Source organism: Zea mays, chromosome 9 (genome assembly GCF_902167145.1).
Source record: "Zea mays cultivar B73 chromosome 9, Zm-B73-REFERENCE-NAM-5.0, whole genome shotgun sequence".
Lineage (NCBI taxonomy): Eukaryota > Viridiplantae > Streptophyta > Magnoliopsida > Poales > Poaceae > Zea > Zea mays.
In genome coordinates this window covers 24,454,806-24,597,506 of record NC_050104.1, presented here as the reverse complement: position 1 = coordinate 24,597,506, position 142,701 = coordinate 24,454,806, and the positions used below count along the sequence as shown (strand labels likewise).

Sequence of the window (142,701 nt, the reverse complement as noted above, 5' to 3'; positions counted from 1 at the left end):
CTGCCGTTATGCTGCCGAAATTTCGATCGTTCGTTCGTCCGATCATTCGATCGTTCGTCCATTCGTTCATAGTTCCTATTCATCGTTCATCATCACTATTCATCGTTCATCGTTCGTTCATATGAACTACTCACCATCACTATTCACCATTAATATTCATCGTTACTATTCATCGTTACTATTCATTTGTCGGTGTTTTGACCCCGGGGGGTCCCTGGACCGACGAGTAAATTGTCGCTGCGTGTCCCAGCCCAGATGGGTCGGCGCGAGACGGAACACAAAGGGGGGGAAAACAGCAAAGGGAAACCGCGGCCTTCGTGTTGTCCTGCACCCAGGGCGGATGCGCTTGTAGTAGGGGGTTACAAGCGTTCGCGAGGGAGATAGAGAGACCGTCCGCCAGCCCGTTCTCCCGCGCGGCCACCTTCTCGTACGAGAGCCCTGAGCCTTCCTTTTATAGACGTAAGGAGAGGGCCCAGGTGTACAATGGGGGGTGTAGCAATGTGCTAACGTGTCTAGCAGAGAGGTGCCAGAGCCCTAAGTACATGCTGTCGTGGCCGTCGAAGAGGTTTTGGTGCCCTATTCATGTGATGTCGCGGTTGTCGGAGGAGCGCTTGAGCCCTATGGAAGTACAACTATCGGAGCTGTCGGATCCTTGCTGACGTCTCCTTGCTTCCGTAAGGGGCTGAGAGCCGTCGTCGTCATGGAGCACGCGGGGTGCCATCATTATTTGTTTACCGGGGCGTACCAGATGGGACGCCGGTCTTGTTCCCCATAGCCTGAGCTAGCTAGGAGTAGGGTAATGATGGTCCCCCTTGTGACGTGGTCGGCCCGAGCCCGAGGTCGGGCGAGGCGGAGGCTCCTCCGAGGTCGAGGCTGAGTCCGAGCCCGGGGGTCAGGCGAGGCGGAGACCGTCGTCCGAGGTCGAGGCTGAGTCTGAGCCCTGGGGTCGGGCGAGGCGGAGTCCGTCTTCCGAGGTCGAGGTTGAGTCCGAGCCCTAGGGTCGGGCGAGGCGGAGTCCGTCGTCTGAGGTCGAGGCTGAGTCCAAGCCCTGGGGTCGGGCGAGGCGGAGTCCGTCTTCCGAGGTCGAGGCTGAGTCCGAGGCCTGGGGTCGGGCGAGGTAGAGTCCGTCTTCCGAGGTCGAGGTTGAGTCCTGAAAGGGAATTAGGCTTACACCTATTTTCCTAATTGATTTTGGTGGTTGAATTGCCCAACACAAATAATTGAACTAACTAGTTTGCTCTAGTCTATAAGTTATACAAGTGCCAAAGGTTCACAAAAAGCCAATAAAAAGACCAAGAAAAGGGTTCAACAAAAAGAGCAAGGGACAACCGAAGTGTGCCCTGGTCTGGCGCACCGGACTGTCCGGTGTGCCACCGGATAGTGTCCGGTGCACCAGGGGACTCCAAGCTAAACTTCGCACCTTCGGGAATTCTCAGAGGCGCTTCGCTATAATTCACCGGACTGTCCGGTGCACCACCGGACAGTGTCCGGTGCTCCAGGGGAGAACGACTCTGAACTCGCCAGCTTCTGGAATCCGCTCCGCTATAATTTACCGGACATGTCCGGTGCACACCGGACTGTCCGGTGAGCCAACGGAGCAACGGCTACTTCGCGCGCAACGGTCGACTGCAACGCATTTAATGCGCGCCTGCGCGCGTAGAGGAGCAGTGCACGCGCGGGTGGCACACCAGACAGTCTGCAGGACTTGTCCGGTGCGCCACTGGACAGCCAGGCGGGCCCACAAGACAGAGCTCCAACGGTTGAACCCCAACGGTTTGCTGACGTGGTTGGTGCACCGGACTGTCCGGTGCGCCATGTGACTGCAGCCTTCCAACGACCACTTTGTGGTGGTTGGGGCTATAAATACCCCAACCACCCACATTCATTGGCATCCAAGTTTTCCACCTTCCAACTACTTACAAGAGCTCTAGCATTCAATTCTAGACACACCCAAGTGATCAAATCCTCTCCCAATTCCACAAAAGCTTTAGTGTTAAGTGAGAGAGATTTGTTGTGTTCTTTTGAGCTCTTGTGCTTGGATTGCTTCTTTTTCTCATTCGTTCTTGCGATCATCTCAATTGTAAACAAGGCAAGAGACACCAATTGTGTGGTGGTCCTTGCGGGAAGTTTGATTCCCAATTGATTTGAGAAGAGAAGCTCACTCGGTCCGAGGGACCGTTTGAGAGAGGGAAAGGGTTTAAAGAGACCTGGTCTTTGTGACCACCTCAATGGGGAGTAGGTTTGCAAGAACCGAACCTCGGTAAAACAAATCCGCGTGTCATACTCTTTATTCGCTTGCGATTTGTTTTGCACTCTCTCTCTCGGACTCAATTATATTTCTAACGCTAACTCGGCTTGTAGTTGTGATTAAGTTGTTGAATTTCAGATTCGCCCTATTCACCCCCCCCCCCCCCTCTAGGTGACTTTCAATTGGTATCGGAGCCCGGTGCTTCATTAGAGCCTAACCGCTCGAAGTGATGTCAGGAGATCACGCCAAGAAGGAGATGGAGACCGGCGACAAGCCCACTACAAGCCACGGGAAAGCTTCATCGGAAGAGTCCCGCAACAAGGGGAAGGGGAAGGAGAAGAAATCCTCTTCCCACAAGTCGCATCGGAGTGGCGACAAGAAAAAGACGAGGAAGGTGGTCTACTACGAGACTGATACTTCATCACCTTCCACCTCCGGCTCCGACGCGCCATCCATTACTTCTAAGCGCCATGAGCGCAAGAAGTTTAGTAAGATCCCCTTACGCTACCCTCGCATTCCTAAACAAACGCCTTTACTTTCCGTCCCATTAGGCAAACCACCAACGTTTGATGGTGAAGATTATGCTAGGTGGAGTGATTTGATGCGATTTCATCTAACCTCACTCCACAAAAGTCTATGGGTTGTTGTTGAGTTTGGTGTACAGGTACCATCCGTAGGGGATGAAGATTATGATGAGGATGAAGTAGCCCAAATCGAGCACTTCAACTCCCAAGCCACAACTATACTCCTCGCCTCTCTAAATCAAGAGGAGTATAACAAGGTGCAAGGATTAAAGAGCGCCAAGGAAGTTTGGGACGTACTCAAGACCGCGCACGAAGGAGATGAGCTAACCAAGATCACCAAGCGGGAGACGATCGAGGGGGAGCTCGGTCGCTTCCGTCTTCGCCAAGGGGAGGAGCCACAAGACATGTACAACCGGCTCAAAACCTTGGTGAATCAAGTGTGCAACCTCGGGAGCAAAAAATGGGATGACCACGAAATGGTTAAGGTTATTCTAAGATCACTTATTTTCCTTAACCCTACTCAAGTTCAATTGATTCGTGGCAATCCTAGATATACGCTAATGACTCCCGAGGAAGTGATCGGGAATTTTGTGAGCTTTGAGTTCATGATCAAAGGCTCAAGGAAGATCAACGAGCTTGATGGTCCCTCCACGTTCGAAGCACAACCGGTCGCATTTAAGGCGACGGAGGAGAAGAAAGAGGAGTCTACATCGAGTAGAACACCCATCGACGCCTCCAAGCTTGACAACGAGGAAATGGCGCTCGTCATCAAGAGCTTCCGCAAATCCTCAAGCAAAGGAGGGGAAAGATTACAAGCCCCGCTCCAAGAAAGTTTGCTACAAATGTGGTAAGCCCGGTCATTTTATTGCAAAATGTCCACTGTCTAGTGACAGTGACAGGGGCGACGACAAGAAGGGGAGAAGAAAGGAGAAGAAAAGGTACTACAAGAAGAAGGGCGGTGATGCCCATGTTTGTCGCGAGTGGGACTCCGACGAAAGCTCTAGCGACTCCTCCTTCGACGAGGACGCCGCCAACATCGCCGTCACCAAGGGACTTCTTTTCCCCAACGTCGGCCATAAGTGCCTCATGGCAAAGGACGGCAAAAAGAAGAAGGTTAAATCCAAATCCTCCACTAAATATGAGTCCTCTAGTGATGATAATGCTAGTGATGAGGAGGATAATTTGCGTACCCTTTTTGCCAACCTAAACATATAACAAAAGGAAAAATCAAATGAATTGATTAGTGCTATTCATGAGAAGGATGATCCCTTGGACTCCCAAGAGGACTTCCTTATTAAAGAAAACAGAAAGCATGTTAAGGTTAAAAATGCTTATGCTCTAGAAGTAGACAAATGTGAAAAATTATCTAGTGAGCTAAGCACCTGCCATGAGACTATTAACAACCTTAGAAATGAGAATGCTAATTTATTAGCTAAGGTTGATTCAAATGTTTGTGATGTTTCAATTCCCAATCTTAGAAATGATAATGATGATTTGCTTGCTAAGATTGAAGAATTAAACATTTCTCTTGCTAGCCTTAGGGATGAAAATGAAAAATTGCTTGGTAAGGCTAAAGAATTAGATGTTTGCAATGCTTCCATTTCCGACCTTAGAAGTAAAAATGATATATTGCATGCTAAGGTTGTAGAATTAAAATCTTGCAAACCCTCTACATCTACTGTTGAACATACTTCCATTTGTACTAGATGTAGAGACATTAATGTTGATGCTATTCATGATCACATGGCTTTAATTAAACAACAAAATGATCACATAGCTCAACTTAATGCTAAAATCAATGAGCATGACTTAGAAAATGAAAATTTTAAATTTGCTAGAAGCATGCTCTATAGTGGGAGAAGCCCTAGCATTAAGGATGGCATTGGCTTCCAACAGGGAGGCAATGTCAAACTTAATGCCCCTCCTAAGAAATTGTCCAACTTTGTTAAGGGCAAGGCTCACATGCCTCTGGATAACGAGGGTTACATTTTGTATCCTGCCAGTTATCCTGAGAGCAAAATTAGGAGAATTCATTCTAGGAAGTCTCACTCTGGCCCTAACCATGCTTTTATGTATAAGGGTGAGACATCTAGTTCTAGGCAACCAACCCGTGCTAAGTTGCCTAAGAAGAAAACTCCTAGTGCATCAAATGATCATGACATCTCATTTAAAACTTTTGATGCATCTTATGTTTTAACTAACAAATCTGGCAAGCTAGTTGCCAAATATGTTGGGGGCAAGCACAAGGGGTCAAAAACTTGTGTTTGGGCACCCAAAGTTCTTGTGTCTAATGCCAAAGGACCCAAAACCATTTGGGTACCTAAAGTCAAGAACTAAAATTGTTTTGTAGGTTTATGCATCCGGGGGCTCAAGTTGGATCATTGACAGCGGGTGCACAAACCATATGACAGGGGAGAAGAAAATGTTCTCCTCCTACGAGAAAAACCAAGATCCCCAACGAGCTATCACATTCGGGGATGGAAATCAAGGTTTGGTCAAAGGATTGGGTAAAATTGCTATATCTCCTGACCATTCTATTTCCAATGTTTTTCTTGTAGATTCTTTAGATTACAATTTGCTTTTCGTATCTCAATTATGTCAAATGGGCTACAACTGTCTTTTTACTGATGTAGGTGTCACTGTCTTTAGAAGAAGTGATGATTCAATAGCATTTAAGGGAGTGTTAGAGGGTCAACTATACTTGGTAGATTTTGATAGAGCTGAACTCGACACTTGCTTAATTGCTAAGACTAACATGGGTTGGCTCTGGTTCCACCGACTAGCCCATGTTGGGATGAAGAATCTTCATAAGCTTCTAAAGGGAGAGCACATTTTAGGATTAACAAATGTTCATTTTGAGAAAGACAGGATTTGTAGCGCATGCCAAGCAGGGAAGCAAGTTGGTACTCATCATCCACACAAGAATATAATGACGACTGACAGGCCACTGGAACTCCTACACATGGACCTATTCGGCCCGATAGCTTACATAAGCATCGGCGGGAGTAAGTACTGTCTAGTTATTGTGGATGATTATTCTCGCTTCACTTGGGTATTCTTTTTACAGGAAAAATCTCATACCCAAGAAACCTTAAAGGGATTATTGAGACGGGCTCAAAATGAGTTCGCCTTAAGGATCAAGAAAATTAGAAGCGACAACGGGACGGAGTTCAAGAACTCTTAAATTGAAGGCTTCCTTGAGGAGGAGGGAATCAAGCATGAGTTCTCTTCTCCCTACACCCCACAACAAAATGGTGTAGTGGAGAGGAAGAATAGAACTCTACTGGACATGGCAAGAACCATGCTTGATGAGTACAAGACTTCGGATCAATTTTGGGCCGAGGCGGTCAACACCGCCTGCTACGCCATCAACCGGTTGTATCTACACCGAATCCTCAAGAAGACATCATATGAACTCCTAACCGGTAAAAAGCCCAATATTTCATATTTTAGAGTCTTTGGTAGCAAATGCTTTATTCTTGTTAAAAGAGGTAGAAAATCTAAATTTGCTCCTAAGACTGTAGAAGGCTTTTTACTAGGATATGATTCAAACACAAGGGCATATAGAGTCTATAACAAGTCCACTGGACAAGTTGAAGTTTCTTGTGACGTTGTGTTTGATGAGACTAACGGCTCTCAAGTAGAGCAAGTTGATCTTGATGAGATAGGTGATGAAGAGGCTCCATGCATCGCTCTAAGGAACATGTCCATTGGGGATCTGTGTCCTAAGGAATCCGAAGAGCATCCAAATGCACAAGATCAACCATCCTCCTCCACGCAAGCATCTCCACCAACTCAAAATGAGGATGAGGCTCAAGTTGATGAAGGAGAAGATCAACAAGATGATCCACCTCAAGATGACGACAATGATCAAGGGGGAGATGCAAATGATCAAGACAAGGAGGATGAAGAACCAAAGTCGCCACACCCAAGAATCCACCAAGCAATACAACGAAATCACCTCGTCGACACCATCCTCGGCGACATCCATAAGGGGGTAACCACTAGATCTCGTGTTGCACATTTTTGTGAGCATTACTCTTTTGTTTCCTCTATTGAGCCACACAGGGTAGAGGAAGCACTTCAAGATTCGGATTGGGTGGTGGCGATGCAAGAGGAGCTCAACAACTTCACTAGGAACGAGGTATGGCATTTAGTTCCACGTCCTAATCAAAATGTTGTAGGAACCAAGTGGGTTTTCCGCAACAAGCAAGACGAGCATGGTGTGGTGACAAGGAACAAAGCCCGACTTGTGGCCAAGGGATATTCCCAAGTCGAAGGTTTGGATTTCGGTGAAACCTATGCACCCGTAGCTAGGCTTGAGTCAATTCGTATATTATTAGCCTATGCTACTTACCATGGCTTCAAGCTTTACCAAATGGACGTGAAGAGTGCCTTCCTCAATGGACCAATCAAGGAAGAGGTCTATGTTGAGCAACCTCCCGGCTTTGAAGATAGTGAGTATCCTAACCACGTTTATAAACTCTCTAAGGCGCTTTATGGGCTCAAGCAAGCCCCAAGAGCATGGTATGAATGCCTTAGAGATTTTCTCATCACTAATGGATTCAAAGTCGGAAAGGCCGATCCTACTTTACTTACTAAAACTCTTGACAATGATTTGTTTGTATGCCAAATTTATGTTGATGATATTATATTTGGGTCTACTAACGAATCTACATGTGAAGAATTTAGTAGGATCATGACACAAAAATTCGAGATGTCTATGATGGGGGAGTTGAAGTATTTCTTAGGATTTCAAGTGAAGCAACTCCAAGAGGGCACCTTCATTACCCAAACAAAGTATACTCAAGACATTCTAAACAAATTTGGGATGAAGGATGCCAAGCCCATCAAGACACCCATGGGAACCAATGGGCATCTCGACCTCGACACGGAAGGTAAATCTGTCGATCAAAAGGTATACCGGTCGATGATAGGCTCTTTACTCTATTTATGCGCATCTCGACCGGATATTATGCTTTCCGTATGCATGTGTGCAAGATTCCAAGCTGACCCTAAGGAAGCTCACCTTACGGCCGTAAAACGAATCTTGGGATATTTAGTTTATACTCCTAAGTTTGGGCTTTGGTATCCTAGGGGATCCAATTTTGATTTAATTGGTTATTCGGATGCCGATTGGGCGGGGTGTAAAATCAATAGAAAGAGCACATCGGGGACTTGCCAGTTCTTGGGAAGATCCTTGGTGTCTTGGGCTTCAAAGAAACAAAATTTTGTAGCTCTTTCTACCGCTGAAGCCGAGTATATTGCCGCAGGCCATTGTTGCGCGCAATTGCTTTGGATGAGGCAAACCCTTAGGGACTATGGTTACAAATTAACCAAAGTTCCTCTTCTATGTGATAATGAGAGTGCAATCCGCATGGCGAATAATCCCGTTGAGCATAGCCGCACTAAACACATAGCCATTCGGTATCATTTTCTAAGGGATCACCAACAAAAGGGAGATATCGAGATTGCATATATTAACACTAAAGATCAATTAGCCGATATCTTGACCAAGCCGCTAGATGAACAAACCTTTAACAAACTTAGGCATGAGCTAAATATTCTTGATTCTAGGAATTTCTTTTGATGTTTTGCACACATAGCTCATTCATATACCTTTGATCATGTCTCTTTTATATACTATGACTAATGTGTTTTCAAATGAATTTCAAACCAAGTCATAGGTGTGTTAAAAGGGAATTGGAGTCTTCGGCGAAGACAAAGGCTTCCACTCCGTAACTCATCCTTCGCCGACGCTCCGAGCAACTCTCCGACTTTGCTTTAATCTTCATTCATATGTCTTTTACCAAATGGGGAGAAAGTAGTTTAGATAGGGCTTATACTTCACTCAAAGTATCCGTTTTTGGCGATTCATGCCAAAGGGGGAGAAAGTATTAGCCCAAAGCAAAAGGACCGCACCACCACCAATTTCAAAAATTTTAGTCTTTATTTGGTTTTAAAGAAGTATTTTCAAATTGGTATCTTATTTGTGATATAATTTCAAATTGGTATACCCTCTTCAAAATTAATATCAAAACCCTCTTGAACACTAAGAGGAGGATTTCATTAAGGGGGAGTTTTGTTTAAGTCAAAGGAAAAGCATTTGAAACAGGGGGAGAAAATTTCAAATCTTGAAAATGCTTCTCAAAATCTTATTCATTTACCTCGAGGTCGGGCGAGGCGGAGGCTCCTCCGAGGTCGAGGCTGAGTCCGAGCCCGGGGGTCGGGCGAGGCGGAGACCGTCGTCCGAGGTCGAGGCTGAGTTCGAGCCCTAGGGTCGGGCGAGGCGGAGTCCGTCTTCCGAGGTCGAGGCTGAGTCCGAGCCCAGGGGTCGGGCGAGGAGGAGTCCGTTGTCCGAGGTCGAGGCTGAGTCCGAGCCCTGGGGTCGGGTGAGGCGGAGTCCGTCTTCCGAGGTCGAGGCTGAGTCCGAGCCCTGGGGTCGGGCGAGGCGGAGTCCGTCTTCCGAGGTCGAGGTTGAGTCCTGAAAGGGAATTAGGTTTACACCTATTTTCCTAATTGATTTTGGTGGTTGAATTGCCCAACACAAATAATTGAACTAACTAGTTTGCTCTAGTCTATAAGTTATACAGGTGCCAAAGGTTCACAAAAAGCCAATAAAAAGACCAAGAAAAGGGTTCAACAAAAAGAGCAAGGGACAACCGAAGTGTGCCCTGGTCTGGCGCACCGGACTGTCCGGTGTGCCACCGGACAGTGTCCGGTGCACCAGGGGACTCCAAGCTAAACTTCGCACCTTCGGGAATTCTCAGAGGCGCTTCGCTATAATTCACCGGACTGCCCGGTGCACCACCGGACAGTGTCCGGTGCTCTAGGGGAGAACGACTCTGAACTCGCCAGCTTCGAGAATCCGCTCCGCTATAATTCACCGGACATGTCCGGTGCACACAGGACTGTCCGGTGAGCCAGCGGAGCAACGACTACTTCGCGTGCAACGGTCGACTGCAATGCATTTAATGCGCGCCTGCACGCGCAGAGGAGCAGTGCACGCGCGGGTGGCACACCAGATAGTCTACAGGACTTGTCCGGTGCGCCACCGGACAGCCAGGCGGGCCCACAAGACAGAGCTCCAACGGTCGAACCCCAACGGTCTGCTGACGTGGCTGGCGCACCAGACTGTGTCCGGTGGCGCACCGGACTGTCCGGTGCGCCATGCGACTGCAGCCTTCCAACGGCCACTTTGTGGTGGTTGGGGCTATAAATACCCCAACCACCCACATTCATTGGCATCCAAGTTTTCCACCTTCCAACTACTTACAAGAGCTCTAGCATTCAATTTTAGACACACCCAAGTGATCAAATCCTCTCCCAATTCCACAAAAGCTTTAGTGTTAAGTGAGAGAGATTTGTTGTGTTCTTTTGAGCTCTTGCGCTTGGATTGCTTCTTTTTCTCATTCGTTCTTGCAATCATCTCAATTGTAAACAAGGCAAGAGACACCAATTGTGTGGTGGTCCTTGCAGAAAGTTTGATTCCCAATTGATTTGAGAAGATAAGCTCACTCGGTCCGAGGGACCGTTTGAGAGAGGGAAAGGGTTGAAAGAGACCCGGTCTTTGTGACCACCTCAACGGGGAGTAGGTTTGCAAGAACCGAACCTCGGTAAAACAAATCCGCGTGTCATACTCCTTATTCGCTTGCGATTTGTTTTGCACCCTCTCTCTCGGACTAAATTATATTTCTAACGCTAACCAGGCTTGTAGTTGTGATTAAGTTGTTGAATTTCAGATTCGCCCTATTCACCCCCCCTCTAGGCGACTTTCAAGTCCGAGCCCTGGGGTCGGGCGAGGCGGAGTCCGTCGTCCGAGGTCGAGGCTGAGTCCGAGCCCTAGGGTCGGGCGAGGCGGAGTCCATCGTCCGGCGTCGAGGTTGAGCCTGAGCCCTGGTGTCGGGCGAGGCGGAGTCCGTCTTCCGAGGTCGAGGCTGAGTCCGAGCCCTAGGGTCAGGCGAGGCGGAGCTTCCTATGGCGCCCTAGGCTGGACTTAGCTGCTGTCAGCCTCACTCTGTCGAGTGGCACAGCAGTCGGAGCAGGGCAGGCGGCGCTGTTTTCCTGTCAGGTCGGCCAGTGGAGTGGCGAAGTGACTGCGGTCACTTCGGCCCTGTCGACTGAGGAGCGCGCGTCAGGAGAAGGTGTCAGTCGATCCTTGCATTAAATGCTCCTGCGATACGGTCGGTTGGCGTGGCGATCTGGCCAAGGTTGCTTCTCCGTGAAGCCTGGGCCTCAGGCGAGCCGAAGGTGCGTCCGTTGCTCGAGGGGACCCTCGGGCGAGACGTGAATCCTCCTGGGTCGGCTGCCTTTGCCCGAGGCTGGGCTCGGGCGAGGCGAGATCGTGTCCCTTGAGTGGACGGAGCCTTGACCTGAATTGCGCCTATCAGGCCTTTGCAGCTTTGTGCTGATGGGGGTTACCAGCTGAGATTAGGAGTCTTGGGGGTACCCCTAATTATGGTCCCCGACAGTAGCCCCCGAGCCTCGAAGGGAGTGTTGGTACTCGCTTGGAGGCTTTTGTCGCACTTTTTTGCAAGGGGACCGGCCTTTCTCGGTTGCGTTTCGTTCTGGTGGGTGCGCGCGAGCGCACCCGCCGGGTGTAGCCCCCGAGGCCTCGGAGGAGTGGTTTGACTCCTTCGAGGTCTTATCGTGTTTCATGATGCTTCGGCCGGTCTGGTTGTTCCCTCATGCGAACTGGTCGTTGCCCGGGTGCATAGTCAGGTTCCAAGTTCTCGTGCTGGTATGTTGACGTTGTCAACGGTTTGGCCAGAGCCGGGTTTGCGAGAGCAGCCCCCGAGCCTCCGCACAGAGCGAGAGGACGGTCAAGGACTGACTCGGCTTTTTTCATACGCCCATGCGTCGCCTTTCCGCAAGGAGGAGGGGGAAAGCGCCATGTTGCCCTCGGAGGGTGCCGAACATGGTGTCTCCAGTGAGTTGCTAACGGGTGATCCGAGTGGACGCCCGTGCCCCGTTCGATAAGGGTCGGCTAGTGGCCCAGAGGCGCGCTCCAAAAGTACCTGCAGGTGATTTGACGGACTCGATCCCGTTTGATAGGGTCCGAGGGCTCGATGCCTCCCTCTGATGGGATTTCGTTACAGAATCGCTCCTGCTGGTCTCGGAAATGTCCTAGGGTACCTCGAGAGCGTAGCCCGAGCCTTGGCCATGTATCAGACGTACCTAGAGTCATCCCTCGCTCTGCGTGCTCTAAGGCGTCTGTCGAACCCTTTAGGGGCCAGCCTACGAACCCCTGATCAGTAGTGGGCGCGGAGCCCGAGTGGTCTGAGGTGGCTGTCGAACCCTTCTGAGGGGCCAGCCTTCGAACCTCTGACCAGTAGTGGGCACGGACCCCGAGTGCTCTGAGGCGGCTGTCGAAACCTTCTGAGGGGTCAGCCTTCGAACCTCTGATCAGTAGTAGGCGCGGGGCCCGAGTGCTCTGAGGCGGCTGTCGAACCCTTCCGAGGGGCCAGCCTTCGAACCTCTGATCAGTAGGAGGGCTCGGGGCCCGCTTCCTTCGCGGAGAAGGATCCCTTTAAGAGTATCCCCTTTCTCGGTCCCTATAGCAAGAGAGAGAAAGAGGAAGAGGAAAAGGATACGAATTTGAACGACGTGGCGCACCTTTTTTGACGCAGTCATTATGGCGGAGGTGAAGCGTCGCCCGCTTCGCCTGCCAAAGGTGTCGCTTGTCCTGCCGCAGAGTTAATGCGACGGGACGAGTGGTTCGCGGGGCAGCCGTTGTGCGTGCGCGAGCCGTTCGAGGAACGGAACACGGGCGCGTCGTCTTCACGCCATGGGAGAGGGCTCTCTCGCTATCCCAGGAGGGGACGTGAGCCTGCAGACGACTTGACTGCTGCTTCCGCCCGCCTGCCGCCGCGATTACTGCCAGCCCACTTTTGGCCATATCGACTGTCGCGCTTTCTCCCGCGGCTGACTGACCCGCGACCGATGTGCTCGGTTGGCACTGTTGGGCCATGCGCAGGGTTGCCTCGAGTCGCGGCACCGGTTCCGCAGTCGAGAAGGCGCGTTACTGGCGCATGTGGCGGTGCAGTTTCTCGCACGTAGTAACTGGCGCGCCGGTTACATGACGTGTGGGCCTGGGCCTCCATGCTGGGCACGTCGAAGTCGAAAGGGTGCGCCCCTTGGTGCGGTTGCATGCCGCATGCATGGCGGTCCGCCCTTTCACCCGCTGGTATGGGCAAAAGTGGAGGAGTGCTTGTAACTGCTGGGCAGTTGTGCGCTCCGCGCGCAGCGGTTTGGCTCCTTTTGTCCTGGGCCAGCTTGCATGACGCGTAGGACCCAGCCCCCGTGTCGTAGGGGGAAGACCTTGGAGCGTGTTGGTGATGACTCAGTCCGCGATAGCTGAGGACGCAAGTGGGGAGAGTCGCCTTTAAAAGGAGGGTGACCCCCTTGGATGGCAACCATGTCTTCGCACTCTCCTCATGCATCGCGCCCTTCCACCTTCCGAGCCCCCGGATGGGGAGCGCCCGCGTTGCTTTCGTCTTGTCGTCGTTGGAGGAACGCAACTTCGCGGAAGTTGGTACCTTTCAGCCATCGCTCGGTTTCAAGGATTTTCATCAGGCGGCCCGGCTGCATCCCCTCGCCGGTGGTCACCCAAGACGGTGACCACCAGTTTGATGGTGTGGAGAAGCAAGCCGGGTTGTGGCCTCCGCCCCGCCCTCAGCTTCAAGGATGTTCATCATCGATGCTGGGGAGGGGAGTGCACCGAGTTGGGGCCTGTCTCCGCGCGGGCAGCGGCCCGCTCCTTCCCTCAGTGATCGGGGGGAAGGGCGTTCGCCGTTCGTGGCGCTAGCAGCTGCCACGTGTCTGGCTCTCCGGCCTGAGCGGCTTCGGCGCTGCTTCCGGTGCCACCTCCCACCGAGGCAGCCGGAAGAGGTTTCTCTGCCGACGAGATAGTCGGTGCCACCCGTGGACTGACCTCCGGCTCTACGGCCTTCTGGTTGTCCTCGCCCCTCGAGTGGGGACATGGGCGAGGGCCTTATCGCAGCAGCGTCTGCCCTGAGGTCATCGCTGCTGCTGTTTGGCCGCCCGGAGCGGAGGTCGTTGTCGCTGTTGCCGGAGTGAGCGGCGGCGAGCCACCTGGGGTTTTGTCGTCCCGCAGGCCCTCCAATGTGGGGGGTTGTTCGTACCTGCGGGGGCGGAACCGGAGTTCCGTTTGTAATGGCACCTTGAGTGCCGGTGTCTGTTCATTGTGGCTGTCGGGGCCTGAACATCTATGTATTTTGGCGTAAAGCCATGTTTTTCCTCATTTTGAGCACTAGGACTCGCCTGTCGGCTAGCTGAACCGCTTAACCAAGTGTGAGTTGCCTCGTGCGGAAGGTGATGAGTGAGGTATCTGTATCCCGGAGGCGTAGGAGTCCCTCGGCTCGGTCGGCCTTGCCACCTGAGGCTTCTCTTGCTCAGTTAAAGAAACCCTCGGCCGCTCTGCGATGAGCTGGAGCCGAAGGCAGCGGTGTCAGCATGGACAGAGGCGGAGTTGGCTCGAAAAGAAGCTTTGTCAGCCGGAGCCTGGCCGGACTGTCCACTGGCCAGACCAGCGCCGGAGTCGGGTTGTCGAGGGCATGAGTCGGGCTGCTGTCCCTGGGGGATAGCTGGCTGAGGCTACGGAGCGGCCGATCGAGCCGTCTGCTTGGGCCGGGTTCCCGGAGGAGACCCTAGCGGCGATGGCCCAGGCATGGTGCCGACAGGTTACTTCGAGGTGGAGATCCTCCGACCGTGTTGCCGTCCGAGGCCGGGTCGGATTCCGCCGAAGGTGGAGTCGACGCCGAGGGTGCTGCTGCTCCCCTACTGATATCTGATCCTGCAGGAACAGTTTATCTGTAGTGTGCGTATGTTTTTTGCGGCCGCCGAGGCCCAAACATACCGTCGTCGTGTTGTAAAGCTGCGTTTCTTTTCCCCTTGTTTCGAGTATCAGGAATTATTGGTCGGTAACAGAATCGTTTATCCGAGCGAGAGTTACTTTTCACGGAAGGTGATGAGTGAGGTATCCGTATCTCAGAGGCGTAGGAGTCCCTCGGCTCGGTTGGCCTTGCCGCTTACGTGTACTCTTACTCGTCCGTAGGATTCTGTTGTCGATATAGTCGAGAAGGCATGAAAAATCGTTTCGGCAGAAAAGTTTTCGAACATTAAGACTTGTTCGGTCAGCGGAATCGCTTATGTGAGCGTGAGTTACTTATCGCAGAAGGTGATGAGTGAGGTATCCGTATCCCGGAGGCGTAGGAGTCCCTCGGCTCGGTCAGCCTTGCCTGCTTACATGTACTCCGTCGTTTTCAGGATCCCACTTTCGAAGTAGTCGAAAAGCACGAAAGATGTTCTGGCAGAAAGATTTTTTCCGAGGAAAATTTTGACGTAGAGGGGGTTCGCCCCTTCTAGCCCCCGAGGGAGGGTCGGGCTTTGCCGAGGCAAGGCTGACCCTTCCTTGATGGTTAGACTTTATTTGCGTATGTAAACGAGGTATATGAATGACTTGAAAACATCTTAAGGGTAGAAGCGACGTAGCTGTCAGATGTTCCAAGCGTTGCTGTAGACCTCGCCTTGACTGTTGGCCAGCTTGTATGTTCCGGGCTTCAAAATCTTGGCGATGATGAATGGCCCTTCCCAGGGAGGCATGAGCTTGTGGCGCCCTCGGGCGTCTTGTCATAGCCGAAGCACCAAGTCGCTCACCTGGAGGTCTCGGGACCGAATCTCTCGGGCGTGGTAGCGTCGTAGGGACTGCTGATATCGCGCCGAGTGTGGTAAGGCTACGTCCCAAGCCTCTTCCAGCTGGTCCAGCGAGTCTTCTCGGTTGGTCCGGTTGCTTCGGTCGTCGTACGCCCTCGTCCTCGGGGATCCGTATTCCAAGTCTGTGGGCAAGATAGCTTTGGCCCCATAGACTAGAAAAAACGGCGTGAAGCCCGTGGCTCGGCTTGGCGTCGTTCTCAAACTCCAGACCACCGACGGGAGTTCCTTCATCCATCGCCTGCCGAACTTGTTGAGGTTGTTGTAGATCCGTGGCTTGAGTCCTTGCAGAATCATGCCGTTGGCACGCTCTACCTGCCCATTCGCCATGGGGTGAGCTACGGCGGCCTAGTCCACCCAGATGTGGTGATCCTCGCAGAAGTCCAGTAACTTTCTGCCGGTGAACTGGGTGTCGTTGTCGGTGATGATGGAGTTCGGGACCCCAAAGCGATGGATGATGTTGGTGAAGAACACCACCGCCTGTTCGGACCTGATGCTGTTTAGGGGTCGGACCTCGATCCACTTGGAGAATTTGTCGATGGCGACCAGCAGGTGCGTGTAGCCCCCGGGTGCCTTCTGCAAGGCACCGACGAGGTCCAGACCCCACACAGCAAACGGCCAGGTGATGGGTATTGTTTGCAGGGCCTGAGCGGGCAGGTGGGTCTGCTTTGCGTAGAATTGACACCCTTGGCAGGTGCGTACAATCCTAGTGGCGTCGGCCACCGCGGTCGGCCAGTAGAAACCCTGTCGGAAGGCGTTTCCAACGAGGGCTCGAGGCGCCGCGTGATGAAGGCAAGCCCCCAAGTGTATTTCTTGTAATAACTCCTGACCTTCGGCGATGGATATGCATCGCTGGAGGATGCCTGAGGGGCTGCGGTGGTAGAGCTCCTTCCCGTCACCCAGCAAGACGAATGACTTGGCGCGCCGCGCCAGTCGCCAAGCTTCGGCTCTGTCGAGGGGTAGCTCTCCTCGTTGGAGATATTGCAGGTACGGGGTCTGCCAGTTTTGATTAGGCGTGACCCCATTCCGCTCTTCCTCGACGCATAGTGCCTCACCCTCGGGGGCCGAGGGTGCCTCGGGTTGAGCCGAGGGTGCCTCGGGCTGAGCCGAGGGCGCCTCGGGCAGGGCCGAGACCTTCTCGGGCTCGGGCGTGTCGTCGGTCTTGACTGAGGGTTGATGTAGGTCTCGGGAGAAGACGTCCGGGGGAACCGTTGTCCGCCCCGAGGCTATCTTAGCCAGCTCGTCCGTAGTCTCGTTGTATCGTCGGGCGATGTGGTTGAGCTCGAGCCCGTAGAACTTGTCCTCCAGGCGCCGAACCTCATCGCAGTAGGCTTCCATCTTCGGGTCGCGGCAATGGGAGTTCTTCATGACTTGGTCGATGACAAGCTGCGAGTCGTCACGAGCGTCGAGGCGTCGGACCCCTAGCTCGATGGTGATGCGCAACCCGTTAACCAGAGCCTCGTACTCGGCCACATTGTTGGACGCCGGGAAATGGAGGCGCAGCACGTAGCAGAGGTGCTTCCCGAGGGGTGAGATGAAGAGCAGGCCCACGCCCGCTCCTGTTTTCATCAACGACCCGTCGAAAAACATGGTTCAGAGTTCCGGTTGGATCGGAGCTACTGGAAGCTGGGTATCGACCCATTCAGCCACAAAGTCCGCCAAGACTTGGGACTTGATGGCCTTCTGAGGGCCAACGAGATTGTCTCGCCCATGATCTCCACTGCCCACTTTGCAATCCTACCCGAGGCCTCTCGGCACTGGATGATCTCCCCCAGGGGGAAGGATGACACCACAGTCACCGGGTGAGACTCGAAGTAGTGTCGCAACTTTCGCCGCGTCAGAATTACCGCGTACAGTAGCTTCTGGATTTACGGGTAGCGGATTTTGGTCTCGGATAGTACTTCACTGATGAAGTAGACCGGCCTTTGGACGGGCAATGCGTGCCCCTCTTCTCGTCTCTCGACCACAATCGCGACGCTGACCACCTGAGTGGTAGCGGCGACGTAGATCAAGAGGGCTTCTCCGGCAGCGGGGGGCACCAAGATGCGCGCGCTTGTAAGGAGCGCCTTTAGGTTCCCGAGGGCTTCCTCGGCCTCGGGGGTCCAAGTGAAGCGCTCGGTCTTCCTTAAGAGGCGGTACAGGGGTAGGCCTCTTTCGCCGAGGCGCGAGATAAAACGGCTCAGAGCCGCAAGGCATCCCATGACCCTCTGTACTCCTTTCAAGTCCTTGATGGGCCCCATGTTGGTGATGGCCGCGATTTTCTCTGGGTTGGCCTCGATGCCCCGCTCGGAGACGATGAACCCCAGGAGCATGCCTCGGGGGACTCCGAAGACACACTTCTCGAGATTGAGTTTTACGCCTTTCGCCTTGAGACACTTGAATGTCGTTTCAAGGTCGGAGAGGAGGTCGGAGGCCTTTCTCGTCTTGACTACGATGTCATCGACGTAAGCCTCGACCGTTCGACCAATGTGCTCTCCGAACACGTGGTTCATGCACCTTTGGTATGTCGCACCCGCATTCCTCAAACCGAATGGCATAGTAACGTAGCAATACATGCCAAAGGGTGTGATAAAAGAAGTCGCGAGCTGGTTGGACTCTTTCATCCTGATTTGGTGATACCCTGAGTAGGCATCGAGGAAAGACAGGGTTTCGCACCCAGCAGTGGAATCTACGATTTGATCAATGCGAGGCAGAGGGTAGGGAACTTTCGGACATGCTTTGTTTAGACCAGTGTAGTCTACACACATCCGCCATTTCCCTCCTTTCTTTCTCACAAGCATAGGGTTGGCAAGCCATTCGGGATGGAATACCACTTTGATGAACCCTGCAGCCATCAGCTTGTGGATCTCCTCGCCTATGGCTCTGTGCTTTTCTTCGTCGAATCGGCGCAGAGGCTGCTTCACGGGTCGGGCTCCAGCTCGGATATCCAGCAAGTGCTCGGCGACATCCCTCGGTATGCCAGGCATGTCCGAGGGACTCCACGCAAAAACCTCGGCGTTCGCGCGGAGAAAGTCGACGAGCACTGCTTCCTATTTGGGGTCAAGCTCGGAGCCGATCCGGATCTGCTTGGAGGCATCGTTGCTGGGGTCGAGAGGGACGGACTTGACCGTCTCAGCTGGCTCGAAGTTGCCGGCGTGGTGCTTCGCATCTGGCACCTCCTTGGAGAGGTTCTCCAGGTCGGCGATGAGGGCCTCGGATTCGGCGAAGGCCTCGGCGTACTCCACGTCGCATTCGTACGCGTGTCGGGATGTGGAGCCGACGGTGATGACCCCGTTGGGGCCCGACATCTTGAGCTTGAGGTAGGTGTAGTTGGGGACGGCCATGAACTTAGCGTAGCATGGTCTCCCCAGCACTGCGTGGTAGGTTCCTCGGAACCCGATCACCTCGAACGTGAGGGTTTCCTTTCAGAAGTTGGAGGGAGTCCCGAAGCAGACGGGCAGACCGAGTTGCCCAAGGGGTTGGACGCGTTTCCCAGGGATGATCCCGTGAAAGGGCGTCGCACCGGCCCGGATCGAGGACAGATCGATCTGCAGGAGCCCAAGGGTCTCGGCGTAGATGATGTTGAGGCTGCTGCCTCCGTCCATGAGGACCTTGGTAAGCCTGATGTTGCCGATGACGGGATCGACAACGAGCGGGTACTTCCCCGGGCTCGGCACGCGGTCGGGGTGGTCGCCCTGGTCGAAGGTGATGGGCTTGTCGGACCAGTCTAGGTAGATTGGCGCCGCCACCTTTACCGAGCAGACCTCCCGGTGCTCTCGCTTGCGGTGCCGAGCCGAGGCGTTTGCCACTTGCCCACCGTAGATCATGAAGCAGTCGTGGACCTCGATGAACTCCTCTGCCTTGTGATCCTCCTTCTTGTCGTTGTTGTGGGCTCTGCCACCTTCCGCCGGTGGCCCGGCCTTGTGGAAATAGCGCCGAAGCATGACACATTCCTCAAGGGTGTGCTTGACGGGACCCTGATGATAGGGGCATGACTCCTTGAGCATCTTGTCGAACAGGTTAGCGCCTCCGGGAGGCTTCCGAGGGTTCCTATGCTCGGCGGCGGCGACAAGGTCTGCGTCGGTGGCGTCGCGTTTCGCTTGCGACTTCTTCTTGCCCTTCTTCCTCGCGCTGCGCTGAGCGGACGCCTCGGGGACGTCTTCCGGCTAGCGCCCCTGAGGCTACTTGTCCTTTCGGAAGATGGCCTCGACCGCCTCCTGACCAGAGGCGAACTTGGTGGCGATGTCCATCAGCTCGCTCGCCCTGGTGGGAGTCTTGCGACCCAGCTTGCTCACCAGGTCGCGGCAAGTGGTGCCGGCGAGGAACGCGCCGATGACATCCGAGTCGGTGATGTTGGCAGCTCGGTGCGCTGCTTCGAAAATCGCCGGATGTAGTCTCGCAGGGACTCTCCCGGTTGCTGGCGGCAGCTTCAGAGATCCCAGGAGTTTCTAGGGCGCACGTATGTGCCCTGGAAGTTGCCGGCGAAGGCTTTGATCAGGTCGTCCCAGTTGGAGATCTGCGCTGGAGGCAGATGCTCCAGCCAGGCTCGGGCGGCGTCGGAGATGAACAGGGGAAGGTTGCAGATGATGAAGTTGTCATCGTCCGTCCCACCCAGCTGGCAGGCCAGCCGGTAGTCCGCAAGCCACAATTCCGGCTTTGACTCCCCCGAGTACTTGGTGATGGTAGTCAGGGTTCGGAACCGGGTCGGGAACAGCGCCCGTCGTACGGCCCGGCTGAAAGCTCACGGATCGGGTGGTTCGGCCGAGGGGCTCCGATCCTCCCCGCTGTTGTAGCGTCCCCCACACCTGGGGTGGTAGCCTCGGCGCACCTTCTCGTCGAGGTGGGCTCGACGGTCGCGGCGATGGTGCTCGTTGCCGAGGCGACCCGGGGCCACAGGCGCTGTGTTCCGCGTTCGCCTGGTGTGGACCGAGGCTTCCCGCATGAATCGGGAAGTCGCGGCGCGATGCTCCAGGGGGTACCCTTGCCTTCGGGAGGCAGAGCTTTCGGCCCATCGGACCGCGGCATCCTCCAGGAGATTCTTGAGCTCTCCCTGGATACGCCGCCCCTCGGTGGTGGATGGTTCCGGCATCGCTCGGAGTAGTATTGCTGCAGCAAACAGGTTCTGGCCGACCCCACTGGACGCCGGGGGTAGCCTCACCCTGGCATCGTCGGCGATGCGGTGTTGGTCGTCCTGGGCCAGATGATGCGCTTCTTCGGCCGGTGCTCGGCCTGCCCCCTCCTGCCCGATAGTCTGTCGGAGCTGCACAAGTTGTCCTGCTTCCTCATCGAGCCTGGCCTGCATCTCGCGGATTTGCTCGAGCTGTGCGTCCTGACCCCCCGCAGGGACTAGGACCACAGCTAGCTCCCGAAGGATGTCAACGCGAGGCGCAGGCCTAGGGGGATCACCATCCTCCGGCATACCAAGATGGTTGCCTTCGTTGAGACCCCCTAGATCGACGTGGAAGCATTCGTGACTTGGGCCACAGTCCTCGTCACCGAGGCTATGGCTACTATCGGAGCAATCGGAGAGGCAGTAGTCACATGCGGTCATGAAGTCTCGCATGGCACTGGGGTCACCGAGCCTGGAGAAATCCCAACCAGAGTCGGGCTCATCATCTTCCTCGGAACCCAGGGGCCCGTAGGTCGAGACGGCCGTCAGTCGGTCCCAGGTTGACCGCATATGATACCCCGGAGGGTTTGGACATGCCTTTATGAAAGCGTCCACCGAAGCGGGGTCGCTTGGTGGGTCGCAGCTGAATCTAAAAGGCATGGAATGGGAAACGAACGGTACCTCTTGATCGACGGGTGGTGATGAAGTTGCGTCAGGGGCGGACTGCACCGTTGTCTGAGGTACGAAGCTAACGCCCAACAAGTCCTTCGCGAGCATGCTGGCGTCGTCCGTCAGCTTGGGGTTGGCGTGTTGCGGGGAGACGACGCTCGTCTTCGTCTCAGACGCGAGGTCAATGCCCGACGTGTCCCCCGCTAGGGCGCCGGCGTCGTCGACTCGCTCGACAGCCGACGAGGTGCCGCCTCCTGCTTGGCCATGCCTGCCCCGCCTCCTCCTCCATCGGCGGGGAAGGTGACGGGACAGACCCGGATGTTGCTCTTCCGCCACGTGGGGAAGACGTCGTCGATTCCGCCGCCGGCGGGCGGGCTGACGGCCGCCATTGTCGTTGTCGCGTGGCGGAGGAAGGAGTATCATGTCGTAGCTGCCGTCGAGGGACATGAACTCAAGACTCCCGAAACGGAGCATCGTCCAGGGTTGGAGAGGTTGCTGGACACTACCCATCTGGAGCTTGATGGGAAGCTGTTCGTCAACACGCAGCACGCCCCTACCAGGCGCGCCAACTGTCGGCGTTTCGACCCCGGGGGGTCCCTGGACCGACGAGTAAATTGTCGCTGCATGTCCCAGCCCAGATGGGTCGGCGCGAGACAGAACACAAAGGGGGGAAAACAGCAAGGGGAAACTGCGGCCTTCGTGTTGTCCTGCGCCCAGGGCGGATGCGCTTGCAATAGGAGGTTACAAGCGTTCGTGAGGGAGAGAGAGAGAGAGAGACCGTCCGCTAGCCCGTTCTCCCGCGCGGCCACCTTCTCGTACGAGAGCCCTGGGCCTTCCTTTTATAGACGTAAGGAGAGGGCCCAGGTGTACAATGGGGGGTGTAGCAATGTGCTAACGTGTCTAGCAGAGAGGAGCCAGAGCCCTAAGTACATGCCGTCGTGGCTGTCGGAGAGGTTTTGGCGCCCTGTTCATGTGATGTCGTGGCCGTCGGAGGAGCGCTTGAGCCCTATGGAAGTACAGCTATCGGAGCTGTCGGATCCTTGCTGACGTCTCCTTGCTTCCATAAGGGGCTGAGAGCCGCTGTCGTCATGGAGCACGCGGGGTGCCATCATTATTTGTTTACCGGGGTGAACCAGATGGGACGCCGGTCTTGTTCCCCGTAGCCTGAGCTAGCTAGGAGTAGGGTAATGATGGCCCCCCTTGTGACGTGGTTGGTCCGAGCCCGAGGTCGGGCGAGGCGGAGGCTCCTCCAAGGTCGAGGCTGAGTCCGAGCCTGGGGGTCGGGCGAGGCGGAGACCGTCGTCCGAGGTCGAGGCTGAGTCCGAGCCCTGGGGTCGGGCGAGGCGGAGTCTGTCTTCCGAGGTCGAGGTTGAGTCCGAGCCCTGGGGTCGAGCGAGGCGGAGTCCGTCGTCCGAGGTCAAGGCTGAGTCCGAGCCCTAGGGTCGGGCGAGGCGGAGTCCGTCTTCCGAGGTCGAGGCTGAGTCCAAGCCCTGGGGTCGGGCGAGGCGGAGTCCGTCTTCCGAGGTCGAGGTTGAGTCCGAGCCCTGGGGTCGGGCGAGGCGGAGTCCATCGTCCGAGGTCGAGGCTGAGTCCGAGCCCTGGAGTTGAGCGAGGCGGAGTCCGTCATCCGGCGTCGAGGTTGAGCCCGAGCCCTGGGGTCGGGCGAGGCGGAGTCCGTCTTCCGAGGTTGAGGCTGAGTCCGAGCCCTGGGGTCAGGCGAGGCAGAGCTTTCTATGGCGCCCGAGGCTGGACTTAGCTGCTGTCAGCCTCACTCTGTCGAGTGGCACAGCAGTCGGAGCAGGGCAGGCGGCACTGTTTTCCTGTCAGGTCGGTCAGTGGAGCGGCGAAGTGACTGCGGTCACTTCGGCCCTGTTGACTGAGGAGTGCGCGTCAGGATAAGGTGTCAGTCGATCCTTGCATTAAATGCTCCTGCGATACGGTCGGTTGGCGTGGCGGTCTGGCCAAGGTTGCTTCTCCGCGAAGCCTGGGCCTTGGGCGAGCCGAAGGTGCGTCCGTTGCTTGAGGGGACCCTCGGGCGAGACGTGAATCCTCCTGGGTCGGCTGCCTTTGCCCGAGGCTGGGCTCGGGCGAGGCGAGATAGTGTCCCTTGAGTGGACGGAGCCTTGACCTGAATCGCGCCCATCAGGCCTTTGCAGCTTTGTGCTGATGGGGGTTACTAGCTGAGATTAGGAGTCTTGGGGGTACCCCTAATTATGGTCCCCGACATCATTGTTACTATTCATCGATCATCCGATCGTCCCAAATTTCAACTACTCATCCATCATGATGTCTAGTCCACCTAAGACCAGCCAGACCCATATTCCAGTCATACGAACTTCCCATCTCGTCACCCATCCCAGGTTTCTCCAAGTTGAGCACGCTTAACTTTGAGATTCCTTCGAACCAGGCTCCCAAACTCCGATTCCAATAATTCTTGTTTCTAAATTCTTATCAAACTATTCCCTATCCAACCATGTCATCCCTTAAGCATGGTTCATGTTCCAGAAAACTTCCAAAATACTCTTGTCCCATATTCTGCCTATAACTCTCCTGTTCATACTAAGTCAGACGATTCATTTGTCACTATTCTCACCAACAGTGAACTTCACTATGCTACACCACATACACCCAGCTATAAATACACCCAGCTACCCTCTCCCTCTCCACACACACACTCAACACCCTCAGCCAAGGCAAACACCTCACCCACTCAGTTACTCCTCTCTGCCGGCTACACGCATAGTGTCGCTTCGCCTCCAGTCCACCCTCCTGGTAAGCACCTCCGCTCCACCACTAGTAGTATCTCAACGCCACATGACACAGATTCTACTCAAGACTCTACCCATCCATATACCGCTATTCTGACCACTATACTAAATATCCATTGATATACTGCCGGTTTGTATGTTTGCTTATTCATGTTGCATAGTTATCGGAGCGTTCGTGCCGTATCGTGGAGGCCAGATCTACAAGTCTATGCCAGGCAGTGGAGCCAGAAGCCAGTTCCGCGAGCTCTCCCCCCTTCCGCCGAATAAGCACGACAAGCTCACTGGATCCCTTTGATGCATAAATTACCTATGATTTTTCAACCACAACCCTCAGCCTGTTATTTTATGCATGATATGATTTTGAGACAAGTTATTATGGCCACCCAACCGCTTACCGCAATCAATCCTTGATATATTTGTTACAAATGATTTGAGAAAAGGTGTGAGTTTTCAAAAGAAAATGTTTTTCAAAATGTGTATGATGAAGGGTTTTCACCCTTATCACCTTTGAGTAGGGATGATCAAGGACTCCCTGGTTTAGGGGAGGGCCTAAGGTGATGGCTTAGCTGGTTTAGGTGTGAGCAGAAGGATTGTCCCGTCATATAAGGACTGGTTTGTCATCCTTCACTACCTGTACTCATGATAAGCACAACCACTCGAGACTGTATGGGCAGTCACTCAATCTGAACTCGTACGGTCCAAACCCCAGGGTTATGAAGGCTGGGGAGCACCGGGAGGATAAGGAGGGGGAATGTTTTGTCCGGTTTGGACATGGCGGTGGCCAGACTCCTTCCGGTATAACCGTTAAGGTAAGGACGTGCGAGGAAAGAAAGAGATTCGGCATTCGGGTCTCACGATGGTAAGATCGCAGAAACCAGACTAGTGGGTAAAGTGTACCCCTCTGCGCAGAGTTCAAACCTATTCGAATAGTCTGTGTCCATAGGAATGGATGAGTCTGGTGTGGTATGACAATTAGTGTTTTGTTTTCAAAAAAAGGGTGCGTTTGAGAAAAGTGGTTTTTAAAAGGTCTGGCGGTTGAGCCGTGAGCTATGGTGGACGGGAAGTCCAGTAGTTGTTTTTGAAAAGGAAACTCAGTGGGAAACTGCTGAGATACCTGGATGGTTTAGTCCAGGGGATTTTGTTTTATATTGAAAAAAAACTTCCTGCTCCTTTGGGAGAGGATGCGCTTTGAAAAATACAAAATGTTTTACAAAACAACCCTGCATAAAATATTGTTGTTTCTGCAAAATATCCTGAGCTCCACATATTCCATGCATTATATCTGATTTCCTCATTCCGCGGGTGAAGGTGGGCTGCTGAGTATGTTTGTACTCACCCTTGCTTATTTGTTGTTTTTCCAAAAAAGGAGATCGGGTAAGAGTTACGATTGTTCCCAACCTTGCCTGTGGCTGTTGGACCGCTGATTTGCTTCGCTACGTACATCGGGCTGCTTCAGCCCCACTATGATGATATGTCTCGAGTTGTGGACCAACTCTTAAAGTTGATCGCCACCTTTATAGGTTTGTCTCGTTTAAATAGATCTGGAATCATCTGATGTATAAATGTGTTTACTAGCCTCCTGGGACTAGTAATTGTATCACATTTGAGTCCCAGAGGATCTGGGGCGCTTCAGCCGCTGTCACTGAAACTCTCCCTCCCACGCCGTCTCTGTCTCCTCCCGACATCACCGTCGTTGCCCCCGTCCCCGCAGTCGCCCGTGCCCTCTCCCAAGGCTGTGCCCTCCCTGCTCGCCTAGCCATCTCCAGGAGCTTTGTTTCTTCACGTCACCTGCTCCCCACACCTTTTCCCTTTCACCTCTCAATCCATGGACGCTCCCTGGCCGGTGCCCTCTCACATGGCCATGCCCTCCCTGCTCGCCCAACCATCTCCTCCCTCCCCAGCCGCTCCCTCCATCTCTCCCCACGCAGAAGTTGTCCCTATCCCTCCCATGGCCGCCCTCGATCTCCATGGTTGAGCTTCCCTGCAGGATCCCCTTCCATGGCGCCTGGTCTTCTTCCCTAGCCGAGCTCGCCCAGCCCTCCTCTCTGCTGATGGCTGATGCCCCTCCAGCTACTGCTTGATGCTTCCCTCTCGATCCCGGAGTCTAGCGTTGTCCCCCTGGTTTCAGCCCTCAAACCCCAGCGTCAATCTCCCTCGTCGTGCTGTCAGTGAGAGCCGATGTTCATTCTCTTTTTAATTTCTATTGTCATCCTTCCCATACTATGATTATGTATGTTTATGCGTGTAAAATATGTGGAGTGAAACCCTAGGTTTACCGTGGAAGAGGAAAGTCCATTCGGCGCGCTCTAGGTGTTGGGCAAAAAGCTTAAACCGGAAATCGTCATCGCCCTTACACATATCGATTTGGTTTATGACATGGTGAGCCTGGTCACTGTCCTTGCAAAATTAATTTGATGAATGGATGATTAGATGTTTGTGTCGGTGATGCTCTCATGGTTACCAAGTATGGTTTTATAGGTTCGATGTTGTGATTTTGGTGAACTAAAATATTGCTTAGGATGAGTTTAGAATTTTTATCGATTATCCGACGGGTCCTATTAGTGTGTTGTGTTGATTGTGTTGAAGTCAATGAGTTGCTTTAGAAGTCACCCAATCCATATTAGTGACTGGCTAATGCCATAGTTTGAGGTTACCTATTTTTCCCCGAGTAATTGAAATCTAGTAACATCGATAGGTCTTCTGTTTGAAATCTGAAATCTACTTAAAAGAAGATGTGTATAAGTACTTTAAGTCTTTACTTCTAAGTTATAGTCGAGTGGAATCGTGTAATGTTTTGATGGTGCTCTACTTGCTAGAATGATCAGTGAGATGATTTCCTTAGTATTGTGTAATTCTAGTATCCAACAAAATGATTTAGAAAGTTAGCTTACTTATGACAATGTAGTAATTCATGAAGTTATTGTTCCTTATGTTCATGGAGTTTGTTCTGCTAGGTTTTTATGCTTTCAATTTCTATTTCCTTAACAAAACCTCAGGCACCTTAAAGACAGCTTGGATGATTGGTTTCATGAACAGCTAGAGAACTTCTTGGATGATGATTATCTTGTGTTTGATTGCCCTAATATATTCTCAAATCATCTTTTCATGCTTTAGTTGTTTCTTAATAGTTGCATAGTTTCATCTCACTCATATTCTTGCCACTTACATGTTTGTGACAAAACAGACAATCCGTCTTTTTTATTGCTTATGGCGTTGTGCATTAAACATGTCCACCAATTATATACAAATACCATTTTGGGTTACCTCTGGTGTGTTTAGGTATTCCTCAGATTCCTGACATTTTTTGTCTTTAAATGTCATATCACTATTACAAAATTGATTTTTGTTGTCTAAAATACCACAACTACTTTTCTAGGTCATATTGCGGAACTATTATTTAGAAACGGAGTGGTCTTATTGTCTGAACCTGCTATTTTGAGCTCTGAAATATATGTGATTGACTATAGAATTATTTCAAGAACAAATTGTTATTGGCATTTGTTCTTGCAAGTGTCCAGTAGTAGCATACTTGTCACTCTGGCATTTGTTCTTGCGATAAAAATATTTTCATTCATGCTGCTTTATCCTAATTTGATGCATAAGTTTTGCCTCGCACTAATTTGATGTACTTTTTTCTAGGGTGTTCTGGACAAAGAAAGCTTGTACCTTAAAACAGGAGGATACAAGAAGTTGGAGTGATTGTCTGAAGGCTTTTGAACTGCTTGAAGCATTAGTGTAGCTTTGGTGCTTTTGTGACTAATCAGCTCTGGAGCAGCTAGAGTGATGTAGTTGTGGGCTTTTGAACTGCTTCAAGCTGGAGTGATGTCGCTGTGGTGCTTTTGTGACTGATCATCTCTGGAGCTTTTATGAATGGTCTACCTAGCTATCTGTAAATGGTCTAGTTGTGAATGATATTATAATTGTGATGCTTTTGTGAATATATAATTGTGGTACTTTTGTGTTTATATGATGGATCTATGACTGTGGTATACTGATTAACTGTGTATGTCTTTATGATTTGTGTACAAAAATCTGTGATTTGTGGTGCTTAATTAAATGTATATTATTATTAATAACAACTATAAAAGGACGACTTTCTGTTTGTTGCTAAATGTATAGTATGACAACTTACGGTTGGTTGTTAAATCTACAGTACAACAACCCATGATTGGTCGCTAAATATACAATATTAGCAACGGACGGTCGGTCGCTAAAAAGATGTCGGTCGCTAAAGCCTTTAGCGACGGCACTTACAACGACAATCTTTATGGGTCGCTAAAAGTTTTTAGCAACCAACTGTAGGTCGCTGAAGGCCGTTTTAGCAACCAACTGTAGGTCGTTGTAAGTGAATCGTCGTGTAGTGCTAATTGATTCGTCTAACACTCTAACCCTTCAATATGTTGTTTCATTTTTGCTGTTGATCTACATACTATTTAATAGATTGGATGTCATCGGGTTTACTTACGTTGGAGATTTGAAGCGAAGATATAAGAGATGTGATGTCAGTCTCTCTATGTTTGACAACCTTCTGGTGACGATCCATCGTGTATTGTCATAAGAATTTCTCCTTCGCTTGACGCATGTAGTTTTCGTATTGTTGTTGCTCATCGGCCATCAGACTTTCAACAACCGGCTTAATAATATTGTCTAGAGAGATATCAGTGTGATATTTAGAACCGTTCATTTGAAAGCTCAATTTTTAGTCTCTACTATATTTAAAGCACCAGTTTCAACGATCGTGCCGCGCCATCTTTTTACAAAAAGTCCCTACATTTCTTATAAATCAACTCAGCGTAAAATATTAAAAAGCGGTGCAGCAGGTGGGGTATGTTAAAAGGCGATGCGGGAGGTGAGGTTTGAACCCACACCTTGATGGAAAAAGGGTGGAAGACACTAGGCGAAGCTGTCTAATCAGTAGAACATTATGCTCATGTGTTTATACCATTGAATATAAATTATACATATATATATATATATATATGATTTTTTTGTAAAATAAAAAAAATAATCATGTCGGGCCAGCACTACGGAATTAGGCTACGGCCCAAGCACCGCACGACGCTCGTGCCGGGTCATCTTTTTACAAAAAAGTCCCTACATTTGTTCCAAATCAACTCAGCGTAAAATATTAAAAAGCGGTGCAACAGGTGGGGTTTGAACCCACACCCAGATGGAAGAAGGGTGAAAGACACTGGGTGAAACTGTCTAACCAGTAGAACATCATGCTCAGGTGTTTATAATATTGAATATAAATTGTACATATGTATATATATTTTTTTGTAAAATAAAAAAAATAATTGTGTCGGGCCGGGCTAGCACTACGGACCGAGGCTAGGGCCCAAGCACCGCATGACGCTCGTGCCGGGTTGGCCCAGGCACTATTAAATGGGTCGTGCCTCGGACCGGCTCGCTAGACACGACCCATTTGGCCATCTATACATCCGCACGATAATTATGGTCTTCGACTCAGTTGCCACCATCTCGTTCGTCATTCTACTTCTTTTCACTCTCCCCTCATGCCTCCACCTCCCCGTCATCCCATTCTCGACAGAGCGTGTAGGAGCAAACGCCTCCTCCCCGTATTCGTCCGACACCAGCCCCGACACCGACTCGCGCAGTGGCTATTGCACGTCCACGAGGACGTTTCATATCATGCACGCACCATCGTTTTTGCCATCGTCGGACGTCCCGTTTGTCTTCCCGACCTTCGCCCTGTTCTTCCTCCCCAACCTGCTGCCCCCGCCCACGATCGCAACCGCGAGCCGACCAACGCTCGTCGACGCGGGTATGGGACGAGTCGGTCATGCTCCTAGGCTTTTTCTGTGTATGTCGTTGAGGAGGGCATGGTGGCACCTGCCACGCTTAGGTTATCTTAGCGATGAGAAGTCCGGGTCTGAGATATTGGACAACTATGGCCCGTAGCGTGGCGGCAATCGGCATATGCTTCGGCGGGTCCAGGGCTGGGAAGACACTCGCATTCTCTCGCCCTTCTCGGACTGACACTTGGTGCGGGTGCCTCTTGGTTTGGAGTTGTTTCGGCTGGGCTTCTTTCTCCGCCTGCATGCTCTCTCCCTATATATCTAGCGGTATACTACCTATATCGCCTCCAGATGCCCATGTCTTCGTCATGTCCTTCTCCGGCAACGAACATATATGTCCTCCTCTTTCCTTCCCCTCCTGCTCTACGAAACCTTGGAAGTGGGGGAGACAAGGGATGAAGGTCTCTGATTTGCTGCCTATGGTACCCGTGCGTTCATAAAAACATTATATGAAGAGTGAAGACAACCAATAAAAAATCTTAATGTCCCGTTTGGATCGTTGGAATTGAATTCCATTCTATAATAGTAATTTAGGCATATATCAATTAAACTAATTCGGTTTTATGCAAAATATATCAGTATACTATTATTAGCAAGATGCCCGAGATATTTATATGCTACATTTTTTACTATAGAGGAGTGAGTCTAAGATCGTCTTATAAGTTACAGAGTATAAACAAATTCTAGTAATACATAAAATTATTTCCTATCCTGCACCCCATGAATTTGAGATAAGCTTATATTAGAACTTTGGAAAGTGGTGGAATGTCAAATTCCATGCTAAATAGGTTATTTTATTAAGTGAATTCGAATTCCTCTGAAATGAAGGGATCCAAACGCCCTATAAAATTTTTTTATGGACAATTTACATGAGTATTGTTGTGAGCCATCGCAACGGACGGTTAACCGACTAGTATATCTAAACAGTCAATCTTATGGTTGCAACATCTATGCTAGCTAGCGGCACTGCAGAGTTGCTGAATTCCTTGCTGCCGGAACAGCAAGCAAGCCATGATCTACTACTGATCACACCATTAACGGAGAGACATGCTGCGCAAGTCTGGTGACGGTTCAGATTGTGTGGGTCGTTGGCGTCCATGGACCGCGTGCAGGAGCGGGATTCAGAGGTGGTGGGGGTAGGTGGATGGGGGAGGGGAGGGGGGGTCGTCGATCACGGCCGTCGGGGGGAGGATAGGAAACGACTCGTTAACATTTTTAGAGACCTTTTTCCGGACACCTTTTTTTGTTGGTTTGTTCGGATGGTTCATCTGAATTTTGATCGAACGGCGATCCTGACCCGTGTGGGATCGGTAAGCATGCACGGGCTGGCATCCGGTCAACTCCAGGCAGCAAAGCATGAAGAAGAGCTAGCAAGGCAGCCGGGAAATCTGGTTGGTAGCCACTAGCCACCGCAGCAGGAGTCGGAACGTATACGCAGGCGAATATCCTTCGGTCAGACTCGCACCGGCCGGGGCCGCCGGCGCCGCTCACCTTGGCCGTCCGATCCGGCCACCTGTCGTCCGCTGCCAGCACACAGAAAGGGCTTCGTCTTTTTTTTTTCTGACAAGACAAGGTGCGATGTGCAGGTACCATGAGATCTTTGTTACTAATAACCTTTGCTTATAGCAGCAGTAGTAGTATTAAAGATGGCATCGGCCACCATGCATGCATGAGCTACTCTATTCCAGATCGGGTGGCTGCTGCGGCGAGCCAAGGGACCAACAGCAGCACGGCTGTTGGGTGTGTTGCCTACTACTTGCCTCTGCCCTCTGGAGCTGGAACTGGAACTGAACCGTGAAATGAAAGCGTCTGTTGGTGGGTGCAAGCAGCAGGCCAGCAGCCTTTCAAGGCCCCGAAGGGATCGGAAGGGCCGCGCGCGCGCGTCGGAGAGACCGGCCGGCCGGCGACGACCGGTCCGATCGACGCCGGTGGCCGCGTGCTACTCTGACTGACCCTATCTCTCCCATTCTGCCTGGACGGGCTTTCCTATCTGCAATGGGCCGTCGATGCCCTGTCCAGCCCAAAGTTCCATATTTTTTGGGTTTAAAACTTTTTTTTTTGGCGCACCAACACCAGGCACGAGTCGTCTTGGTCCGTGTCTCTAGTTCTCTACTCTACACAACACTAGTTCAAACAGAAACACGATTCCCCCATGGATCCACGGAAACTACTGCTTCCCGTCCCGAGCTTGGTTGGTGCCCTGTGCGGTCGAAAACAGAAAAGCAGAACTAACTTGCTGCAGGTTCCCAGCGAAATGAGACGGCACCAGGCACACACGACGGCCTTGCAGCGGGGGCTCGACGGGCCGACTGCGACCTCGACACGGACCTCATCGATCATTGATTAGGAAACGACATGCAAACGAGTTTTCTGGTCTAAATTACGAAACAACTGTATGTTGTTGTCATAATAAGCTCTAGATTTTACACGTTAAAATTTAATGATCAAATCAAATAAGAATCGAGTTTTATTCGTATTTAGCTAAAACTAATTAAGGATCCTAAATAACTTAGATCGTTTACCACACGCTAGGGCGTATGCCACATCTAACACACGCTTAGGGCACGTACAATGATATAGACAACTATCGTCTCTAAGTGTATTGAAGGTCGCACACAGACAGTAAAAAAGACAGCTCATACAATGCTATGTCGGTAAGACTGTCTATGTACTATTTAATTCATAAAAAGCCTTTATTGATCTGTATTGATCAAGTATACATTGGATCTTTGTAGCTATTTTGCTGCATGTTTAAGAGCTCATCAAGATACTCAATTAAGACATGATTTATATAAACATAATATAATTTATAATTATATCATTTGATACCCGAATCATGAAATGACATTGCAAAATAGGAAACAATTAGTATGAATACATAGCTTCATGTCAATCTAATTTTGATTGTTTCCATAGTGTTGCCATATGTGTTCAACCAAATCTGTCCTAAGCTGAGTATGAGTTGAGCGAGCACGGAGAGCAGCGTTTCTCTGTAGCACCTCCACGAAGCAGGGGTTAGGATTGTCACTAGTACGCACTTCCGGTGGTAGCACAATAGTTGGACTTGGATTCTCGTTCAAGTCCAACGGAATTGTAACCGATTCTTTTTCATCTTCGACTATCATATTATGAAGTATAACACAAGCTTGCATTATGTTCACAACATCCTTCCTCTTCCATAAACGTGCTGGTCAGCGAACAATATCAAAACGAGATTGTAGCACACCGAACGCGCATTCAACATCTTTCCTTGTAGATTCTTGACGTAGTGCAAATAATTTGTCTTTTTCTAACTGAGGAAGATGTATAGTCTTCACGAAGACTGCCCACTCTGGATATATCCTATCGGCAAGATAATATGGAGTTTCATATTGATTCCCATTAACAGTGTAATGTACCTTTGGAGCTTCTCCTCTTAGAACGTCGATGAACAGTGTAGACTTATTCAATACATTAATGTCATTTTGAGATCCGGCAGTACCAAAAAAAGCATGCCATATGCGAAGATCTCGTGATGCAACTGCTTCAAGAATCATAGTAGGAACGCCTTTGTCACCACGTGTAAACATGCCGGCCCAACCTTTTGGGCAATTCTTCCAAGCCCAATGCATACAGTCAATGCTTCCTATCATCCCTGGAAAACCACGAGACTCATTTTGTTGAAGTATATTTTCTAGCTCGTCACTCCTTGGAGGACGCAAGTACTCTGGACCAAAGCATTCTATCACCCCTTTGGCAAAATTTCCCAAACACTCTAAAGCCGTGCTTGTGCCAATCTTCAAAACTTCATCAAGTTGATCAGCTGAGCTGCCATATGCAAGCATCCGAATTGCCGCAGTACACTTTTGGAGTGGTGAGTGGCCATCTTTACCAGTGACATCTGCTCGCTGTGTAAAATAAGAGGACCACTCACCAAGTTTTTCCACAATGCGAAGAAAAAGCGGCCTTCTCATACGGAACCTCCTACGGAACATCTCGTCGGTGTAGATAGGATTTGCAGAGAAATAATTTGCTACAAGATCATCATGCGCACCTTGTCGATTCCTTGGAATAACTCTCCTGATTCCGGAGAGGCGTCTGCGGCGAGGTGGATTCGATGCTTCTCCATCGATTGCAACCTTCAAATTCTCTTCGATCTTCCTTCCAAATTCATCTAATATTTCATCCTCGGCAAGGAAATCTTCTAACGTGTAAACTTCACTGGGATCCAACTCGAAAGGATCAAACTCTCCCTCTGGTTCGTTTGACATTGTGGATGGAGTGACTAACCTGCTAACACCCTGCAACAATTTATACAGGAGCATATCCTCATGCACACGCAAAACTGATGTTGTCCACAAGACACGCACAGGACACGCACAGGACACGCAAACAGTTTCAGACTCATGCACACGCACATCAGTTTCAGACTCAGGCACACGCACATCAAATCACCTTCGCTTGTCGATGAGTCGCAGCCGCATCGTACAATGGCGATTTTACCGACGATAAGGCATGGGAGCACGAGCCGTCGCCGTCGCCTTGCGAGACGACGGGAGCGATCTCTCCCTTCATTTAATCTCTTCCACGTCAGGTTATTTTGCTGAGATGGCAGTATACAGACGGCAAAGTTAATGCCGTTGTACATGCCCTTAGACTCTTCCGTCACCAACTCACTTAGATTTTTACAACGGAACATAAGGTTCGCTTGCAGACTTACATATAAGGTATAGTTGCATAATAATCGCCTTATGCTGTACATTGCGACACCCGTAAATATTCGATGAAATATTAGTACACAATATTAAATAAGAACGAACAATACATATATTATCATTGATCTTAGTATCTCCTTTTGCTCCTCGTAGAACAATTCTGTGTAAATTATGCGTAAAATTCGAGGACCAAAACATTGGCTAGAAAAATACCTAAAATCAGTTTTGCAATTGTTTCTGATTTTCCTCATATTTTCTTGCTTATAAAGTTTTCCAAAAGTACCATTTTGGATGAAAAAACGGAAAACAACGCTGGTCTACTTGTAAATTTGGTAGTGACATTTGGGACCGTCTAGACACGACCTAAAAATAGTAGTCTAAAACATAGTCTGACACGATGCCTTAAAAATAGACGACAAAGCACAACACGATTAGATGTGTCGTGTTTTGACCGACACGACACAAAGTAAGGCACGATTTAAAACCCAATAAATAATATTTTAATGGTTATTTTATGTTCCAATAATTTTCATCTCTTCAAAAAAATGTTATAGAAATCATTGATACTTAGTTGAATATCCTAACACAATATATATATATATATTAATATATATATATATCAATTTTAAGTCACTTTGCTAGACATAGTAATATATTTTAAATATTTTCTCTTTCTTGTATATTTTTAAAATACACATCAGTTTTTATATGTGTCGTGCTTGAACCGACACGATATAATCATCGGTTCGCCGTACTTCTAGATCATGATGTTCCTAGGTTTTAATATTAAGAGACGGTCTATATTAACTCAAAACTATTTCGTGAAAGGCTAACTCGAAAAAAAAATGAATGTAATCACGGCCCGTCCTGGATTCGAGATTCTAACGTTTCATTCGTGTCCAGTGTGCACACTTGTGGAAAAGGAAGACGAAGAAAAAAACCAACAACTAACTCCGGCCCGCCGGATGCGCCCACCTACTTCCCCCTCGCCCCTCTCATGGTCTCTCTCGCGCCCAGATCTGCTACTAGACGGCACCGCTGCAGCGCGTCGTGTCGCGGGGGTTGGTGGCAGGCAGCGAGAGCTTGCCGTTCCTCTCTCTCAGTTGTCAGGTCCTAGGCTCACCTCACCGGCTCCCAGCCCGCTTCTATTTCTTCCTCCCCGACCCCGTGCAGGTGGCAGTCCAGTCCACGCCACCAACCGCGAGGCGAACCAAACCAACCCACTCTCCCCAACCCCGCGCGCCCAGGCCGCCCGCCCTACCAACCATCGGCGTCGGCAATGGCGGCCATGGCGACCAAGGCCGCCGCGGGCACCGTGTCGCTGGACCTCGCCGCGCCGTCGCGCCGCCACCACCGCCCGAGCTCGGCGCGCCCGCCCGCCCGCCCCGCCGTCCGCGGGCTGCGGGCGCCTGGGCGCCGCGTGATCGCCGCGCCGCCGGCGGCGGCAGCGGCGGCGGCGGTGCAGGCGGGTGCCGAGGAGATCGTGCTGCAGCCCATCAAGGAGATCTCCGGCACCGTCAAGCTGCCGGGGTCCAAGTCGCTTTCCAACCGGATCCTCCTGCTCGCCGCCCTGTCCGAGGTGAGCGATTTTGGTGCTTGCTGCGCTGCCCTGTCTCACTGCTACCTAAATGTTTTGCCTGTCGAATACCATGGATTCTCGGTGTAATCCATCTCACGATCAGATGCACCGCATGTCGCATGCCTAGCTCTCTCTAATTTGTCTAGTAGTTTGTATACGGATTAATATTGATAAATCGGTACCGCAAAAGCTAGGTGTAAATAAACACTAGAAAATTGGATGTTCCCCTATCGGCCTGTACTCGGCTACTCGTTCTTGTGATGGCATGCTGTCTCTTCTTGGTGTTTGGTGAACAACCTTATGAAATTTGGGCGCAAAGAACTCGCCCTCAAGGGTTGATCTTATGCCATCGTCATGATAAACAGTGGAGCACGGACGATCCTTTACGTTGTTTTTAACAAACTTTGTCAGAAAACTAGCATCATTAACTTCTTAATGACGATTTCACAACAAAAAAAGGTAACCTCGCTACTAACATAACAAAATACTTGTTGCTTATTAATTATATGTTTTTTAATCTTTGATCAGGGGACAACAGTGGTTGATAACCTGTTGAACAGTGAGGATGTCCACTACATGCTCGGGGCCTTGAGGACTCTTGGTCTCTCTGTCGAAGCGGACAAAGCTGCCAAAAGAGCTGTAGTTGTTGGCTGTGGTGGAAAGTTCCCAGTTGAGGATTCTAAAGAGGAAGTGCAGCTCTTCTTGGGGAATGCTGGAACTGCAATGCGGCCATTGACAGCAGCTGTTACTGCTGCTGGTGGAAATGCAACGTATGTTTCCTCTCTTTCTCTCTACAATACTTGCTGGAGTTAGTATGAAACCCATGGGTATGTCTAGTGGCTTATGGTGTATTGGTTTTTGAACTTCAGTTACGTGCTTGATGGAGTACCAAGAATGAGGGAGAGACCCATTGGCGACTTGGTTGTCGGATTGAAGCAGCTTGGTGCAGATGTTGATTGTTTCCTTGGCACTGACTGCCCACCTGTTCGTGTCAATGGAATCGGAGGGCTACCTGGTGGCAAGGTTAGCTACTAAGGGCCACATGTTACATTCTTCTGTAAATGGTACAACTATTGTCGAGCTTTTGCATTTGTAAGGAAAGCATTGATTGATCTGAATTTGATGCTACACCACAAAATATCCTACAAATGGTCATCCCTAACTAGCAAACAATGAAGTAATACTTGGCATGTGTTTATCAAATTAATTTCCATCTTCTGGGGCATTGCCTGTTTTCTAGTCTAATAGCATTTGTTTTTAGCATTAATTAGCTCTTACAATTGTTATGTTCTACAGGTCAAGCTGTCTGGCTCCATCAGCAGTCAGTACTTGAGTGCCTTGCTGATGGCTGCTCCTTTGGCTCTTGGGGATGTGGAGATTGAAATCATTGATAAATTAATCTCCATTCCCTACGTCGAAATGACATTGAGATTGATGGAGCGTTTTGGTGTGAAAGCAGAGCATTCTGATAGCTGGGACAGATTCTACATTAAGGGAGGTCAAAAATACAAGTAAGCTCTGTAATGTATTTCACTACTTTGATGCCAATGTTTCAGTTTTCAGTTTTCCAAACAGTCGCATCAATATTTGAATAGATGCACTGTAGAAAAAAAATCATTGCAGGGAAAAACTAGTACTGAGTATTTTGACTGTAAATTATTTTACCAGTCGGAATATAGTCAGTCTATTGGAGTCAAGAGCGTGAACCGAAATAGCCAGTTAATTATCCCATTATACAGAGGACAACCATGTATACTATTGAAACTTGGTTTATAAGAGAATCTAGGTAGCTGGACTCGTAGCTGCTTGGCATGGATACCTTCTTATCTTTAGGAAAAGACACTTGATTTTTTTTTTCTGTGGCCCTCTATGATGTGTGAACCTGCTTCTCTATTGCTTTAGAAGGATATATCTATGTCGTTATGCAACATGCTTCCCTTAGCCATTTGTACTGAAATCAGTTTCATAAGTTCGTTAGTGGTTCCCTAAACGAAACCTTGTTTTTCTTTGCAATCAACAGGTCCCCTAAAAATGCCTATGTTGAAGGTGATGCCTCAAGCGCAAGCTATTTCTTGGCTGGTGCTGCAATTACTGGAGGGACTGTGACTGTGGAAGGTTGTGGCACCACCAGTTTGCAGGTAAAGATTTCTTGGCTGGTGCTACAATAACTGCTTTTGTCTTTTTGGTTTCAGCATTGTTCTCAGAGTCACTAAATAACATTATCATCTGCAAATGTCAAATAGACATACTTAGGTGAATTCATGTAACCGTTTCCTTACAAATTTGCTGAAACCTCAGGGTGATGTGAAGTTTGCTGAGGTACTGGAGATGATGGGAGCGAAGGTTACATGGACCGAGACTAGCGTAACTGTTACTGGCCCACCGCGGGAGCCATTTGGGAGGAAACACCTCAAGGCGATTGATGTCAACATGAACAAGATGCCTGATGTCGCCATGACTCTTGCTGTGGTTGCCCTCTTTGCCGATGGCCCGACAGCCATCAGAGACGGTAAAACATTCTCAGCCCTACAACCATGCCTCTTCTACATCACTACTTGACAAGACTAAAAACTATTGGCTCGTTGGCAGTGGCTTCCTGGAGAGTAAAGGAGACCGAGAGGATGGTTGCGATCCGGACGGAGCTAACCAAGGTAAGGCTACATACTTCACATGTCTCACGTCGTCTTTCCATAGCTCGCTGCCTCTTAGCGGCTTGCCTGCGGTCGCTCCATCCTCGGTTGCTGTCTGTGTTTTCCACAGCTGGGAGCATCTGTTGAGGAAGGGCCGGACTACTGCATCATCACGCCGCCGGAGAAGCTGAACGTGACGGCGATCGACACGTACGACGACCACAGGATGGCCATGGCCTTCTCCCTTGCCGCCTGTGCCGAGGTCCCCGTGACCATCCGGGACCCTGGGTGCACCCGGAAGACCTTCCCCGACTACTTCGATGTGCTGAGCACTTTCGTCAAGAATTAATAAAGCGTGCGATACTACCACGCAGCTTGATTGAAGTGATAGGCTTGTGCTGAGGAAATACATTTCTTTTGTTCTGTTTTTTCTCTTTCACGGGATTAAGTTTTGAGTCTGTAACGTTAGTTGTTTGTAGCAAGTTTCTATTTCGGATCTTAAGTTTGTGCACTGTAAGCCAAATTTCATTTCAAGAGTGGTTCGTTGGAATAATAAGAATAATAAATTACGTTTCAGTGGCTGTCAAGCCTGCTGCTACGTTTTAGGAGATGGCATTAGACATTCATCATCAACAACAATAAAACCTTTTAGCCTCAAACAATAATAGTGAAGTTATTTTTTAGTCCTAAACAAGTTGCATTAGGATATAGTTAAAACACAAAAGAAGCTAAAGTTAGGGTTTAGACATGTGGATATTGTTTTCCATGTATAGTATGTTCTTTCTTTGAGTCTCATTTAACTACCTCTACACATACCAACTTTAGTTTTTTTTCTACCTCTTCATGTTACTATGGTGCCTTCTTATCCCACTGAGCATTGGTATATTTAGAGGTTTTTGTTGAACATGCCTAAATCATCTCAATCAACGATGGACAATCTTTTCTTCGATTGAGCTGAGGTACGTCATCTACAGGATAGGACCTTGAGAATATGTGTCCGTCAATAGCTAACCCTCTACTAATTTTTTCAATCAAGCAACCTATTGGCTTGACTTTAATTCGTACCGGCTTCTACTACTTCTACAGTATTTTGTCTCTATAAATTGCAGCTACAACAGTCAGAACGGCTGGCTTTAAAATCAAATGGCCTAAGGATCATTGAAAGGCATCTTAGCAATGTCTAAAATTATTACCTTCTCTAGACGTTGATATCTTTGCTCCGGATTCGATCCCTTGTTGTATGACCACAAATCCAACACCAAATACGCATTTCTGCAACACACCCAAACACCCCTTCCAAATAAGTGGAATGGTTGAGAAATTTGCTATTTTGATTAAATATTGGTGAAGGGGCAAGGCTGAGGAAACGAGACGAAGGTTCCTTGACAGCTGAAAAATGGAACACTCTAGAGGCGGAGGGAGCGAGGCGAGCTGTGTGAATTGCCACCCATTGATTAAGAATCCAACAACTTGACTAGCAAATGCCGACATGGGTAGCCTACAAAGGCGAGTTTTGGAGCTGGTTTCGTAATAAGGAAATTTCTCAACCAACTACTTTCCTTAGAAAAGAGTTGCTTGACCGGATCAACATCTCCCCCTAAACCCCTTGGAGGGGGAGGGGGCTAAGATTTTAATCTACAAGTTAGATCTAACTGTCCACCTCAATCCCCCTCAAGGAGGTTTTTGTATTATTTGTTAGTGTAGAATGATAAAGTGGATGTATTGATAGGAGATGGGGTACACATATTTATAGGGACTCAACCCTAACCCTAATGGGTCGGCAGCCCAACAGTGGTGTCCGGCCCACACACACTCACACACACAGTCTAACATCCCCCGCAGTCGCAACGGGGACACCACACACGATGAGACTGGAGTAGAGGCCGAAGGTAGGAGCCGACGGGTTGAAATCCCCCCTAGTCGCAGCGTCGTGATAGTACGAATGTTGCGGCTGGAGTAGAGACCGGTGTGTGCTCCAAGAAGACGATAGCCCCTAGATGCCGAGGTAGCCGAAGTCGAGGTGGTCGCGGTCGGAAGACGCGCAGCAAAAGCCTGATCTTCGGGATGGTCGACGTTCGAGCGTCAACGATCGGTAGGGCGACACAATAAAAGGGCACCAGCAGGTCGACCTTCCTGCTTCTTCGATCGTCCAGACGTCAAGGAGCCTCGCTAGGGAGGCCGACGGCAGCGCACGCGGCTACGCCGGTCATGGTGTCCTCACCCGCGGCAGAAAAGAAGGGGAATGTCGGATCCGACCGAGAAGGCCACGGCAGCGACGGATCCGGACAGGAAGACGCGATCCAGCCAAAGGGACGGCGGATCGAGCCGGAAAGGTCGCAGCAACGTGGATCCGGCCGGGAAGGCCGTGACAGCGGCGGATCCAACGAAGGCGATGAAGGGGTGGGCGACGGGGCGGGTCCAGCCGGGCAGGGCCCTGCGCCGGACCTGGCAAGGGGTGTTGGCAGCACCGGCGACGGGAGAAGTTCGAAGAGTGGCGCTACTCGGTGACGGCGCTGGCTAGCGCGATGAGGAGGACGGCGTGCGCAGGGCGCGCAGGAAGGCCGGAGGGCGCTGCGCGTGGGAGGGCGGCGTGCGCAGGGCGCGCAGGAAGGCCGGGGGGGGGGGGGGGCGCTGCGCGCTAGCGGCGGTGCCTGGCAATCTGGAGAAAATCGGATGCGTCCTGAGGCTTGTGCTCGCACGCGACCTGGCGGAGCAGAGGGAGCCGGACGAGCAGGAGCTGGAGTGGAGGAGCTCGGGCGCCGAGCGAGGGAGAGTAGGAGAGGGCGCGAGAGCAGAGGGGCTGCTCCGGCGCGCCATGGGGAACCGCGCCACCGGGAGAGGCCGCGCCCGCTGGGGAGGGGCTGCGCAGGGGCTGTTCCGGCGCGCCATGGGGAACCGCGCCGCCGGGAGAGGCCGCGCCCGCTGGGGAGGGGCTGCGCAGGGGGCGCGGACGCCGGAGAGGGGGGAAGAGGGCTGGCCGCAAGGGAGCCAGGCGGGTGGAGGAGAGCGTGGCAGTGGTGAAGGAGTCGACGGACCCGCTGGGCGACTTCCGCCGGTCCATGCTGCAGATGATCGTGGAGAAGGAGATCGTGGGCGGCGCGGAGCTCCAGCAGCTCCTGCACCGGTTCCTGTCCCTCAACTCGCCGCACCGCCACCACCTCATCCTTCGCGCCTTCGCCGAGATCTGGGAGGAGGTCTTCGCCGGGCACGACCGCGCGCCGGACTTCCTCGCCTCCTCTCGCCGCAGGAAGAAGCCGCAGCACCTGGCAACGCGCGGTGCTTCCGTCGGGCCGTTTCCCGCGTCGGGGCCGGCGTGGGCGCGCCCGCGCAAGGGGCCACGCACACCCACGCCGCGCGCCGTCTGAGCCGGGGGCTGCCGCGCCGAGGCTGGGCAGCCACGCCAGCGCCGAGCTGCAAGGGGCCGCGTCCGTGCACAGTCGCGCCAGTGGAAGGGGCTGCCCCGGGAGGGAGGAGGAGCCTCCCGGGGGCGGCGGCGGCGGCTCAGGTGGGAGGCGGCTGCTCCTGGCGGCTGCTGGGTGGGAGAGAGCCGTCGGCAGCTGCAGTGGGAAGGGAAGAGGAAAAACCCTAACCTAGTCTGATACCATGTAGAATGATAAAGTGGATGTATTGATAGGAGATGGGGTACACATATTTATAGGGACTCAACCCTAACCCTAATGGGTCGGCAGCCCAACAGTGGTGTCCGGCCCACACACACACTCACACACACAGTCTAACATCCCCCCGCAGTCGCAACGGGGACACCACACACGATGAGACTGGAGTAGAGGCCGAAGGTAGGAGCCGACGGGTTGAAGCTGGTGGCAGGGAGCAGAGGCTCAGGCTTCGAGCTGGTGCCGGTGCGAGGGGGGCGCAAGTGCGGCCGTCTACCGGGGAGAGAGGGGCGGACGCCGCCGGTGTGGAGGCGCGGGCGTCGCCGGGGGAGGGCGGGGCTGGTGTTGGTGCGCGGGGGCGCAGGTGCGGCAGCAGCACCACCACTCGCCGGCCCAGGTGCTCAAGAACTTCAGCAGCATCCACAACCTCCGCATGGAGCTCCCCGTGTGCGACGTCGGCACCAACGACGACGACGTCCTCAGGTGGAAGGTTGTGTTCGGCAGCACGCTACAGAGCTGCGTCATCCTCGGCGGCGCAAAGGTGGACCAGGCCACCGCAGGGCCCCGTGCCCCCACCGGCACCGACGCCGATGCCGAGGACACGAGTGACGGCGGCGGTGGTGGTAGCATCCTGGAGTCCTACACCAACGGCGGGCTAAAGCTGCGCGTGGTCTAGACCATCAGGGCAACGGCGGCTGGAGAGAGAGAGGGGAGGAGGCGGCGGCTGCTGGGGAAGGGAGCCGCCCCAGGAGGGAGGGATGAGCCTCCAGGGAGGCGGTTTCCTCAACGGTGGCGGCTAGGATGAAACCTAACCTAGTCCTCTGATACCATGTAGAATGATAAAGTGGATGTATTGATAGGAGATGTGGTACACATATTTATAGGGACTCAACCCTAACCCTAATGGGCTGGCAGCCCAACAGTGGTGCCGGCCCACACACACACTCACACACACACAGTCTAACAGTTAGTTATTTCATGCACGATCAGGAATGTTGAGATCGCTCGATCTCAATATTTCTTCACCGAACATTCACTCTTTGAAAGACTTCAACACCCAAGATGTATATAAGATAGAATATCTTCCTTAGAGCTCAAGTATCTAATGTTGAACATGTCATCTTTTGTAGATCAACATTCTACATCATACAACATAGCCAACCTGATTGTCGTGTTATAAAACTTGCCTTCACTTCTGTATGCTTGTGGGGGATAGATATCCCCCGGGTCCACTAAAAGAGTAAAAGACCTCACGAAAGGCCCAAGGGCCCAATAAATCGTAAGGTCATTCTTTCGTGGGCCTGGGGAGAGACAACCAGCAAAGCAGATCGACATGAGGCCGGATTGGTGCAAACCCGGACGACCCACAACGTCGAGCGAGCGACCACAACAGAGATCCGACTTTCCCGCGCTGGAGCCCCCATGCAACGGAGCCATGCGAGGATAAGTCGGCAGAACTACAGGGAGATAAACTCAAACAGTTCACTATCTTTTAGCTACACGTTGTTATCATATCCACATGTATTGCCCCACGGTCGAGTATATAAGGCCTAGGAGGCACCCCTTCAGAACGATCGACCCTATAACGTAGCCACTGAAAGGGAATTAGGCTTACACCTAGTTCCTAAATAGTTTTGGTGGTTGAATTGCCTAACACAAATAATTGGACTAACTAGTTTGCCCAAGTGTATAGATTATACAGGTGTAAAAGGTTCACACTCAGCCAATAAAAAGATCAGTTTTGGATTCAACAAAGGAGCAAAGGGGCCAACCGAAGGCACCTCTGGTCTGGCGCACCGGACTGTCCGGTGTGCCACCGGACAGTGTCCGGTGCACCACCGGACATGTCCGGTGCACCAGAGGACTCCAACTCCAACTCGTCACCTTCGGGAATTTCCAGAGGCGACTCCGCTATAATTCACCGGACTGTCCGGTGCTCCAAGGGAGGTCGGCCTCAGGAACTCGCCAGCTTCGGGAAACTCCAACGGCTAGTCCGCTATAATTCACCGGACATGTCCGGTGTGCACCGGACTGTCCGGTGCAACTCCGGAGCAACGGCTATCTCCGCGCCAACGGCTCTCTGCGGTGCATTAAATGCGCGCGCAGCGCGCGCAGAAGTCGGGCATGCCCATACTGGCACACCGGACAAGGAACAGTAGATGTCCGGTGTGCACCGGACACCCAGGCGGGCCCACAAGTCAGAAGTTCCAACGGTCAGAATCCAACGGCAGTGATGACGTGGCGGGGGCACCGGACATGTCCGGTGTGCACCGGACTGTCCGATGCGCCATCGAACAGACAGCCTCCCAACTGCCACTTTTGGTGGTTGGGGCTATAAATACCCCAACCACCCCACCATTCATTGCATCCAAGTTTTCCACTTCCCAACTACTACAAGAGCTCTAGCATTCAATTCTAAACACACCAAAGAGATCAAATCCTCTCCAAATTCCACACAACGCCATAGTGACTAGAGAGAGTGATTTGCTTGTGTTCTTTCGAGCTCTTGCGCTTGGATTGCTTTCTTCTTTCTTGATCCTTTCTTTGCAATCAAACTCACTTGTAATTGAGGCAAGAGACACCAAACTTGTGGTGGTCCTTGTGGGAACTTTGTGTTCCAAGTGATTGAGAAGAGAAAGCTCACTCGATCCGAGGGATCGTTTGAGAGAGGGAAGGGTTGAAAGAGACCCGGCCTTTGTGGCCTCCTCAACGGGGAGTAGGTTTGCAAGAACCGAACCTCGGTAAAACAAATCCGCGTGTCACACTCTTCATTTGCTTGCGATTTGTTTTCCACCCTCTCTCGTGGACTCGTCTCTTTATTACTAACGCTAACCCCGGCTTGTAGTTGTGTTTATATTTATAAATTTCAGTTTCGCCCTATTCACCCCCCCTCTAGGCGACTTTCAGCCACCCACACCAACTCTCTGTATTCTCAATCTGGAGAGCTCTCTTGTAACCACGTTCACCAAGCATACTCACCAGGACGTAGGGTGTTACGCATCTCTAAGCGGCCCGAACCTGTAAACTTTGTCCACTGTCCCTCGTGCAATCGGCACGAACCATTTTGCTACAGTTGTCGACACCGTCCTACTCCTAAAAACACCTTGAGGGGCAACCCCGGGTGTGCGGTCGGACCCAAAACACCGACAGCTGGCGCGCCAGGTAGGGGGTATGTCGACGATCCAAGCTAGCTCAATGGCCGTCACCTTCTACAGCAAGATCACCCTGCGTCCCAGATCCATATTCTGCTTCGGAATAATCTCATCCGTGGCGGATGAAGAGGGAACTCTACACCGCATTGTGGATCCGCCGGAAAAGAAGTCTCCTCCAACAAACTCCGAAAATGCCGGAGAAGCGCAACCTCCAGCTCTCCGGAAAAAGATCGTCTTCGGAAAGTCGGGGGCCGAGGGCCCGCTGACCCGGAGAACTCCGCTGTCTACTTCCCCGACAAAAGAATGGACACAGATCGCGAGGAAGAAGGAGACCAAGGGGAAGCAAGTTGTTCTTTCCGTTCCTCCGCCCTCAAAGGAGAACGGAAAGAAGGTCGCCACGACAGCAGCACCATTCTACCCTGACGTCCTCTTCATCGGGAGAGTGGAGTCGCCTACCGTCTCCGACGACGAGCCGACCGCACCCGGAGAAGAACCGCCTCAACGAGAATCCCGCCGACGGAGGAACCGGCGCAGGAACATTCGACGACATCACGCGACCGGAGAACGGGATCCGGAGCAACCTGTCTCGCGAGACGAGGTCTCGGAGATAGGAGAAACTCCGGAAGAACGTGTCTTCAGAGAACGAAGGAACTCCTGACGACGTGATCGCCGCCGGGCTCAGGAACAAGCCGAGCAAGATGTAAGGCAACGCCGGGAGAATCCACTCTTCGGGTGCAACCTGAACCCCGACTTTGCCCGAGCCATGAACACGCCGAGCGAAGTCGGAGGAGTATTAGCTCGGATAGCTGATGGACTCCCTCGGACTCCCGACGCCGAGGGCTACCGACGACTGTTCACCCAGGCAGCCAACCATCTTCTACCGCTCTCTCACCCGCCGAACAATCTACGACACGCCATCAATAGTCGCCGAGACGCGCGAAGCTCCATCAATGCTTCGCGTGAACGGCGGCATGAGAACGAGATCCGCCGCCGGGAGGAGTACGACAGGGATCATGGCATCCCAGCTCGGAGCCAGGCCACCAGAACTGAGTCGGCAACGGCCTCAACTGGCGGTACTACCCGGGGACGGTCGAGGAACCACAACAACTACTCCCCTCCCCGGGATAGGCATCATCCCCGACGACAGGAGGACACCTGCGGAGTGTCTGCTCTTACTCCGCGCCTTAGGGCCATCCAATGGCCTCCCAACTTCAAGGTATCCAATGTCGACAAATATGAACCTAAGCAGGATCCAGGGGGTTGGCTAGCCGTCTACACCACCGCTGCTCGAGCTGCTGGGGCATCCGAAGACGTGATGACCGCGTATTTACCCATTGTCCTTGGGCAAGACGCGCTGCAATGGTTGCGACATCTACCCCGACACTGCATCGACGACTGGGGCGACTTCAGTCGACGCTTCACCGCCAACTTCCAGTCCCTCTCCGACAAACCGGCGCAACCATGGGACCTCAAATCCATCAAGCGACGGGGGGACGAGACTCTCCGGTCGTACCTCAAAAGGTTCCAGACCATGAGAAATCGTATCCCCGAGGTCACGGAGGCGGCCGTGATCGAGGACTTCTACAGAGGATCCAATGACTCGGCTTTCGTCCGAGCCCTACTACAGAAGGCGCCGACTACTTCCGATGAGCTGTTCCGGGAAGCCGACCTCTACATCACTGCCGACGAGCGGGCCTAGGACCTCATCGGAGGAGCAAAGCCCGCACCAGCAGCACCACGACGCGACGCGAACCAGCAACCCGACAAACGCTGGGAGAAGAGGCCTCGCGAAGAAGTGCACGCCGCCGGACCACCTGCCTCTCGCGCCCGAGGAGGACCTCGCGGAGGCGAACGCACGCTGGACGACATCCTCGACGCCCAGTGCCCGTACCACAAAGACATGCGCCACACTCTTCGTAACTGCCGGGACTTCAAGCACTCCATCGGGCACGGTCGACCCTTCCAACCTCTACCTCCTCCTCCGCCGAGGGGAGGACCAGATGAACCACGACAACCCCATCAGCAGGAGGAGGGAGGAGGAGGAGCCTTCCTGCGCGTTGACAGGGAGGTCAATGTCATTTTCGGCGGACATGGGTCGCAGGAGAACAAAAGGCAACAAAAGCTCAACGACCGCCAGATACTGGTGGCGACCACCGGTCCTCCCGCCCCATACCGGTGGTCGGAGCACCCGATCACTTTCACTCGGGAGGATCAATGGCTCAACTTTGACCATCCAGGCAAATACCCGCTCCTCGTCGATCTGATGATCCGAGAGAGCCGGGTGAAGAAGGTGCTAGTGGACGGGGGGAGCAGCATCAACGTCACCTTCCCCCGGACACTCCAAGGCTTGGGAGTTCACCTCAAAGAGCTCCACGAGTCGGACACTCCTTTCTTCGGCATCGTGCCGACGGAAGGGGAATACCCGCTGGGCCACATCTACATGGCTGTCACCTTCGGAACTCCGGAGAACTACAGAACCGAGTTCCTGAGGTTCGAGGTGGCGAACTTCGATTGTGGGTACAACGCCATCATCGGGAGACCGGGATTGGCCAAATTCATGGCCATCCCACATTACACATACATGATACTGAAGATGCCAGGACCGCAAGGAATCATAACTGTGCACGCCGACTTCCAAGGCGCCGCAGAGTGTTTCCGAGTGGCCATCCAAGCAGCCCTCACCACCAAGCCGACGACGGTCTCTTCAGCACAGGCGAACTCTAAGCCTGAGGAGGACCTCGCGGTACCGGCAAACGAAGCTCAGGCCGCGACCTCTATGCGGCCAACTGAAGAAACCAAGAGGATCAACCTGGGGTTCGCTGATGAACGCAAGACTGTCGTCATCAGCTCCAGCTTGGACGATAAATAGGAAAGCGTGCTCGTCCAGTTTCTGCAAGATAACCGAGATGTATTCGCATGGCAACCTGCGGATATGCCGGGAGTCCCAAGAGAACTGGCCGAGCACAAACTGAAGGTCTATCCCCAGGCAAGGCCGATTCGGCAAAAGCTACGTCGTTTCACGCCCGACAAGAGAGAGGCCATTCGCGCCGAGTTAGCTCGCTTGGTCGCGGCTGGATTTATTAGAGAGGTGTTACACCCCGAGTGGTTAGCCAACCCTGTGCTTGTACTCAAAAAGAATAAAGTGGATTGGCGCATGTGCGTCGACTATACTGATCTCAACAAACACTATCTGAAGGATCCCTTCGGGCTCCCAAGGATAGATCAGCTGGTGGACTCCACCGCTGGATGTTCTGTGCTGTCTTTCTTGGATTGCTATTCCGGATACCACCAGATTAGTTTGGCAAAGGAAGACGAGGAAAAAACGGCGTTCATCACTCCGTTTGGTGCTTTCTGTTATACCTCCATGCCGTTCGGCCTCAAAAACGCTGGAGCGACTTATCAGAGAGCCATCCAAACGTGCTTAGCCGATCACTGGGGCAAGCGTGTGGAGGCCTACGTAGATGATGTGGTAATCAAAACGGAGAATTCGGAAAACTTCATCGAAGACTTACAGCTGGTTTTCAATAGTCTGAGACGATATAGATGGAAGCTTAATCCCGAAAAGTGTGTTTTCGGGGTACCAGCAGGAAAGTTACTCGGGTTTATTGTCAGCCACCGGGGAATTGAGGCTAATCCGGATAAGATTGAAGCTATCATAAAGATGGAAGCACCTCGATCACAAAAGAAGGTTCATCGACTTACTGGATGTATGGCAGCTCTGAGCAGATTTATATCCAGGCTGGGGGAGAAAGGTTTGCCGTTTTACAAGCTACTCAAGAAGGTGGATAAGTTTTAGTGGACTTCAGAAGCACAGGAAGCTCTAGATGCACTGAAGAGATTCTTAACAACACCACCAGTACTGAAGCCACCCCGACGAGCTACGTCAACTCAACCGGCTGAAGATCTGCTACTGTATATCTCTTGCACGACTCACGTGGTAAGTACCGCGTTGGTAGTCGAGCGAGTAGAAGAAGGACATGCCTACCCAGTGCAACATCTTGTTTACTTCATCAGTGAAGTTCTAGGCCCCTCAAAGAAAAAGTATCCTCAAGTTCAGAAGCTATTATACGCAGTACTTCTAACTGCCCGCAAGCTACGTCACTACTTTGATGACCACAAAGTCATAGTAGTCACTGGTTTTCCAATAGGGGATATTCTTCATAACAAGGAGGCCATTGGCCGAATAGCCAAGTGCGCTTGCGAGCTGGGATCTCATGATATCGAGTTCTGACCTCGCACTGCCATCAAAACTCAAGCACTGGTTGATTTCGTATTAGAGTGGACTGAACAGCAAGTACCAGATAACCCAGAGACTGCAGAAGTATGGCGAATGTATTTTGACGGCTCGCTGAAGCTGCAGGGAGCAGGAGCAGGGATTCTCTTCACCGCACCTGGAGGCGAGCACCTCAAATATGCCCTCCAGTTGCTATTTCCGGCCTCCAACAATGCAGCCGAGTATGAAGCTTTGATCCATGGATTGAACATCGCCATATCATTGGGCATCAAGAGATTGATGGTATACGGAGACTCTCTGGTAGTCATTAGCCAGATAAACAAAGAGTGGGATTGTTCAAGCGATTCAATGGGAAAATACTGCACTGTCGTCCGAAAGCTGGAAGATAAATTTGAGGGTCTGGAGTTCCATCATGTAGAAAGAGATCGGAACACAGCAGCCGATGTACTGTCCAAGCTAGGATCCAGTCGAACTCAGGTCCCACCCGGAGTCTTTGTGCAAGAAATTCTACAACCAAGTATCTCAATGGATCAAGCAGAAAAGTGCAACATTATAGATCAACCTGAGTCAGACTCTGACGACTGGAGAAGACCAATCATCAAGTATATAAAGAATGAAGAAGAACCAGATGACAAGAACTCGGCCGAGCGCATTGTCAGACAGTCGGCTCACTACACACTCATTGGGGAGACATTGTACAGAAGGGGTGCATCAGGCGTCTTCATGAAGTGCATCCTCCCGTCCACTGGGAAGCAACTTCTGGAGGAGGTACATGCTGGGCAATGTGGAATACATGCAGCCTCCAGAACACTAGTCGGGAAGGTCTTCAGGTCAGGATTCTATTGGCCAACAGCAAAGAACGATGTCGCCGAGTTAGTTCAGAGGTGCGAAGCTTGCCAATACTTGTCAAAGCAACAACATCTGCCAGCACAACAACTGCAGACCATACCAGTAACTTGGCCTTTCGCATGCTGGGGACTGGATATGATTGGACCTTTCAAGAAAGCTCAAGGGGGATACACTCATGTATTGGTAGCGATCGACAAATTCACTAAATGGATAGAGTTCAAGCCCATTGCTTCTTTAACCTCTACTAAGGCCGTGGAATTCATACAAGACATAATATTCAGATTCGGGATACCAAACAGCATCATAACTGACTTAGGATCCAACTTCACAAGTTCAGAGTTCTTCGACTTCTGCGAGCAAAAGAGCATTCAGATCAAGTATGCATCTGTAGCACATCCAAGAGCCAACGGGCAGGTTGAGCGAGCCAACAGGATGATATTGGAGGCACTCAGGAAAAAGGTCTTCGATAAGAATGAAAAATTCGCAGGAAAGTGGATAAGGGAATTGCCCTATGTCGTTTGGAGCCTAAGAACCCAACCTAGCCGAGCTCTGCATGGAAACACTCCTTTCTTCATGGTCTATGGGTCGGAGGCAGTGCTACCCGCCGATCTCAAGTTTGGGGCGCCAAGGTTGATCTTCGAAAACATAGCAGAAGTCGAGGCCACCAGGCTGGAGGACATTGATATACTTGAAGAAGAACGGCTGAATGCGGTAATCCAATCAGCACGGTACCAGTAGACTCTAAGGCGCTATCACGACAAGGCTGTGCGACAGCGATCCTTTTCAGTAGGAGATCTCGTCCTCCGCCGAATTCTAACGGGGGAAGGACGGCACAAGTTATCGCCCTTATGGGAAGGACCCTTCATAGTAGCAGAAGTCACTCGGTCAGGATCATATCGTCTCACTCAGATGGATGGCACAGAAGTCGGGAACTCCTGGAACATAGAACACCTCAGGAAGTTTTATCCCTAGCTGTATTTCAGAAGCTATCGGGACGACGATGTACTCTGTAAAGTGGAAATATGTCATCAATAAAAAAGAGGTTTCAAAGATACTCAGTTTGTTCACGATTGACTTGCATTCTTACTTAACTCGGGGTGACCACTATGCCCTACTAACGGAGCAATCGGCTAAAGTCGGTGGCGACTTAAGCCGGTGCAACATGCTCACGACCACGCAATTCAGGGTGACCACTACGCCCTATTAACAAAAGCAAGCGACTTAAGTCAGCAGCGACTTAAGGCGATCCGACGAGATTACAATTACTCATATAAGGATGACTTCTATATCCCGCAAACGAATTTCATAACCATCGCGCATTATTTTACTACTGCAAATTTACGAACTGATGAATTCTGAAACAATAAGAGAGTAACTATATCATTCGAATGTTGAACCGATGTCCTCTAACAAATATTCGATCATGCTAACCGCGCGCTCAAAGCACGCAAAATGTTTCTCTATTTCGCAATATCTTTCTCAGGAGCGACCGACAAAGAAGGGCGACTTGAGGAATCAGGGGCAGCATTCACATCAGCCCTTATATCTTCGGGAACAACCACACCGGGTCTCCTCATCAAGATTCGCCCCGCCCGAATAGCCTTGTCCATGGCTCTATCGCGCTGGGCTCTGAGAGTAACAGAAGTTTCTTCGGCAACCTTAGCAGCCAGTCGAGCAGTTTCTAACTCCTGGACAATGGATTTCTTGGAAGCTCGAAGTTCTTTGATGGTAGCGTCCTTCGCTGATATCAGCTGTTTGAGACGGGTCACTTCATCCGCGGATTCCTGCAGCTTACAGCGTTGATTGTCCAATTCTTCCATAGTAAAGCGGTGACTCCTCTCCAAGATGGTCAGCGAGTTGCTAGAATCACGATACAATCTGTCAAGACTGTCACGAGAAGCAGCAAGGATACGTTTTTCTTCCTGCAAGCAAAAGGCAATCCCCTCAAAAACCAAGCAAGTAATAGGAACACAACAAGGCAAAGTACAGTTTTGTAAATCACCTTCTCAGAATTGAGCTGAGCATGAAGAGAAGAACTCAGTGCATTGGCGTCATCCAAGGCAGCGGAGACCTGACCCAGTTCAGTTTGGCTCTGAGAGTACTTTTCCTCAAAATCGGTACACCGCTAGACCAATTCAGCCTGATCTCGGGAATGTTTTTCCTCAAGAGTTGAGATCTGCCGAGTCATTCCTAACAGGAGATAATCAAACAAAAGGGGGTCAGAATGTAAAGCAGTCCACAGTGAAGGCAAAGAGAAGCAAAAAAGCACTAACCAACGTTGGTTGCCTCCAATTCAGAGACGCGATGTTGAAGTGACACTGGATTCCAACATGCAAGAGACGAAGCTACTTCTGGGATAGAAGCACCCTGTAGCCTCAGCTGGCTAGCCATCCCATCCACCAAAGCCTGATGAGGAGAACAGATGAGTGTAATGACAGCAGTTCATGCAATGTGAAAATCAAGCTAAAATACATCACAGTACCTGGAGGTTGGAAAAGAACGAAGGGATCCCCAAATCAGGAGAGATCAATTGATAACCAGGTGTAAGGCCACCGCCCGAAGCAGCTTGCAACAAACCAGCAGGAACCAGCTCGATACCATCAACAGAGCTCAACACTCGGTCAGCGGGGACGCTGCCCTCTAAAGCGACTCCCTGGTCCAAGGCTTGGGCTACCACCATACAGCCAGAGTGTGGAGGAGATCCCGCATGAACGTCCATGGAAGTACAGGAGGGAGACCCCGCTCGGGCACCTTCGGGGGCTGGGTCATAGTTTGCACTGCCCACTTGAGCCGGATCATCCCTGGCAGCACCCTCGGGGGCTGGGCAGTGGCTTACACTCCCCACCCGAGCCAAGTCATCCCCGGCGACATCCTCGGGGGCTGGACATGTGTCAGCACCATCCTTGGGGTCCAAGTTCTCTGCAGTAGCCACCTCTAAGGTTGACGGGCCCTCAGCTACTTCCATAGGACCAGGACGATCCAAGTCAGTCTCCCGACCCTCGAGATCGCGCTCTAAGGTCGACGAGGCACGGGATGACCTCAACCCAGCATCAGACACGTCAGCGCAAACCTCCATTGCACCATCATCCACTGGCTCCGATAACAAGTCCTCTAGGACCATATCCTCAAGAGTCTGATCAAAGTTGGCCAGGGACAGTTCTTGCAGACCAATGAGGGCAGACAAAGCAGGAGAGGGAACTCCACTACTTTCACCGCTAGCGATGAACTGCCGACTGTTTTTCCGAGTCAAAGGAATTTTATTTTCTTCCTCCTCGTCATCCACATTGGCAACACAAGCAGCACCCCCATTGGGATCAGCAACAGATGGAGCACCCACATTGGGATCAGCAGCGGATTGGGTACACCCATTGGGGTCAGCATCAGTAAATCCAGTCGCAGGCACTTCTTCAGTAGCAGGAACCGAGGTACCAGCGTCCCGATCCAAACTGGATACTCGCCGGAGGCGTCTTCTTTTCTTTTTCTGCTCATCAGCAGAAGGATCAGGCTGATTGGCTCGGCAAGGGCGCCTCGGGCGAGTACTGACAGGCTTCTGAGTATCCAAAGTTGTATCAGCCTCTGGGAGGGGCGCCACTACCAACGCCCCAGCAGAAGCAGCGTCGGAAGAATCCTCAGCCAGCAAATCAAGCATAGCACTTATCTCTGCATCACTAGGGTTCAAAGGCACCTCAAAATGGACCTGTCGTTCATCATCAGGAATCTCCCCAAGCGAAGCAACCAAGGCACTAACTTCATCAGCAGAGGGTCGCACTCTAAGGCCCAAACTGCCATCAGTAACAGGTGGATTCGACACAAAAAGGGTGAAGGCTTTGAGAGGAGGCAGGTTCCAGGCCGAGTATGCCACTGGAGCACCAACATTTGACACTTTGCCCCTAAGGATCATCTCAAGTCGGCTCACCAAGTCTGCAGAGGGAATTCTTCTGTTGGTAACCCAAGTTGAGTCGGCTAGCCCTCGATACAGATAAGTTGGGTATGCCCTGTCTTTCAATGGCTGAATATTCTTGAAAACAAAATCAGTAACCACGGCTTCAGCAGTCAGACCTCTCTCTTTCAGCAGTCCAACTTCAGCTAGCAACACACCTGCCTCAGCTACCTCCTGATCTGTGGGAGACTCGGTCCAGCTTGGGGTGCGAACGTCCGGTTGTCTTCCCGACCGGGAGGGGAGAGAATTCCCATAATTCTCAACTATGAACCACTCCAAGCGCCATCCATTGATACTGTCCTTGAGAGGGATCTCGAGATATTCAGTCTTCCTCCCGCGGCGCATCTCCAAGCTGGCACCCCCAACCAACTGATGTTGTCCCCCGGCCATCCCAGGGCGACAATGATACAAGTATTTCCACAGACCGAAATGCGGCAGCACGCCAAGAAAGGCCTCGCATAAATGAACGAAAATGGAGATTTGCAGGATTAAATTGGGGTTCAAATGGGTCAAGTTAATATGGTAGAAATCAAGGAGGCCGCGGAAAAAGGGAGAAATGGGAAGGCCAAGGCCGCGGAGAAGGAAAGGGGCATAGACAACGGACTCATGGGTATCCTCAGTTGGAACGGTAAACCCATGGCAAATCCGCCAAGAACAGAGTTCCCGCGGAGGAAGAACCCCGATAGATACAAGATGGAGAAGTTCAGGCTCAGAAATGACGGACATGTGGTTACCTGCGAAAGGCAACTGGCTGTTGGGGTCGATTGGAGGAATCACCACAGCAGACGAACTCGAGGTTTTCCTCTTAGGCGCCATCTCGATTCTACCGGCGAGCAGAGTGGAAGCGAGTTGCAGAGGGGATTTGGAAGCCAGAAAGCAAGAACTAGGGCACGGAAAGCAGAGGCGGCTAAAGGCACAGCACTTATGGGATATTCCCGAGCCAGATACCGTTTCAAAAAGTGCCCAGTCAGCACCCGGCGGTTATTTCCAAAACACTGTCGTGCCACGTGGTCATCCAGCAGTTATTTCCAAAACACCGGTGCGCCACCTCATTACTCGACTATCATCTTCAAAGTGGCTCGCGCGGCCTGCTATCACTCGGCGTTGCCTCCAAAACGCCGATTTCGTGTTCAGTCGCTCGGCAGCACCTCTAAAATGCTGACGTCGCTTTCCAATCACTCGGCGTTGCCTCTAAAACGCTGATATAGTGTTCAGTTGCTCGGCGTTGCCTCTAAAACGCCGACGTCGCCCTCCAGTCGCTCGGCGTTACCTCTAAAACGCTGATATCGTGTTCAGTCGCTCGGCATTACCTCTAAAATATTGACGTCGCTTTCCAATCACTCGGCGTTGCCTCCAAAACGCTGATATAGTGTTCAGTTGCTCGGCGTTGCCTCTAAAACGCCGACGTCGCCCTTCAGTCGCTCGGTGTTACCTCTAAAACGCTGACGTCGCCCTCTGACATCGTCTCAAGTCGCTCGACAGTTATCTCTAAAACTCCGATATTGTGTTCGGTCACTCGGCAGTTACCTCTAAAGCGCCGACACCGTCTACAAGTTACTCGGCAGGTATTTCTGAAAGCATCAGTTTGATGCCCAAGTGATTCACTTACTGTCTCAAAGGAATCAGCTTCACAAATGAGCAGGACAATCATCAAGGAGAAGCCAACATCATTCTTTCATTAGAAGGAAGATAACATACTTACAAATCAACTCTTTACGAGTTGATACTTCCCTACTACTACTACATTACATTACTACTACTACACTACGCTATACTACTCTACACTACTACTACATTATTCTAACTATACTATAATAATATCTAAAAGACCAGTGGCATCTAGCCACTGGCCCTGTTGCTGCCGCCGTCGCTGCCGCCCCGGTTGCTGCCCCTGCTGCCGCCGCCGTCACCATCCTTGCTGCCGCCGTCACCGCCCCTGCCGCTGTCGTCACCGTCGTCGCCGTCGTCGTCGTCGTCTTCCTCGTCCTCGTCGCCGCCGTCCGAGTCCTCCTCATCCAAGGTGTACTCCGACTCATCCGAGCCCTCGAGCCTGGAGCGCTCGACGGCCCGGATGTACGTCCAGACCTCCGCCGCGAGCCCCTGGGAGTCGTCTGAGTCGTCAGACGACTCACGCAGGGGGATGGGAGCCGGAGACCCCTCAGACTCAGAGGAGAACTCCTCCTCTGAGTACTCCGAGTCACCAAACTTCTCCGATGGAGGAGTTGGCTCACGCTTGCGCTTGTTGTTCTTGCCCATGGTGGAAGCAAAAGGGAGAGAAGAAAGGGAAGCAATAGAGAACAGCGAGAGATGTGAAAAAGCCAGAGAGACAACGACGCTATTTATAGAAGGAGAAGGCAACCGCTCACCTCCAACCGCGGTCACTGAACAGTCGCAAAGCATTCAATAAGCACTTCAACCCGTCTGAAGACACGTCAGGCGGCTGACGTCGTTTCACGCAACACAACACCCATTGGGACTCCAGTCAACAGCGCGGAGGATATGATTACACCTGCCGTCACATCACATTACTACTCAGAAGCAGCCGGCTAAAACACTCAGCGTACCAAGCCGTCCCTTGCCCACACCCATTGGGGGGGACGCCCAGGAATTATCAGTATATTTTTCAAAACGGTCACATCTGTGCAGGGGACGCAGTGAATACCTCAAGACAAAAATGAGATATTAGTAAGGATCAGAGGAAAGCCAAATATAGCCAGTGAAGTACAAAATATGGCCGACAGAAGCGACGTGAAGACTAGACAGAGAACGTCCATCAAACGTCCAATCAGTCGCAGAGCAAATAAATTGCGCTACCTAGCAAGATATGGATGGATTGCGAACTCGGCTGCTAAAGATAAAATATATGCTGACCTCTGAAGCATAATATTGATGACATAACGCTGACCTCCAAAGCATAATGCGGATAGCTTCATGCCAATTTCTACAAACAGAAAGGATAATTTTCAACAAAGAGACACAAAAGGAAGACCTTCGAATGGATTATCCTCAAAAATCCATTTGAAGGTCGGGGGCTACACCCATTGGGTGCACCTCCGGTGCACCCCATGGATTATCATTCCAAGCCAAGATAGTGCCGACTTCTAAGGCGTGGGACAAGATTAAAAGGCCGGCCCTCAACCAAAACGTAGGAGCACAAATGGAAATAATTTCTGGGGAAGACCTTCGAGTAGATTATTTTCTAAAATCTACTCGAAGCTCGGGGGCTACACCCAATGAAGTTCAGAATCCTACAAATTGAAATGCCGACCTCTAAGGCACAAGCACGAAACAAAGCTTCGGCCTACGAGTGATCAAAGCAGGAGGAGACAATAAGAAGTCATTTTCTTCAAATCACCTGCAAGCTGGACCTGGGATCTTTGGGCTGATTACCTCTAAATTAACCCAAAGATCGGGGGCTTGTGGGGGATAGATATCCCCCGGGTCCACTAAAAGAGTAAAAGACCTCACGAAAGGCCCAAGGGTCCAATAAATCGTAAGGTCATTCTTTCGTGGGCCTGGGGAGAGACAACCAGCAAAGCAGATCGACATGAGGCCGGATTGGTGCAAACCCGGACGACCCACAACGTCGAGCGAGCGACCACAACAGAGATCCGACTTTCCCGCGCTGGAGCCCCCATGCAACGGAGCCATGCGAGGATAAGTCGGCAGAACTACAGGGAGATAAACTCAAACAGTTCACTATCTTTTAGCTACACGTTGTTATCATATCCACATGTATTGCCCCACGGTCGAGTATATAAGGCCTAGGGGCACCCCTTCAGAACGATCGACCCTATAACGTAGCCACCCACACCAACTCTCTGTATTCTCAATCCGGAGAGCTCTCTTGTAACCACGTTCACCAAGCATACTCACCAGGACGTAGGGTGTTACGCATCTCTAAGCGGCCCGAACCTGTAAACTTTGTCCACTGTCCTTCGTGCAATCGGCACGAACCATTTTGCTACAGTTGTCGACACCGTCCTACTCCTAAAAACACCTTGAGGGGGCAACCCCGGGTGTGCGGTCGGACCCAAAACACCGACAATGCTTGCTTATCATATAAAATGACATATATTTGTGATTTTATTCACTCTGCTTTTATTATATAACTAACATTTTTCGTCAATATTCTTGTCTCTATGTGGAATTGATCTAAGTATCGAAAGGTATCGTTCTTGGACCATACTTAACCTTCCAAACCAACATCTCCTTCCTCGTGTATAGTTAGGGGTGACAATGGGATCTAAATTTTACACTACAAAATGTAAGTATTGGATGAGTTGGATTGGACATTATTTCTATTCATTTTTGAACTAAAAATAATTTAGGGCCCTAACAATTTCTGAAGAAATATTTGGATCACGGTCCATTACCACCCCTATGTGCATTAGGACTTATGTTATATCTCAAATATCCGGTTTTATTTCTAACGAGTCTAGAACCTTCAAACTCTAGCCATAACTCTAGTTTCTATTTAATCCCGCTCGACTTCCGTCAACTAAAGGCTCATTTGTTTCATATTATAATATGCCTACATTATATAATTTGGCTTAAATAATTTAGATGGATTATTAGGCCAAATTATATAATTTAGATATCAAATTATCATAATCTCATATTCTATTCAAGAAATGCTTATTAGAGATTCTTTTTAGCAAAACATCCAGTACACATGGCAACTTCAAGAGCTCCTTACACCAAAAAATATGTTTCGTCTTTTTTTACTTGCTCCCGCTACACAACACAAAACTAAAATCAATAATCAAAGTTCCAATAAACTAGTTTGCCATGATGGTATGTAAAAAATACATGGGATATTTTCTTATGTCTCTTGTATCTCATCCATCACTAATGCAAAAAGGGTCAAAGCTGAAATTTGATATAGTAATATTCCAATCAGGAAATCATCGTCTCTGTTTGTTTGAATATTAGTCACGCCATTATTATACACGTTGCTAATGAGTTCAACATCCTACTTAGCACGTTTATCCGAAGACTACCACGTGATACCACCATTGATAGTTTATCATATAAGCTGAAAACCATATATAGATACTTGTACTCTCTATACTACTGCTCTGTCACTGTCTTCAAAAATGGCTCGGCAACCCATACCAAACTACACGACGAGCCAGTGTCGGTGCTTCTAATCTGACCAGTTACCGTGTATTTTTAGCGTCACATTAACATATCTAGAGAAACCCAGATTAAAAACCACAAAATACTCTAGTAAAAGAAACTATCAACAAAAACGCATTCAGGTACAGTGAAACAGGCAACTCTGGTTCATCTGATAACATCTGAAACAGAATCTATATTTCTCACGTCATGAAAAGCAATGCATACTGGGGCATCCATTAACCGTTTTCATTCATACATTAGGAGAAATCATTTGAAACAGGATACATCCATACCGCGAACCCTCGATAAGACTTTTAAACTTTGATATGAAATACTTGGATTCCTCTGTTACACAAGTTCTCACTAGGAATTGAAAATATCCTGTTCACTAGAAGCCTTTTGAAATGATAAGGCTACCATATTAAGCGTCACTGATAGTCACCTCAACCTCGACACCTGGTTCAATGGTGATTGAGGTGATCTGCTTGACAACGTCTGGTGTACTGACGAGATCGATCACCCTCTTGTGAATCCTCATCTCAAAGCGATCCCAGGTGTTGGTACCTGAAATAGTCAAGACAATTATCAATAACTGTATCAACAATGTGTATCAAAAGTGAACTCCGAAAAGAAAACCTGTCAGAGGATAATAAGAAACATCACAGCATTTAAGTCAAGGATGAACTGGGCATCAGTTTTAAAAAGCTCGATTTTGAGACATCAAGTATCAGTCCAAACATCATCATCACCTGCCCAGCATGTCCAGAAAATAACAAAACCATAGTCTGAAAATGACATAACCCATATATTAACCTACCATACATAGGGTCATTCAATGTAACAAAATGACATAACCCATATACTCAAGGCATACAAGTGCAGATCCTATTTAACAAAGAAACAAAGAACATCCTCAAAAGTGTAGTAAAAGTAAAAATGATTAGAGAATGAAATGGGGCCAACCATCAGTTTTAAAAAGCTCGAATTTGTTAAGTCCTCAGAAAATCTCAGGAGTAAATTGTTTAGCATCACATGGTTAGCCCACAACAAAGATCAAGCCCAAGTGCCCAACACATTAACTCAGATAACTTAGAGTGACAGGGTGAAGCCCTAAAATAAAGTAGATGCTCAGTATTGAGCTTAACTTTCTAGGATACAGAAGGATATTTAGGAAAGCAAGAAGGTATCAAAAAAGAATATATGGTAACTTAATATATGCATCAGCTGTTCCCTTAAAAAATATGCAGCAACTGTTGGAAATCAGGAAACAAAGGCCTTGAATGCCCAAAATTGGTCACGCAATTTCACCATCAAGACTACCAACTCTGGGCAAAGCCTATTCAATACTAAACGATGCATGCTAAATTTGAGACAGGCCCAAACAAAAAGATTATTTAACAGCCAGTGTGAAAGTAGTATATGATCAAAAACAGTAACTAAACCAATGTTTAGCTAAAACCATGCAATATCTAGAATGTGATCCGCACTAAACATACTATCATAGGCCAAGCATCAGTTTTAAAAAGCTCGGTTTTAGAGACTTCAATGATGTAATATCTCAGCAGCATCTCCTAGTTAACATCATATGTTCAGCCTAAGATCGTATCCAAAGAATACGACACCACACAAATGCGCTTAAATGTTGATACACATTAATACAACATGATCCGTAAACGAAGATGAATCTTTCTCGGTGACAATACGCTAAGCATCAGTTTTAAAAAGCTCGATTTTTGGACATCAGAGATCCCGAAAGATCTCAGTCGATGTAGATGTTAACATCATCTGCTCAGCATACCACACATCGCAACCCACAGCTCTAGATATCCATCACAACAAACGTGACGATTCGAGACCTTCCTGTTGGACGTGAGAAGTTGAGGGGGAGGTAAGGAGAGGTCACCTTCTCCACAGGGAGACTTCCTGGTGGTGATGTGGAGCACCTTGGTAGGCATCCGCACGGGGCCCTTGACCTTGAGCTCCTTACCCTTGGCGCCCTTCACCAGATCCCCGCAGACTGCTCAAAGCGCAACGCCGCAACAACGAGCACGAGGTCAGTCCTTCGATCCCAACCCAACGCCGCATGAACAAAGGAGAAGACATCGGCGAGCGTACCTTTCTCGAGGTTCTTGACGCTCTTGGAGGAGAGCGTGATGCGGATCCTGTGCTGTGGATCCATCATGCCAGCCTCGAACCCGGCCTTGCCAGCCTTCATCGGCGGCGCGTACGCCATATCCGCCGCCATGGGTTGTGGGAGCAGGGAGAGGGACTCGGGCGCTAGGGTTTCGCCTCGTCGATGCCGGAGGAGAGGTGGCGGCGGACAGCGTTAGGTTTTGAGGCTCGCGTGGTGGAGGCATTTATGTAGAGGCGGGGAGGTTGAGGTGAGACCCCGCCTGGCCGTTGGATGTGGCTGAGGTGATCTGGCCGTTGGATCGGAGCTTCGTCCTTCGGGGAGGTGGGGTTTGTCAATGATAGTGGGCCCGTCAAAAGCTCCGGTTCGGGCAAGGCCGCAAGGCTGCGGCCACCGGCCCGCCACGGCCCACGTGTCGAGTTTAGATTCCAGAATCATCTCCTCTCGGGGGAAAAAACCCGTCCGTAGCAGGAACTGTGTCTGCTTTGGATTCGTGACACATATTCGTCCATCGATTGTAAAGTCGCAGGACAAGGATTTGTGATACGTATTTATCTATCAACGTTAAAACAACAGAACAAGGATTTGTAACACATATATTTATCTATCCTCGTGGAAAATAGTGCAACTTTTTATTGTTTCCTAGACTTGTTTGACTGCAACTGAATCCAATCAAATCCACATCTTTTGATTGCAATCCAATCCATATGAAGCCTTGTTCGGTTAATCCCGTTACCCATGGATTGGATGAGATTGGAAAAAATTAAGAAGAAGTTTGACTTGCTCGGGATTTAAACCCACCCAATCCCACTCAATCCATATGAATTGAGAGCTAACCGAACAAGCCCTGAGCTGGGCAAGACTAGAAGTGGAAAACCAGCTCATTTTCCATGCTAATCCATCCCAAACCAAGCCTAATTTAGGTCTTGTTTGATAGAGCTTCACTTCAAAAATTTCAACTTTGTTCCAATTTTTTTCACCCAAACAGGTCCAGCTCCACGAGCTCTAGCTTTAAAAAAATTGAAACTAGAGGCAAGTTTCATGAATTCATAAAGCTTTTTAAAGGGTGCTTCAAAAACATTGTTTTTATATCTCCTCATGAAGTTGTACGAAAATTACCTACCATATCACTGATTACGCAACATACAACTTCCGTTCTCTCGCGACAGGCCACTAATCATTAAGAATAATTAAGTAAACTCACGTAAATCAATTGTAATATAGAAGCTATAGTCCATATGCAAGCCAAACGCTTTTGAAAACCCCACCTTAATAATTTGTTGGAGTTATTTTATGGTGAAGCTGGAAAATCAAATCTGAAGTTTTTGAAGTAAAGACAGGCCCTTAGCTTCATCCAGATTCGCTTGAATCCATGTCGTGTTAATGTGGATTGTGATGCAGATTAGTTAACCTTTTACCACGAGCGAGCGCTGAACTGAGCTAGTTTTGGGGTGCCACCAAATGAGACCTGGCAAGCTGATTCAAATATGATCTCCTGTCCCACACTTCTTTTCTGCGGAAGTGGCCTTCTCATTCTAGTCTGTACAAGCTATTGCATAGATTGTTACTTTCTCCATTTTATAAATATATGATACCGTTGATTTTTTAAAAAAATTATAACTATTTATTTTACTTAAAAAATAATGAGTTATCATTTATTTTTATAATTTGTTTTATTATTTAAATTAGTTTATGTTTGACTTAAAATTTTATATTTTTAAATAAATATTTTGAATAAAACGAATGATCAAAATTTCCGGAAAAAAACGTTAGTATTTTTCCAGTGATTGGTAACACACATACACAAAAATATTGGCGAAGTGACGTTGCGCTCCTCAGGCGTATGCTTCTGGAAGTTGCCAAACTGCTATGCTGTATTTCTGAATGATCAAGCCTCATGACATTAAAATTTAAAAGCCATCATCCGCACGTCAATCAGCTCTAACACCAGGAGCAGAGATGGTAATGAACTTACAGGAAGGACACCAGCCCAGCCAGCAGGCAACTCTCAGATCGATGATACTTTTCATTTCAAGGTCTGCTTGCTGCATCCTCTGGATACTTCTTCTCATACTCCATGCACGGATATCATGTCCTAAGCGCCATGGATTTGCATCGCCTAATTCAGATAATTAGGATATACGGTTGACAAGCACGAAGAAAAGAACTCGCTCGTCTTTCGGTTTCGTTACACACAAAAATCCAAAAAAAAAGGTCACGAAGAACCACGGCTTTTCACAGAGTATGCAAAAATCATCAAACGAATATCTGAGAGGTCCCAACACAATCAAAGTGACTCCCCCCCACCCAAAAAAAAAAGCCAACCCCCCAAAATAGTGTATGTGAATTACCAAAAAAAATGGTTCTCCGGGATACATCATGACAAATCATTTTTCAGTACGTACGAACTAGCAATGCTGAAACATGGCCTGTTATCTTTGGAACGGTATTGGAGCTCGTCCTGGCCATGTTTCGATTCTTTCAAAGTATTTCACAGGGACAACGCCATCAAAACCAAAACCTTCTGTCAAGATCACTTTGTTGTCTGAAATATAAAGCTTCATCCCATCTGCGCGACAAATTTAGGTGTTATATCAGCCTCTAGCACTCAGAAAACGAAAGAATTTTTTTGGGGGCCTATTTGTAAGCATTATATAGTACCTTTAAGTGCTTTACTAACATCTAGATGTATCAAGATGTTTACATTCTGCCTTATACCTGAAGATGGAAAAAGGAATTCAAGTTCGGTGTGTGTAAGTGCAATCAACCCCAAGTGAGGGTTTTGGTGATTTAATGACAAAACAAATAAGGGTACTAACAGTTTTTGTTCTCAGTGTTTGATTAGAAGGAAACAGGAACTTAAGGAAGCACCAAGGACTTCATGCAACAGACGTATAAAATTTATGTAAAATCTTGTGTTGCATGATGTAATTCTTCCTTGTTCTTTTCCGCACAGGTACAGGTGTTTGCTATAGCTCAAGTCCTCTAATTCAAAAGCTATTTTTGAAAATCAAAAATCACTTTAACTTTATTTGGCTGACCATGGTTTGGGTTGAGAAACTTAGAGTATTCTTGCTGAAAAGCAGCTGAACTTCTTCAACTGCAGCTGAGCTTTCCAGCTGAACTTAACTTCAGCTGTGATGAGCTTCTTCAGCTGCAACTGAGCTTTTCAGCTGAGCTGGACTTCAGCTGAGTTGAACTTTCAACTCCAGCTGAACTTCAACTTCAGCTATGGACCTCTCTGACCATACCCAGCTGAACTTGCCCCAGGGCAGCTGAGCTGGGGTTTTCTCTCCAAAACTCTCTGGTCTAGACCAGCTGAACTGGTCCTGGGGGGCAGCTCAACTGGTCTCTGACCCTCTGACTTCTGATCTGCAGTCTGCCAGTCAGACTGGCAGTCAGGTCGCCAGGGGTGTCAGGGGGGCGGTTCAACCGCCCTAGGGGGAGGTTCAACCGGTCCTGGCCTGTCTGACCCGCCTGCAGGTCAGTCTTTCAGTCAGTCTGGCAGTCAGACTGGTAGACAGACTGCTGACCTGTCAGGGGGCGGTTCAACCGGTTTTCAGCGGGGTTTTTGGTCAAACGGCTAGTTTTTGAGCCGTAACTATAAATAGACCCCCTCTCTCTCTTCTTAAACACGGCTGAACACTCACTCATTTATTGCTCACCTAACTTGAGACAAAGCACTCATCTCTCCATCTCTCTCACACTTAAATCTTCTTCAAGATTCAACCTTGTTGGAGGAGCTCTTGGGTGTGAGGTTTGTGCTTGTGCTCACGATTTGGTTTTCCTCTCCCATCTCTCTTTCAAAGACTTGAGCTTGTGCAAACCCCTCTTGTGCGTTCTTGGTGTTCTTGAAACCCTAGGTTTCAAGATCTTTTGAGGTTGCTTGGGAGTCTCCAAATTTGTGGACGACCCTAAGAAGTTTGTATCACCCGCTCTTTGAGCTAAGATAAGAAGAGATTGCCTTGACCTTTGTGGTCGGCTCTTGGAGGATTAGGGTTGAAAAAGACCCGGCCCTTTGTGGGCTCCTCAACGGGGAGTAGGACACCTTTGTGGTGTGGCCGAACCTCGGATTAAATCTTGTGTCTTGTGTTCTTGCTTGTTTTAACTTAAGATATTTTTACTTGCAAGATTGACATAAAGATTTCTCCGTAGAGTTTATCTAGAAGTAAAATAACATTTACATATTCATCTTTTCATCCTCACTTAGCTATATCTTACTTCTCTCAAGAACTTGCGAAATACTTTTTCGAGTAGATTTTAGTCTAAAGTTTATAAAACAGTTGGATTGGTTCAGAGTGGTTCAACTTGCGCACGTAGCTGTTGAACCGGCCTGCACCAGTCGAACTGTGTATCTAACAATCTTTCGAAGTTTGTTGTGAAAATTTTCAGATTAGCCTATTCACCCCCCCTCTAGGCTACTTTCAATTGGTATCAGAACTTCGTACCTCGTTTTACGCTTAACCACGTGAGGAAACGATCATGTCTACTCAACGGGACCATGTGGATCCTCTCCTCGAGGAAATCCCCATCACATCTTCCGGTGAGGAAGTGGACCCCAAGGTCCTCGACCTCGCCATGAAGATTGCCGAGAGAATGTTCCTCAAAATGAAAGAGGAAGATGCTAAAAAAAAGGCCGAAGAAGAAGAATCAAGAAGAAAGGCCGAAGAAGATAAAGGTAAGGGAACATTTGATTACAATGACGATCTAGTGGATCTTTTGGTGTCTAAGGTATTGAGCAAGGTAAGTCTCAACACCGAAGGATCATCTACCAAAAGCAAAGGTAACGAATTTAGCAAAGTTCAATTCGATTACTCTAGAAATTATATTCCCAACTTCTCTTCCGCCCCACTTGAAAAGTTACCAACTCTTAGTGAGTTGAACTATGACGAGTGGGCCGACAAGATGAAGTCGCATTTAATCGGTGTGCATCCTAGTCTTTGGGAGATTGTTAATGTAGGTATGTATAAGCCCGCCCAAGGAGAAGAGATGACTCCGGAAATGATGCAAGAGGTTCATCGCAATGCTCAAGCAGTGAGCATAATTAAAGGAAGTCTTTGTCCGGAAGAATACCGGAAAGTTCAAGGAAGAGAAGATGCCTGTGACATTTGGAATATTCTTAAAATGTCAAATGAAGGAGATCCCAAAGCTAAGAGACATAGAGTTGAAGCTTTGGAAAGTGAGCTTGCAAGATATGATTGGACAAAGGGTGAGTCGCTTCAATCACTCTTTGATCGGTTGATGGTGTTGGTCAACAAAATAAGAGTACTTGGGAGTGAAGATTGGAGTGACTCCAAGGTCACAAGATTATTCATGAGAGCATATAAAGAAAAGGATAAAAGTCTTGCAAGGATGATTAGGGATCGTGATGACTATGAGGATATGACGCCTCATCAATTATTTGCAAAGATTCAACAACACGAGTCCGAAGAAGCCCCTATCAAGTCAAGGGACTCTCATGCCTTGATCACTAATGAACAAGACAACCCTAAGAAGAACAAAGACCACAAAGCAAAGAAAGTGGTCGAGACCTCAAGTGATGAAGATAGCTCAAGTGATGAAGACACAGCTATGTTCATCAAAACATTCAAGAAATTTGTAAGGAAAAATAACAAGTTTCAAAGGAAAGGAAAGAAGAGGGCATGCTATGAATGTGTCCAAACCGATCATTTCATAGCGGATTGTCCTAACAAGAAGGAACAAGAAGCTAAGAAGGAATACAAGAAGGACAAGTTCAAAAAGGGGGGCAAGACCAAGGGACACTTCAAGAAGAAGAAATATGGTCAAGCCCATATTGGTGAAGAATGGAACTCCGATGAAGAGAGTTCTAGCTCCGAGGAAGAGGAAGTGGTGTGGCCATCCAATCTACATCAAGCTCGCAACTCTTCACCAACCTACAAGACGACTCCTACACTCCAACTTGCCTCATGGCAAAAGGAGATAAGGTAACCTTATTTAGTAATGATTTTCCAAATGATGACGATGATGAACAAATTGCCATGAAAAATAAAATGATTAAAGAATTTGGCTTGAATGGATACAATGTTATCACCAAATTAATGGAGAAGCTAGATAAAAGAAAAGCAACTCTTGATGCTCAAGAAGACTTGCTTATCCTTGAAAAGGAAAGAAACCTAGAGCTTCAAGAATTGCTTCACAATAAAGATGAAATGCTAGATGTCTTGACTAAGGAAGTATCTTTAGTCAAGATAACTATAGAGAATAAAGATAAAGAAGTAATTAATATGAAAACCTCTATAGCTAATCTTGCAAATGAAAAGAATGCACTTGAAGCAAGCATGTTAAACTTGAATGTTCAAAATCAAGAACTTCAAGTGCAACTTGAAAATTGCAAGAACATCAATGCCTCATCTTTAGTGCTTGAATCTAAGTCTAGCTTAAATGATAATTCTTGCAAACATTGTGCCAAATATCATGTTTCTTGTTGTCTAACTAACCATGCAAGGAAGAATAGCCCACAGGTGAAGGTCAAAGAAATTTTGAAAAGATGCTCTAGCAATGATGGGTTAAAGAAAGTTTAACCCAAGTATAAGTCCCTTAAGCCCAACAATGGAAGAAGGGGGCTTGGATTCAACTCATCCAAGGAAAACCCTAGCACAGTGCATAAGGGGTGGAGATCCCCCAAGTTCATAGAGGGAACCACCCTATATGATGCCTTGGGGAGGATTCACTCATCAAATGACAAGTCACCTCAGGTAAAGGTTAACTTAAGTTCCACAAAGAGTAAGATGAAGGAAGTAGGATCCTCAAGTGGACAAAAATCTAATGCTCCCATTTTCCACTCATATCTTTGTGATTATATGTTCACTTGGGATTTAGGAAAATTAGTTGTGAAATATGTGGGTGCCTACACTAAACGAAAAGTCATGAAAAGAAGTGTGTGGGTACCCAAGGTTATAACTAACACTGTAGGACCCAATTCAATTTGGGTACCTAAAAGCATAGCCTAAACTTGTTTTGCAGGTCTACTCCTCTGGTGGGTCAAGTTGGGTGCTTGACAGTGGATGTACAAATCACATGACCGGGGAGAAAGACATGTTTCATAAATTGCAACTAACTCAAGAAGCACAAGAAATTGTGTTTGGAGATAGTGGCAAGAGTAAGGTGATTGGTATTGGTAAAATTCCTATCTCTGACCAACAATCACTTTCAAATGTTTTATTGGTAGATTCTTTAAGCTATAATTTGTTTTCCGTTTCACAACTTTGTGGAATGGGTTATAATTGTTTATTTTCGGATGTGGATGTGAAGATCCTTAGAAGGGAGGACTCCTCAGTTGTCTTTACCGGTCGCTTGAAGGGCAAGCTTTATCTTGTTGATTTCACAACAAGTAAAGTGACGCCTGAGACTTGTTTAGTGGCAAAGTCCGACAAGGATTGGCTATGGCATCGCCGACTAGCCCATGTCGGTATGAGGAATTTGGCCAAACTTCAAAAGGATAATCACATCATTGGACTAACAAATGTTTTATTTGAGAAAGATAGGGTTTGTGGCGCATGCCAAGCAGGAAAGCAACATGGAGTCCCACATCAATCAAAGAATGTGGTCACAACAAAGAGGCCATTGGAGCTTCTTCACATGGACCTCTTCGGACCTGTGGCCTACATTAGCATTGGTGGTAGTAAGTATGGTTTAGTTATTGTTGATGATTTTTCTTGATTTACCTGGGTTTTCTTTTTAAGTGATAAAGGTGAAACTCAAGAAATATTGAAGAAATTCATGAGTAGAGCTCAAAATGAATTTGAGCTCAAAATCAAGAAAGTGAGAAGTGATAATGGGACGGAATTCAAGAACACAGGTGTCGAAGAATTCTTAGGAGAAGAGGGAATCAAGCATGAGTTCTCGGTGCCTTACACTCCACAACAAAATGGTGTTGTGAAAAGAAAGAACCGAACTCTAATTGAAGCTGCAAGAACCATGTTGGATGAGTACAAGACACCTGACAACTTTTGGGCAGAGGCGGTCAACACCGCCTGTCATGCAATCAACCGTCTCTATCTTCATAAGATCTACAAAAAGACTGCTTATGAGCTTCTCACTGGTAACAAACCTAAAGTTGATTATTTTAGAGTATTTGGTTGTAAATGTTTTATTCTTAACAAGAAAGTCAAGAGCTCAAAGTTTGCTCCTATAGTGGACGAGGGCTTCTTGCTTAGTTATGTATCAAATGCGCATGGATATCTTGTTTTCAACAATACCACCGGTCTTGTTGAAATGGCGATAGACGTGACATTTGATGAGTTTAATGGCTCACAAGGGCATGTTTCTAATGTCACTGCAGGAAATGAAGAACTACCTTGTGAAGCCATAAAGAAACTTGCAATAGGTGAAGTGAGACCTCAAGAAAAGGATGATGAGGAAGGAACTTTCTGGATGACCAATGAGGTTGTTGATGTGGGTGCAAAGGTGGTGAGTGACAAAGTCTCCACCCAAGCAAACCCATCAACCTCAAGTCATCCAAGCCATGAAGAAAATCATTAAAGGATGCCAACAGTGGTAGAAGATGAACACGAAAGCATTGATGGTGAAGTGCCTCTTGATCAAGTGAATGATGAGGAGGAGCAAATACAAAGACAACCATCAGTGTCTAATCCAAGAGTCCATCATACAATTCAAAGGGATCATCCGGTGGACAACATCCTGGGTAGCATCAGGAGAGGGGTAACGACTCGATCTCGTTTAGCTAATTTTTGTGAATTTTACTCGTTTGTTTCCTCTCTTGAGCCACTTAAGGTTGAAGAAGCATTGGGTGATCCGGATTGGATAATTGCCATGCAAGAGGAGTTGAACAACTTTACCCGGAATGAAGTCTGGTCCTTAGTCCAAAGACCCAAACAAAATGTGATTGAGACTAAATGGGTCTTTAGGAACAAACAAGATGAACATGGCGTGGTTACAAGAAACAAGGCACGGTTGGTTGCCCAAGGCTATACTCAAGTGGAAGGACTTGATTTTGGCGAAACATATGCGCCGGTAGCAAGGTTAGAATCAATTAGAATATTAATTGCATATGCTACTAACCATGATTTCAAGCTATATCAAATGGATGTCAAGAGCGCATTTCTAAATGGACCACTACAAGAGAGAGTATATGTGGAGCAACCACCGGGTTTTGAAGATCCAAAGAAGCCAAATCATGTTTATCTACTTCACAAGACACTCTACGGGCTTAAACAAGCCCCTAGAGCTTGGTATGACTGTCTTAAAGATTTTTTAATTAAGAATGGGTTTACAATAGGAAAAGCTGACTCTACCTTATTTACTAGAAAAGTTGACAATGAATTATTTGTGTGCCAAGTATATGTTGATGACATTATATTTGGTAGTTGTCGAGGACCATAATTAGGGGTACCCTCAAGACGCCTAATTCTCAGCTGGTAACCCCCATCAGCATAAAGCTGCAGAGGCCTGATGAGTGCGATTAAGTCAGGGATCAGTCCATACGAGCGACTTGATCACGCCTCGCCCGAGCCTAGCCTCGGACAAGGGCAGTCGACCCCGAGAGACTTCCGTCTCGCCCGAGGCCCCCCTTTAACGGCGGACACATCTCCGGCTCGCCCGAGGCCTTGCTTTCGCTAAGAAGCAACCCTGACTGAATCGCCGCACCGACCGACCGAGTCGCAGGAGCATTTAACGCAAAGGTGGCCTGACACCTTTATCCTGACACGCGCCCTCCGGCAGAGCCGAAGTGACCGCCGTCACTTCGCCGCTCCACTGACCGGTCTGACAGAAGGACAGCGCCGCTTGCGCCACTCCGACTGCAGTGCCACTTGACAGAGTGAGACTGACAGGCAGTCAGGCCTTGCCAAAGGCACCATAGGAAACTCCGCTCCGCCCGACCCAGGGCTCGGACTCGGGCTAAGACCCGGAAGACGGCGAACTCCGCTCCGCCCGACCCAGGGCTCGGACTCGGGCTAAGACCCGGAAGACGGCGAACTCCGCTCCGCCCGACCCAGGGCTCGGACTCGGGCTAAGACCCGGAAGACGGCGAACTCCGCTCCGCCCGACCCAGGGCTCGGACTCGGGCTAAGACCCGGAAGACGACGAACTCCGTTTCGCCCGACCCCAGGGCTCGGACTCCGCTCTGGCCTCTGCCGAACAACCTCCGCCTCGCCCGACCCAGGGGCTCGGGATCGGCCTCGGCAACGGAAGACAGACTCGACCCCAGTTTCGGAGGAGCCCCCACCTCGCCCGGCCTCGGGCGCGGGCCCGCCACGTCAACAGAGAGCGCCATCATCACCCTACCCCGAGCCGACTCGGGCCGCAGAGAACAAGACCGGTGTCCCATCTGGCTAGCTCCGCCAGATAGGCAATGATGGCGCCCCGCGTGCCCTGTGACGACGGCGGCTCTCAGCTCCCTTACGGAAGCAGGAGGACGTCAGCAAAGACTCGACCGCCCCAACAGCTGTCCCTCCGCCAGGCTCCGTTGCTCCTCCGACAGCCACGACATCATACCAGCAGGGCGCCAAGATCTCTCCGGCTGCCACATTGGCATGTACTTAGGGCGCTAGCTCTCCCTCCGCTAGACACGTAGCACTCTGCTACACCCCCATTGTACACCTGGATCCTCTCCTTACGCCTATAAAAGGAAGGACCAGGGCCTTCTTAGAGAAGGTTGGCCGCGCGGGACGAGGACGGGACAGGCGCTCTCTTGGGGCCGCTCGCTTCCCTCACCCGCGTGGACGCTTGTAACCCCCTACTGCAAGCGCACCCGACCTGGGCGCGGGACGAACATGAAGGCCGCGGGATTTCCACCTCTCTCACGCCCGTCTCCGGCCACCTCGCTCTCCCCCCTTCGCGCTCGCCCACGCGCTCGACCCATCTGGGCTGGGGCACGCGGCACACTCACCCGTCGGCTCAGGGACCCCCCGGTCTCGAAACGCCGACAGTTGGCGCGCCAGGTAGGGGCCTGCTGCGTGCTGACGAACAGCTTCCCGTCAAGCTCCAGATGGGCAGTCTCCAGCAACCTCTCCGGCCTGGGACGGTGCTCCGTTTCGGGAGTCTTGAGTTCATGTCCTTCGACGGCAGCTACGACATGATACTCCTTCCACCGCCGCGCGACAATGACAATGGCGGCCGACAACCCGCCCGCTGATAGTCGCCTAGAGGGGGGGTGAATAGGGCGAAACTGAAATTTTCAAATATAAACACAACTACAAGCCGGGTTAGCGTGAGTAATAAGGAAATGAGTCCGTGAGAGAGGGCGCAAAACAAATCGCAAGCGAATAAGCAAGTGAGACACACGGATTTGTTTTACCGAGGTTCGGTTCTTGCAAATCTACTCCCCGTTGAGGAGGCCACAAAGGCCGGGTCTCTTTTAACCCTTCCCTCTCTCAAACGATCCACGGATCGAGTGAGCTTTCTCTTCTCAATCACTTGGAACACAAAGTTCCCGCAAGGACCACCACAAGATTGGTGTCTCTTGCCTCAATTACAAGTGAGTTTGATTTCAAAGAAAGGATCAAGAAAGAAGAAAGCAATCCAAGCGCAAGAGCTCGAAAAAACACAAGCAAATCACTCTCTCTAATCACTATGGCGTTGTGTGGAGTTTGGAGAGGATTTGATCTCTTTGGTGTGTCTAGAATTGAATGCTAGAGCTCTTGTAGTAGTTGGGAAGTGGAAAACTTGGATGCTATGAATGGTGGGGTGGTTGGGGTATTTATAGCCCCAACCACCAAAAGTGGCCGTTGGGAGTCTGTCTGCTCGATGGCGCACCGGACAGTCCGGTGCCCCCTGCCACGTCATCACTGCCGTTGGATTCTAGCCGTTGGAGCTTCTGACTTGTGGGCCCGTCTGGGTGTCCGGTGCACACCGGACATCTACTATTCCTTGTCCGGTGTGCCGGAATGGGCGCGCCTGACATCTGCGCGCGCAGAGCGCGCATTAAATGCGCGGCAGAGAGCCATTGGCGCGGAGATAGCCGTTGCTCCGGAGTCGCACCGGACAGTCCGGTGCACACCGGACAGTCCGGTGAATTATAGCGGACTAGCCGTTGGAGTTTCCCGAAGCTGGCGAGTTCCTGAGGTCGTTCTCCTTTGGCGCACCGGACACTGTCCGGTGTACACCGGACAGTCCGGTGAATTATAGCGCGAGGCCTCTGGAAATTTCCGAAGGTGACAATTTTGAGCTGGAGTCCTCTGGTGCACCGGACACTGTCCGGTGGTGCACCGGACACTGTCCGGTGCTCACAGACCAGAGGGCCTTCGGTTCCCACTTTGCTCCTTTGTTGAATCCAAAACTTGGTCTTTTTATTTGCTGAGTGTGGACCTTTTACACCTGTATAATCTATACACTTGGGCAAACTTAGTTAGTCCAAATGTTTATGTTGGGCAATTCAACCACCAAAATTAATTAGGGACTAGGTGTAAGCCTAATTCCCTTTCAATCTCCCCCTTTTTGGTGATTGATGCCAACACAAGCCAAAGCAAATATAGAAGTGTATAATTGAACTATTTTGCATAATGTAAGTGTAAAGGTTACTTGGAATTGAGCCAATAAAAATACTTACAAGATATGCATGAATTGTTTCTTTCTTATATAACATTTTGGACCACGTTTGCACCACATGTTTTGTTTTTGCAAACTCTTTTGTAAAATCCTTTTCAAAGTTCTTTTGCAAATAGTCAAAGGTAAATGAATAAGATTTGCAAAGCATTTTCAAGATTTGAAATTTTCTCCCCCTGTTTCAAATGCTTCTCTTTTGACTAAACAAAACTCCCCCTAAATGAGATCCACCTCTTAGTGTTTAAGAGGGTTTTGATATATCATTTTGAAATACTACTTTCTCCCCCTTTTGAACACGATAGGATACCAATTGAAAAATATTCAACACTGAGTTTTTGAAATTGGTGGTGGTGGTGCGGTCCTTTTGCTTTGGGCTCATTTCTCCCCCTTTTTAGCATGAATCGCCAAAAACGGAATCATTAGAGCCCTCGAAGTGCTATCTTCCCCTTTGGTCATAAATGAGTTAAGATTTTACCAAAAACGAAGTCCGGTCCTTTTGCCGTGGGCTCATTTCTCCCCCAAGGATGAAGTCCGGTCCTTTTGTTTGATGCTCATTTCTCCCCAAAGAATAGAGAGTTGCTTGGAGTGATGGCGAAGTATGAGTTACGGAGTGGAAGCCTTTGTCTTCGCCGAAGACTCCAATTCCCTTTCAATATACCTATGACTTGGTTTGAAATATACTTGAAAACACATTAGTCATAGCATATAAAAGAGATATGATCAAAGGTATATGAATGAGTTATGAGTGCAAGTTAACAAAAGAAATTCCTAGAATCAAGAATATTTAGCTCATGCCTAAGTTTGTTAAAAGATTGTTCATCAAGAGGTTTGGTAAAGATATCGGCTAATTGATCTTTAGTATTAATGTAAGAAATCTCGATATCTCCCTTTTGTTGGTGATCCCTAAGAAAATGATATCGGATGGCTATGTGCTTAGTGCGGCTATGCTCGACGGGATTGTCGGCCATTTTGATTGCACTCTCATTATCACATAGCAAAGGGACTTTGGTTAATTTGTAACCGTAGTCCCGCAGGGTTTGCCTCATCCAAAGCAATTGCGCGCAACAATGGCCTGCGGCAATGTACTCGGCTTCGGCGGTGGAAAGAGCGACCGAATTTTGCTTCTTTGAAGCCCAAGACACCAAGGATCTTCCCAAGAACTGGCAAGTCCCCGATGTGCTCTTCCTATTGATTTTGCACCCTGCCCAATCGGCATCCAAATAACCAATCAAATCAAATGTGGATTCCCGAGGGTACCAAAGCCCAAACTTAGGAGTATAAGCCAAATATCTCAAGATTCGTTTTACGGCCGTAAGGTGAGCTTCCTTAGGGTCGGCTTGGAATCTTGCACACATGCACACGGAAAGCATAATATCTGGTCGAGATGCACATAAATAGAGTAAAGAACCTATCATCGACCGATATACCTTTTGATCCACGGACTTACCTCCCGTGTCGAGGTCGAGATGCCAATTAGTTCCCATGGGTGTCTTGATGGGTTTGGCATCCTTCATTCCAAACTTGCTTAGAATATCTTGAGTGTACTTCGTTTGACTTAGGAAGGTGCCTTCTTGGAGTTGCTTCACTTGAAATCCTAAGAAATATTTCAACTCCCCCATCATAGACATCTCGAATTTCGGTGTCATGATCCTACTAAACTCTTCACATGTGGACTCGTTAGTAGACCCAAATATAATATCATCAACATAAATTTGGCATACAAACAAGTCATTTTCAAGAGTTTTAGTAAAGAGTGTAGAATCGGCCTTTCCGACTTTGAAGCCATTTGCAATAAGGAAATCTCTAAGGCATTCATACCATGCTCTTGGGGCTTGCTTGAGCCCATAAAGCGCCTTAGAGAGCTTATAGACATGGTTGGGATACTCACTGTCTTCAAAGCCGGGAGGTTGCTCAACATAGACCTCTTCCTTGATTGGTCCATTGAGGAAGGCACTTTTCACGTCCATTTGATAAAGCTTAAAGCCATGGTAAGTAGCATAGGCTAATAATATGCGAATTGACTCAAGCCTAGCTACGGGTGCATAGGTTTCACCGAAATCCAAACCTTCGACTTGGGAGTATCCTTTGGCCACAAGTCGAGCTTTGTTCCTTGTCACCACACCATGCTCGTCTTGCTTGTTGCGGAAGACCCATTTGGTTCCTACAACATTTTGGTTAGGACGTGGAACTAAATGCCATACCTCATTCCTCGTGAAGTTGTTGAGCTCCTCTTGCATCGCCACCACACAATCCGAATCTTGAAGCGCTTCCTCTATCCTGTGTGGCTCAATAGAGGAGACAAAAGAGTAATGTTCACAAAAATGTGCAACACGAGACCTAGTAGTTACCCCCTTATGAATGTCGCCGAGAATGGTGTCGACGGGGTGATCTCGTTGGATTGCTTGATGGACTCTTGGGTGTGGCGGTCTTTGCTCTTCATCCTCCTTGTCTTGATCATTTGCATCTCCCCCTTGATCCATGCCGTCATCTTTAGGTGGCTCATTTGATTGATCTTCTTCTTCATCAACTTGAGCTTCTTCCTCATTTTGAGTCGGTGGAGATGCTTGCGTGGAGGAGGAAAGTTGATCTTGTGCATTTGGAGGCTCTTCGGATTCCTTAGGACGCACATCCCCAATGGACATGTACCTTAGCGCGATGCATGGAGCCTCTTCATCACCTATCTCATCAAGATCAACTTGCTCTACTTGAGAGCCGTTAGTTTCATCAAACACAACGTCACATGAGACTTCAACTAGTCCAGTGGACTTGTTAAAGACCCTATATGCCCTTGTGTTTGAGTCATAACCAAGTAAAAAGCCTTCTACAGTCTTAGGAGCAAATTTAGATTTTCTACCTCTTTTAACAAGAATAAAGCATTTGCTACCAAAGACTCTAAAATATGAAATGTTGGGCTTTTTACCGGTTAGGAGTTCATATGATGTCTTCTTGAGGATTCGGTGTAGATACAATCGGTTGATGGCGTAGCAAGCGGTGTTGACCGCCTCCGCCCAAAACCGATCCGAAGTTTTGTACTCATCAAGCATGGTTCTTGCCATATCCAATAGAGTTCGATTCTTCCTCTCCACTACACCATTTTGTTGTGGCGTGTAGGGAGAAGAGAACTCATGTTTGATCCCTTCCTCCTCAAGAAAGCCTTCGATTTGAGAGTTCTTGACCTCCATCCCGTTGTCGCTTCTAATTTTCTTGATCCTTAAACCGAACTCATTTTGAGCCCGTCTTAAGAATCCCTTTAAGGTCTCTTGGGTTTGAGATTTTTCCTGCAAAAAGAATACCCAAGTGAAGCGAGAATAATCATCCACAATAACTAGACAGTACTTACTCCCGCCGATGCTTATGTAAGTGATCGGGCCGAATAGATCCATGTGTAGGAGCTCCAGTGGCCTGTCGGTCGTCATTATGTTCTTATGCGGATGATGAGTGCCAACTTGCTTCCCTGCTTGGCATGCGCTACAAATCTTGTCTTTTTCAAAATGAACATTTGTTGATCCTAAAATGTGTTCTCCCTTTAGAAGCTTATGAAGATTCTTCATCCCAACATGAGCTAGTCGGCGGTGCCAAAGCCAACCCATGTTAGTCTTAGCAATTAAGCAAGTGTCGAGTTCAGCTCTATCAAAATCTACCAAGTATAGCTGACCCTCTAACACTCCCTTAAATGCTATTGAATCATCACTTCTTCTAAAGACAGTGACACCTACATTAGTGAAAAGACAGTTGTAGCCCATTTGACATAATTGAGAAACAGAAAGCAAGTTGTAATCTAGAGAATCTACAAGAAAACATTTGAAATAGAATGGTCAGGAGATATAGCTATTTTACCAAGACCTTTGACCAAACCTTGATTTCCATCCCCGAATGTGATAGCTCGTTGGGGATCTTTGTTTTTCTCATAGGAGGAGAACATCCTTTTCTCCCCTGTCATGTGGTTTGTGCACCCGCTATCGAGTATCCAACTTGAGCCTCCGGACGCATAAACCTACAAAACAAGTTTAGTTCTTGACTTTAGGTACCCAAATGGTTTTGGGTCCTTTGGCATTAGACACAAGAACTTTGGGTACCCAAACACAAGTCTTTGACCCCTTGTGCTTGCCCCCAACATATTTGGCAACTAATTTGCCGGATTTGTTAGTCAAAACATAAGATGCATCAAAAATTTTAAATGAAAGATTATGTTCATTTGATGCAGTAGGAGTTTTCTTAGGCAACTTAGCACGGGTTGGTTGCCTAGAACTAGATGTCTCACCCTTATACATAAAAGCATGATTTGGGCCAGAGTGAGACTTCCTAGAGTGAATTCTCCTAATTTTGCTCTCGCGATAACCGGCAGGGTACAAAATGTAACCCTCGTTATCCTGAGGCATGGGAGCTTTGCCCTTTACAAAGTTGGACAATCTCTTAGGAGGGGCACTAATTTTGACATTGTCTCCCCTTTGGAAGCCAATGTCATCCTTAATGCTCGGGCGTCTCCCATTATAAAGCATGCTACGAGAAAATTTAAATTTCTCATTTTCCAGGTTGTGCTCGGCAATTTTAGCATCTAGTTTTGCTATATGATCATTTTGTTGTTTAATTAAAGTTATATGATCATGAATAGCATTAATATCAACATCTCTACATCTAGTACAAATAGATACATGCTCAACAATAGATGTAGAGGGTTTGCAAGAATTAAGTTCAACAATTTTAGCATGTAGAATATCATTTTTATCTCTAAGATCAGAAATTGTAACTTTGCAAACATCAAAATCTTTAGCCTTAGCATGTGAATTGAAACATTACAAACATGTGAATCAACCTTAGCATTTAAACTAGCATTTTCATGTCTAAGGTTGTCAATCATCTCACGGCAAGTGCTTAGCTCACTAGATAATTTTTCACATTTCTCAATTTCTAAAGCATAAGCCTTTTTAACCTTAACATGTTTCTTGTTTTCTTTAATTAGACAATCCTCTTGGGAATCCAAAAGGTCATCCTTTTCATGAATAGCACTGACTAATTCATTTAATTTTTCCTTTTGAGCTATGTTAAGGTTGGCAAAAAGGGAACGCAAACTATCCTCCTCATCACTAGCATTATCATCACTAGAAGATTCATATTTAGTGGAGGAGTTAGATTTAACCTTTTTCCTTTTGCCGTCCTTTGCCATGAGGCACTTGTGGCCGACGTTGGGGAAGAGAAGTCCCTTGGTGACGGCGATGTTGGCGGCGTCCTCGTCGTCGGAGGAGTCGCTAGAGCTTTCGTCGGAGTTCCACTCCCGACAAACATGGGCATCGCCGCCCTTCTTCTTGTAGTACCTCTTCTTCTCCTTTCTTCTCCCCTTCTTGTCGTCGCCTCGGTCACTGTCACTTGATATAGGACATTTAGCAATAAAATGACCGGGCTTACCACATTTGTAGCAAACCTTCTTGGAGCGGGACTTGTAGTCTTTCCCTCTCATTTGCTTGAGGATTTGGCGGAAGCTCTTGATGACGAGCGCCATTTCCTCATTGTCGAGCTTGGAGGCGTCTATCTGTTGTCGACTTGGTGTAGGCTCCTCCTTCTTTTCTTCCGTCGCCTTGAATGCGACGGGTTGAACTTCGGATGTGGTGGGTTCGTCAAGCTCGTTGATCTTTCTCGAGCCTTCGATCATGCACTCAAAACTTACAAAATGCCCGATTACTTCCTCGGAGGTCATTTTAGTATATCTAGGATTACCACGGATTAATTGAACTTGAGTAGGGTTAAGGAAAATAAGTGATCTTAGAATAACCTTAACCACCTCATGGTCATCCCACTTTACGCTCCCGAGGTTGCGCACTTGGTTCACCAAGGTCTTGAGCCGGTTGTACATGTGTTGTGGCTCCTCTCCTTTGCGAAGCCGGAACCGACCGAGCTCCCCCTCGATCGTTTCCCGCTTGGTGATCTTGGTGAGCTCGTCTCCCTCGTGTGCGGTTTTGAGCACATCCCAAACCTCCTTGGCGCTCTTCAACCCTTGCACTTTGTTATACTCCTCTCTACTTAGAGAGGCGAGGAGTATCGTTGTCGCTTGAGAGTTGAAGTGCTCGATTTGGGCCACCTCATCCTCATCATAATCCTTATCCCCTACCGATGGTACCTGTGCACCAAACTCAACAACATCCCATATACTTTTGTGGAGTGAGATTAGATGAAATCGCATTAAATCACTCCACCTAGCATAATCTTCACCATCAAAAGTTGGTGGTTTGCCTAATGGAACGGAAAGTAAAGGTGCATGTTTAGAAATGCGAGGGTAGTGTAGGGGGATCTTACTAAACTTCTTACGCTCTTGGCGTTTAGAAGTTACGGAGGGCGCGTCGGAGCCGGAGGTCGATGTTGATGAAGTGTCGGTCTCGTAGTAGACCACTTTCCTCATCCTCTTTTGTTTGTCTCCGCTCCGATGCGGCTTGTGGGAAGAAGATTTTTCCTTCTTCTCTTTGTGGTGAGAAGAAGATTTCTTCTCCTTCCCTTTGTTGGAGGAGCTCTTCTTCTTCTCCCTCCGTTTGGTGCGGGACTCTTCCGATGAAGTGCTCCCGTTGCTTGTAGTGGGCTTTTCGCCGGTCTCCATCTCCTTCTTGGCGTGATCTCCCGACATCACTTCGAGCGGTTAGGCTCTAATGAAGCACCGGGCTCTGATACCAATTGATAGTCGTCTAGAGGGGGGGTGAATAGAGCGAAACTGAAATTTTCAAATATAAACACAACTACAAGCCGGGTTAGCGTTAGTAATAAGGAAATGAGTCCGTGAGAGAGGGCGCAAAACAAATCGCAAGCGAATAAGCAAGTGAGACACGCGGATTTGTTTTACCGAGGTTCGGTTCTTGCAAACCTACTCCCCGTTGAGGAGGCCACAAAGGCCGGGTCTCTTTTAACCCTTCCCTCTCTCAAACGATCCACGGATCGAGTGAGCTTTCTCTTCTCAATCACTTGGAACACAAAGTTCCCGCAAGGACCACCACAAGATTGGTGTCTCTTGCCTCAATTACAAGTGAGTTTGATTTCAAAGAAAGGATCAAGAAAGAAGAAAGCAATCCAAGCGCAAGAGCTCGAAAGAACACAAGCAAATCACTCTCTCTAATCACTATGACGTTGTGTGGAGTTTGGAGAGGATTTGATCTCTTTGGTGTGTCTAGAATTGAATGCTAGAGCTCTTGTAGTAGTTGGGAAGTGGAAAACTTGGATGCTATGAATGGTGGGGTGGTTGGGGTATTTATAGCCCCAACCACCAAAAGTGGTCGTTGGGAGTCTGTCTGCTCGATGGCGCACCGGACAGTCCGGTGCCCCCTGCCACGTCATCACTGCCGTTGGATTCTAGCCGTTGGAGCTTCTGACTTGTGGGCCCGTCTGGGTGTCCGGTGCACACCGGACATCTACTGTTCCTTGTCCGGTGTGCCGGAATGGGCGCGCCTAACATCTGCGCGCGCAGAGCGCGCGTTAAATGCGCGGCAGAGAGCCGTTGGCGCGGAGATAGCCGTTGCTCCGGAGTCGCACCGGACAGTCCGGTGCACACCGGACAGTCCGGTGAATTATAGCGGACTAGCCGTTGGAGTTTCCCGAAGCTGGCGAGTTCCTGAGGCCGTTCTCCTTTGGCGCACCGGACACTGTCCGGTGTACACCGGACAGTCCGGTGAATTATAGCGCGAGGCCTCTGGAAATTCCCGAAGGTGACAATTTTGAGCTGGAGTCCTCTGGTGCACCGGACACTGTCCGGTGGTGCACCGGACACTGTCCGGTGTACACCGGACAGTCCGGTGCTCCCAGACCAGAGGGCCTTCGGTTCCCACTTTGCTCCTTTGTTGAATCCAAAACTTGGTCTTTTTATTGGCTGAGTGTGGACCTTTTACACCTGTATAATCTATACACTTGGGCAAACTTAGTTAGTCCAAATGTTTATGTTGGGCAATTCAACCACCAAAATTAATTAGGGACTAGGTGTAAGCCTAATTCCCTTTCACCCGCCGGCGGCGGAATCGACGACATCTTCCCCGCGTGGTGGAAGAACAACATGCGAGCTCGCCCCGTCCTCTCCCCCGCCAATGGAGGAGGAGGCGGGGCAACCAAGGCCAAGCGGGGGGCCGCGCTTCGTCGGCCGTCGAGCGAATCGACGTTCCTAGCGCCCCAACGGAAGGCACGCCGGACGTCGACCTCGCGTTCGAGACGAAGGCAAGCGTCGTCCCCCCGCGACGCACTGATCTCGAGCAAGAAGACGCCGCCAGCGCGCTCGCGGAGGGCTTGCAGGACGTCGCCCTTGTAACTGAGACGACGGTGCAACCAGTCCCCGATGTGACTACGTCGCTCCTCATCGACCAAAAATTTTGTGAAGAGTTTAGCAAAGTAATGACGAACATGTTTGAGATGTCTATGATGGGCGAGCTTAAATACTTCCTGGGATTTCAAGTCAAACAGCTCAAGGAAGGTACTTTTCTATGCCAAACCAAATACACACAAGATATGCTCAAGAAGTTTGGCATGGAAAAGGCAAAACACGCCAAGACTTCAATGTCATCAAATGGACATCTCGACCTAAATGAGGAAGGTAAACCTGTAAATCAAAAATTATATAGATCAATGATAGGATCACTGTTTTACTTATGTGCATCTAGACCTGATATAATGTTGAGTGTTTGCATGTGTGCACGTTTTCAAGCAAATCCTAAAGATTGTCATCTTGTAGCAGTTAAGAGAATTCTAAGATACTTAGTTCACACCCAAAACCTAGGATTATGGTATCCCAAAGGCTCATTTTTCGATTTACTTGGCTATTCTGACTCAGATTATGCCGGTTGCAAAGTAGATCGAAAAAGCACTACTGGGACTTGCCAATTCCTTGGGCGATCCTTAGTATCATGGAGTTCCAAGAAACAAAATTGTGTTGCACTTTCCACTGCAGAAGCTGAGTACATAGCAGCTAGGGCATGTTGTGCACAGTTGTTATGGATGAAGCAAACCCTTAGAGATTTTGGTTGTGAGTTTAACAAAATTCCACTTTTGTGTGACAATGAGAGTGCCATAAAACTTGGAAACAACCCTGTACAACACTCTAAACTAAACATATTGACATCAGACACCATTTCTTGAGAGACCACGAAGCCAAAGAAGATATCAAATTGTTTCATGTGAGCACCGAAAATCAACTAGCCGATATCTTCACAAAACCCCTCGATGAGACTAGGTTTTGCTTTCTTAGGAGTGAATTAAATATCTTGGATTCTCGTAACTTAACTTGAAAACGGTCACAAAATTTGTTTGATTCACTATTTTTGATTGATAGTTTTAAAGCTTTGTGATGATCTTTCAAAAACTTGGTGAAAATGTTAAAATTCGAATGCATTTTAGTGCTAAGATTTTTTTTGGGCTCAACTGGCTTGATCAGCTGAACTTCGGAGCTGAACTTCAGCTCAGCTGCTTTTAACCAGTTTTTTTACCAGGACCATCCTGGTTAAAACCGGTTGAACCGGCATAGTGGACCGGTTGAACCGTTCTCTGACAGGTCTGTCCGCGCAGGTCTGTCCGCGCAGGCCTGTTCGCGCAGGTCTGTCAGCTGCACCTTTTTTCAGTCGCGCAGCATCTTTTTCTCTCTTGACCGGTCGCTTCCACTTCTGCTGGCAGCCTGACGTGCAAATTTTTTAATCCGGTCGCATCCTGCAGGGCGCGCATCACCTTTTTTTCTTATCTCTGCAGGGCGCGCAACATTTATTTTGAACGGTCACTTCCTCTGCTGGGCGCTCAGATTTTTTTTCTTCTGCTTGCTGCCGCTCAGCAGGGTCTGTGCGCGCCATTTTTTTCTGTCCGGTCGCTTCTCCACCGCCGTGTCAGAGCGCCAGAACTTTTTATTTGAGGGCTGTCTGGTCTCAGTTTGCATGCAAATGTCAGGGCGCCATGCAGTATCCGCTGTGCTCTAGCGTCAATGCGCGCACAGATTTTTTTTTTGTGGAGTCCGGTCAGCAGCGGTGTGCATGCAGAATCTTTTTTCTGTCCGGTCACTTCTCCTCTGCTGGGCGCGCGCAGATTTTTTTTTGGACGCTTCTGCTCAGCCCGCACGCCATGCTACAGATTTTTTTCTCGCCAGTTTTTTTTCCTGTCCAGTCGCTTCCAGCAGCTGCGCGCACAGTTTTTTTTTTGTCACAGCCCCACTCTACTGCCGTGTGCGCAGCCTTTTGTTCTTGTGACCAGTCACTGTGTCACCCGCGCAGCAAGGAAACTATTTTTTTCTGTCACTTTCGTGCTGCAGTGTGAGGGATACAGGGCGCGCAGAACTTTTCTTTTGCGCAGTTCCTTTTCTTTTGCCGTCCGGTCTCATCTGCGCAGACACTTGGTTTTGTTTTTTTTTGCATAGAATCCCTGCAGTACACTTTTTCAGAATCCTGTGTCAGAAATTTGAATTTTTGGCATCTTCCCTCTGCTGTTTCTGGTTCTCTGACCACACTGGTCAGAACCAGCTGAACTGGCCCATGGGGGCGGTTGAACCGGTCCTGAGGACCAGCTCAACTGCGTATATATACTTGACTCTCCCTTCTCTTCTCCCACTTCATTCACTCTCACCTTAGTCGCTTCGCAACCTTTAGAGCCTCTCTTTCACACACCTCAACCGGTTCACAGTTTCACCACCTTTTCAATCATGGTGCGTCGTCGCAACCCCTCTGTGATTGAGTTTAGCAGCGACTCCGACGAGATTCAGGAGGAATCTCCCGTCCCCTCTCCTCCGCCTCGTCGCTCCCTCTCTAAGAGAGGACGTGGCTCTGGTCGGATGGATGGCGAGGGCTCTTCCATGCCCTCGCAGCCGACTCGCGGGAGACGCCAAAAGGTTGGCGCCTCTCGTCCTCGTCGTAGCACGTCTTCCTCTGGGTATGCTCCCTGCCAGGAGGAGGATGGGGCTTTCGACGACTTCGTCGACCTTCCGACGCCTGATGCTCTCTACGTCACCGGACTGCACATGCATCCGGCGAACGTCAGCCGCGGTCCGCATGAATCTCCCGTCGACTTCACTCTGAAGGGAATAGACACCCTTCAGCGCCTGAGGTTCACCAACCCTACTCTCACTCCTCGTCATCCTGGTGTCCAGGACCCTCGGTTCTGGAATCTTTTCCAGGCTGACTTCTACAATTCTGTCATTCTTTCCAAGAAACACCCAGTCGTCCGACATAGATTTATTGACTGGGAGGGTTGTGAGAATATGGGAGATGCTGACATGTCGTCAGCTCTCGTAAACTTAGAGAGAAATGGGTTACGAAACATTATGACCATGGAATACCCCTGGAACGATGAGGTGGTAGCTCAGTTCTATGCCACCCTCTGGATAAAGAAAGTAGATGAGAAAGCCGATGGGTATGATTACCCAGTCATGTATTTCTTCATCCAGGGTAACTGGCACAAAGTCAGTTATCGTCGTTTTGCCCATATTCTGGGCTTCTCTGATGCAGATATTCAGGGCAGCAACATGCGAGTGCATGACATTCGGCTGCCCATGCGGGAAGAGACGGAATTCATTCATGTCTCTACTGAGCGGGAGTTCTGGACAACCGCTAACATGCATAGGTACTACAGGTACCTTAATTCTTTGTCTCGGATGACCGTTCTCCCGAAGGGCGGAAATCAAATGAACGTCCTTGGGGAGAGTCGAGTCTTCTTCCTCCTCCTTGCTCCAAACAGTCTCGCCCGCATCAATGTGTTTGACATGATCTGGGAAGAGATCGTCTGTGCTTCCTGGTCTCCTCTCAGAGGGTGTCTTCATGCACCCTTTATCATGAAGATGATCGAAGTGGTCACCCAGACACACTTCGAAAAACCCGTCAAACACTCCCGCTACGTACCCTACTGGGTTGATTCCTCCAACCCAGCTGCTCGTACGAAGCGGGCTCCCTCACGGTCAGGAGGCCCTGCCTCCTCCACTGAGCCACCTCGCCAGCCTCCCCATCATCCATCCTCCTCTCCCCCCGCTGCTGCCTCGCGTCCCTCTCCTGGCCGCGGATCTCCCATGCCACGTGCTCGTGGTCGAGGTCGTGGCCGAGTGATGGGTGCTCGCTTGGTCCATGGGTTTGCGGCATTTTTCTCCATGTGCCGCAACATTTCTGCTGATGTCCATGAGGTGGCACGGCGTCAGCGGGAGACTGACGACAATCTTCGTCGTCAAGCTTCCACCATGGGCATGCCTTTTGTCCCTCATTCGCCTGATGTGCCTCTCCATCCTCCTCCCACGGAGATCAATGAGTGGCACCAGCAGGCCTATGGGGTGCCTTTTATGTCTGCAGACGATGACGAAGAAGCCTATGTTGATGATCACGAGGAGTTTGCCCAGCCTCCCTACCATGGGGATCCGGGTCAATGATCCTCCCACCCTCCGCCTCCTTACTCGGGTCCGGGACCCATTCCTGGTGACCTTAGGCCATCCGGCTCTGGTTACCACCACCACCCTCCACCTCCTCCTGATCATCGTACATCTTCAGCATCTGTTTTTTCTGCGGCTGATGAGCCACCTCGGGAGCCAGGGAAAGAAGTCCTCATCGCGTCCTCCTCAAAAGTGGAGTCCCGAGGTGGCTCATCAGCCGCAGAAAAAACAGATGCCGAAGATGTACGATGATCAGGAGGAGGTGGAGGGTGGTGGTGGTAACCAGAGCCGGATGGACTAGGGTCACCAGGAATGGGTCCCGGACCCGGGTAAGGAGGCGGAGGGTGGGAGGATGATTGACCCGGATCCTCATGATAGGGAGCGGGGCAAACTCCTCGCGATCATCAACATAGGCTTCTTCATCTTCATCGTCTGCAGACATAAAAGGCACCCCGTAAGCCTGCTGATGCCACTCATTGATCTCCGGGGGAGGAGGATGGAGAGGCACATCAGGCGAACGAGGGACAAAAGGCATGCCCATGGTGGAAGCTTGACGACAAAGATTGTCGTCAGTCTCCCGCTGACGCCGTGCCACCTCATGGACATCAGCAGAAATGTTGCGGCACATGGAGAAAAATGCCGCAAACCCATGGACCAAGCAAGCACCCATCCCTCGGCCACGACCACGAGCACGTGGCATGGGAGATCCGCGGCCAGGAGAGGGACGCGAGGCAGCAGCGGGGGGAGAGGAGGATGGATGATGGGGAAGCTGGCGAGGTGGCTCAGTGGAGGAGGCAGGGCCTCCTGACCGTGAGGGAGCCCGCTTCGTACGAGCAGCTGGGTTGGAGGAATCAACCCAGTAGGGTACGTAGCGGGAGTGTTTGACGGGTTTTTCGAAGTGGGTCTGGGTGACCACTTCGATCATCTTCATGATAAAGGGTGCATGAAGACACCCTCTGAAAGGAGACCAGGAAGCACAGACGATCTCTTCCCAGATCATGTCAAACACATTGATGCGGGCGAGACTGTTTGGAGCAAGGAGGAGGAAGAAGACTCGACTCTCCCCAAGGACGTTCATTTGATTTCCGCCTTTCGGGAGAACGGTCATCCGGGACAAAAAATTAAGGTACCTGTAGTACATATGCATGTTAGCGGTTGTCCAGAACTCCCGCTCAGTAGAGACATGAATGAATTCCGTCTCTTCCCGCATGGGCAGCCGAATGTCATGCACTCGCATGTTGCTGCCCTGAATATCTGCATCAGAGAAGCCCAGAATATGGGCAAAACGACGATAACTGACTTTGTGCCAGTTACCCTGGATGAAGAAATACATGACTGGGTAATCATATCCATCGGCTTCCTCATCTACTTTCTTTATCCAGAGGGTGGCATAGAACTGAGCTACCACCTCATCGTTCCAGGGGTATTCCATGGTCATAATGTTTCGTAACCCATTTCTCTCTAAGTTTACGAGAGCTGACGACATGTCAGCATCTCCCATATTCTCACAACCCTCCCAGTCAATAAATCTATGTCGGACGACTGGGTGTTTCTTGGAAAGAATGACAGAATTGTAGAAGTCAGCCTGGAAAAGATTCCAGAACCGAGGGTCCTGGACACCAGGATGACGAGGAGTGAGAGTAGGGTTGGTGAACCTCAGGCGCTGAAGGGTGTCTATTCCCTTCAGAGTGAAGTCGACGGGAGATTCATGCGGACCGCGGCTGACGTTCGCCGGATGCATGTGCAGTCCGGTGACGTAGAGAGCATCAGGCGTCGGAAGGTCGACGAAGTCGTCGAAAGCCCCATCCTCCTCCTGGCAGGGAGCATACCCAGAGGAAGACGTGCTACGACGAGGACGAGAGGCGCCAACCTTTTGGCGTCTCCCGCGAGTCGGCTGCGAGGGCATGGAAGAGCCCTCGCCATCCATCCGACCAGAGCCACGTCCTCTCTTAGAGAGGGAGCGACGAGGCGGAGGAGAGGGGGCGGGAGATTCCTCCTGAATCTCGTCGGAGTCGCTGCTAAACTCAACCACAGAGGGGTTGCGACGACGCACCATGATTGAAAAGGTGGTGAAACTGTGAACCGGTTGAGGTGTGTGAAAGAGAGGCTCTAAAGGTTGCGAAGCGACTAAGGCGAGAGTGAATGAAGTGGGAGAAGAGAAGGGGAGAGTCAAGTATATATAGGCAGTTGAGCTGGTCCTCAGGACCGGTTCAACCGCCCCCATGGGCCAGTTCAGCTGGTTCTGACCAGTGTGGTCAGAGAACCAGAAACAGCAGAGGGAAGATGCCAAAAATTCAAATTTCTGACACAGGATTCTGAAAAAGTGTACTGCAGGGATTCTATGCAAAAAAAAAAACAAAACCAAGTGTCTGCGCAGATGAGACCGGACGGCAAAAGAAAAGGAACTGCGCAAAAGAAAAGTTCTGCGCGCCCTGTATCCCTCACACTGCAGCACGAAAGTGACAGAAAAAATAGTTTCCTTGCTGCGCGGGTGACTGGTCACAAGAACAAAAGGCTGCGCACACGGCAGTAGAGTGGGGCAGTGACAAAAAAAAACTGTGCGCGCAGCTGCTGGAAGCGACTGGACAGGGAAAAAAAACTGGCGCCCCTGACACGCATGCATGGCTGTGAGCAGGAGAGAAAAAATCTACAGCATGGCGCGCGGGCTGAGCAGAAGCGTCCAAAAAAAAATCTGCGCGCGCCCAGCAGAGGAGAAGTGACCGGACAGAAAAAAGATTCTGCATGCACACCGCTGCTGACCGGACTCCACAAAAAAAAATTTGTGCGCGCATTGACGCTAGAGCACAGCGGATACTGCATGGCCCCCTGACATTTGCATGCAAACTGAGACCAGACAGCCCTCAAATAAAAAGTTCTGGCGCTCTGACACGGCGGTGGAGAAGCGACCGGACAGAAAAAAATGGCGCGCACAGACCCTGCTGAGCGGCAGCAAGCAGAAGAAAAAAATCTGAGCGCCCAGCAGAGGAAGTGACCGTTCAAAATAAATGTTGTGCGCCCTGCAGAGATAAGAAAAAAAGGTGCTGCGCGCCCTGCAGGATGCGACCGGATTAAAAAATTTGCACGTCAGGCTGCCAGCAGAAGTGGAAGCGACCGGTCAAGAGAGAAAAAGATGTTGCGCGACTGAAAAAAGGTGCAGCTGACAGACCTACGCGGACAGGCCTGCGCGGACAGACCTGCGCGGACAAACCGGTCAGAGACCGGTTCAACCGGTCCACTATGCCGGTTCAACCGGTTTTAACCAGGATGGTCCTGGTAAAAAAACTGGTTAAAAGCAGCTGAGCTGAAGTTCAGCTCCGAAGTTCAGCTGGTCAAGCCAGTTGAGCCCAAAAAATCTTAGAACTAAAATGCATTCGAATTTTAACATTTTCACCAAGTTTTTGAAAGATCATCACAAAGCTTTAAAACTAGCAATCAAAAATAGTGAATTAAACAATTTTTGTGACCGTTTTAAAGTTAAGTTACGAGAATCCAAGATATTTAATTCACTCCTAAGAAAGCAAAACCTAGTCTCATCGAGGGGTTTTGTGAAGATATCGGCTATGTAATTTTCGGTGCTCACATGAAACAATTTGATATCTCCTTTGGCTTCGTGGTCTCTCAAGAAATGGTGTCTGATGTCAATATGTTTAGTTCTAGAGTGTTGCACAGGGTTGTTTTCAAGTTTTATGGCACTCTCATTGTCACACAAAAGTGGAATTTTGTTAAACTCACAACCAAAATCTCTAAGGGTTTGCTTCATCCATAACAAATGTGCACAACATGCCCTAGCTGCTATGTACTCAGCTTCTGCAGTGGAAAGTGCAACACAATTTTGTTTCTTGGAACTCCATGATACTAAGGATCGCCCAAGGAATTGGCAAGTCCCAGTAGTGCTTTTTCGATCTACTTTGCAACCGGCATAATCTGAGTCAGAATAGTCAAGTAAATCGAAAAAGGAGCCTTTGGAATACCATAATCCTAGGTTTTGGGTGTGAACTAAGTATCTTAGAATTCTCTTAACTGCTACAAGATGACAATCTTTAGGATTTGCTTGAAAACGTGCACACATGCAAACACTCAACATTATATCAGGTCTAGATGCACATAAGTAAAACAGTGATCCTATCATTGATTTATATAATTTTTGATCTACAGGTTTACCTTCCTCATTTAGGTCGAGATGTCCATTTGATGACATTGGAGTCTTGGCGTGTTTTGCCTTTTCCATGCCAAACTTCTTGAGCATATCTTGTGTGTATTTGGTTTGGCATAGAAAAGTACCTTCCTTTAGCTGTTTGACTTGAAATCCCAGGAAGTATTTAAGCTCGCCCATCATATACATCTCAAACCTGTTCGTCATTACTTTGCTAAACTCTTCACAAAATTTTTCATTAGTACTACCAAATATAATGTCATCAACATATACTTGGCACACAAATAATTCATTGTCAACTTTTCTAGTAAATAAGGTAGAGTCAGCTTTTCCTATTGTAAACTCATTCTTAATTAAAAAATCTTTAAGACAGTCATACCAAGCTCTAGGGGCTTGTTTAAGCCCGTAGAGTGCCTTGTGAAGTAGATAAACATGATTTGGCTTCTTTGGATCTTCAAAACCCGGTGGTTGCTCCACATATACTCTCTCTTATAGTGGTCCATTTAGAAATGCGCTCTTGACATCCATTTGATATAGCTTGAAATCATGGTTAGTAGCATATGCAATTAATATTCTAATTGATTCTAACCTTGCTACCGGCGCATATGTTTCGCCAAAATCAAGTCCTTCCACTTGAGTATAGCCTTGGGCAACCAACCGTGCCTTGTTTCTTGTAACCACGCCATGTTCATCTTGTTTGTTCCTAAAGACCCATTTAGTCTCAATCACATTTTGTTTGGGTCTTTGGACTAAGGACCAGACTTCATTCCGGGTAAAGTTGTTCAACTCCTCTTGCATGGCAATTATCCAATCCGGATCACCCAATGCTTCTTCAACCTTAAGTGGCTCAAGAGAGGAAACAAACGAGTAAAATTCACAAAAATTAGCTAAACGAGATCGAGTCGTTACCCCTCTCCTAATGCTACCCAGGATGTTGTCCACCGGATGATCCCTTTGAATTGTATGATGGACTCTTGGATGAGGCACTGATGGTTGTCTTTGGATTTGCTCCTCCTCATCATTCACTTGATCAAGAGGCACTTCACCATCAATGCTTTTGTGTTCATCTTCTACCACTGTTGGCATCCTTTGATGATTTTCTTCATGGCTTGGATGACTTGAGGTTGATGGGTTTGCTTGGGTGGAGACTTTGTCACTCACCACCTTTGCACCCACATCAACAACCTTATTGGTCATCCAGAAAGTTCCTTCCTCATTATCCTTTTCTTGAGGTCTCACTTCACCTATTGCAAGTTTCTTTATGGCTTCACAAGGTAGTTCTTCATTTACTGCAGTGACATTAGAAACATGCCCTTGTGAGCCATTAAACTCATCAAATATCACGTCTATCGCTATTTCAACAAGACCGGTGGTATTGTTGAAAACACGATATCCATGCGCATTTGATGCATAACCAAGCAAGAAGCTCTCGTCCACTCTAGGAGCAAACTTTGAGCTCTTGACTTTCTTGTTAAAAATAAAATATTTACAACCAAATACTCTAAAATAATCAACTTTAGGTTTGTTACCAGTGAGAAGCTCATAAACAGTCTTTTTGTAGATCTTATAAAGATAGAGACGGTTGATTGCATGACAGGCGGTGTTGACCGCCTCTGCCCAAAAGTTGTCAAGTGTCTTGTACTCATCCAACATGATTCTTGCAGCTTCAATTAGAGTTCGGTTCTTTCTTTCCACAACACCATTTTGTTGTGGAGTGTAAGGCACCGAGAACTCATGCTTGATTCCCTCTTCTCCTAAGAATTCTTCGACACCTGTGTTCTTGAATTCCGTCTCATTATCACTTCTCACTTTCTTGATTTTGAGCTCAAATTCATTTTGAGCTCTCCTCATGAATTTCTTCAATATTTCTTGAGTTTCACCTTTATCACTTAAAAAAACCTAGGTGAATCGAGAAAAATCATCAACAATGACTAAACCATACTTACTACCACCAATGCTAATGTAGGCCACAGGTCTGAAGAGGTCCATGTGAAGAAGCTCCAATGGCCTCTTTGTTGTGACCACATTCTTTGATTGATGTGGGACTCCATGTTGCTTTCCTGCTTGGCATGCGCCACAAACCCTATCTTTCTCAAATACAACATTTGTTAGTCCAATGATGTGATTATCCTTTTGAAGTTTGGTCAAATTCCTCATACCGACATGGGCTAGCCGGCGATGTCATAGCCAACTCTTGTCGGACTTTGCCACTAAACAAGTCTCAGGCGTCACTTTACTTGTTGTGAAATCAACAAGATAAAGCTTGCCCTTCAAGCGACCGGTAAAGGCAACTGAGGAGTCCTCCCTTCTAAGGATCTTCACATCCACATCTGAAAATAAACAATTATAACTCATTCCACAAAGTTGTGAAACGGACAACAAATTATAGCTTAAAGAATCTACCAATAAAACATTTGAAAGTGATTGTTGGTCAGAGATAGGAATTTTACCAATACCAATCACCTTACTCTTGCCACTATCTCCAAAAACAATTTCTTGTGCTTCTTGAGTTAGTTGCAATGTATGAAACATGTCTTTCTCCCCGGTCATGTGATTTGTACATCCACTGTCAAGCACCCAACTTACCCACCAGAGGAGTAGACCTGCAAAACAAGTTTAGGCTATGCTTTTAGGTACCCAAATTGAATTGGGTCCTACAGTGTTAGTTATAGCCTTGGGTACCCACACACTTCTTTTCATGACTTTTTGTTTAGTGTAGGCACCCACATATTTCACAACCAATTTTCCTAAATCACAAGTCAATATATAATCACAAAGATATGAGTGGGAAATGGGAGCATTAGATTTTTGTCCACTTGAGGATCCCACTTCCTTCATCTTACTCTTTGTGGAACTCAAGTTAACCTTTACCTGAGGTGACTTGTCATTTGAGGAGTGAATCCTCCCCAAGGCATCATATAGGGTGGTTCCCTCTATGAACTTGGGGGATCTCCACCCCTTATGCACTGTGCTAGGGTTTTCCTTGGATGAGTTGAACCCAAGCTCCCTTCTTCCATTGTTGGGCTTAAGTGACTTGTACTTGGGTTCAACTTTCTTTAACCCATCATTGCTAGAGCATCTTTTCAAAATTTCTTTAACCTTCACCTGTGGGCTATTCTTCCTTACACTAAAATAGACCCTAGGGGCTAACCTGTCAAAATTTCTTTAGACTGGTAGACAGACTGCTGACCTGTCAGGGGGCGGTTCAACCGGTTTTCAGCGGGGTTTTTGGTCAAACGGCTAGTTTTTGAGCCGTGACTATAAATAGACCCCCTCTCGCTCTCTTCTTAAACACGGCTGAACACTCACTCATTTATTGCTCACCTAACTTGAGACAAAGCACTCATCTCTCCATCTCTCTCACACTTAAATCTTTCTCAAGATTCAACCTTGTTGGAGGAGCTCTTGGGTGTGAGGTTTGTGCTTGTGCTCACGATTTGGTTTTCCTCTCCCATCTCTCTTTCAAAGACTTGAGCTTGTGCAAACCCCTCTTGTGCGTTCTTGGTGTTCTTGAAACCCTAGGTTTCAAGATCTTTTGAGGTTGCTTGGGAGTCTCCAAATTTGTGGACGACCGTAAGAAGTTTGTATCACCCGCTCTTTGAGCTAAGATAAGAAGAGATTGGCTTGACCTTTGTGGTCGGCTCTTGGAGGATTAGGGTTGAAAAAGACCCGGCCCTTTGTGGGCTCCTCAACGGGGAGTAGGACACCTTTGTGGTGTGGCCGAACCTCGGATTAAATCTTGTGTCTTGTGTTCTTGCTTGTTTTAACTTGAGATATTTTTACTTGCAAGATTGACATAAAGATTTCTCCGTAGAGTTTATCTAGAAGTAAAATAGCATTTACATATTCATCTTTTCATCCTCACTTAGTTATATCTTACTTCTCTCAAGAACTTGCGAAATACTTTTTCGAGTAGATTTTAGTCTAAAGTTTATAAAACAGTTGGATTGGTTCAGAGTGGTTCAACTTGCGCACGTAGCTGTTGACCCGGTCTGCACCAGTCGAACTGTGTATCTAACAATCTTTCGAAGTTTGTTGTGAAAATTTTCAGATTAGCCTATTCACCCCCCCCCCTCTAGGCTACTTTCAGTGTGGCAGCAACAGAATAAACATTGAAAAACATGATACAGAAGTGCAACAGCTGAAGTCATCGTTTCATCAAGGTAAGCAGCTAACTTAGGGAATAATAATTATGACTGGAAGCATATTAGATTACAGCAGAAATTTGATGATATACTTTTTCTATATAAAAAATCCCCGACGACCTTGATATACTCAAATCATCTGCTAATGTAACATAATTGATTCTTCTATGAACATATTAAGGGGGTGTTTGAATGCACTATAGCTATTGGCTAAAAAATTGCTAGCGAAATTAGCTAGCTAACTATTAACTAATTTACAAAAAATAGCTAATAGCTGAACTATTAGCTAGGGTGTTTGGATGTCTCCAACTAATTTTGCCTCTAACTATTATCTCTAGTGCAATCAAACATAACCTAAATACTGATGTGTCTCTAAAGAAAGAAAGCATACCACTGATTACTTCTCCGTCTGATGGTAAGCCACTTGAGAAATGTACATGTAACCTTGCCATCCGCTTTAGCCCAGATTGCAAAATCGAATCAAGATTTTTTCTGTAAGTTCCATGCACACAAACTGCAGATGGAACACATTAGAAGAATATATGATTCCATTTGGGAGCAAATGCAAAAGTGGTTGTTATTTTCACATACCTGACACTTCATCAGGGGACAAAATGGGCTTCAGCAGGCTCTCTGATGTGACAGTCTGGAAGAGGATTGCAGGATCAGTAAGAAAAGTAGAATGACCAATTGAGCTGCAATTTATGTTGATCTAGCCACGAAGGATGTCATGTACGGTAAAACGTTCACTAGGCGCAGGCGCGCGCGTGATGTCCGGCGAGCAGTCGAGCGCGCGGCCACAGAGCGGGCAGCAGCGCATGCTGCAAATCAGCCACAGATAGCAAGTGGCTAAGATTAGGGAAGATGGCTAAGATTAGGAAAGAAGCAGTCTATCAGGCTAGAGAGAATCAAGGAGACTTGCTCCATTTGTAATTGGCCACCGGCCATATATTCATGTATGCAGCACGATTACAGGGGGAGAAAAGAATTTATCCTTCTTCTACCTCTAGCCTCTTAAGCCTGCGGTTAGGGGGGCATAACCCCGACCGGAGAAGACGGCCGACGGCTACGAGCTACGTAGCCGAGGTCCGGCGAGTCAGGGATTCCAGGTCCTTGACAGCTTGGTATCACGAGTCCGGCGATCTTCGTCCAGCAATTCCCAGTCCACCGAACCCCCCACCAGCCACACACCACCTCCATCAACCACCCGTTCCTCTGCCTCCAGCGCCATGTCTGAGTACACCCTTGCCGACGTAGTGGAGATGATGAAGGAGATGCAGGCCGACATCTCCGGTCTGAAGGAGAAGTCCGCGTCGTCGTCCTCCGGCGGCGCCATGCATGAACGCCCGCGCGACGCCGACCGCCCGCCGAAATTCCAGAAATGGGACTTCCCTCGGTTTGATGGCAAAACCGATCCTCTCCTCTTCATCAACAAGTGTGAGTCATATTTTCGCCACCATTGTTCCTCGCCGGAGGAGCAAGTGTGGATGGCCTCATACAATCTCGAGGGCATCGCGCAACACTGGTACATTCAGCTGCAAGAAGATGACGGCACCCCGTCATGGCGCCGGTTCAAGGAGCAGCTCAACCTGCGCTTCGGGCCGAACAGCCGGTCCGCGCCTTTCTTCGAGCTCACCGAGTGCCGCCGCACCGGCTCGGTCGAAGAGTACTCCAACCGTTTCCAGGAACTCCTACCCCACGCCGGTCCAATGGAGGAGGCGCAGCGCGTCCAGCTCTACACGGGGGGGTTGCTGCCGCCGCTCAGCCACTCGGTGCGGATCCTCCACCCCGACACTCTCAGCGCCGCGATGAGCCTGGCGCGGGAGGTGGAACAGCTGGAGATCGCTCGCGTCCAGGCGGCGACAAGGCCGGCAGCGCGCGGTCTTCTGCCGGCGCCCCCTCCACGACCAGCCGCTCCGACGCTGCCGGCGCCACCACCTCACTTGGCCCTGCCAGCGCCGCCGGTGGGTGCGGCCCAAGCACGAGGCGAGGGCTCTCGCCGCCTGTCACCCGAGGAGATGGCGGATCGTCGTCGGCAAGGCTTATGTTTTAATTGCAACGAGAAGTATTCTCGGGGCCACAATCGTTTTTGCAGGCGTCTCTTTTTTGTGGATGGGGTGGAGATCGATGACACCGGGGACGACACGGACACAGGCGCGACCGAGCCCAACGCCCCGCTCTTCTCCCTGCAGGCGGTGGCCGGGGTTGCGCCGGCTGACACCATGCAGATCGCGGTCACCCTCGGTCCGGCCTCCCTGGTGGCGCTGCTCGACTCGGGCAGTACACACAACTTCATCTCCGCGACGGCAGCACACCAGTCGGGCCTCCCCATCTAGCGCCGTCCACGCCTCACGGCCATGGTGGCCAACGGCGAGCGGATCTCCTGTGCCGGCGTCCTTCGCAACGCGCCGCTCCTCGTCGAGGGCGCACCATACCCGGCCGATCTCTTCGTCATGCCGTTGGCCGGGTACGACGTCGTCCTCGGCACGCGCTGGCTAGGGGCCCTGGGACCGCTCGTGTGGGACCTCGCCACCCGCCGCATGACGTTCCAGCGCCCAGGGCGCTCGGTCTCCTGGACGGGCATCCCACGCGCAGCGCAACCGGCGGTGCGCACCATGACAGGGGGGGATGCGCTAATGGAGGCTCTCCTGGACTCGTTTGGGGGGCTCTTCGCCGCCCCTTCGGGCTTACCTCCCAAGCGCGCCCACGACCATCGCATCCTCCTCAAGCCCGACGCGCCGCCGGTGGCTGTCCGCCCGTACCGCTACCCGGCTGCCCACAAGGACGAGCTGGAGCGTCAGTGCGCCGCGATGATCGAGCAAGGGATCGTGCGCCGCAGCGACTCCCCGTTTTCATCACCAGTCCTCTTGGTCAAGAAGCCCGATGGCTCCTGGCGTTTCTGCGTCGACTACAGAGCCCTGAACGCACTCACCATCAAAGACGCGTTCCCAATCCCGGTGGTAGAGGAGCTGCTCGACGAGCTCCACGGCGCCAAGTTCTTCACCAAGCTCGACCTTCGGTCCGGCTACCACCAGGTGCGGATGCGGCCGGAGGATGTGCACAAGACCGCCTTCCGCACGCACGATGGACTGTACGAGTTCCTCGTGATGGCGTTCGGACTCTGCAACGCCCCCGCTACGTTCCAGGCGCTGATGAACGACGTGCTCCGACCGTTCCTCCGCCGTTTCGTCCTGGTATTTTTTGACGACATTCTAATTTATAGCAAGACCTGGGCCGATCACCTCCGCCATCTCCGTGCGGTTCTCGACGAGCTGCAGCGCCACCAGCTCTTCGTCAAGCGCTCGAAGTGCTCTTTCGGCGCGCCGGCCGTCTCCTACCTCGGCCACATCATCTCGGCAGCCGGGGTGGCAATGGATCCGGCCAAGGTGGCTGCCATCCGCGACTGGCCGCCACCTCGCTCGGTCCGGGCAGTTCGCGGCTTCCTCGGCCTCGCCGGGTACTACCGCCGCTTCGTCCACAACTACGGCACCGTGGCTGCCCCCTTGACGGCCCTCCTCAAGAAGGATGGCTTCGTCTGGGACGACGCGGCTATGGCAGCGTTCGCGGCACTCAAGGCAGCCGTGTCCTCCGCCCCGGTGCTCGCCATGCCGGACTTCAGCAAGCCGTTCGTGGTGGAGTGCGACGTGTCCTCCACAGGGTTCGGCGGGGTGCTTGTCCAGGAGGGACACCCGGTCGCGTTCTTCAGCCGGCCAATCGCCCCCCGGCATCGCGCCCTCGCCGCCTATGAGCGCGAACTCATCGGCTTAGTCCAGGCCGTTCGCCATTGGCGGCCATACTTGTGGGGCCGACACTTCACCGTCAAGACTGACCATTTCAGTCTCAAGTACCTCCTCGACCAGCGGCTGGCCACCATCCCTCAACACCATTGGGTGGGGAAGCTCCTGGGCTTCGACTTCGAGGTGGAATACAGCTCGGGTGCCACGAACACCGTCGCCGACGCCCTGTCCAGAAAGGACACCGAGGAGGGCGCGCTGATGGCTATATCCGCACCCCGCTTCGACTTCATCGCGCGGCTACGCCAAGCCCAAGCTACGGACCCGGCCCTCGTCGCCATCTGCGAGGATATTCGCGCGGGCACACGTACGACGCCGTGGTCCATCATGGGCGGGATGGTCGCCATGCATGGGCGCCTCTACATCCCGGCGTCGTCCCCTCTTCTGCAGGAAATAGTGGCTGCCATCCACGACGATGGCCACGAAGGCGTCCTCCGCACACTACACCGGCTGAAGCGCGACTTCCATTTTCCAAACATGCGTCGTGTTGTGCAGGATTTCGTCAAGGCGTGCGGCACGTGCCAAAAGTACAAGTCTGATCACTTGCGGCCGGCCGGTCTTCTACAGCCATTGCCGATCCCCTCGGCGGTGTGGGCGGACATCGGCATCGATTTCATCGAGGCGCTGCCCAGCGCCCAAGGCAAGACGGTCATCCTCACCGTCGTCGACCGCTTCAGCAAGTACTGCCATTTCATCCCGCTGGCGCACCCGTACACGGCGGAATCGGTGGCGCAGGCGTTCTTCGCTGAAGTGGTGCGGCTGCACGGCGTTCCGCAGTCCATCGTCTCGGACCGTGACCCCGTGTTCACTTCGGCCTTCTGGACCGAACTGATGGAGCTCACGGGCACCAAGCTCTTCATGTCCTCCGCCTTCCACCCCCAGACAGACGGCCAGTCGGAGGCAGCCAACCGCGTCATCGCCATGTACCTTCGCTGCTTCACCGGCGACCGCCCTCGACAGTGGCTCAGGTGGCTTCCGTGGGCGGAGTACACCTACAACACTGCCTTCCAGTCATCACTCCGCGACACGCCATTCCGGGTGGTGTACGGCCGCGACCCGCCAACCATCCGGTCCTATGAGCCGGGCGATGCGCGCGCTCCCGCGGTGGCGCAAGAGATGGAGGAGCGCGCTGCCTTCCTCGACGACGTCCGCTACCGTCTCCACCAGGCTCAAGAGTCCCAGCGCCGCGCCTACGATCAGCACCACAGGAGAGTCATCTACCAGGTGGGCGACTGGGCCCTTCTTCGCTTACGGCAGCGGCCGTCCGCGACACTGCCACGCTCGGCAGCGGGCAAGCTCAAGCCGCGCTATGTCGGGCCCTACCGCGTCAAGGAAGTCATCAACGACGTGGCCGTCCGCCTACAGCTCCCGGCCGGCGCCAGACTCCACGACGTCTTCCACGTGGGGGTCCTCAGGAAGTTTGTGGGGGCGCCACCATCCGAACCTCCGGTGCTGCCGGCCACGCTCAACGGCGCCACCGTGTCTGCACCTGCACGTGTCTTGGCTGGCCGCCTAGCTCGCGGCGTTAAACAAGTCCTGGTCCAGTGGCAGGGTGAACCAGCGACGGCAGCAACATGGGAGGAACTTGAAGACTTCACGGCCAGCTTTCCGCAGTTCCAGCTCGGGGACGAGCTGGTTTTCGAGGCCGGGAGAGATGTCATGTACGGTAAAACGTTCACTAGGCGCAGGCGCGCGCGTGATGTCCGGCGAGCAGTCGAGCGCGCGGCCACAGAGCGGGCAGCAGCGCATGCTGCAAATCAGCCACAGATAGCAAGTGGCTAAGATTAGGGAAGATGGCTAAGATTAGGAAAGAAGCAGTCTATCAGGCTAGAGAGAATCAAGGAGACTTGCTCCATTTGTAATTGGCCACCGGCCATATATTCATGTATGCAGCACGATTACAGGGGGAGAAAAGAATTTATCCTTCTTCTACCTCTAGCCTCTTAAGCCTGCGGTTAGGGGGGCATAACCCCGACCGGAGAAGACGGCCGACGGCTACGAGCTACGTAGCCGAGGTCCGGCGAGTCAGGGATTCCAGGTCCTTGACAAAGGACAAAACCATAGATGCTCTAAAGTCTGTTTTTGCTAAAGCTGGTTTTGGTGGTAGTCAGTCAACAAAATTCACTAGATGTCTTCATGAGAAATATGGGAGCAGCACAGCAGGCCGCAACCGAGAATACTGGAATAAATACCCAAAGGAGATATGCTGACTCAAGCCTGAAGGTAACAAAAAGCACGATTGTCTACGATATCCGAGTTCAAACAAGGCTTGCTGATTTACAGTGCTAATGAATGAATCTTATTAATTAGAACACAAGTTACATTGATAATGTACAAAAGCTAAAAGATAGCACTGATGAGATAAAAAGTCTGCAAGCATAATAATCGAGGTGTTATGGTAATTATGAGTTATGGCTATGGCATATACAAAGAGGGAAACTATCAGAGTATAAGTATTATGCATAAAAACAAATTGTGAATGGAACCTTCGATTTACCATATCATGAATGCAATCTTGCAAGCATTCCAATTATCACATTCTCAGTTCCTAAGCATTAGCAGTAAGCAATAGAAGGACAGACAGTAAACAATAGAAGGACAGAGGACCACTAACCATTGTACCAGTAGATGTTATTGCAAAAATCATTTCCATCTCACAAAAATATTAAAGGGAAAGTGAACGATCATGGTAAATACACAATGCTTTGTGTAAACAACTTCACTATCAGTGCAGGAAATCTCGGGTAGAGAACATACTGTTACTGTGTGTCCCTGGTTCGCCCGGATCAACAGCTCGCCATCTTCCTCCAACAGACTAAATCTCTGCTTGTTATCCCGCCTGACTGCCTGCACGCCAGCCAAAATGTCACAAGTTCTCTCATCAAACTCAATCCACGGCAAATTTCATAATCCAAAGAAATCAAGAGCACATTGACATTCCAAAAGGCAAGTCTATTGATACAAGCTAGGAGTAATAAGAAGAAACAACTTTCAGCACAAACCAAGCAGCCTAACAAGTTCGACAGCAGTTCATCAATCAATCAATCAACGAAATAAAACCGGTATCGTCAATACCTCCCTGATCTCGTCAACAGTGTGAGACTTGAGAGGGACCTTGGCGAAGGTCTGAAGGTTGAGCTTCAGCAGGTCGCGGACGCGCACGTATCCATCGGTCCTCATATCTAGGCGCAGCTCCGCCGCCATGTGGCGCAACACCCTCGTCCTGCAACCGAGAGCAGAGACCATCAGTGGGCGACGCGGCGCACACAACAGTGACGGAGATGGGTCAAGCGTTACAGCAGGCGGCCAAGGGCGTCGATGCGGTCGCTCCCGTCTTGGCCGCGGCCGCCACCACGCCGTCTGCCGCCACCGCCGCGTGGCTGCGGGGAAGCGAAGGCAGCGGCCCTGGAGTGGTACCCGCCAGAGGAGGAGGAGGACGACGAAGGGTTCATGGTGAACCGGAGGTGCGAGGTTGGAGCAGGGAGGTGGCGGACCTAGGATTTTAATCCAGGGTTGTGGAGATTAAAAAAAACACATCAGGTAACAAGAAGTCGATAACAGTAACATAACATATCTATATAATTCTCTAACAGTTCAGTAGCAATTCTAAACATCCTCATAATTTGTTCAATTCAACTTCGAAAGTCTGAACACAAGAAAAAAACTATCTAGCGTCCAGATGATGCAAAATCTGCTATATTTACAAGGCGGATGTCAGTATGTGGTCTGTCGATTCAGTTCACGCTAGGACCAGGAGACAACGTAGCTTTCGTTTTTTTATCAGCTGAACAATCGAACTGCGTTGGTGTATGTTATGCAGAGCTTAGATGTTGCCATAATGGTTTAGCAAACTTGATGTCGGAATAAAATTTAGAGCACTACTTTCATTGGTTGAGTATATATGTGAACTACTTCCAGCTGCTTATGACTAGTTGAGAGATCGCATCGGTACATGCCAGAGGGAGAGAGACTTTACCGTCTTCCGCGGACAACCAGCCAGCGCACGAACTCCGTGGCTCTGATGGCGTCTGTCAGGGCACCTTGGCGGGGTCGCCGGCGGCCGCAGGTGGGGCGTCGAGATCCGGGCGACTTGGCGAGGCAGGCTGGCAGTGAGGCCGCGGCCTTGCCTCCTGGACGGCGCAGCAGGCTTGGGGGCGGTGGCGGCCGGCGGGGCTGTGGGTCCTGCGTTCTGGCCCCTAGGCAGCGACGGCCAGTTGGTGAAGCCTGCGCGGCGTGGGTGGCGGGAGAGGAGGAGGAGGGCGCGGAGCGGGGGCGAGGCGGCAGCAGCGACGGCTCTCATGAGACGGAGCCGCCGAGCCGCTCGATGCGTGTGCGGTGCGGAGACGGGAAAGGGGATCAGCCTCGGCGGCTCGGCCCTTAGATATGGCTTGGGCTGTAGACTGCAGTTGGGCCGTGTGACGAGGAAATTGGCAAAATAGGTCACTCTACGCGTTCTTCCGACTGGGTCGCTGATCATGACACAGGCTAAAATAGGTCGGTCATCTTGCTCCATTAGTCAGAATAGGTCACTAGTGCTATCAAAAAAAAAGAATAGGTCACTAGTCCCTTTAAAGACCCGACGGGTGGGTCCAAGCAGATGTCCTGCCCTTACGGTCCATTAACTTTGACGTCGTCTCCTCCATTCACGCCTCCTTCTAACTCTTTTCTATTCTTGCATACAACAAGAAAGGAGAGGAGAGCAGATCTAATCCTCCTTGAGTCTTTTGTTTCTTCCCTACCCGCGGCCTTTCTCACCATTGACGTCTAATTTGGAAGCAAAGATACCGGAGAGGATTAGAGGAACTAAATTCCACTTCTGTTTAATTTTGAATATGAAGGGAATTTAGTCCCTCCAATCTACTCTAGTATAGCGTGCAGCATTATCCGCTGCCCTGAGGGAGGCAACGGCGACGTCGTCGACCTCACGAAGGTGGCGAGGATCAGTCGCAGGACTGAGCTTGCGGATGATATTGCCCACGGCGCCGGCGACAAGATCCATGGCGACGAAGCTGCGGAGCTAGCACCACCGTACCTGCCTAGATCTAGAGCTGCGAGGAGACGCACTGAGGCAAAAAAGGCGTGACGAGGAAAAATTTGGTGATGGCGATTCCTATCTCCCCCTCCCTCCTCCTCCCTTGGGAAGACTTGGCCACCGGCTCCAACTTCATCATCGGATGAGTATGGCGTATGGATCTCTTTTGTCCATGACGCTCTCTTCGTCTTCCTATGGTTTTCAGGATTGGTCTGCTTTGAGGTGCTCTCCTGCTCCCCCTCTCTCCTCCTACTTGGTCTTCTTTGTTTCTTCTGGATGGATCTGGCAAAGCTGGATTTTCGGCCGGGGACAATCTTTGAGGATGATATTCGGCGCCGTTTAGCTTCTACAGTGTGTCCTAGGCGTCTGAATCTCCCTGCGACCTTTTGGTTGGTCATCTCTTTTGGTCGTTGCATATTCAAGCTTGACACGGTTTCAGTTGGTTATCTTCTTCAAGCTGCTCTGGGAGGTTTTGCAAAGGGTTTCAATGTATCTCAGCTATCTGATCGGGTTTTCGCTTCTCGGTATTCTCCAAGGCCGTCGGTTTTCATGTTTATAATTCTAAATGCATTGATCGTTCGGAATTCAGGGCTTTCTTCAATCTATGGAATCATGGTGGACCGAATTGGACTCATGAATACAGGAAATTCATTCAGGAAGAAAATGCCAATTGATGGATTATTAAGGGCAAGAAGAAAATTTCTTTTGCTAATATTGTTAAGCTTCCTCCCCTATCTGGTGCAAATGCTGTCCCGATTCATCGCAGAAAGGTTCTCACTCATTCTGTTGGGAATTTTGATGAGACAAGATTTTCTGTCTTCAAGCGATTGGGATCTCCTATTCGTTCCTCAAGATTTCGGGGCTCTCGAAATTTCATCAACGCGAAGAACTCGGCAATTCCCATGAATATTCCTCCTCGTCGGACGTTTTCCGCGGTGAGTTACTCTAACCATAATGGAGGCGTGATTAGCCGCGGTCGTCGCGGGCGCGCTGCTCACCAGGATTCAAATTCAAATTTACCTAGACCCCATAAACTCCAATGGCGGCCCATTTTGAGGAATGGGCCTTTCGCGACTAGGCCTGGGCCTGTGGCCTTGGACATCTCTGTGTCGTCTGGATCGTCTAGCGGGGGCCCTTCGGCTTTCCAATGCCACTTTTGTAAAGTCAAGGGACATTTGGAATTATTTTATAATTTAAAGAAAACAAATTTTAGATTTTCTCTGTCTTTGTTCCCTTCCTTTGAGAGACGTTCCAATTTGGAGGGGATGTTAAATTTTCTGGACTACAGCTCTTGGTTCCGCCCTCTCCTAGGGTCCCTAACTGCTGGGCCTCCTAAGTTTGGCTGCTTCGAAGAGTTCGCCAGGGCGGTTTTATTAAAAAAACCGAACAAACACCTATCGCGTCCCTGGAGCTCTCGCTGGGTGTCACTTCATCAAAACCCCAAACCGTTCTTTTGTCTCTAGTTTGCTGGCGATCTTTGGACTCTCTTGCAATGGCGTACCGGCGTGTCGACACGGAGCCTTTCCTTCCTCCAGGCTTCAGTGCCATGGCGATTCTGAAAGGTAATTAGGCTTACACCTAGTTCCTAAATAATTTTGGTGGTTGAATTGCCCAACACAAATAATTGGACTAACTAGTTTGCTCTAGTGTATAAGTTATATAGGTGTCAAAGGTTCACAACAAGCCAATTAAAAAGACCAAAGTTGGGTTCAAATTAGAGAGCTAAAGGCATCCACAGAGGCTCCCTGGTCTGGCGCACCGGACTGTCCGGTGCACCAAGGGACCTCGCGCAGAACTCTTCAGCCTCGGGAATTTTCAGAAGCCGGCGCGCTATAATTCACCGGACTGTCCGGTGTACACCGGACAGTGTCCGGTGCTCCAAGAGGACGCGGCTCTGGAACTTGGCAGCCTCGGGAAATCACGAAGGCTGCTCCGCTATAATTCACCGGACATGTCCGGTGTACACCGGACTGTCCGGTGCGACTGCGGAGCAACGGCTATTTCGCGCCAACGATCACCTGCAGGCGCATTCAATGTGCGCCAGAAGCGCGCAGAAGTCAGGCACGCCCATACTGGCGCACCAGACATTGAACAGTACATGTCCGGTGTGCACCGGACATCCAGGCGGGCCCAGAAGTCAGAACTCCAACGGTCATATTCCAACGGCTTTGGTGACGTGGCTGGTGCACCGGACATGTCCGGTGTGCACCGGACTGTCCGGTGCACCATACGACAGACAGCCTCCACCAACGGTCATGTTTGGTGGTTGGGGCTATAAATACCCCAACCACCCCACCATTCATTGCATCCAAGTTTTCCAGCTTCCAACCACTATACAAGAGCTAGCATTCATTGCAAAGCACACCAAAAGAGATCAAATCCTCTCCCAACTCCACACAAAGCTTTAGTGACTAAAGAGAGTGATTTGTAGTGTTCATTTGAGCTCTTGCGCTTGGATCGCTTCTTTTCTTTGGCATTCTTTCTTGTGATCAAACACTCACTTGTAATTGAGGCAAGAGACACCAATTGTGTGGTGGTCCTTGCGGGAAGTTTGATTCCCAAGTGATTTGAGAAGAGAAGCTCACTCGGTCTGAGGGACCGTTTGAGAGAGGGGAAGGGTTGAAAGAGACCCGGTCTTTGTGACCACCTCAACGGGGAGTAGGTTTGCGAGAACCGAACCTCGGTAAAACAAATCCTTGTGTCACACTCCTTATTTGCTCAAGATTTGTTTTGCACCCTCTCTCTCTCGCGGACTCGTTTTTATTTCTAACGCTAACCCGACTTGTAGTTGTGTTTATATTTGTAAATTTCAGTTTCTCCCTATTCACCCCCCCTCTAGGCGACTATCAATTGGTATCAGAGCCCGGTGCTTCATTAGAGCTTAACCGCTCGAAGTGATGTCGGGAGATCACGCCAAGAAGAAGATGGAGACCGGCGAAAAGCCCACTACAAGCCACGGGAGCACTTCATCGGGAGAGTCCCGCACCAAGAGGAAGGAGAAGAAAGACTCCTCCAAAGGGAAGGAGAAGAAGAAGGACTCCTCCAAAGGGAAGGAGAAGAAATCTTCTTCACACAAAGAGAAGAAGGAGAAGTCTTCCTCCCACAAGCCGCAACGGAGTGGGGACAAGAAAAAGAGGATGAGGAAAGTGGTCTACTACGAGACCGATTCTTCATCGACATCCACCTCCGGCTCCGACGTGGCGTCCGTCACTTCTAAACGCCAAGAGCGTAAGAAGTATAGTAAGATTCCCCTACGCTACCCTCGCATTTCTAAACATACACCGTTACTTTCCGTCCCATTAGGCAAACCACCAACTTTTGATGGTGAAGATTATGCTAGGTGGAGTGATTTAATGCGATTTCATCTAACCTCACTCCACAAAAGTATATGGGATGTTGTTGAGTTTGGTGCACAGGTACCATCCGTAGGGGATGAAGACTATGATGAGGATGAGGTAGCCCAAATCGAGCACTTCAACTCTCAAGCAACAACAATACTCCTCGCCTCTCTAAGTAGAGAGGAGTATAACAAAGTGCAAGGGTTGAAGATCGCCAAGGAGGTTTGGGATGTGCTCAAAACCGCACACGAAGGAGATGAGCTCACAAAGATCACCAAGCGGGAGACGATCGAGGGGGAGCTCGGTCGGTTCCGGCTTCGCAAAGGGGAGGAGCCACAAAACATGTACAACCGGCTCAAGACCTTGGTGAATCAAGTGCGCAACCTCGGGAGCAAAAAGTGGGATGACCACGAGGTGGTTAAGGTTATTCTAAGATCTCTTATTTTCCTTAACCCTACTCAAGTTCAATTAATCCGTGGCAACCCAAGATATACACTAATGACCCCCGAGGAAGTAATCGGGAATTTTGTAAGTTTTGAGTGCATGATCGAAGGCTCAAGGAAGATCAACGAGCTTGATGATCCCTCCACATCCGAAGCTCAACCCGTCGCATTCAAGGCGACGGAGGAAAAGAAGGAAGAGTCTACACCAAGTAGATAACCAATCGACGCCTCCAAGCTCGACAATGAGGAAATGGCGCTCGTCATCAAGAGCTTCCGCCAAATCCTCAAACAAAGGAGGGGGAAAGACTACAAGCCCCGCTCCAAGAAGGTTTGCTACAAATGTGGTAAGCCCGGTCACTTTATAGCCAAATGTCCTATTTCTAGTGACAGTGACAGGGGCGATGACAAGAAGGGCAAGAGGAGAGAAAAGAAGAGGTACCACAAGAAGAGGGGCGGCGATGCCCACGTGTGCAGCGAGTGGGACTCCGACGAGAGCTCCACCGACTCCTCCGATGACGAGGACGCCGTCAACATCGCCGTCACCAAGGGACTCCTCTTCCCCAACATCAACAGACAGACAGCCTCCACCAACAGTCATGTTTGGTGCACCATACGACAGACAGCCTCCACCAACGGTCATGTTTGGTGGTTGGGGCTATAAATACCCCAACCACCCCACCATTCATTGCATCCAAGTTTTCCAGCTTCCAACCACTATACAAGAGCTAGCATTCATTGCAAAGCACACCAAAAGAGATCAAATCCTCTCCCAACTCCACACAAAGCTTTAGTGACTAGAGAGAGTGATTTGTAGTGTTCATTTGAGCTCTTGCGCTTGGATCGCTTCTTTTCTTTGGCATTCTTTCTTGTGATCAAACACTCACTTGTAATTGAGGCAAGAGACACCAATTGTGTGGTGGTCCTTGCGGGAAGTTTGATTCCCAAGTGATTTGAGAAGAGAAGCTCACTCGGTCCGAGGGACCGTTTGAGAGAGGGAAAGGGTTGAAAGAGACCCGGTCTTTGTGACCACCTCAACGGGGAGTAGGTTTGCGAGAACCGAACCTCGGTAAAACAAATCCTTGTGTCACACTCCTTATTTGCTCAAGATTTGTGATAGTCGCCTAGAGGGGGGGGTGAATAGGGCGAAACTGAATTTTACAAATATAAACACAACTACAAGCCGGGTTAGCGTTAGAAATATAAACGAGTCCGCGAGGGAAGGCGCAAAACAAATCGCAAGCAAATAAAGAGTGTGACACGCGGATTTGTTTTACCGAGGTTCGGTTCTTGCAAACCTACTCCCCGTTGAGGAGGCCACAAAGGCCGGGTCTCTTTCAACCCTTCCCTCTCTCAAACGGTCCCTCGAACCGAGTGAGCTTTTCTTCTTCTCAATCAAACGGGAACAAAACTTCCCCGCAAGGGCCACCACACAATTGGTGCCTCTTGCCTTGGTTACAATTGAGTTTTGATCACAAGAATAAGTGAGAAAGAAAGAAAGCGATCCAAGCGCAAGAGCTCAAAAGAACACGGCAAATCTCTCTCGCTAGTCACTAAAGGCTTGAGTGGAATTGGAGAGGATTTGATCTCTTTGGTGTGTCTAGAATTGAATGCTAGAGCTCTTGTAGTAGTTGAGAGATGGAAAACTTGGATGCAATGAATGGTGGGGTGGTTGGGGTATTTATAGCCCCAACCACCAAAAGTGGCCGTTGGGAACCTGTCTGTTCGATGGCGCACCGGACAGTCCGGTGCACACCGGACAGTCCGGTGCCCCTGCCACGACATCACTGCCGTTGGATTCTGACCGTTGGAGCTTCTGACTTGTGGGCCCGCCTGGGTGTCCGGTGCACACCGGACATCTACTGTTCCTTGTCCGGTGTGCCGAAATGGGCGCGCCTGACATCTGCGCGCGCAGAGCGCGCATTAAATACGCGGCAGAGAGCCGTTGGCGCGGAGGTAGCCGTTGCTCCGGGGTTGCACCGGACAGTCCGGTGCACACCGGACAGTCCGGTGAATTATAGCGGACTAGCCGTTGGAGTTTCCCGAAGCTGGCGAGTTCCTGAGGCCGACCTCCCTTGGCGCACCGGACACTGTCCGGTGTACACCGGACAGTCCGGTGAATTATAGCGGAGTCGCCTCTGGAAATTCCCGAAGGTGGCGAGTTGGAGCTGGAGTCCTCTGGTGCACCGGACACTGTCCGGTGTACACCGGACAGTCCGGTGCTCTCAGACCAGAGGGCCTTCGGTTCCCACTATGCTCCTTTGTTGAATCCAAAGCTTGATCTTTTTATTGGCTGAGTGTGAACCTTTTACACCTGTGTAATCTATACACTTGGGCAAACTTAGTTAGTCCAATTGTTTGTGTTGGGCAATTCAACCACCAAAATTAATTAGGGACTAGGTGTAAGCCTAATTCCCTTTCAATCTCCCCCTTTTTGGTGATTGATGCCAACACAAACCAAAGCAAATAGAGAAGTGCATAATTGAACTAATTTGCATAATGTAAGTGTAAAGGTTGCTTAGAATTGAGCCAATATAAATACTTACAAGATATGCATGGATTGTTTCTTTCTTATATAACATTTTGGACCACGTTTGCACCACATGTTTTTGTTTTTGCAAACTCTTTTGTAAAATCCTTTTCAAAGTTCTTTTGCAAATAGTCAAAGGTGAATGAATAAGATTTGCAAAGCATTTTCAAGATTTGAAATTTTCTCCCCCTGTTTCAAATGCTTCTCTTTGACTAAACAAAACTCCCCCTAAATGAGATCCACCTCTTAGTGTTCAAGAGGGTTTTGATATACCATTTTTGAAATACTACCTCACCCCCTTTTGAACACAATAGGATACCAATTGAAAATATTCAACACTAAGTTTTTGAAATTGGTGGTGGTGCGGTCCTTTTGCTTTGGGCTCATTTCTCCCCCTTTTTGGCATGAATCGCCAAAAACGGAATCATTAGAGCCCTCGAAGTGCTATCTTCCCCTTTGGTCATAAATGAGTTAAGATTTTACCAAAGACGAAGTCCGGTCCTTTTGCCTTGGGCTCATTTCCCCCAAGGAGGAAGTCCGGTCCTTTTGTTTGATGCTCATTTCTCCCCAAAGAATAGAGAGTTGCTTGGAGTGATGGCGAAGTATGAGTTACGGAGTGGAAGCCTTTGTCTTCGCCGAAGACTCCAATTCCCTTTCAATATACCTATGACTTGGTTTGAAATAGACTTGAAAACACATTAGTCATAGCATATAAAAGAGATATGATCAAAGGTATATGAATGAGTTATGAGTGCAAGTTAACAAAAGAAATTCCTAGAATCAAGAATATTTAGCTCATGCCTAAGTTTGTTAAAGGATTGTTCATCAAGAGGCTTGGTAAAGATATCGGCTAATTGATCTTTAGTGTTAATGTAAGAAATCTCGATATCTCCCTTTTGTTGGTGATCCCTTAAAAAGTGATACCGAATGGCTATGTGCTTAGTGCGGCTATGCTCGACGGGATTGTTGGCCATTTTGATTGCACTCTCATTATCACATAGCAAAGGGACCTTGGTTAGTTTGTAACCGTAGTCCCGCAGGGTTTGCCTCATCCAAAGCAATTGCGCGCAACAGTGGCCTGCGGCAATATACTCGGCTTCGGCGGTGGAAAGAGCAACCGAATTTTGCTTCTTTGAAGCCCAAGACACCAGGGACCTTCCCAAGAACTGGCAAGTCCCCGATGTGCTCTTCCTATTGATTTTGCACCCCGCCCAATCGGCATCCGAATAACCAATCAAATCAAATGTGGATCCCCTAGGATACCAAAGCCCAAACTTAGGAGTATAAGCCAAATATCTCAAGATTCGTTTTACGGCCGTAAGGTGAGCTTCCTTAGGGTCGGCTTGGAATCTTGCACACATGCATACGGAAAGCATAATATCCGGTCGAGATGCGCATAAGTAGAGTAAAGAACCTATCATCGACCGATATACCTTTTGATCCACGGACTTACCTCCCGTGTCGAGGTCGAGATGCCCATTGGTTCCCATGGGTGTTTTGATGGGCTTGGCATCCTTCATTCCAAACTTGGTTAAGATGTCTTGAGTGTATTTCGTTTGGCTAATGAAGGTGCCCTCTTGGAGTTGCTTTACTTGGAATCCTAAGAAATACTTCAACTCCCCCATCATAGACATCTCGAATTTCTGTGTCATAATCCTACTAAACTCTTCACAAGTAGACTCGTTAGTAGATCCAAATATAATATCATCAACATAAATTTGGCATACAAACAAGTCATTTTCAAGAGTTTTAGTAAAGAGTGTAGGATCGGCTTTACCGACTTTGAAGCCATTAGCAATAAGGAAATCTCTAAGGCATTCATACCATGCTCTTGGGGCTTGCTTGAGCCCATAAAGCGCCTTAGAGAGCTTATAGACATGGTTAGGATACTCACTGTCTTCAAAGCCGGGAGGTTGCTCAACATAGACCTCTTCCTTGATTGGTCCATTGAGGAAGGCACTTTTCACGTCCATTTGATAAAGCTTAATGCCATGGTAAGTAGCATAGGCCAATAATATGCGAATTGACTCAAGCCTAGCTACGGGTGCATAGGTTTCACCAAAATCCAAACCTTCGACTTGGGAGTATCCCTTGGCCACAATTCGAGCTTTGTTCCTTGTCACCATTCCATGCTCGTCTTGCTTGTTGCGGAAGACCCATTTGGTTCCTACAACATTTTGATTAGGACGTGGAACTAAATGCCATACCTCATTTCTCGTGAAGTTGTTGAGCTCCTCTTGCATCGCCACCACCCAATCCGAATCTTGGAGTGCTTCCTCTACCCTGTGTGGCTCAATAGAGGAAACAAACGAGTAATGTTCACAAAAATGAGCAACACGAGATCGAGTAGTTACCCCCTTATGAATGTCGCCGAGGATGGTGTCGACGGGGTGATCTCGTTGGATTGCTTAGTGGACTCTTGGGTGTGGCGGCCTTTGCTCTTCATCCTCCTTGTCTTCCTCATTTGCATCTCCCCCTTGATTAATGCCGTCATCTTGAGGTGGCTCATTTGATTGATCTTCTTCTTCATCAACTTGAGCTTCATCCTCATTTTGAGTCGGTGGAGATGCTTGCATGGAGGAGGACGGTTGATCTTGTGCATTTGGAGGCTCTTTGGATTCCTTAGGATACACATCCCCAATGGACATGTTCCTTAATGCGATGCATGGAGCCTCTTCATCACCTATCTCATCAAGGTCAACTTGCTCTACTTGAGAGCCGTTAGTTTCATCAAACACAACGTCACATGAGACTTCAACTAGTCCAGTGGACTTGTTAAAGACTCTATATGCCCTTGTGTTTGAGTCATAACCAAGTAAAAAGCCTTCTACAGTTTTAGGAGCAAATTTAGATTTTCTACCTCTTTTAACAAGAATAAAGCATTTGCTACCAAAAACTCTAAAATATGAAATGTTGGGCTTTTTACTGGTGAGGAGTTCATATGATGTCTTCTTGAGGATTCGGTGTAGATACAACCGGTTGATGGCGTAGCAAGCGGTGTTGACCGCCTCCGCCCAAAACCGATCCGAAGTCTTGTACTCATCAAGCATGGTTCTTGCCATGTCCAATAGAGTTCGATTCTTCCTCTCCACTACACCATTTTGTTGTGGCGTGTAGGGAGAAGAGAACTCATGCTTGATGCCCTCCTCCTCAAGGAAGCTTTCGATTTGAGAGTTCTTGAACTCCGTTCCGTTGTCGCTTCTTATTTTCTTGATCCTTAAGCCGAACTCATTTTGAGCCCTTCTTAAGAATCCCTTTAAGATCTCTTGGGTTTGAGATTTTTCCTGCAAAAAGAATACCCAAGTGAAGCGAGAATAATCATCCACAATAACTAGACAGTACTTACTCCCGCCGATGCTTATGTAAGCAATCGGGCCAAATAGGTCCATGTGTAGGAGTTCCAGTGGCCTGTCGGTCGTCATTATGTTCTTATGCGGATGATGAGAGCCAACTTGCTTCCCTGCTTGACATGCGCTACAAATCCTGTCTTTCTCAAAATGAACATTTGTTAATCCTAAAATGTGTTCTCCCTTTAGAAGCTTGTGAAGATTCTTCATCCCAACATGGGCTAGTCGGCGATGCCAGAGCCAACCCATGTTAGTCTTAGCAATTAAGCAAGTGTCGAGTTCAGCTCTATCAAAATCTACCAAGTATAGCTGACCCTCTAACACTCCCTTAAATGCTATTGAATCATCACTTCTTCTAAAGACAGTGACACCTACATCAGTGAATAGACAGTTGTAGCCCATTTGACATAATTGAGATACGGAAAGCAAATTGTAATCTAAAGAATCAACAAGAAAAACATTGGAAATGGAATGGTCAGCAGATATAGCAATTTTTCCCAAACCTTTGACCAAACCTTGATTTCCATCCCCGAATGTGATCGCTCGTTGGGGATCTTGGTTTTTCTCATATGAGGAGAACATCCTTTTCTCCCCAGTCATGTGGTTTGTGCACCCGCTGTCGAGTATCCAACTTGAGCCCCCGGATGCATAAACCTACAAAACAAGTTTAGTTCTTAACTTTAGGTACCCAAATGGTTTTGGGTCCTTTGGCATTAGACACAAGAACTTTGGGTACCCAAACACAAGTCTTGGAGCCCTTGTGCTTGCCCCCAACATACTTAGCAACTATCTTGCCGGATTTGTTAGTTAAAACATAAGATGCATCAAAAGTTTTAAATGAAATGTCATGATCATTTGATGCACTAGGAGTTTTCTTTCTAGGCAACTTAGCACGGGTTGGTTGCCTAGAACTAGATGTCTCACCCTTATACATAAAAGCATGGTTAGGGTCAGAGTGAGACTTCCTAGAGTGAATTCTCCTAATTTTGCTCTCAGGATAACCGGCAGGGTATAAAATGTAACCCTCGTTATCCTGAGGCATGGGAGCCTTGCCCTTAACAAAGTTGGACAATCTCTTAGGAGGGGCACTAATTTTGACATTGTCTCCCCTTTGGAAGCCAATGCCATCCTTAATGCCTGGGCGTCTCCCATTATAAAGCATGCTACGAGCAAATTTAAATTTCTCATTTTCTAAGTTGTGCTCGGCAATTTTAGCATCTAATTTTGCTATATGATCATTTTGTTGTTTAATTAAAGCCATATGATCATGAATAGCATTAACATCAATATCTCTACATCTAGTACAAATAGATACATGCTCAACAATAGATGTAGAGGGTTTGCAAGAATTCAGTTCAACAATCTTAGCATGAAGAATATCATTTTTATCTCTAAGATCGGAAATTGTAACTTTGCAAACATCAAAATCTTTAGCCTTAGCAATTAAATTTTCATTTTCTATTCTAAGGCTAGCAAGAGAAATGTTTAATTCTTCAATCCTAGTAAGCAGATCATCATTATTATCTCTAGGATTGGGAATTGAAACATTACAAATATGTGAATCAACCTTAGCATTTAAACTAGCATTTTTATGTCTAAGGTTGTCAATCATCTCACGGCAAGTGCTTAGCTCACTAGATAATTTTTCACATTTCTCAATTTCTAGAGCATAAGCCTTTTTAACCTTAGCATGTTTCTTGTTTTCTTTAATTAGACAATCCTCTTGGGAATCCAAAAGGTCATCCTTTTCATGAATAGCACTGACTAATTCATTTAATTTTTCCTTTTGAGCTATGTTAAGGTTGGCAAAAAGGGAACGCAAACTATCCTCCTCATCGCTAGCATTATCATCACTAGAAGATTCATATTTAGTGGAGGAGTTAGTTTTAACCTTTTTCCTTTTGCCGTCCTTTGCCATGAGGCACTTGTGGCCGACGTTGGGGAAGAGGAGTCCCTTGGTGACGGCGATGTTGGCGGCGTCCTCGTCGTCGGAGGAGTCGCTTGAGCTTTCGTCGGAGTCCCACTCCCGACAAACATGGGCATCGCCGCCCTTCTTCTTGTAGTACTTCTTCTTCTCCTTTCTTCTCCCCTTCTTGTCGTCGCCTCGATCACTGTCACTAGATATGGGACATTTAGCAATAAAATGACCGGGCTTACCACATTTGTAGCAAACCTTCTTGGAGCGGGACTTGTAGTCTTTCCCCCTCCTTTGCTTGAGGATTTGGCGGAAGCTCTTGATGACGAGCGCCATTTCCTCATTGTCGAGCTTGGAGGCGTCTATTGGTTGTCGACTTGGTGTAGCCTCCTCCTTCTTTTCTTCCGTCGCCTTAAATGCGACGGGTTGAGCTTCGGATGTGGTGGGTTCGTCAAGCTCGTTGATCTTTCTTGAGCCTTCGATCATGCACTCAAAACTTACAAAATGCCTGATAACTTCCTCGGGGGTCATTTTAGTATATCTAGGATTACCACGAATTAATTGAACTTGAGTGGGGTTAAGGAAAATAAGAGATCTTAGAATAACCTTAACCACCTCGTGGTCGTCCCACTTTATGCTCCCGAGGTTGCGCACTTGGTTCACCAAGGTCTTGAGCCGATTGTACATGTGTTGTGGCTCCTCCCCTTTGCGAAGCCGGAACCGACCGAGCTCCCCCTCGATCGTTTCCCGCTTGGTGATCTTGGTGAGCTCATCTCCCTCGTGCGCGGTTTTGAGCACATCCCAAACCTCCTTGGCGCTTTTCAACCCTTGCACTTTGTTATACTCCTCTCTACTTAAAGAGGCGAGGAGTATCGTTGTCGCTTGAGAGTTGAAGTGCTCGATTTGGGCCACCTCATCCTCATCATAGTTGTTGGGGCGAAGGCAAAGACACCACCCTTCGCTCGAGGCTTTCACTGCAGCCGCTGATCCGTCGGAGACAAAGCGGGCAGGGGCACCCTTCGCAGGACTCGGCACTTTGACGAAGGCCTGCGGCGACGTCCTCCCACGGCGCGGCCTCGTTCAGCCCCAAGGCCCACGTGTGATCCGGCCCATCGTAACGGGCCCCGCGTGGCCGCCTCTGTATTACGGGCCTAACTTGTAAAGGCATACTTGTAATTACAGCTTGTAACCCTGCTTTATGGGAATATTCCGGGGATAAACTAGGCGTCTGAGGGCACATGCGTCCTTAACACAAGACGCTGGGCACTCAGATACCTATAAATACCCCCGCACAGTGCCCGTGAGAGGCTAGATCAACAGAGCTATTGCCCCCGTGCACGTAACCCTGTTGTCACCACTGTTCTCCCCTGTTGGCCTTCTTGCTGCTGAGAGCAAGTTCCAACATTTGGCGCCCACCGTTCGTGCTATGACAAAACCACCCGCGATGGCACCCAAGAGAGCTAACCCCAAGGCCGACGAGGCTGCGAAGGCAGCACTGCTGGCCGCAAGAAAGGGCAAGGCCCTCGTCCTCACCCAATCCACCCACCAAGAGCCCACTGAAGACAATGTTCCCCACACCGGCGAAGACGACACCTTCCGCACCTGCGGAACCGAAGGACAGTCGCAGCCGCCCCCAGGCTTCGCCCCACTGGAAGGCGCGGACCTCACCGAGGATGGTGAGGTCCTCGGCGTCTCAACAGAAGAACAGCTGCAGCTGCGCGCCCTGCGCCTCAGGAACCGCAATCTCCAGAGGCAGAAAGAGATACTGGAGGCCAAGCGCCAGCGTGTATCCGCATTAGCCAAAGTGCGACAAATGATACGCGATGAGGAGCAGAAAGCCCAAGACCTCGAGCGCGAGATCGCGCTGATGCAGCGCGAAGGCCACCTCGGTCCACAGCAAGAGCCACCCCTCCAGCAGCGCACACAACCGGAGGACACGCGCGAAGGCTACCTCGGCTGGCAGCATGGCCAACCCCTGCAGCACCGGGCGCAGCCGGAGAACCCGCGTTTCCCCCAGCATGACTGCGCCCCCCAGCACGGCGCGCCATTCCAAGGGGTCAACTACCTCGACGAGCGAAGTCCCCTGGCGCCACACCTGCAAGTGACGCCTTGGCCAGCCAACTTTCGAGCAGGGGCATACCCCAAGTACAACGGGAGCACCGACCCGGCGCAATACATCATGAGTTACCAAGTCGCCGTTGCATCAGCCGGAGGGGACGACGCCACAATGGCGAAGTCTTTCATCATCGCCCTAGAGGGCCCAGCACTCACCTGGTTCACCAGATTGCCTCCGCTGTCCATTGACTCGTGGCGAAGTCTCAGGGACAAGTTCCTCCTCAACTTTCAAGGGTACCGTCCAGACACCGACGCTTTGGCCGAGCTCTCGCTTTGCAAACAGCTGGAAAAGGAGACTCTGCGGGAGTATTACCGCAAGTTCTTAACACTCAAGTCGCAGCTGCCCTCTGTCGACGATCAGATCGCTATCCACTACGCCATCAGTGGCCTTCGGGCCGGCGTCCTCTACAGCCATTGTATCAGAGATCCACCCAAGAGCTTGCAGGAGCTATATCAGCTCTTCGAAAAATATGCCAAATCCGAAGAGCTCCACCAGCGCAAGGTCGAGTCACAACGGAAACCCAACAGTCAGACTCCGCAGTCCAGCCGCACGTGGACAAGGACTCCGCAGCCAGACTCCGGTCGAGACGGCCGCAGTCAGCAGCAAGTCCACAACATCGTCAACCAACAGCCTGCTGCTGACCCCCCTCGCCGCCAGGAATATCCCCCCCAGGGCCGCGGAAATGGAACTCGCGGCAGGGGTCGAGGGCGGGCGCAGCAGCCGCCGCGCCGGTTCTATTGCCTTTTCCACGGCGAAGACTGCGCCCACCAGACCAAAGACTGCCCCGAGACGAAGGCCACCAGAGACAGAATGGCGAGGGCGCAGCCAGCCGACAACCCCAGAATTGTCGCGCACAATTACCAGCCACCCCCTCCACCATATGCCCACGCTCCCGCTCCGCATCCACCGCACCACGCTTACCAACACCATCAGGAAGTACAAATCGTACCTCCTCCACCCCCACCACCACACCAGCAACACCAAAACATCCCCCATGCCCCAAAGCAAGAAGACTTCGCCGATCAACCATATCGCGGAGTCATTCACATGATAACAGGGGGGTCGAGCACCGACTTCGACACCAAGCGTCAGAAGCGGGACCACTACCGCAGCATCAACCATGTCGCCGTCACTGGCCCAGTCGTGCAGACGAAGTGGTCCCACATACCGCTAACCTTCGACGCGCGAGACGTCGACCTGCGCAGCGCCCCCCACATCGACGCAATGGTCATCAATTGCAGCGTGGCAGGCTGGGACTTACACAAAGTCCTAGTCGACAACGGCAGTCAGGCGGACATCATCTTCCTCCACGCCTTCGACCGCATGGGTATAAGCCACAGCTTGCTGAAGCCTTCGGACAACCCGTTGTATGGTTTCGGCGGCAAGGGCACCTTTCCAGTTGGCAAGATAGAGTTGCCCCTCTCCTTCGGTGTAGCACCCAATGCCCGAAGTGAGCAAGTAACCTTCGACATTGTCGACATGGTATATCCATACAACGCCATCATGGGCCGGGGCTCCATCAACAAATTCGAAGCTGCCATCCACGGGTTGTACCTATGTATGAAGATACCAGGCCCGCTAGGCGCCATCACAATCTACGGCAACCAGCAGACGGCGCGCAACATAGAGCGGGACTTCGTGCCCGGTCAGAGAAATGTACACTGTCTCACGACCCAGCGCGAAGTCCCTGCGCCGGCCAGCCCAACTGACAAGCAGCACGACAAGGCACAGTTGCAGTGCCAAGACGGGACCAAGACTGTCCCCCTCGATCAGGCCACGCCCAAGCAGACAGTAACTATCAGCGAAGACCTCACCTCACTTGAAGAAGAGAAACTTCTCTGCTGCCTGGCCAAGAATAAAGACGTCTTCGCCTGGTCTGCACTCGATCTGGTCGGAGTCAGCCGAACCATAATTGAGCACAGCTTGGGGATTGACCCTTCGGTGCGACCCAAAAAGCAGAAGCTTCGCAAGATGTCAGACGAAAAGACAGAAGCCGCCAAGGCGGAGGTGCATCGCCTCCTGGAGGCTAAATTCATCGAGCCAGTGGCTTACCCCACGTGGCTCTCCAATGTTGTGATGGTGCAGAAGAAAAGCGGAAAATGGCGCATGTGCATAGACTTCACCAGTCTCAATAAGTCCTGCCCAAAGGACAATTTCCCGTTGCCACGGATCGACAAAATAGTCGATAGCGTGGCCGGATGCGAGGTCATGTCCCTCCTCGACTGCTTCTCCGGCTATCACCAGATATACATGAAGGAGGAAGACAAGGCTAGCACCAGCTTCATAACACCCTTCGGCACTTATTGCTTTGTCAGAATGCCGGAGGGTCTCAAGAATGCCGGATCCACCTTCTCCAGACTCACCAAAACAGTGCTCGAAGGGCAGGTCGGCAGAAATATATTCACATATGTGGACGACATCGTCGTCGCCAGCAAGAATAAGGAGGACCACCTCGCCGACCTGGCGGAGACATTCGCGAACATGCGAGATGCACGACTCCGCCTAAACCCGGAAAAGTGTGTTTTCGGTGTTCGCCAGGGCAAGATATTGGGCTACCTGGTGTCCCGCCGCGGCATCGAGGCCAACCCAACCAAGATCCAGGCCATCGTCGATATGTCGCCTCCGCAGTCCGCCAGGGACGTCCAGCGCCTGACAGGCAGGATGGCCGCCCTCAATAGATTCATCTCCAGGTCCGCCGAGCGAAGTCTCCCCTTCCTCAAAACACTCCGCGGCGCGAAGGACTTCGCTTGGGGACCGGAGCAAGCAGCGGCCTTCGCCTCATTAAAACAGTACCTGGCGGAGCTGGCCATCCTCACAAGCCCAGACCCCTCGCTCCCCTTATTGCTCTATGTCGCGGCTTCGCCGCACGCGGTCAGCGCGGCACTGGTACAGGAGCAGACAGTCGAGGGCGCAGTCAGACAGTGCCCTGTCTACTATGTCTCCGAAGTCCTGACACCATCCAAATGCAACATGACAGAGCTGGAGAAGATTGCGTACGCAGTTGTTATGTCCCCGCGCAAGCTGCGCCATTATTTTGAAGCATTGAAGGTCCGAGTCACCTCAGACAGGGGACTCGGCGAACTATTCAGGAACCCGGAGGCATCAGTGAGAATTGCCAAGTGGGCAGCCGAGCTCTCCGGCTACCACATCAGCTTCGAGCCCAGGACAGCCATCAAATCGCAAGTCCTGGCAGACTTCGTCGTCGACTGGACTGGGCCAGTAACACAGCCGGACCCATCCACAGAAAAGGTCTGGACTATCCATTGCGACGGCGCATGGTGTCATGCGGGGGCAGGCGTCGCTGCAGTCATCACCTCACCAGCCGGAGTCAGACATAGATATGCAGCACGCCTCAGCTTCGCTCTGGAATCCGACAAATGTACAAACAACATAGCAGAGTATGAAGCAGTCATCCTCGGCCTCCGCAAGCTAAGGGCCCTCGGAGTCACCACATGTATCATCAAAACAGACTCCAAGATAGTCGCCGGTCAGGTCGAAAAAGACTATGCAGCAAAAGACCCCGCGCTCATGCAATACCTCGCGGCTATCCGAAGTCTCGAGAGGCAGTTCAAGGGATTCACCCTACAGCATGTGGACAGGGCCAAGAATGAGGAGGCCGATGCATTAGCCAAGGCCGCCGCCAGGGGCGAGCCCCTGCCCTCCGACGTATTCTTTCACACCATCGGCACGCCAGCCGTCCGGAGCCCCGAAGGGCTCCAAATAACCAATGATAGCGAGGGCCACCGTATAGTCAACCTAATCATGACCGAAGACTGGCGGGCCCCAATAACCCTGTTCCTACAGGGATACTATCATCCAACCGACGTCAGTGAGGCGAAGCGCCTCGGACATCGAAGCCGGGACTTCGCACTGATCGAGGGCCAATTATACAAGAAAGGGGTCAGTCAGCCAATGCTTAAATGTGTCACCGAGACCGAAGGCATCCAAATCTTGCGCGAGGTCCACAGTGGCACGTGCGGCTCGCACGCGGGGCCAAGGGCCCTGGCTGCTAAGGTGATCCGTCAAGGGTTTTACTGGCCTGCAATAATCTGAGCCGCAAATCGAGTCACAAGGTCCTGCGAAGCCTGCCAGAAGTTCTCTCCTCGGTCAGGCAACCCCTCGCAATATACAAAGCTGATCGCCCATACATGGCCTCTTCAGCGCTGGGGCCTGGACATTGTCGGGCCCCTGCCCACCGCTCAGGGGAACCTTAAGTTCGCCTTCGTCGCCGTCGAATACTTCACCAAGTGGATTGAAGCGAGGGCCGTGTCCACAATCACATCAAAGACTGCCCAAAAATTCTTTTGGCAGAACATTGTTTGCCGCTTCGGGGTACCGTCCGAGCTAACAGTTGACAACGGCAAGCAGTTTGACAATCAAGATTTCAAGGATTTTTGTTTTTCCATCGGCACCAAGCTTGCCTTCGCTTCAGTCTATCATCCGCAGTCCAACGGAGTCGTGGAGCGTGCCAATGGGAAAATCTTCACAGCTGTCAAGAAGATGCTCCTCGATGAAAAAAAGGCAGATGGACCGACTTGTTACTGGAGGCAGTTTGGGCGCTAAACACAACCGAGTGCAGGGCGACCGGGTTCACTCCTTTCCGCCTTCTATACGGATCGGAGGCAATGACCCCGCAAGAAATAAAGCATGGGTCTCCGCGCACAGCTCCGTCAGCCACCCCTGACGTGGATGAGCCAACCTCCAAAGATCTCATTGACGGAGACCGGGTCTTCGCCCTGCAGGCCTTAAACAAATACCAAGCCCAGACCAAAGCATGGCGCGACCGCGCAGTCATCCCAAAGGAGTTCAGCGCGGGGGACCTCGTACTCATCCGAACAGCTCGGACGGAGTCCAAGGGCAAGTTGGAGCCCAAGTGGGAGGGCCCCTTCATAGTCAAAACAAAAGCTTCCCCCAGCGCTTACAGGCTCACAACGCCAGATGGCGAGGACCTGGAGCACTCCTGGAACATCGACAACCTTCGTAAATTTTTTGTTTAATACTTAGGGCTGAGTTCGCCCTTGTAATCCACCGCAAACAATCTTGTACCGGCCCGCACTCTTTTCCTCCCGGGGGGTGAGGTTTTTAACGAGGCGGAGCCATGTAATATATGTGAGAAAAATCCCCCGCAAAAGCATGTGTCGAAAAAAGACCGCGACAACGGTCTTCGGCATTCGACCAATTCGAAGTCACCGCGAGGCTAAGCGCTAGACACCCTCGCGTGCGACTAATCCGCGCAGAAGTCGCCTAAGGGTGCAGCCGGACTCAGCACAACAAGTGCGCAAAAACCGAAGTCTATCGCGAAGACTATCCGCGCAGAAGTCGCCTAAGGGTGCAGCCGGACTTAGCACAACAAGTGCGCAAAAACCGAAGTCTATCGCGAAGACTATCCGCGCAGAAGTCGCCTAAGGGTGTAGCCGGACTTAGCACAACAAGTGCGCAAAAACCGAAGTCTATCGCGAAGACTATCCGCGCAGAAGTCGCCTAAGGGTGCAGCCGGACTTAGCACAACAAGTGCGCAAAAACCGAAGTCTATCGCGAAGACTATCCGCGCAGAAGTCGCCTAAGGGTGCAGCCGGACTTAGCACAACAAGTGCGCAAAAACCGAAGTCTATCGCGAAGACTATCCGCGCAGAAGTCGCCTAAGGGTGCAGCCGGACCTAGCACAAGCGCGCAAAAATCCGAAGTCTACCCCAAGAGCCGCCTAAGGGCGCAACCGACCCAGTATAACAAAAGCAGAAACGACAGCAAGACCAATTACAATCATACAGGCACAGCATAGTCAATCACACCACACAAAGTACACAGCGCCCTCACAGGCACAGGCACGCGAGGGCACACAACTCCATTCCACAAACCCTTACACATACACAAGCGAGGGCACCACGCCCTACATCGGCTCAGCCTTAGGAATAATCCCCATCTCTCTATAATTAAATAACATTATCCTAAGCTCCTCACCTGCAAAAAGGCTTCGCAACTCCCCTTCCCCTACACCCGAGGCGGCCGGCAAAGACAGCAGCTCCTGCCGACCAACCCTGCTAACGCGAAGCCGAGCCCCTTCCTCCGCACTAATCCTACGCTTCGCAACCGCCCTTCGTCGTCGGTGCCCGGTGCTAGGACCGGGCACGCCTGGCACGTCCGCAGCATGTGGCGCAGCCTCCGCCGCAGCCACGTCCAAGGCCGCAAAATAGTCCAAGTCCTCCTCCGACGACTCCTCGGTCCACTCAACCGAACTCCCAGAGTCAGTAAAATCAAAAAACTCAGAAACAGACCCACCACATTCATTTCCATCTTCCGCGGTCGAAGCCGCCAAAAACTCAGTAGTAGCGGTTGCGTGCGCAGGCCCAAAATCTTGAACCTGCGCAGCAACCAAAATTCAGTACAACATCCAAAAATCCCTCAACCCTAAACACCACCTATGCCACCTGCGAAGGCCCTGCCGCTGCGGGAGCCTCCGCCGCCGCCTCCGTCGCCGCCTCCGCTGGATCTTCAGCGCTCGGCACAGCAGCTGCGGGGCATCAGGTGCGCCTTCGGCCACCTTTGGGGGAAGGTCTTCGCCGGCCGCAGCAGGTGCAGGGGCGCCTGGTGCATCTTCCGCAGTCTCCGGGGTCAGCCCCGGGGCGACTACAGTCGCGGCCTCCGCAGGGGTCGTCCCCGGCTCAGGCAGCGCGCTGTTCAGCGCCCCAAAGTCGTCCACCCGCTCGCCGCGCTCCGCCTAAGACAAAACGCACAAAAATTCAGCAAACACACGCACAGACCGCATCCAGCAAACGCCGAGTAAACGACAACGTTACCTGAGCCCTCGCAGCCTCGGCCCGCGCCCGGACCACCTCACGACCGTATAAACCCCACATCCGGTCATAGAGGGCCCCGGCGGACTCCTCTCTACTTAAAGAGGCGAGGAGTATCGTTGTCGCTTGAGAGTTGAAGTGCTCGATTTGGGCCACCTCATCCTCATCATAGTTGTTGGGGCGAAGGCAAAGACACCACCCTTCGCTCGAGGCTTTCACTGCAGCCGCTGATCCGTCGGAGACAAAGCGGGCAGGGGCACCCTTCGCAGGACTCGGCACTTTGACGAAGGCCTGCGGCGACGTCCTCCCACGGCGCGGCCTCGTTCAGCCCCAAGGCCCACGTGTGATCCGGCCCATCGTAACGGGCCCCGCGTGGCCGCCTCTGTATTACGGGCCTAACTTGTAAAGGCATACTTGTAATTACAGCTTGTAACCCTGCTTTATGGGAATATTCCGGGGATAAACTAGGCGTCTGAGGGCACATGCGTCCTTAACACAAGACGCTGGGCACTCAGATACCTATAAATACCCCCGCACAGTGCCCGTGAGAGGCTAGATCAACAGAGCTATTGCCCCCGTGCACGTAACCCTGTTGTCACCACTGTTCTCCCCTGTTGGCCTTCTTGCTGCTGAGAGCAAGTTCCAACAATAGTCCTTATCCCCTACCGATGGTACCTGTGCACCAAACTCAACAACATCCCATATACTTTTGTGGAGTGAGGTTAGATGAAATCGCATTAAATCACTCCACCTAGCATAATCTTCACCATCAAAAGTTGGTGGTTTGCCTAATGGGACGGAAAGTAAAGGTGCATGTTTAGAAATGCGAGGGTAGTGTAGGGGGATCTTACTAAACTTCTTACGCTCTTGGCGTTTAGAAGTTACGGAGGGCGCGTCGGAGCCGGAGGTCGATGTTGATGAAGTGTCGGTCTCGTAGTAGACCACTTTCCTCATCCTCTTTTGTTTGTCCCCACTCCGATGCGGCTTGTGGGAAGAAGATTTTTCCTTCTTCTCTTTGTGGTGAGAAGAAGATTTCTTCTCCTTCCCTTTGTTGGAGGAGCTCTTCTTCTTCTCCCTCCGTTTGGTGCGGGACTCTTCCGATGAAGTGCTCCCGTTGCTTGTAGTGGGCTTTTCGCCGGTCTCCATCTCCTTCTTGGCGTGATCTCCCGACATCACTTCGAGCGGTTAGGCTCTAATGAAGCACCGTGCTCCGATACCAATTGATAGTCGCCTAGAGGGGGGGGGGGTGAATAGGGCGAAACTGAATTTTACAAATATAAACACAACTACAAGCCGGGTTAGCGTTAGAAATATAAACGAGTCCGCGAGGGAAGGCGCAAAACAAATCGCAAGCAAATAAAGAGTGTGACACGCGGATTTGTTTTACCGAGGTTCGGTTCTTACAAACCTACTCCCCGTTGAGGAGGCCACAAAGGCCGGGTCTCTTTCAACCCTTCCCTCTCTCAAACGGCCCCTCAGACCGAGTGAGCTTTTCTTCTTCTCAATCAAACGGGAACAAAACTTCCCCGCAAGGGCCACCACACAATTGGTGCCTCTTGCCTTGGTTACAATTGAGTTTTGATCACAAGAATAAGTGAGAAAGAAAGAAAGCGATCCAAGCGCAAGAGCTCAAAAGAACACGACAAATCTCTCTCGCTAGTCACTAAAGGCTTGAGTGGAATTGGAGAGGATTTGATCTCTTTGGTGTGTCTAGAATTGAATGCTAGAGCTCTTGTAGTAGTTGAGAGGTGGAAAACTTGGATGCAATGAATGGTGGGGTGGTTGGGGTATTTATAGCCCCAACCACCAAAAGTGGCCGTTGGGAACCTGTCTGTTCGATGGCGCACCGGACAGTCCGGTGCACACCGGACAGTCCGGTGCCCCTGCCACGACATCACTGCCGTTGGATTCTGACCGTTGGAGCTTCTGACTTGTGGGCCCGCCTGGGTGTCCGGTGCACACCGGACATCTACTGTTCCTTGTCCGGTGTGCCGAAATGGGCGCGCCTGACATCTGCGCGCGCAGAGCGCGCATTAAATGCGCGGCAGAGAGCCGTTGGCGCGGAGGTAGCCGTTGCTCCGGGGTTGCACCGGACAGTCCGGTGCACACCGGACAGTCCGGTGAATTATAGCGGACTAGCCGTTGGAGTTTCCCGAAGCTGGCGAGTTCCTGAGGCCGACCTCCCTTGGCGCACCGGACACTGTCCGGTGTACACCGGACAGTCCGGTGAATTATAGCGGAGTCGCCTCTGGAAATTCCCGAAGGTGGCGAGTTGGAGCTGGAGTCCTCTGGTGCACCAGACACTGTCCGGTGTACACCGGACAGTCCGGTGCTCTCAGACCAGAGGGCCTTCGGTTCCCACTATGCTCCTTTGTTGAATCCAAAGCTTGATCTTTTTATTGGCTGAGTGTGAACCTTTTACACCTGTGTAATCTATACACTTGGGCAAACTTAGTTAGTCCAATTGTTTGTGTTGGGCAATTCAACCACCAAAATTAATTAGGGACTAGGTGTAAGCCTAATTCCCTTTCAATTTGTTTTGCACCCTCTCTCTCGCGGACTCGTTTTTATTTCTAACGCTAACCCGACTTGTAGTTGTGTTTATATTTGTAAATTTCAGTTTTGCCCTATTCACCCCCCTCTAGGCGACTATCAGATTCAACACCGTGAAATCATGTCCAGGTCAGTTTCTCGGAGACTTCCGCCAATGCATGAGGATTGGGCGATTATTAATATTCATCCTTTACCTGAGCATGAGGTCCTATTTCCCGCGGTCAGAGATGTGATTAGGGAATATTTAGTGGAGCGTCGAAGGATAGGGGTGAGAGATATTCGGCGTTCTCACTTGGGTTAGGTGCTGGTGCAGTTTCACAGTGTTTTGGAGAGAGACAATCTTGTTTTGCTTGGTCCCCAACAGTACCTAGATGCTACTTTCACTGCTCTTCGTCATAATGATGCTTGGAATCACCGGACTCTTTTTTCCAATCGTGAATGTTGGCTGATGTTATTGGGCTTCCCTCTGGACTACCGCTCTTCAGAGTACCTGCAAGTAGCTATTGGTTCTTTTGGCAGGTTGATTCTGTGGGAGGAGGACCGCCATAATGTCACCAGGACGTTGCTTCGTGTCCGTGTCACTTCTCTTGAAGAAGTCCCACAGTTCATTGTTTTTTCTGAAGCAGACGGTTTCATTGGGGATTCCTAGACAGTTTAGTGTGAAATCATCCAACAAAACATGCTTGGTGGGCAAGCTCAAGATGAGGACCCAGTCCTGGAAGCTCCAGAGGATGGTCAACAGCTTCCTCTGTTTTTTTTGTTTGGGTCAACCTCTGCCACCTACTGGCCTCGACCTCAACTTCCCGCCAGTTCCTGTGGGAGGTGAAGTGTCGGCCCAACATGAGGAAAACATTCAGGGGGGAGTAGGATCAATGGATCGAAAATATACAACCTGAACAACATATTCTGCGGCCCATTCAACCGGATGAGCAACAGATCAGTAACCAACACTCTGGTTTATCATCGGACAACTCCGTTGGTCTCAATCAGGATGCGCCTCTTCAGAATGGCCACATTTTAGAGGGCCATCCTGTGGTTGGGCCTGTGATGCCAGGGAATGTGTCTGCTGTCCTTGCTTTAAATGCTGCTCCTATTAATGGGCCACAAGAAGTTGATGGCCCAGTTATTCAATTGGATCCTCTTGTTGTGAATGATGGCCAGCCACCAGAAGCCCAGGAGGGGGGCATAATAATAACCATTTCTTTCACAATGTGGAAATGAACTTCATGTTCGCTCAGGAGTGGCAACCAGATCCAGTGTTTCAGATGCACTTGAAGAGGAAAAGGCCTGCTCAACTTTACAGGATTTGGGCCAATTATTTTGCTCCAGTGGGGAACCCAGACATTTCAGTGAAGATTCCAAAAAATGGTCGCCCTTTTTCCTTTCAAATTTGCTTCAGCCAGAATCATTTAATTGGTCCAAGTCCTTCTTGTCGTCAGAGATTCCCTCAACGTTGCTGGAGCCGGAACTTGAGTCCCTGTCTTTTGCAATTCCCAAGGGCTACCCAAAGGATAAATTCCTAGATGATGTTCTCTCAGAGGATCCACAACCATCAAACTCTGAGCAGGAAGAGAACATTTCTGGTGTCCCTGGCTCGGCCATTGTGGAATCAGAGCTAAGGAGTAAGCGCCTGAAAGACTCCAGAGCTGGGTTCAGATAGGGTTCTTGCCCAAAAAGGAACTGTCTGATGTGCCATCATAACTTTGATGGTTCACCAGCTATGTCTTCCAAGGTGATCCGGAACCTAGGGGCCAAATTATGTAACATGTCAGATGAAGACTTATCAGACAACAACTTGAAGAAGAAGAAGTTTTCATTAGGATCTGTCGGTCCAAAGAAGGCAAGCAAAAAGGACAAAAAATGATAAGAATGAAGATACTAATGAAGAAGACAAAAAGGAGGTCGAAGAAGTGCTGGTTGGGGAATTGTTATTGTCTTTTGAACTACTGGGTTTTTTGGCTAGTTAATCCCAAGATATTATGTTCTTCGGTTGGCACCTGGGTGTGCCTGTATTCTGCCGTTGATACTCTTTCGTTTGTTGATCGGCACGTGTTTACCCACCCAGTGTTTGGGTTTGGGTCTCTTTCTGGCAAAACAACTTCAAGTTTACTTAATGAATAACTTTAATGCTGCTAATTATTCTGAGTGGTCTATCCTGAGCCACAACATCAGAGGAATTAATTCTAGTGTTAAATGGAATGGCATTCGCTGTGCAATTCGGGAATCTGGCTGTGATGTTATTTGCTTACAAGAAACCAAAAAGGAACTTTTTGATGCAGCCTATTTAAAAAACTTCTGCCCTAATCATTTTGATTCTTTTGCTTTTGTTCCCTCGGTGGGGAACTCAGGTGGCTCAATTATCATTTGGAAAAGTTCAAAATTAGCAGGCAATGTTATTTTTCAAAACGAATATGCTCAATCAGTGGAATTCTTTTCCAATTTATCGGCATGTTCATGGATTATTACGAACATTTATGCACCATGTACTCCTCAAGGGGAAATTGATTTCCTCAACTGGCTCTATAATATTACTATGCCCTCGAATAAACTTTGGCTTATTGTTGGTGATTTCAATTTAATTCGGTGGCAAGATGATAGGAATAAATCTGGGGGCAATATTAATTTAATGTTGAAGTTCAATGAAGCAATAAGTACCCTAGATTTGGTTGAAATCCCCCTCCACGATTTATGCTACGCCTGGTCGAATAGACAGCGGGAACCCCTCCTTCAGAGATTAGACTGGTTTTTCATCTCGCAAGAATGGTCGATCGTTTATCCGGATACTTGTGCAAAAACGATGCCACGTGACATATCTGATCATGTGCCTTGTCTGGTTTCATTTAAGTCCAAAGTTCATAAACCTAAGATTTTTAGGTTTGAAATTTTTTGGCTGGAATATGAAGGATTCATGAATATCTTTCAAAGTACATGGCATGGCCTTCCAAGTCTGCCTGATAAAGCAAAAAAATTAACAGTCAAGTTTAAGATTGCAAGGAAGGCTCTCAAGGATTGGCAGAGATCATTACCAAAAATTGATAAAACAGTGAGTGATATCAAGCTCCTAATTGAGTTTATAGACAATATTGAAGAGCACCGTGATCTTTCTATTGAGGAATGGAACTTCAGAGATATTATGCAGAACAAAGTGGCTGAATTGCTAATCATTCAAAAAATTTATTGGAAGCAACGGGCGTCTATCAAATGGATCACTGAAGGAGATATTTGCTCGCGTTTTTTCCATGCATATGCCACGGTAAAACGCAGAAGAAATACAATTGCCTCATTAACCGATGAGAATGGAATAATTCACTCGGAGCATGATCACAAATCAAATATTCTTTGGGATGCTTTCAAGAGCAGACTAGGATCTTCTGATTTCTTAGGCATTGATTTTGACCTAACAGATCTTTTAACCAGAAACGAGGGTCTCCAATGGTTAGATTCTTCATTCAGTAAGCAGGAGATTGACAACATTATCAAATCCCTACCTTTCGACAAATCCCCTGGTCCTGATGGGTTCAACACCAATTTTATTAAAAAATGCTGGCATATCATTGCTCAAGACTTTTATGACCTCTGCGAAAAGTTTTATCAAGAAGAGGTTTGCTTGAGAAGCATCAATGGATCCTTCATTGTTTTGATTCCGAAGAAGGATAATCCGCAAAAGTGGGAGATTTTAGGCCAATATCACTGCTAAACAATAGTATGAAAATTATCACGAAGGTTCTGGCAAATCGACTGCAAACAATGATGACACGGTTAGTTCACAGGAACCAATATGGTTTCATAAAAGGAAGAACAATTCAAGATTGCTTGGCTTGGGCCTACGAATACATTCATTTATGCCATTCCTCAAAAAAATAAATCATTGTGCTGAAGCTTGATTTCGAAAAGGCGTTTGATACTTTAGAGCATGAACTGATTCTGCAGGTTCTGACTCATAAAGGATTTAGTACAAAGTGGATTAACTGGGTTCGAAATATCCTACATTCTGGAACTTCCTCGGTGTTACTCAATGGAGTCCCAGGGAAAACCTTTCATTGTAAGCAAGGAGTCAAACAAGGAGATCCTCTCTCACCACTGTTGTTTATCTTGGCGGCTGACCTTCTTCAGAGTATTATCAACAAGGCCAGACATTTGAATTTGCTTCAGCTTCCTCTGCGAGATAGTTGTGAACAAGATTTTCCTATTGTACAATATGCTGATGATACTCTCTTGATAATGGAAGCCTGCCCAAAGCAGTTATTCTTTCTTAAGGCAATTCTCAATTCCTTGCAACCTCAACTGGTCTAAGGGTCAACTATTACAAATCAAGTATGTATCCGATAAACGTTAACCCTGGGAAAATGGAGATCCTATCAAGAACTCTCAATTGTCAGACAGGTGCAATGCCTTTCACTTACCTTGGATTACCTTTGGGTCTTTCAAAGCCTAGACTTCAGCAGTTCCTACCTTTAATCCAAAGAATTGAAAAGAGATTGTCATGTACCTCTAATTTTTTATCTCGGGCTGGGCGTTTGGAGTTGGTAAACTCGATTTTTTCAGCCTTGCCAACTTTTTTTATGTGCACGCTCAAAATCCTAAGTTCTATCATTAAACAGATAGACATTTATAGGAAGCATTGTCTTTGGAGGGGGATGACACAAGCTCAAAAAAGTCGCCGCTAGTTGCATGGTCCACGATTACTAAACAAAAAGTCAGTGGAGGCCTTGGGGTGATACGGTTAGAAACTCAAAATGATGCTCTTCTCCTAAAATTCTTTCACAATTTCTTCAATAATCATGATTTACCATGGGTAAATATCATTTGGAATAGCTATTATAGGTCTGGCAGACTTCCTGGATATAGACGAATTGGCTCTTTCTGGTGGAAAAGTATATTGAAACTGCTCCATAATTTTAAGGAATTGGCATACCCAATCATTGGCAATGGTAGATCAATTCTTTTCTGGGAAGATCAGTGGAATAAGAGTATTCCAAGTCAGTAATATCCAGAATTATTCTCTTTTGCAAACAACACAAAACTTTCTACCGCAGAGGCTAAAGAGCAAGATCATTTATTTCGTATTTTTCAATTGCCTATTTCTGAACAAGCCTATGAACAGTATTTGGAATTACATGTAGTCTGGGAGCAAATTGTTCTAAACACTGTAAAGGACAGATGGAGATACATATGGGATTCAGACAGTTATTCAACAAAAAAGGCCTACAGACACCTAATGGGGCAGGCACAGGTTCATTCTATTTATAAGTGTCTATGGAAAAGCAAATGTCAACCAAATCATAAAGGTTTCTATTGGTTATGGCTTAAAAACAGACTCAACACTAGGAATATGCTGAGAAGGAAAAACATGACACTAGAGTCATATTCTTGTGAGAATTGTTTATGGCAAAGGGAGGAGACTCTTTATCACCTGTTTCTCAGATGTAATTTTGCAAAAGCCTGTTGGAATTCAATTGGCATAACCCCTCCCAGAATTGCTCAACCAGAGGAGGCCTCGGCAAACCTCAAACAACAACTTAATATTCCTTTTTCTATGGAGATCATTATACTCATGACATGGAGCATATGGAAATGTCGAAATGAATGGTTATTTGACAACAAAGACCCTTCAGTACATCACTGTAAGAATGAATTCAACAAGGAATTACGGATGGTTATACACCGAGCGAGAGGGAAATATGACAACTCAATTCCGAGCTGGCTGGACCAGTGGTAGACATAACTTTTGTATTGCTCTGGTCACTCTTTTTAGCTCCCTATTTAGAACTTCCCAGCTAACCTCTAACTCTTGTAAACACGACGAGTTGTAACTTTACATTATTAATAAAATTTCACAGTAGGGGTCCCTTTCCTAATCCTTAAAAAAATCTACTCTAGTATTGTTGCTCCCAAACTAGTACCGAGGTGTAGACTACAGTTGGCTGTGAGTGTGAAGGGCTGGCTGTTACGTGACGACTTCTGAGTGACATGACCAAATTGGAATACATGAGTGATAAAAAAGACAATACCTTAATTTAATATAATACTCCCTCCATTTTCTATTTTGACGTTGTGTAGTTTATTTTTGTATTGTATGGCTTCAAATATTCCGTATAAAAGGAAACTACCTCTATTAAATAACTATCTAAATAATTATTGTGCAGGGATAGTTATTGTAATTGTTAAAAATATTTTTGTATAAATAATTAGTATAGTGCACTATTTTTTATTATAAGTACTTATAAAAAAATATTTAGATAATTATTTAGCAGGGTAAAGTTGTCATTCAATCTACCTAAAAAAATAAATTAGTATCTGTTTTAGCTTTGATTTTATGTCTATATTTAAATGGATGATAATAAATCTTGATATAAAACATATACATTAATTATTATAAATCTATTAAAAAGTTAAAACAAATATTAATTTAGGAATAGGGAGTATCAAATAGTGAAGATTTATATTTTAATACCAAAAATATAGCTAGAAATACTATTCTCAAGTAAAGAATTTTTTTTATATTTGCCATCCAAACCTTAAATCTTTACAACTATTAAGACGGTAAGGGGTAGACTGCCGTTCTGCCATTCCCATTCCCATTCCCATGCGCCCCCTTGACAGACCTGTGTTTTCATTCACATTCCCAACTGTGTCACCTGTGTTTTCATTCCCATTCCCAACTGTGGTCCCGCGCATGTGACCCGTTTCCCATTCCCAACTGTGTCCCGCGCACCGCGACCAATTTTTTACCAAAAAAACTAGCTGCGTGGGTCAAAGCTCGCGGCCAACCAGGACTACACATGTTGTGTGCGCACTAGACCTTATAAACAGGTGTGTGCACAGTTTAGTGAACAATGTGGTACTATTTTTAGCTTGTCAATATGAATTACATGCTTCCTGGGAGGCCCATCTGCTTGTGGCCCAAACAAGGCCCACAGTCGACGGCCTCCCCCACCTCCGCGCGCCGTGTCATCTCAGCCCCACCCCCGCGCGCCGTCATCGCTAGGGCTCCCCCACCCCCGCGCGCCACGACCTCCACAGCCCCACCCCCGCGTGCCATCTCGCCAGGCTCCCCCACCCCCGCGCGTCGTCTCTCCTGCACCAGCTCTCCCTGCAATCCCTCCAGCTCTCCCTGTCGTGTCGCCTCCACAGCGCCCACCGAGGTCCCGCTAGCGTGGCCCCCGACCTCGTCGCTCAGTGCTGGCGCGAGATCGAGGCCATCGGCCCCACCACTCCGCGATTCGCCAACACCGCCGACCCAGGCGCCTCGTCCTCTGCCTTCGACTCCACCGGCTCGTCGTTCGGCCACATCGGGTGCCTATGCTCGATCTATCGCGCCGCCTATCCATCCTCATTCATTGCGTCCGTCCTCAGCTTCCTCTTCCACCTTCCCCGCGATGCCTCCCCGCATCATCGCCCACCAGCATCATCACGCAGGCCTCGCTCGAGACAAACATGGCAGTGGATTGGGTGTTTGGTTCTCTTTGCAGGTGAGTCGTCGTCGTTGCCTCCCCTTTGTCCTCTCCCAGTGCCAGAGATTAGTCGCCTCTTCTTCTTGTGTAACTGAAAATTTGGGCTAGAAGAGGCACGTTTAGTTTTCTCAGACAGTATGACAGTGGATTGGGTGTTTGGCTTCTCTTTGCAGTAGCAATTGGAGGTGAACAGGAAGACACTGTAGAGGCACTCTCGCGCGCTGTTCAACGCAGTGGCAGCAGAGGTGGCATCAAGGGGCACCGATGGCGGCAACACGCTGTCTTAAAGGGAAATAGGCTTACACCTTTTCCTAATTGATTTTGGTGGTTGAATTGCCCAACACAAATAATTGGACTAACTAGTTTGCTCTAGATTATGAGTTCTACAGGTGCCAAAGGTTCACAACAAACCAATAAAATGACCGAGAAAGGATTCAAATATTGAGAGCTAAAGTCAGCCGAAGTGTGCCCTGGTCTGGCGCACCGGACTGTCCGGTGCGCCACCGGACAGTGTCCGGTGCACCAAGGACTCCAACTTCGAACTGCTCACGTTCGGGAATTCTGGAGGTCGCTCCACTATAATTCACTGGACTGTCCGGTGTAGCACCGGACAATGTCCGATGGTGCATCGGACTGTCCGGTGTGCCAACGGAGCAACGGCTACTTCGCGCCAACGGTCGTCTGCAGAAGGCATTAAATGCGCTACAGTACGCGCTAGAGTCAGAGCAGAGCTAGATGACGCACCGGACACTAAACAATGCCTGTCCGGTGCACCACCGGACTGTCCGGTGGACCAGAAGACAGAAGCTCCAACGGTCGGAATCCAACGGCTTGGTGACGTGGTAGGCGCACCGGACAGTGTCCGGTGGCGCATCGGACTGTCCGGTGCGCCATGCGACAGCAGCCTTCACCAAACGGCTAGTTTGGTGGTTGGGGCTATAAATACCCCAACCACCCACCATTCATTGTATCCAAGTTTTCTGACTTCCCACACCTTACAAGAGCTATAGCATTCAATACAAGACACACCAAAGAGATCAAATCCTCTCCCAAGTCCATAGATCATTCCCAATCAAATAGTGACTAGTGAGAGAGTGACTTGTGTTCATTTGAGCTCTTGCGCTTGGATTGCTTCTTTTTCTCATTCTTTCTTGTGATCAACTCAATTGTAACCGAGGCAAGAGACACCAATTGTGTGGTGGTCCTTGTGGGAACTTTGTGTCCCGTTTGATTGAGAAGAGAAGCTCACTCGGTCTAAGTGACCGTTTGAGAGAGGGAAAGGGTTGAAAAAGACCCGGTCTTTGTGACCACCTCAACGGGGAGTAGGTTTGCAAGAACCGAACCTCGGTAAAACAAATCCTTGTGTCTCACTCTTTATTTGCTTGCGATTTGTTTTTCACCCTCTCTCTCGGACTCGTTCATATTTCTAATGCTAACCCGGCTTGTATTTGTGCTTAAGTTTATAAATTTCAGATTTGCCCTATTCACCCCCCTCTAGGCGACTTTCAATTGGTATCAGAGCCCGATGCTTCATTAGAGCTTAACCGCTCGAAGTGATGTCGGGAGATCACGCTAAGAAGATGGTGATCGGTGGTGAGAAGTCCGCTACAAGCCACGAAAAGGCTCCATCAAGGGAGTCCGCCAACAAGAAGAAGGATGGATCCCCTTCACGCATTCGATCGCACAAGAGTGGCGAGAAGAAGAAGAAAATGAAGAAAGTGGTCTACTACGAGACTGATTCTTCCTCGCCTTCTACATCCGGATCCGATGCCGCGTCCGTCACTTCTAAGCGCCAAGAGCGCAAGAAGTATAGTAAGATCCCCCTACGCTATCCTCGCATTCCTAAGCATGCTCCATTACTTTCCGTCCCATTAGGCAAACCACCGATATTTGACGGTGAAGATTATTCTAGGTGGAGTGTTATGATGAGATATCACCTAACCTCACTCCATAAAAGCATATGGGATGTTGTTGAGTTTGGTGTATAGGTACCATCCGTAGGGGATGAAGATTATGATGAGGACGAGGTGGCCCAAATCGTGCACTTCAACTCCCAAGCCACCACTATACTCCTCACCTCACTAAGTCGAGAGGAGTATAACAAGGTGCAAGGATTGAAAAGTGCCAAGGAGATTTGGGGCGTACTAAAGACTACGCATGAAGAGACGAGGTGACCAAGATCACCAAGCGGGAGACGATCGAGGGGGAGCTCGGTCGCTTCCGGCTTCGCCAAGGGGAGGAGCCACAAGAGATGTACAACTGGCTCAAGACCTTGGTGAACCAAGTGTGCAACCTCGGGAGCAAAAAATGGGATGACCATGAAATGGTCAAGGTTATTCTTAGATCACTCGTTTTTCTTAACCCTACACAAGTACAATTAATACGTGGTGATTCTAGATACACACTAATGTCTCCCGAGGAAGTAATAGGAAAATTTGTGAGCTTTGAATTGATGATCAAAGGCTCAAAGAAAATCATCGAGCAAGATGGCCCCTCCACGCCCGAAGCACAACCAGTCGCATTCAAGGCGACAGAGGAGAAGAAGGAAGAGTCTACATCAAGTAGACTCCCCATCGACGCCTCCAAGCTCGACAACGAGGAAATGGCGCTCATCATCAAGAGCTTCCGCCAAATCCTCAAGCAAAGGAGAGGGAAGGACTACAAGTCCCGCTCCAAGAAAGTGTGCTACAAGTGTGGTAAGCTCGGTCACTTTATTGCAAAATGTCCAATATCAAGTGACTGTGACAGGGGCGACGACAAGAAGGGAAAGAGGAGAGAAAAGAAGAGATACTACAAGAAGAAGGGCGGAGATGCTCATGTGTGCCGCGAGTGGAACTCCGAAGAGAGCTCCTCCGACTCCTCCTCCGACGAGGATGCCGCTAACATCGCCGTCACCAAAGGACTCCTCTTCCCCAACGTCGGCCACAAGTGTCTCATTGTCACACCCGGGTTTTAGGGGTCCAAAGCCCGGGCGCGAACATAATCACCAGGTGTGCTGGGACCAAGTCTCACACATATGATGAATCATGGCACAGGATCGAATGTCACATCTTTACTATATAATAGGAGTTCTATACAAAATAAATAAGTAATTACATTATAAGGAGGCAACGGTCCAGCAACCCAGAGTTGACTGGGAGACGACGACCTAGATCTCTCACGAACTCATCACAGCATCCTCCATGCGCCTTATCCTGTGGTACCTATTCTTGACCTGTGGGGGGGGTGTGAGACAGCAAGAGTGAGCTCACATACGTTCATCGCTCAACAAGTTGTGGGGAAGAATGTGCATGAACTTGCCAAAGGTGGGAGCTCACGTGAAGTGTAAGGCTTACCAAAGAGAATGGTTAGAGCTGAGCATTGCTTTTAAAGTTGGTCAAAATTTTATTAGCAATTACTAAGTATAAGTAAATACCAACCCAATTAAGTAGTAGAACAAAAGTAACAACATCACCTGCGATGCAATGCATATGACAAATTGAATTTAGTTCCATAAGTTAATCATCAGAGAGTCCTGAGCTGCTCATGACCGTGAGCTCGGCTAGTATACCAGTTTTACACTCTGCAGAGGTTGTACCCTTTACCCACAAGTCATGTTACCCATCTGCCAAGGGATCGCGACTTCCCATACACCTCTACCGAGGAGGCGAGGCAGGGTAACACTACGAGGCCTTTACAAAGTTCCACTAGCTTCAGAAAACCCGCTATAGTTTATAGGAAGCTCCAATGCAGGGTTCTTGCCTGACCGCCATCGCAGCAAAATCAACCAAGGACCTCCCTACACTGACCACTCCCCTACTGCACTTGCCCCTTTCGGGTAAGGTAGTCCTCCACTAGCTTTCCTAATTAATCAGCCAAGGGCGTCCATAAACCCTTGTGGTGGCACGTGTTTCTCAAGTTAAGCTCTATGTTCCAATTAACGTTAATGATCTTGACATGAACATAAATAGAATAACAACATAACTGGAACATAGATATGATAAATGATTATCCCAAAACCATGTAAAGCAATAGCAAACTACCCAAGTGATTCAGGGGTAAGCAAGGTAATGAGATAAACAATCTAGGGTGACCTATTGGGTCCCATCAAAATTAACCTATGCATGGATAAATGATATTAAAGAACATTATTGGGTAAAAAGTGATCAAGGGCACAACTTGCCTGGCACTTGAGATTCCAGTTACCAGGATGATTCTTCAGATCTCCGAAACCTCGCGCTAGTCGTAGCAATACAAACAAACATAGTATAGACGAAATTAACATTACATCAAACATAAGATCAAACTGCATAAAATAATATACGCGGCGTTACGAGATCGTAGAAACAAGAACCACTAAATTCGGAGTTGCGATTACCAAGTTATGAATTTCGGAAATTATTTAGTGATTAGAATAGATTAATCCAAATGAATAATTTTAATTCAAGTTTCATGGCTAAACAGTGTTACTAGTTGGTAGACAATATTAATACAAAATTATTGCAACTGGAATGGCTCAATTTGGAGCTAAAATGAATTATATATGAATTATACAAGTTTTTAGTATTGTTTTTGTATTAAAAATCATTTTCTATACTTAATTTTTTCTATTTTTATTGTTCTCTGGACTTGGCACATTATTATCAGAAACTTCAGGGGGCTACAGCGCAAAAAGGATCCAAGACTCAGTGGTGCACCTGAGTGGACTGTGGGTTTATTCTGAATAAATCTGGGGGCTCTTATGTAAAAAGGGTCGGTCGAAGGGGTATCTCAAGATCTCGGTCGTCCGATTAGAAATCAACGCCACCGATTTTATAACGCCCAGATTGATTTCCGAGCGCCCGATCCCGATCGAACGGCCCGCAACTATCGGACGTCGGATCTAAATCTAATGGCACAGATCATAAGCCGTGAAAGGGTACGCGACCACCAATCTCAGCCACACAACCTAAGAGCCACGGTTCAGATCGGATCGGGACGAAGGAACATCAGCCATCCAATCTGAGCCGAACACGGGGAGATCAACGGCCCAGGCACATCTTCAAGCTTCTGCCGCTGAGACCCGACGACCGCACGGAGCTTCGCCCAGAGAACACGCCGGTGCACACAAATTGCCGATTCAATGCTCGGATCCTAATCCTAATGCCACCTAAACATAGCCCCGACGATCCCGAACATGATAATCCCAAACTTGGGCACAAATCGAGCAGAGGCTTACGGCCACAGCAGATGAGTCCCCAAGTGAACATCGCCCGCGGCAGACGAAGTTCTCTGACGCTGCGAGCCCAAGGTCTCCCGAGCTTTGAACCGACCCCGACTACAATCCACGCATGCTGGTGACACTACTCGATCACCCATCAGCACTGTCACACCCGGTTTTGGAAGGCAAACCGAATGCGAACTATGTACGTGCCAGGATCAGAACTCACGTACACAGCGATTACATAAATGAACATCATCACACAATGCTCGAATAATAACATAAAAGGGTACTTATTACATCATAGAGTCATAGACATCCACATAGTCATTGTCTTAACAAGTAAATCAAAGTACTAGCGAAACGCAGTAAAGATAAGGCCTTCACAGGCAGCTGACTGGGGGTTGCCGCCAACCCACTCCTAGAATTCATCGTAGTCTTGGAATTCCTGGAAGTCTCCTTCCACGGCTTCGCCTTCTCCTGAGCAGTGATTACAATGCGGACAACCTGGTGTTTTGTGGTAAAGCAAGGATGAGTACACATCAACGTACTCAGCAAATGCCCCGTTTGGCTGAAGTGGACTAGCTTTATGTGGGGTTAGGCTCAAGCAGTTGCTTTTAGTTGGTCAGGTATTTATCATTAGTAGAAGCCAGATTTTAGCATTAACCAGCCCATGAACCATTTCCTCATCGAGGAACAACATCATCATAGTCGAACCAAAACCATATCATAACCATTGTATCTCGAACCATCTGTATCTCTAATCAAAGAGGATCCCAAGGCTGCTCTTAACCGTGAGCACGGCTGATATACCAGTTTCACTACCCTCTGCAGAGGTTGCACACTTTACCCATGAGTCATGATTCCCTTTCTACCCGGGGAGAGCTAATCCCCATTGACCACTACCTAGGTGGTCCGGCAGGGCATCACTACGTAGCTTTTACAAAGATTCCCTAGAGATCATAGCTGCCCGTTAGGTTTCTCCAGTTTGATAAACACAGTACCCCTCCCCGCAGGAGAGTGACTAACAAAGAGCAAAACGGAAGAACCTCGGCACTCAGCCTCGGCAGAGCAAGCACTGTGCCTGGACCCCATTGACGGCACGACGGCTAAGCAACTACACCTCTAGTTCATCCAATTAATCAGCTAAGGGCATCCCATTTCACCCTCATGGTTGCACTGTTATCCCGGGTGGTCTCTCAACGAACAAGTCCTTACGGAGAGGTACTCAGGAAACAGCCTGAGCCCCCTAGAGTATCACCAGATCATCAACATCATCAGGATAACAGTATCATAAATAGTCACATCATGTTCATTGATTAAGTTAAGGCAATAGCAGAGTGCTAACCATAACAGCCCATAAGGTCATCAAGGATAAAGTAAAGTGTAAAGCTAGTCAATCCTTAGGTTTCAAGTAAGTAATGCGGGGTAGTAAGTTATAAATGAATAGGACATAATGGGACAGAGGACACTTGCCTTCACCAAACTGCTGATCAGGGACTTCCTCTGCAACCTCCTCGGGAAACACAGACTGCTCGTTGTCTACGTAAAGTAATCATTCACACTATGCACTTGGGAAGATAACAAACAAAAAGCAACATTCCAAATATATGCAGCAGAGAGATCACAAGTTCATAGTTGAAAAGAGGTAGGCACTCTGGTGTTCCCTATGTCTGGGGTAGAGGACTATACAAAGTGATTCATTATCCATTAATCAGGTTCGAGTCAGGGGTGGGATTAAATCATTACATGGTTTTAAGTTCCTAAACTTAGGTGTTTAAGTTCATAAACTTAAGTACTCCAACTTTTATTAAAGTCTACCAATTTCTAAATATCTCAGATAGGGTTCCAATTATCTTAATCCTATCCTAATGATTAACCATAAATTGGTACATAGAAACAGCAGGGAAACATGGTTTAAATAGATAGACAAAAACATCATGAGTATTTTGCAATTTGAAGCACCTAATTTGGAGTTCATATGACAAAGTTATGAATTTTACAAGTTTGGGGATTAAAAATATACCCTAAATACCTATTTTGAATTAAATAAAAGGTCCAGGGACCTAACTGAGAGAAACCAGGGACGGCGGGTTCAAATTCCAGAAAACCGGGGGTCACTTTAAGAAAACGCGCGGGCGAAGGGGTATCGGGCTACTACGGCCGTCAGATCTAAAGCGAACGGCCAGGATTAGATCCTGCGGGCGGGCGCGCGAGCGCGCGGCGGCCTGGGCGGCTGACAGGCGGGACCGGGCGGGCAGCGCGGGCAGGCTGACAGGCGGGGCCGGCGGGCAGCGCGAGCGCGCGGACGGGCTGACAGGCGGGGCCGGGCGGGCAGCGCGGGGCGCGGGCAGGCTGACAGGCGGGGCCGGCGGGCAGCGCGAGCGCGCGGGCGGGCTGACAGGCGGGGCCCAAACGGCAGGGGGACGGGGTGTGGGGGAAGCGGGCCTGGGCCGCTGGATCTCCGGCGGACGGCCAGGATTAGGCTTGACCTAATTAAAACGGGACCGCCCGATCTGGGACGGACGGTGGGGATCGGGTGGCCGGCCTGGGCTTCTCCTACGGCTAGCTGGGGCGACGGTGCTCGTCCCCGCGGCGGAGGACTCGCCGGAGACGAGGGGCGCGGGCTCTTGGCGGGTCTCTGGGGCGACCTGAGTGGCCGGGAAGGTTGGGGAGGGCACGAGGAATCCTCTGATGGGGTCTGGGTCGGGGCAGGGGCACCGGAGGGGGGCGGTTCACGGCGGAGCGGCTCGGCGGCGGCATAAATCTACTCCGGCGAGGAATTAAACGCGGCAGAGAGCAAAACAAAGGTCGATAGGGGCGGGAGAGGTTCCTTACCTCAAGGCGGGCTCCGGGGACTCCTCGGCGGCGGCAATGGCGCGACGGTGGCCCGGAGCGACGGTGGCGGACCTCCGCGGCTGCACGGGGAACGGCGGGTGAGCGCGGGCAGAGAGAAATAGGGAGGGGGAGAGGGAATTGGGGCGCGTCCCGGGTTGCGGATGCCGGGGCGAAGCTCACCGTGGCAACGGACACGGCGGAGCTCCAACAGCCGCCGGGAAACGAGCTCGGGACGGCGGGGTTTTGTGGCAGCGGTGCTCTGGCGTGCGCGCAGCGAGGGAGAGGTGGAAGAGGGGTCTGCTGGAGCGCAAATGGGGGGGGGAGAGAGGGCGAGTGGGGCTCGGGGCTCAAGTGGCCAGGGGCGGGTCGGTTGCGAGCTCCACGCGCGACGTGGGCGCGGAGAAGGCGGCCACGC

General features: G+C 49.5%; 4 protein-coding genes and 4 non-coding genes across 16 annotated transcripts; 1 reads left to right on the top strand and 7 right to left on the bottom strand.

Annotated features, from left to right (window-relative positions):
- Positions 1–32,641: 32,641 nt before the first annotated feature.
- LOC118473432 (uncharacterized) lies at positions 32,642–34,099 on the bottom strand. The gene has a single exon (XM_035962814.1). The coding sequence runs from the start codon at positions 34,097–34,099 to the stop codon at positions 33,041–33,043; it is 1,059 nt and encodes a 352-aa protein (XP_035818707.1). The 3' UTR covers positions 32,642–33,040.
- A 1,422-nt stretch (positions 34,100–35,521) lies between these two features.
- Positions 35,522–39,360, top strand: LOC542727 (enolpyruvylshikimate phosphate synthase 1). The gene is made up of 8 exons (XM_008661109.3): positions 35,522–36,122; positions 36,651–36,892; positions 36,992–37,145; positions 37,419–37,633; positions 38,143–38,260; positions 38,421–38,631; positions 38,712–38,773; positions 38,883–39,360. The coding sequence occupies exons 1-8, from the start codon at positions 35,823–35,825 to the stop codon at positions 39,099–39,101; spliced, it is 1,521 nt and encodes a 506-aa protein (XP_008659331.2). The 5' UTR covers positions 35,522–35,822; the 3' UTR covers positions 39,102–39,360.
- Positions 39,361–59,835: 20,475 nt separating this feature from the next.
- Positions 59,836–103,107, bottom strand: LOC100194044 (40S ribosomal protein S20). Of its 9 annotated transcripts, XR_004852393.1 has the most exons (11): positions 102,730–103,103; positions 102,051–102,247; positions 101,829–101,976; positions 101,511–101,600; positions 95,551–95,605; positions 95,351–95,473; positions 64,458–64,514; positions 63,772–64,365; positions 61,781–63,676; positions 61,569–61,682; positions 59,836–60,229 (listed from the first exon to the last, which is right to left on the bottom strand). XR_004852393.1 is itself a non-coding variant. In XM_035962062.1 (8 exons), exons 1-8 carry the CDS (start codon positions 103,051–103,053, stop codon positions 64,229–64,231), a joined length of 1,131 nt encoding a protein of 376 aa, XP_035817955.1. In that variant the 5' UTR covers positions 103,054–103,103; the 3' UTR covers positions 63,672–64,228. The 9 variants fall into 9 exon arrangements, 6 of the variants coding, with proteins under 6 accessions (XP_035817959.1, XP_035817960.1, NP_001364124.1 ...); XR_004852394.1 differs by lacking the exons at positions 59,836–60,229; positions 61,569–61,682 and adding an exon at positions 78,177–78,315 and having other exon boundaries at positions 63,672–64,365; positions 102,730–103,107; XM_035962062.1 differs by lacking the exons at positions 59,836–60,229; positions 61,569–61,682 and having other exon boundaries at positions 63,672–64,365.
- On the bottom strand, positions 60,351–60,420 carry LOC111590251 (small nucleolar RNA SNORD36). Its single transcript, XR_004852950.1, has one exon. It is a non-coding gene; the product is annotated as a small nucleolar RNA SNORD36 (small nucleolar RNA).
- LOC111590250 (small nucleolar RNA SNORD36) lies at positions 60,625–60,703 on the bottom strand. Its single transcript, XR_004852949.1, has one exon. It is a non-coding gene; the product is annotated as a small nucleolar RNA SNORD36 (small nucleolar RNA).
- On the bottom strand, positions 61,172–61,256 carry LOC111590252 (small nucleolar RNA SNORD36). The gene has a single exon (XR_004852951.1). It is a non-coding gene; the product is annotated as a small nucleolar RNA SNORD36 (small nucleolar RNA).
- On the bottom strand, positions 61,371–61,456 carry LOC111590248 (small nucleolar RNA SNORD36). Its single transcript, XR_004852948.1, has one exon. It is a non-coding gene; the product is annotated as a small nucleolar RNA SNORD36 (small nucleolar RNA).
- LOC103638121 (uncharacterized) lies at positions 92,344–103,113 on the bottom strand. Its single transcript, XM_035962487.1, has 7 exons — positions 102,730–103,113; positions 102,051–102,247; positions 101,829–101,976; positions 101,511–101,600; positions 95,551–95,605; positions 95,351–95,473; positions 92,344–93,417 (listed from the first exon to the last, which is right to left on the bottom strand). The coding sequence occupies exons 1-7, from the start codon at positions 103,051–103,053 to the stop codon at positions 92,996–92,998; spliced, it is 1,359 nt and encodes a 452-aa protein (XP_035818380.1). The 5' UTR covers positions 103,054–103,113; the 3' UTR covers positions 92,344–92,995.
- Positions 103,114–142,701: the final 39,588 nt, after the last annotated feature.

Bases quoted from the DNA above. Each gene is read 5' to 3' on its own strand.
- LOC118473432 (XM_035962814.1), bottom strand. From the start codon at position 34,099: ATGTCAAACGAACCAGAGGGAGAGTTTGATCCTTTCGAGTTGGATCCC.
- LOC542727 (XM_008661109.3), top strand. From the start codon at position 35,823: ATGGCGGCCATGGCGACCAAGGCCGCCGCGGGCACCGTGTCGCTGGAC. The intron at 36,123-36,650 runs GTGAGCGATTTT...ATCTTTGATCAG, and splicing joins TGCTCGCCGCCCTGTCCGAG to GGGACAACAGTGGTTGATAA. The intron at 38,261-38,420 runs GTAAAGATTTCT...CTGAAACCTCAG, and splicing joins GTGGCACCACCAGTTTGCAG to GGTGATGTGAAGTTTGCTGA.
- LOC100194044 (XM_035962062.1), bottom strand. From the start codon at position 103,053: ATGAGAGCCGTCGCTGCTGCCGCCTCGCCCCCGCTCCGCGCCCTCCTC. The intron at 101,601-101,828 runs GTATTGACGATA...GCTGGCGTGCAG, and splicing joins CTGTTGACGAGATCAGGGAG to GCAGTCAGGCGGGATAACAA. The intron at 64,515-95,350 runs GTATGCTTTCTT...TTCCATCTTCAG, and splicing joins AGACGGAGAAGTAATCAGTG to GTATAAGGCAGAATGTAAAC.
- LOC103638121 (XM_035962487.1), bottom strand. From the start codon at position 103,053: ATGAGAGCCGTCGCTGCTGCCGCCTCGCCCCCGCTCCGCGCCCTCCTC. The intron at 102,248-102,729 runs GTAAAGTCTCTC...TTAAAATCCTAG, and splicing joins CTGGTTGTCCGCGGAAGACG to GTCCGCCACCTCCCTGCTCC. The intron at 101,977-102,050 runs GTAACGCTTGAC...TCTCGGTTGCAG, and splicing joins GACGCCCTTGGCCGCCTGCT to GACGAGGGTGTTGCGCCACA.